Source organism: Canis lupus, chromosome X, assembly GCF_003254725.2.
Source record: "Canis lupus dingo isolate Sandy chromosome X, ASM325472v2, whole genome shotgun sequence".
NCBI lineage: Eukaryota > Metazoa > Chordata > Mammalia > Carnivora > Canidae > Canis > Canis lupus.
In genome coordinates this window covers 61,784,257-61,928,435 of record NC_064281.1, presented here as the reverse complement: position 1 = coordinate 61,928,435, position 144,179 = coordinate 61,784,257, and the positions used below count along the sequence as shown (strand labels likewise).

The 144,179-nt window shown below is 36.6% G+C and overlaps 1 protein-coding gene across 6 annotated transcripts; it reads right to left on the bottom strand.

Moving 5' to 3' along the window:
• Positions 1-44,783: 44,783 nt before the first annotated feature.
• TENT5D (terminal nucleotidyltransferase 5D) lies at positions 44,784-136,212 on the bottom strand. Of its 6 annotated transcripts, none has more exons than XM_049107387.1 (3): positions 135,939-136,082; positions 130,157-130,235; positions 44,784-46,033 (listed from the first exon to the last, which is right to left on the bottom strand). In XM_049107387.1, the coding sequence occupies exon 3, from the start codon at positions 46,012-46,014 to the stop codon at positions 44,842-44,844; it is 1,173 nt and encodes a 390-aa protein (XP_048963344.1). In that variant the 5' UTR covers positions 46,015-46,033; positions 130,157-130,235; positions 135,939-136,082; the 3' UTR covers positions 44,784-44,841. The 6 variants fall into 6 exon arrangements, 5 of the variants coding, with proteins under 5 accessions (XP_048963344.1, XP_025322048.1, XP_025322047.1 ...); XM_025466263.3 differs by lacking the exons at positions 130,157-130,235; positions 135,939-136,082 and adding exons at positions 50,501-50,622; positions 66,059-66,168; XR_003143937.3 differs by lacking the exon at positions 44,784-46,033 and adding an exon at positions 127,265-127,478 and having other exon boundaries at positions 135,939-136,212.
• Between the last annotated feature and the right edge of the window lie 7,967 nt (positions 136,213-144,179).

The window sequence follows — 144,179 nt, the reverse complement described above, 5'->3', positions numbered from 1 at the left end:
GGATGCAGAGAAAAGAGAATCTTCTTACACTGTTTGTGAGAATGCAAAGTGGTGCAGCCACTCTGGAGAACAGTTTGGTGGGTCCTCAAAAAGTTAAAAATAGAGCTACCCTATGATCCAGTAATTGCAATATTAGGTATTTACACAAAGGATAATACAGATTCCAGGTGGTACATGCACCCTGATGTTTATAGCAGCATTATCAATGATGATCAAACTATGGAGAGAGCTCAATAGTATATGGACTGATGAATCAAAAAGGAAGATGTTTCATATATATACATATATATGTTTAATATATATACATATATATATTCTCAGACATCAAAAAACGAAATATTGTAATCTGCAACAACATGTATGGATCTAGATTGTATCATGCAAAGTTAAATAAGTCAGTCAGAGAAAGACAAATACCATATGATCTCACTTATATGTAGAATTTAACAATGAAAATAGATGAGCATATATGAAGAAGGAAAATAAATAAAAAGGAGAGAGGGAAACAAACCATAAGATTCTTAGGGATACAGAACAAAACGAGGGTTGATGGAGGTAAGTGGGTGGGGGATGGGATCGATAGGTAATGGGTATTTTTTTTTCTTTTTTTTTTTTTTTTTTTTGGTAATGGGTATTAAGGAGGCACCTGTTATCATTAGGCCTGGGTGTGATATGTAAGTGATGAATCAATGAATTATCCGAATTGTACTGTATGTTAATTAACCAGAATTTATGGGCAGCCCAGGTGGCTCAGCAGTATAGCGCCGCCTTCAGTCCAGGGCGTGATCCTGGAGACCCAGGATCGAGTCCCACATCAGGCTCCCTGAATGGAGCCTGCTTCTCCCTCTGCATGTGTCTCTGCCTCTCTCTCTCTCTCTCTCTCTCTCTCTCTGTCTCTCTGTCTCTCATGAATAAATAAATAAAATATTTCAAAAAATTTAAGGTAAAAATAAAAAATAAAATCTTTAAAAAATAAAAGTAAAAATTTAAAAAGTCCATCTGGTCCTGTGTGTCAATCAAAGCCATTGCTTCCTTGTTTGTTTTCTGCTTAGATGATCTATCCATGTAAGTGGGGTGTTAATATTCCCTAACTGTTATTTTATCATTATCAATTAGTGCCTTTATGTTTTTTGTTAATTGTTAATATTTGGGTGCTCTCATATTGAGAGGGCATATAAATTAACCAGTGTTATATATTTTTGTTGAATAATATGCTTTATTATGTTATAGTGCCCTATTCATACTGTCTTTTGTTTAAAATATATTTTATCTGATATAACCATTGGAACTCTGGCCTTCTTTTGATATCTATTTTGATGATAAATGTTTCTCCATCCCCTCACTTTCAATCTACAGGTGTCCTTAGGTCTAAAATGAGTCTATTATAGGTAGTATATACATAGGTCCTGTCTTTTTATCCATTCTGACATCCTATATCTTTTGAACTATCCATTCTGACATCCTATATCTTTTGAACATTTATTACTTTTATATTCAGAGTAATTATTGACTTATATGTTTTTAGTGTCATTTTATTACTTGTTTGTTACTTGTTTTTGAATATCTTCTCTGTTCCTTTCTAGGCTTTGGCCATGACCTTAAGTTACTTTTTAATTTGTAATGAATTCATCCACATTGGCCTTTTGTCTAAATCTCTGTCTTCTTGTATTAGAAAAGCCTGTTATGATTCCTGCTTCTGAGAGAAATGACTTTATGAGGAAGAGGTCATGCAGTGTTCAGGCCTGGCAACTCAGCAAGTGTCTCCTGTGTGTGCTGTGTGTGCTTTGTTGCTGTGCTATCCTTCAGGCCAGTTGTCTCCAGAGGCTGTTCTTGTCTGCAGTGGGCAGTATTTGGACCTTGGCTAGAGTGTGGCAAATTTTAACTAGATGTGCTCCAGTCTGCTTGTTAAATGAGACCTGATACTACTTCCACTAGAACTGGAATAGTGTAGAACTCTCTCAGTGGGAGATAGGACATGTGCAGAGTTTCTGCCGGTCTTCTAGGGAATGGGCCCATAGTATTGAGACTGAGGCACACTTGCCTGTGAAGGGCTATACCATCAGAACACAAAGGGACAGAACTTGGTGTAAGGAGATTAGGTATCAATTGTCAGAGCTGTGCTATTTACTGAAGGAGGTTTCTGATGAGGGGCCTGGAAGGGAAAAGGTGCCAGCCAACTCTTACGTTCCTTGAGAGGGGCCTACATACTTGCTGCTCTCAGGGAAGCACTCTTTTAAAAAAAAAATTTATTCATTCATGAGAAACACACAGAGTGAGAGGCAGAGGCATAGATGGAGGAAGAAGCAGGCTCCACAGAGGGTGCCTGATGTGGGACTCGATCCTGGAACTCCAGGATCATGACCTGAGCTGAGCACAAATGCTTAACTGCTAAGCCACCCAGGTGTTTCATCAGGGAAGCACTCTTAGAAAAGGAAATAATCTCCCCCCATCAACTCTGAGCATCTCATGCATTTTTCAGATTGCCATTTTCATGATGTCTGTCTCCAGTTTGCTTGCCAACCAGGAGTAGAACAGTTCACTTTGAGTTCTATCCCAGCCAAGCCTGTTGAATTTTATTTTATTTTTTATTTTTTTTAAGATTTTATTTTATTTATTTATTCATAAGATACACACAGAAAGAGGCAGAGACACAGGCATAGGGAGAAGCAGGCTCCATGCAGGGAGCCCAATGTAGGACTCGATACTGGTATCAGGATCACACTCTGAGCTGAAGGCAGATGCTCAATTGCTGAGCTACCCAGGCATCCCAATCCTGTTGGCTTTTAAAACTCCAAAAGTAATGGATCTGCTGTGGTGGGGGGCCCCTACTGGACTTCTGGGGGAGGGTCTTGCCATGGTGAGAGTGATGCAGGTTTAATCCAGAAGGGCAGTCTCATACCAGAGTGCAAGGTCCTAGGACCTGGAGTAAGCAGGTTATGCAGCCACTCTGGGGGCAAGTAGCCCTCAGCAGGTGGTTCCTAGTCTCTGCGAAGGAGCAGGGGAGTAAAATGTTATCTTTCAGCTCTTTTTTCTGAGGAGAGGCATCTCTGCCAATGCCGTCTCTCACAGATACACTTCAACAAGTGGTAACAACATCTCCTATGAGCTTTAGGCATTCCTGAGATTGCACCATCTGCTCCTGAATTGCTTGCCTGCATTCTCTCCAGGAGCAGGGCAGTGCCCTCAGGGCTCTATCATAGTCAAGTCTGCTAAACTTTAAATCTCCAGTCTTTAAACCCCATTCACTGCAAAAACTCATGAAAATCAGCCCCTTCCAGTTTCCCAGCCAATGGCTTTGTGGAAGTGATTTTCCTGCATGAGCCCCTATGTACTCCTCTCTCTCTCTGGGGTTTCTGTGAGACCAGGCCTCACTCCAATCTGAAGCACCTAAAATCTATTTCTCTTTTATTTTTTTATTATGCACTTTTTTACATTGTTTTTAATTTGAATTCAATTTGCCAAAATAGTGTATAACACCCAGTGCTCATCCCATCAAGTGTCCTCCTCAGTACCAATCACCCAGTTACCTCAACCAGCTGCCCACCTCCCATTCCACAACCCTCTGTTTCCCAGAGTTAAGAGTCTCTTGGTTTGTCTCCCTTTCTAATTTTTCCCATTCAGGTCCCCTCCTTTCCCTTATATTCCCTTTCACTATTTCTTATAATCCCAGTGTGAGTGAAGCCATATGATGATTGTCCCTTAATTGATTTATTTCACTCAGCATAATACCCTCCAGTTCCATTGATGTCAAAGCTAAGATGGGTATTCATCTCTTCTGATGGCTGAGTAATATTCCAATCTGTACATATACCACAACTTCTTTATCCATTCACTGTCAAAGGACATCGTGGCACTTTCCACAGTTTGGCTATTTTGGACATTGCTGCTATGAAAATTGGGGTGCAGGTGTCCGGGGGTTCCACTACAACTGTAGCTTTGGGGTAAATACTCAGTAGTGCAATTGCTGGGTAGTAGAGTAGCTCTATTTTTAAATTCTAGAGGAACCTCCATACTGTTTTCAGAGTAGCTGTACCAGTCTGCATTCCCACCAACAGTGCAAGAGGATTCCCCTTTCTCCACAGCCTCTATGACATTTGCTCTTTCCTGTCTTGTTAATTTTTACCAATCTCACTGGTATGAGGTGGTATATCATTGTGGTTTGGATTTGTAATTCCCTTATGGCAAATGATGTGGAGCATTTTCTCCTGTGCTTGTTGGTCATGTATATGTCTTCTTTGGGGAAATATCTATTCATGTCTTCTTTCCATTTCATGACTGGATTTATTGTTTCATGGATGTTGAATGTAATAAGTATTTTATAGATCTTGGATACTAGCTCTTTATTTTATATGTCATTTGCAAATATCTTCTCCCATTCAGTAGGTTGTCTTTTACTTTTGTTGACTGTTTTTTGTTTTGTTTTGTTTGTTTGTTTTGCTGTGCAGAAGTTTTTCACCCTGCTTAATTCCCAATAGTTCATTTTTGCTTTTGTTTCCTTTGACTTAATAGACATATCTTGCAAGAAGTTGCTGCTGTAGCCAAATTCAAAAAGGTTGCTGCATGTGTTCTCCTCCAGAATTTTGATGGATTCTTGTTTCATATTTAGATCTTTGAGCCATTTTGAGTTTATTTTTGTGTATGGTAAAAGAGAGTGGTATAGTTTCATTCTTCTACACGTTGATGGCCAATTTTCCCAAGAACATTTATTGAATAGACTGTGCTTTATCCAGTTGATATTCTTTCCTGCTTTGTTGAATATTAGTTGACCATAGAGTTGAGTGCCGATTTGTAGGTTCTCAATTCTGATCCATTGTTCTATGTGTCTGTTTTTGTGTCAATACCATACTGTCTTGATGATCTGGCATTGTGGTATCACCAGCATTGTCCCACCCCCCAATATTCCCCTGGATATTCACAGTCTTTTCTGATTTCATACAAATCTTAAGATTATTTTTCCAACTCTGTGAATAAAGTCCATGGTATTTTGATAGGGATTGCATTGAACCTGTAAATTGCCCTGGGTAGCCTAGAGGCTTTCACAATATTTATTCTTCCATTCCATGAGCAAGGAACGTTTTTCCATCTCATTGTGTCTTTCTCAATTTCTTTCAGAAGTGTTCTATAGTTTTAGGGTATAGATCCTCTACCTCTTTGGTCAGGTTTATTCCTAGGTATCTTATGCTGTTGGGTGCAATTGGAAATGGGATTGATTCCTTAATTTCTCTTTCTTCAGTTTCATTGTTAGTGTATAGAAATGCCACTGATTTCTGGGCATAGATTTTGTATCATGCCATGTTGCTGAACTGCTGTATGAGTTCTAGCAATCTTGGGGTGGAGTCCTTTGGGTTTTCTATGTAGACGATCATGTCATCTGCAAAGAGGGAGAGTTTGACTTCTTCTTTGCCCATTTGAATGCCTTTTATTTCTTTTTGTTCTCTGATTGCTGAAGCTAGGACTTCCAGTACTATGTTGAATAGCAGTGGTGAGAGTGGACATCCTTGTCATGTTCCTGATCTAGGGGAAAGGCTCCCAGTGTTTCCCCAATGAGAATGATATTTGCTGTGGGCCTTTCGTAGATGGCTTTGAAGATGCTGACAAATGTTCCCTCTATCCCTATACTCTGAAGAATTTTGATCAGGAATGGATACCATATTTTGTCAAATGCTTTCACTGTATCTATTGAGAGGATCATATGGTTCTTGTTTTTTCTTTTGCTGATATGATCAATCACATTGATTGCTTTACAAGTGTTGAGCCAGCCTTGCATCCCGGGGATAAATCCCACATGGTCATAGTGAATAATCTTCTTAATGTACTATTAGATCCTATTGGCTAGTACCTTGTTGAGAATTTTTCCATCCATGTTCGTCAGGGATATTGGTCTATAATTCTCCTTTTTGGTGGGGTCCTTCATGTGCTTTTGGATTTAAGGTGAGGCTGTACTCATAAAACGAGTTTTGAAGTAATCCATCCTTTGTATCCTTCAATACAGCTAGTATACTGGGTGTTAATTTTTCTTTAAACGTTTGATAGAATTCCCCTGGGAAGCCATCTGTCCCTGGACTTTTGTGTCTTGGGAGGTTTTTGATGCCAACTTCAATTTCCTCGCTGGTTATAGGCCTTTGCAGGTATTCTATTCTGTTCCAGTTTTGGTAATTTTTGGTTTTCCAGAAATGCATCCATTTCTCCTAGAGGCCCAATATCTTGGCGTATAGCTGTTCATAATAGATTTTTAAAATCTTTTGTATTTCCTTCATATTGGTTGTGATCTCTCCCTTTCATTTGTGATTTTATTAAGGCTGACTAGAGGAGAGGCAAGATGGTGGAAGAGTAGGGTCCCCAAATCACCTGTCCCCACCAAATTGCCTAGATAACCTTCAAATCATCCTGAAAATCTACGAATTCGGCCTGAGACTTAAAGAGAGAACAGCTGGAATGCTACAGTGAGAAGAGTTCGGGCTTCCATCAAGGTAGGAAGACGGGGGAGGGGGAAAGAAATAAAGAAAAGGCATCCAAGGGGGAGGGGCCTCTCGAGGAGCCGGGCTAAGGCCGGGGCGAGTGCCCCCAGGATAGGAGAGCTCCGTCCTGGAGAAGCAGGAGCTTCACCAATCTTCCCGGGCAGAAAGGCAGCCCGCAGGGAGTTAGAGCAGGACCCTAGGAGGGCGGGGATGCCCTCAGGCTCCCTGGGACACTAACAGACACCTGCTCGCCCAGGAGAGTGCGCTGAGCTCCCTAAAGGGCTACAGCGTGCACACTCATTGACCCGGGAGCAGCTCGGAGGGGCTTGGGGGGCGGCTCTGCACGGAGGGGGCTGCCCGGCCCCGGGAGGAGCTCGTGGAGCTCGGGCAGCGGCTCCGCAGAGGAGGCTGCGCAGCCGGGAGCACGAATCCAACAACACAGTCCCAGGAGCACAGGGCGTCAGGACACAGCCCAGGATCCGACCTCCCACCGGGACAGGCAGAGGCTGGGAGGGTACAGGACAGCAAGGGCACTCCTGCCCCGAGCTGAGCAGATCAGCGGCCCCACACCGGAGCATCCAGGCCCTGTGGATGGAGAGCTCCATAGTTTTTTTTTTTTTATGATAGTCACACACACACAGAGAGAGAGAGGCAGAGACACAGGCAGAGGGAGAAGCAGGCTCCAAACACCGGGAGCCCGACGTGGGATTCGATCCCGGATCCCCAGGATCGCGCCCTGGGCCAAAGGCAGGCGCAAAACCGCTGCGCCACCCAGGGATCCCCGAAAGCTCCGTAGTTACTGCGGGGGCTGAAGCCAGGGCTCCAGAGCTGGCCTCGCCACTGTGGTTTTTCCTCCTGGGGCCTCACGGGGTAAACAACCCCCAGTGAGCCCACACCAGGCAGGGGGCAGAGCAGCTACCCCAAGTGCTAACACCTGAAAATCAGCACAACAGGCCCCTCCCCCCGAAGACCAACTAGACGGACTAGATCCAGGGAATCAAGGAACTTAAAGTATACAGAATCAGAAGATACTCCCCCGGGTTTTTTTTTTTTTTTTTTTTGGTTCTTTTTTCTTTGTTTTTTCTTTTTGATTTTTCTTTGCTTCCCCACCCTTTTTTTCCTTTCTTTTTCTGCTTTCTCTTTTTCGCCTCTTTTTTCTTTTTTTCTTCCTTTTTTCTTTTTTCTTTTTCTCTTTTCTTTCCTTCTTTTTCTCCTCTCTTTTTCTCCTTTTCCCAATACAACTTGATTTTGACCACTCTGCACTGAGCAAAATGACCAGAAGGAAAACCTCACCTAAAAAGAAAGAATCAGAAAGAGTCCTCTCTCCCACAGAGTTAAAAAATCTGGATTACCATTTACGATTCAAATGGTCCTCAAAAGAAAGCAGGGGTAGCCATCCTTATATCAGATAAACTAAAATTTACCCCGATGACTGCAGTGAGAGATGAAGAGGGACACTATCTCATACTTAAAGGATCTATCCAACAAGAGGACTTAACAATCCTCAATATATATGTCCCGAATGTGGGAGCTCCCAAATATATCAATCAATTAATAACCAAAGTGAATAAATACTTAGATAATAATACACTTATACTTGGTGACTTCAATCTAGCTCTTTCTATACTCGATAGGTCTTCTAAGCACAACATCTCCAAAGAAACGAGAGCTTTAAATGATACACAGGACCAGACGGATTTCACAGATATCTACAGAACTTTACATCCAAACTCAACTGAATACACATTCTTCTCAAGTGCACAAGGAACTTTCTCCAGAATAGACCACATACTGGGTCACAAATCGGGTCTGAACGAATAACAAAAGATTGGGATTGTCCCCTGCATATTCTCAGACCATAATGCCTTGAAATTAGAAATAAATCACAACAAGAAGATTGGAAGGACCTCAAACACGTGGAGGTTAAGGACCATCCTGCTAAAAGATGAAAGGGTCAACCAGGAAATTAAGGAATAATTAAAAAGATTCATGGAAACTAATGAGAATGAAGATACAACCGTTCAAAATCTTTGGGATGCAGCAAAAGCAGTCCTAAGGGGGAAATACATCACAATACAAGCCTCCATTCAAAAACTGAAAAGAACTCAAATAAAAAAGTTAACCTTACACATAAAGGAGCTAGAGAAAAAAACAGCAGATGGACCCCATGCCCAACAGAAGAATAGAGTTAATTAAAATTCGAGCAAAACTCAATAAAATCGAGACCAGAAGAACTGTGGAACAGATCAACAGAACCAGGATTGGTTCTTTGAAAGAATTAATAAGATAGATAAACCATTAGCCAACCTTATTAAAAAGAAGACAGAGACAACTCAAATTAATAAAATCATGAATGAGAAAGGAGAGATCATTACCAACACCAAGGAAACACAAATGATTTTAAAGACATATTATGAACAGCTATACGACAGTAAATTAGGCAATCTAGAAGAAATGGACGCATTCCTGGAAAGCCACAAACTACCAAAACTGGAACAGGAAGAAATAGAAAACCTGAACAGGCCAATAACCAGGGAGGAAATTGAAGCAGTCATCAAAAACCTCCCAAGACACAAGAGTCCAGGGCCAGATGGCTTCCCAGGGGAATTCTATCAAACGTTTTAAGAAGAAACAATACCTATTCTACTAAAGCTGTTTGGAAAGATAGAAAGAGATGGAGTACTTCCAAATTCGTTCTATGAGGCCAGCATCACCTTAATTCCAAAACCAGACAAAGACCCCACCAAAAAGGGGAATTATAGAGCAATATCCCTGATGAACATGAATGCAAAAATTCTCCACAAGATATTAGCTAATCGGATCCAAGAGTACATTAAGAAGAGTATTCACCATGACCGAGTAGGATTTATTCCCGGGACACAAGGCAGGTTCAACACTCGTAAAACAATCAATGTGATTCATCATATCAGCAAGAGAAAAACCAAGAACCATATGATCCTCTCATTAGATGCAGAGAAAGCATTTGACAAAATACAGCATCCATTCCTGATCAAAACTCTTCAGAGTGTAGGGATAGAGGGAACATTCCTCAACATCTTAAAGGCCATCTACGAAAAACCCGCAGCAAATATAATTCTCAATGGGAAGCACTGGGAGCCATTCCCCTACGATCAGGAACAAGACAGGGACGGCCACTCTCACCACTGCTATTCAACATAGTACTGAAAGTCCTAGCCTCAACAATCAGACAACAAAAAGACATTAAAGACATTCAAATTGGCAAAGAAGAAGTCAAACTCTCCCTCTTCGCTGATGACATGATACTCTACATAGAAACCCCAAAAGCCTCCACCCCAAGATTGCTAAAACTGATACAGCAATTTGGCAGTGGCAGGATACAAAATTAAAGCCCAGAAGTCAGTGGCATTTCTATACACTAACAATGAGACTGAAGAAAGAGAAATTAAGGAGTCCATCCCATTTCCAATTGCACCCAAAAGCAGAAGATATCTAGGAATAAACCTAACCAAAGAGGTAAAGAATCTATACCCGAAAAACTATAAAACACTTCTGAAAGAAATTTAGGAAGACACAAAGAGATGGAAAAATATTCCATGCTCATGGATTGGCAGAATTAATATTGTGAAAATATCAACGTTACCAAGGGAAATTTACACATTTAATGCAATCCCTATCAAAATACCATGGACTTTCTTCAGAGAGTTAGAACAAATTATTTTAAGATTTGTGTGGAATCAGAAAAGACCCCGAATAGCCAGGGGAATTTTAAAAAAGAAAACCTTAGCTGGGGGCATCACAATGCCAGATTTCAGGTTGCACTACAAAGCTGTGGTCATCAAGACAGTGTGGTACTGGCACAAAAGCAGACACATAGATCAATGGAACAGAATAGAGAATCCAGAAGTGGACCCTGAACTTTATGGTCAACTAATATTCGATAAAGGAGGAAAGACTATCCACTGGAACAGAGATAGTCTCTTCAATAAATGGTGCTAGGAAAATTGGACATCCATATGCATAAGAATGAAACTAGACCACTCTCTTGCACCATACACAAAGACAAAATGGATGAAAGATCTAAATGTGAGACAAGACTCCATCAAAATCCTAGAGGAGAACACAGGCAACACCCTTTTTGAACTTGGCCATAGTAACTTCTTGCAAGATACATCTGCCAATTTTTAAATTGGATTATTTCCTTTTTGGGTGTTCAGTTTTATAATTTCTTTATATATTTTGGATACTAGCCCTTTATCAGATATGTAATTTGCAGATATCTTCTCTCATTCCATAGGTTGCCTTTTAGTTTTGTTTATTATTTCTTTTGCTGTGCAGAAGCTTATTTTTGTATAGTTCCAATAGTTTATTTTATCTTTTGTTTCCCTTTCCTCAGGAAACATATTTAGAAAGAAGTTTCTATGGGTAATGTGAAGGAAGTTACTGCTTGTGTTCTCTTCCAGAATTTTTATGGTTTCAGGTTTCACAGTTAAATCTTTTTGAATTTATTTTTGTGTAAGATGTAAGAAAGTTTTCCAGTTTCATTCTTATGCATGTAGGTGTCCAGTTTTCCCAATACCTTTTGTTGAAGAGACTTTTTCCATTGGATATTTTTTCCTACTTCGTCAAAGTTAAATTGACCATATAATTATGTGTTTATATCTTGAATTTCAATTCTGTTCCTTTGATTTATATGTCTATTTTTCTCCCAATTCAACAGTGTTTTTTATAACTATACCTTTGTAATAGAACCTGAAGGAATGGTGATGCCTCCATTTTTGCTTTTCTTATTCAAAGTTGCTTTGGACATTCAGGGACTTTTGTGATTCTACACACATAGAAGGATTCTTTTCTCTAGTTTTGTGAAAATGCTGCTGGTATTTTGATAGGTATGACATTAAATGGGTAGATTGCTTTAGGTAGTATAGATATTTGAACAGTATTTGTTCTTCCAAACCAGTAGCATGGGATATCTTTCCATTTCATTGTGTCATCTTCAGTTTTGTCTACCAGTGTTTCATAGTTTTCAGAGTGAAGATATTTCACCTCTTTAGTTAGGTCTATTCCTAGGCATCTTATGATTTTGGATGTAATTTTACATAGGATTGTCTTCTTAATTTCTACTTCTGCTGCTTCAGTAAAAATCAATAGATTTCTGTACATTGATTATATACCCTGTGACTTTACTAGATTTTTTAACAGTTTTTTGGGGGGGTCCTTTGGATTTTCTATATATAGTATCATGTCATCTGAAAATAGTGGAAGTTTTACTTCTGTCTTACTGATTTGTATTCCTTTTATTTATTTTTGTTGTCTGATTGCTGTGGCTAGGACTTCCAGTACTATGTTGAATAAAAGTGCTAGGAGTGCACATCCTTGTCTTGTTCTGCTATTAGGGGAAAAGCTCTCAATTTTTCCCCATTGAAGATGCTGTTTGCTGTGGGTTTTTCAAAGGTTGCCTTTATTATGTTGGGGCATGTTCCCTCTAAATGCACTTTGTTGAGAGCGTTCATCATGACCATCCTTGCAACTCAGGAATAAATCCCACTTGATTGTGGTGAATGTTTTTTTTTTTTTTCAATGTACTATTGGATTTAATTTGCTGGTATTTTATTGAGATCTTTTGCATCTATGTTCATCAAGGATATTGCAGTTCCTGCAGTTCTCTTTTTTAGTAGTGTCTTTATCTGGTTTTAGTATCGGTGTGATGCTGGCCTCATGGAATGAATTTGGATGTCTTCCTTCCTTTTTATTTTTTGTAATAATTTGGGAAGTATAGGCATTAACTCTTCTTTAAATGTTTGGTAAAATTTGCCTTTGGGGACATTTGTTCCTGGAATTTTGTTTGTTGGGTGTGTGTGTGTGTGTGTGTGTGTGTGTGCGTGTTTAATTACAGATTCAATTTTATTGCTGGTTATCAATATGTTCAAATTATCTATTTCTCCTCATTTCATTTTTGGTAGTTTTTATATTTCAAGGAATTTATCTATTTCTTCTAAGGTTTTTCGTTTGTTGGCATATAATTTTTCATTATACTCTCTTATGATTGTTTGTATGTCTGCAGTGTTAGTTTTTATTTCTTCTCTCTCATTCATTAATTTATTTATTTGAATCCTTTTTCTTTTTTTCCTGATAAACCTGGCTAGAGGTTGATCAGTTTTATTGATTTTTTCCCTAAGAATCAGTTCCTGGTTTCATTGATTTGTTCTATTGCTTTTTAAATTTCTATAACATTTATTTCTGCTCTAATATTTGTTATTTTCTTCCTTCAGCCAATTATAGGTTTTGACTGTTGTCCTTTTCTAGCTCTTTTAGATGTAAGGTTAGGGTATTTATTGAGATTTGTCTTGGTTCCTGAGGTAGGCCTATAATGCTATAAACTTCAATCTTATAACCTTTGCTGCATCCCCAAGGTTTTTGACCAATGTATTTCAGTTTCATTTTCATTTTTTCTTTTATTTTCCAATTGACCCATCCATTGTTTCATAGCAATTTATTTTATTTATTTATTTATTTTAATTTTTTTAATTTTTATTTATTTATGATATTCACACACAGAGAGAGAGAGGCAGAGACACAGGCAGAGAGAAGCAGGCTCCATGCACCGGGAGCCCGACATGGGATTCGATCCCAGATCTCCAGGATCGCTCCCTGGGCCAAAGGCAGGTGCCAAACTGCTGCGCCACCCAGAGATCCCTATAGCAATTTATTTAATCTCCATGTTATGTGTGGTCTTTCCAGATTTTTTCTTGTGGTTGACTTCTAGTTTCATACCATTGTGATCAGAAAACATGCATGGTATTATTTCAATCTTCTTAAATTTGTTGACATTTGTTTTGTGAGCTAATATGTGATCTTATTCTGGGGAATGTTCCACGTGCACTTGAAAAGAATGTGTATTCTTCTGTTTTAGGTTGGAATGTTCTGAATATATCTGGTAAATCCATCTGTTTCAATGTGTCATTCAAAAATATTGTTGCCTTGTTGATATTTGTTTAGATTATACATTGATGTAAATGGGATGGTAAAATCCCCTCCTATTACTGTATTATCAATTAGTTCTTTTATGTTTCCGAATAACTGTGTTATGTATTTGGTGCTTCTATGCTGGGTGCATAAATATTTACAATTGTTACATTTCATGTTTTATTGTCCACTTTATTATTAAATAGCATCCTTCTTTGTATACTATTACTGTCTTTATTTTATTTTATTTTTTTATTTTTTTTTAATTTATTTTTTATTGGTGTTCAATTTACTAACATACAGAATAACACCCAGTGCCCGTCACCCATTCACTCCCACCCCCCGCCCTCCCCCCCTTCCACCACCCCTAGTTCGTTTCCCAGAGTTAGCAGTCTTTACGTTCTGTCTCCCTTTCTGACACTTCCCACATATTTCTTCTCCCTTCCCTTATATTCCCTTTCACTATTATTTATATTCCCCAAATGAATGAGAACATATAATGTTTGTCCTTCTCCGACTGACTTACTTAGATAGAGGGAACATTCCTCAACATCTTAAAGGCCATCTACGAAAAACCCGCAGCAAATATAATTCTCAATGGGAAGCACTGGGAGCCTTTCCCCTAAGATCAGGAACAAGACAGGGATGGCCACCGTCACCACTGCTATTCAACATAGTACTGGAAGTCCTAGCCTCAACAATCAGACAACAAAAAGACATTAAAGACATTCAAATTGGCAAAGAAGAAGTCAAACTCTCCCTCTTCACCGATGACATGATACTCTGCATAGAAACCCCAAAAGCCTCCACCCCAAGATTGCTAAAACTGATACAGCAATTTGGCAGTGGCAGGATACAAAATTAAAGCCCAGAAGTCAGTGGCATTTCTATACACTAACAATGAGACTGAAGACGCAGATCCATGAAGGCAAAAGAAACAAAAGCAAAAATGAACTATTGGGAGTTCATCAAGATAAGAAGCTTTTGCACAGCAAAGGATAGTCAACAGAACTAAAAGACAACCTACAGAATGGGAGAAGATATTTGCAACGACGTATCAGATAAAGGGCTAGTTTCCAAGGTCTATAAAGAACTTATTAAATTCAACACCAAAGAAACAAACAAACGAATCATGAAATGGGCAAAAGACATGAAGAGAAATCTCACAGAGGAAGACATAGACCTGGCCAACACGTACATGAGAAAAAGCTCTGCATCACTTGCCATCAGGAAAATACAAATCAAAACCAAAATGAGGTACCACCTCACTCCAGTGAGAATGGGGAAAATTAACAAGGCAGGAAACCACAAATGTTGGAGAGGATGTGGAGAAAAGGGAACTCTCTTACACTGTTGGTGGGAATGTGAACTGGTGCAGCCACTCTGGAAAACTGTGTGGAGGCTCCTCAAAGAGTTAAAAATTGATCTGCCCTACGTCACAGCAATTGCACTGTTGGGGATTTACCCCAAAGATAGCGATGCAATGAAACGCCTGGACAGCTGCACCCCGATGTTTATAGCAGCAATGTCCACAATAGCCAAACTGTGGCAGGAGCCTCGGTGTCCATTGAAAGCTGAATGGATAAAGAAGATGTGGTTTATATATATGATGGAATATTACTCAGCCATTAGAAATGACAAATACCCACCATTTGCTTCAATGTGGATGGAACTGGAGGGTATTATCCTGAGTGAAATGAGTCAATTGGAGAAGGACAAACATTATATGTTCTCATTCATTTGGGGAATATAAATAATAGTGAAAGGGAATAGAAGGGAAGGTTGAAGAAATGGGTAGGAAATATCAGAAAGGGAGACAGAACATAAAGACTCCTAACTCTGGGAAACAAACTAGTGGTGGTGGAAGGGGAGGAGGGCGGGGTTGGGGGTGAATGGGTGACGGGCACTGAGTGGGGCACTTGATGGGATGAGCACTGGGTGTTATTCTGTATGTTGGCAAATTGAACACCAATAAAAAATAAATTTATTATTTAAAAAAATTAAAAATAAAATTATATTTTATCGTTAACTTTTTATATTTTAGTTATAATGTGTCTTGTTGTGGCTCTTTTGGCTCATATCATTTAGCACCAAGTTTCATGTTTATTGGAAATCGGATCTTTTGGTGCCAGCTTTTAAAGTATGCAAATATGTACAGTCTTTCGGAGCCACAATAGAAACTCCTTTTGACCTCTGGACCAAGAGAACTGGAGTTTTTTCCTGGGTGAAATTGTAAAAACCAGGACTCTAGAGCAATGTATAAGTTTATTTCCAGTAATTCTTATAGTAAGAATTCTTATAGTAAGGCCACTAGTGGTGTAAGGATGATGTCTGCAACCATCTGTGCTTTCCAGTCTAAGCAAGTGCTGTTACTGCTACCCCTGCCGTCCTCGCAATGCAGTGAAGAATGCTATATCTGTGCCATTTGAATGTGGTAGCAGGCAATGTGGAAGTGCAACAATGACATCTGGCACAATCCCTATTTCCTGGGAGCATGTCAACTGTCCCCTACCTCTCCAGCCAATGCTTCCAGATAAGAAAGTGAATCTCCCTCACATATAATCTGGGTGCTTTTTGAACTGATGCTTTTTTGCTGGGATGTCAAGGGGAGCAAGATCACATGTGAGTCCTTCAAAAGGGTAATGTCAATTTCCTATGGGACCCCCAGACATAAGACCTCTTGTTCTCCCAAACTTGACATTCTGGAGGCTCATATTTACATTGAAGGTTCCAGGAGTTGGGATGGCAATGTGGGGCACAAACCACTTGCTTCTCCAAGAGAAGCATCTGTCTGGTGAGATTTCTCCTTATTGTGTCTTTGTCACACTGGGCCTGGGGGTATTTGTGAAACGTCTCTGCTTCTCCTACTTGTCTTGACGTAGTCTTTTTATTTTTTGTTGCAGAGAGAAGTTCATATCATTTCTCTGATATTTTCTTTCCAGAAAGAAATGTTCCATATATACCTGTAGATTTGGTGTGTCCATGGAAAGAGAAGAATTCAGGATCTTCCTACAGTACCATCTTAAACGGGATTTTTTTAAAAATTGGGATGAAATTTGAGTCAGCCAAGGAGACTTTTTTTTAAATATTTTATTTATTTATTCATCAAGACACAGAGAGAGACAGACAGAGAGAGAGGCAGGCTCCATGCAGGGAGCCCGATGTGGGACTCGATCCCAGGTCTCCAGGATCATGCCTCAGACTGTAAGCGGCGCTAAACCGCTGCGTCACTGGGGCTGCCCCAGTTAAGGAGACTTAACACAAGAAATCGCAGGCATACAGCTAGAGAGATTCCCATTAAGAAGTCCATTTGCCAAATTGGAATACGAAAAAGAGATGTTTGTGGAGACTATCATGTCTCTGAATTAAATTCGCTACCTAGGATCTACCAGGGACAATAAAGTTATTTTGTTTATTTCTTTTGTTTTGTTTGCTTTTTGTATATTTTTATTGGAGTTCAATTTGCCAAGATTTAGCATAACTCTCAGTGGTCATCCTGTCAAGTGCCCCCTCAGTGTCCATCATACAGTCACCCCATCACCTGGCCCAACTCCCGTTCCACTACCCCTTGTTCGTTTCCCAGAGTTAGGAGTCACTCAGGTTCTGTCATCCTCTCTGATTTTTCCCACTCATTTTCTCTCTTTTTCCATTTATTCCCTTCCACTATTTTTTTATATTCCCAAAAGAATGAGACCATATAATGATTGTCATTCTCCGATTGACTTACTTCACTCAGCATAATACCCTCCAGTTCTATCCAGGTTGAAGCAAAGGTGGGTATTCATCATTTCTAGTGGCTGAGTGATAGTACATTGTATACATAGCCCACATCTTCTTTATCCACTCATCTTTTGATGGACACTGAGGCTTCTTCTACAGATTGGCTATTGTGGACATTGCTGCTATCAACATTGGGGTGCAGGTGTCCCACCGTTTCACTGCATCTGTATCATCAGGGTAAATCCCCAGCAGTGCAATTGCTGGGGTGTAGGATAGTTCTATTTTTAACTCTTTGAGTAACCTCCAAACAGTTTTCCAGAGTGGCTGTACCAGTTCCCATTCCCACAAACAGTGTAAGAGGGTTCCCCTTTCTCCACATCCTCTCCAACATTTGTGGTTTCCTGCCTTGTTAATTTTCCCCATTCTCACAGGTGTGAGGTGGTATCTCATTGTGGTTTTGATTTGTATTTCCCTGGTGGCAAGTGATGCAGAGCATTTTCTCATGTGCATGTTGGCCATGTCAATGTCTTTCTCTGTGAGATTTCTGTTCATGTCTTTTTCCCATTTCATGATTCAATTGTTTATTTCTTTGATGTTGAGTTTAATAAGTTCTTTATAGATCTTGGAAACTAGCCATTTATCTGATACGTCATTTGCAAATATCTTCTCCCATTCTGCAGCTTGTCTTTTAGTTTTGTGGACTGTTTCTTTTGCTGTGCAAAAGTTTCTTATCTTGATGAAATCCCAATAGTTCATTTTTGCTTTTGTTTCTCTTGCCTTCATGAATGTATCTTGCAAGAAGTTGCTGTGGCCAAGTTCAAAAAGGGTGTTGCCTCTGTCTCCTGTAGGATTTTGATGGAATCTTGTCTGACATTAAGATCTTTCATCCATTTTGAGTTTATATTTGTGTATGGTGTAAGAGAACGGTCTGGTTTCATTCTTCTGCATGTGGATGCAGCATCCATTCCTGATCAAAACTCTTCAGAGTGGAGGGATAGAGGGAACATTCCTCAACATCTTAAAAGCTGTCTACGAAAAGTCCACAGCAAATATCATTCTCAATGGAGAAAAACTGGGAGCCTTTCCCCTAAGATCAGGAACAAGACAGGGATGTCCACTCTCACCACTGCTATTCAACATAGTACTAGATGTCCTAGCTTCAGTAATCAGTCAACAAAAAGAAATAAAAGGCATTCAAATTGGCAAAGAAGAAGTCAAACTCTCCCTCTTCGCCGATGACATGATAGTTTACATAGAAAACCCAAAAGACTCCAACCCAAGATTGCTAGAACTCATACAGCAATTTGGAAGTGTGACAGGATACAAAATCAATGCCCAGAAGTCAGTGGCATTTCTATACACTAACAATGAGACTGAAGAAAGAGAAATTAAGGAGTTAATCCCATTTCCAATTTCACCCAAAAGCATAAGGTACCTAGGAATTAACCTAACCAAGGAGGTAAAGGATCTATACCCTAAAAACTACAGAACACTTCTGAAAGAAATTGAGGAAGACGCAAAAGAGATGGAAAGTTATTCCATGCTCATGAAGTGGAAGAATTAATTATTGTGAAAATGTCAATGCTACCCAGGGCAATTTACACATTTAATGCAATCCCTATCAAAATACCATGGACTTTCTTCAGAGAGTTGGAACAAATCATCTTCAGATTTATGTGGAATCAGAAAAGTCCCCGAATAGCCAGGGGAATATTAAAAACGAAAACCATAGGTGGAGGCATCACAATGCCTGATTTCAGGTTGTACTACAAAGCTGTGGTCATCAAGACAGTGTCGTACTGGCACAAATACAGACACATAGATCAATGGAACAGAATAGAGAATCCAGAAGTGTACCCTCAATTTTATGGTCAACTAATATTCGACAAAGGAGGAAAGACTATCCCACTGGAAAAAGGACAGTCTTTTCAATAAATGGTGCTGGGAAAATTGGACATCCATATACAGAAGAATGAAAGTAATTATTTTTAAAGCAAAATTGTTGTGAAAGAGAAATTATACTGTTTTTCAAAGACATACAAAATTGCATTTCAGATATTTCTCTTGTGGTGTGTTAATTTATAAATTAATGCAATTAAGTTTTTCAAATCTCTAGTTGTAATAGAGGATGTTGCTTTAGAAAAATAAATAGAAAGAAATGATAATACTTGATTCTAATTCGTGTGTGTGTGTGTGTGTGTGTGTGTGTGTGTGTGTGTTACCTGTCTACAATTCCTGTCTGGTATAAAAATTTCTGAAGGATTCATAGACCTAAGATAATGTGTGTATGTGAGTGTTTGAACAGGTATGGGGCAACAGATTTTTTATCTCGACATAAATGAGGGTATTGTATTCAAAGATAATCATATTCTGAAGTCAGATGTATATATGCACTTCAGAATTGATAGAGGTGACTGCATTTTATGGCTTCATTAAAAGAAAACAGTCCTTATTATACCTACCCAAAGGCCTACCAATAGGAACTGCATCTAATCTTTAAAGATTTATTTATTTACTTTTAGAAAGAAAAAGAGATAGAGGAAAGGGAAAGGGAGAAGGAAAAGGGAGATATTCTTGAGCAGGCTATCCACATGGGAAGCCTGTGGCGGGGCTCAATGTCATGACTCTGAGATCATGACCTGAGCCAAAACCAAGAGTCAGACACTTAACTGACTGAACCACCCAGGGAATTGCACCCAAGTTTTTAAAAGTCTATTTATTAAATGTCATAATCCAGATTGGTCAAATTTGGACATAAGGTTTTTCAGTATAATCACTAAGCGATTTCTTTCACTAATTTGAGCAGCTAATTGATGGTGACATCTTAATTCTTAAGATATATAATATGGATGTGCAGAAGGACCATAAAAAGGCAAGAGGAGAATGAAAAGGAGAAAAATATAAAGTAAGTTTAATAATTTGAGGAATGAGTGTCTATTAAAATCAAAGGAACTAGTTTACAACTACAGGTCTTGCCTTATATGTATCAGCTATATTTAATGTGGGTATGTTACTGTTTTTTTTCTAATTATATATGATCATTACAAGTGTATTTTCATTATTAAAAATTGAAGATTTCTTCACCATTATCCAGTTCCCCATTTCACTTCCTACATAGAGGCTACCCTCTTATTTTTGGAAAATATGTTTCCATATTCTGGACTATGCATTTCCATATATAAAACATGTTCTATTGTTTTATAAAGATTTTTCATAAATGGTATACAGTACATATTGTCCTACAATTATATTTTTATATTTTTATATTTTTAATAATAAATTTATTTTTTATTGGTGTTCAATTTGCCAACATAGAGAATAACATCCAGTCTCACGTCGGGCTCCCTGCAAGGAGCCCGCTTCTCCCTCTGCCTGTGTCTCTGCCTCTCTCTCTCTCTCTGTGTCACTCATTAATAAATTAATAAAAGACTAAGCAGAAATTTGTCTCCATAATTTGGTATGTTTAGGTATCAACTTGGAGAAATCTCTAGATTTTTTATGGAGACAAAGGTCTGCTTAGTCTTTTTTAAAGAGATTTTATTAATTTATTCATGAGTGACACAGAGAGAGAGAGAGAGGTAGAGACACAGGCAGAGGGAGAAGCGGGCTCCTTGCAGGGAGCCTGACATGGGACTCGATTCCAAATCCCGGGATCATGCCCTGAGCCAAAGGCAGATGCTCAACTGCTGAGCCACCCAAGGGTCCCTTAGTATTTTATTTTATAAATATATTACAGTTTCATAAGTCATTTTCCTTCTGAATGATATGTAGTTTTTGTATTTTTCATTACAACGATGCTGATAAAAACATGCCATTTTGCATGTTTCTTTCATATTTTCAAGCAAAAATACTGAGAAGTAGAATTACTGTAACATAGAAAACACACATAATTAAAAATTTTAATACATGCTGGTAAAATAAACAATTGAGCTTCCCATTGACTTTAATACCTGCCCCTGATTCCAGTCCCCTCACGTCCTTCCAATATGTAACCATTGTTATTGGTTAGCTTTATATACTTTCCTGTTTTTGTTTATATATTCATATATACATTATACATTTACAAATATATTAGGATTTTTTTGTTAAAAGAAAAGAGAAAGGAAACAAATAAATAAAATCATGGATGAAAGAAGAGAGATCACCACACCAACACCACATAAATAGAAACAATTATAAGAGAATATTATGAAAATTATATGGTAAAAATTGGGCAATCTGGAAGAAATAAATTCCTAGAAACATACAAAATGCCAAAATTGAAAGAAATAGAAAATTTAAAGAAACCCATAACCAGCAAAGAAATTGCATCAGTAATCAAAAATGTCCCAACAAACAAAAGACCAGGGCCAGATGGCTTCCCAGAAGAATTCTACCAAACATTTATTTTTTCAAGATTTTATTTATTTATGAGAGAGAGAGAGAGAGGCAGAGACACAGGCAGAGGGAGAAGCAGGCTCCATGCAAGGAGTCTGACATGGGATTCAATCCCGGGACTCCAGGATCACACCCTGGGCTGAGGACAGGCACTAAACCACTGAACCACTTGGGCTGCCCATTACCAAACATTTATAGAAAAGTTAAAACGTATTCTCAAAGTGTTCCAAATAAACAGAAATGGAAGAAAACTCCCAAACTCCTTCTATGAGGCTATCATTATTTTGATTCTAAAACCAAAGACTCCACTAATAAGGAGAATTATAGGTCAATAACCCATATGAATACAGGTGTAAAATTTTCAACTTGACACCAGCAACTACAATCCAACAGTACATTAAAGAATTATTCAACAAAATCAAGTGTGAATTATTCCTGGGCTGTAAGGGTGGTTAACAAATCAATCAGGATAACACACCACACTAATAAAAGAAAGGATGAGAACCATATTATCCTCTCAATAGATGCAGAAAAAGCATGTGACAAAGTACAACATCCATTCCTCAACAAAGTATGAATAGAAGGAACATATCTCAACATAATAAAGGCTATTTATGAAAAACCAACAGCTAATATTATCCTGAATAAGGAAATACTGAGAACTTTCCCTCTATGGTCAGGAACAAGGCAGAGATGCCCAGTTTCACCACTGTTACTTAACATAGTCCTGTAAGTACTAGCTTCAGCAATCAGACAACAAAAATTATCCAAATCAGCAAGAAAGAAGTCAAACTTTCACTATTTGCAGATGACATGATACTCTATGTAGAAAACCTGAAAAACTTACCCCAAAATTGCTAGAACTGAAACATGAATTTAGTGAAGTTGTAGGATACAAAATCAATGCATGGAAATCTTTTGTATTTCTTTCTATACACCAATAATGAAACTATAAAAAGAGAAACAAAGAAAGCAATCCCATTTACAATTGTACAAAAATTGTAAGATACCTAGTAATAAACCTAACCTAAAAGCTAAAAGATCCTTAGTCTGAAAAGTATAAAACACTGATCAAAGAAATTGAGACACAAAAAGATGGAAAAACATTCCATGCTCATGGATTGGAAGAACAATTATTGTTAAAAATGTATATACTAACTAAATCACAACAAGAAGTTTGGAAGGACCTCAAACACGTGGAGGTTAAGGACCATCCTGCTAAAAGATGACAGGGTAAACCAGGAAATTAAGGAAGAATTAAAAAGATTCATGGAAACTAATGAGAATGAAGATACAACCGTTGAAAATCTTTGGGATACAGCAAAAGCAGTCTTGATGGGGAAATACATCGCAATACAAGCATCTATTCAAAAACTGGAAAGAACTCAAATACAAAAGCTAACCTTACACATAAAGTAGCTAGGGAAAAAACAGCAAATAAATCCTACACCTGGCAGAAGAAGAAAGTTAATAAAGATTTGAGCAGAACTCAACGAAATCGAGACCAGAAGAACTGTGGAACAGATCAACAAAACCAGGAGTTGGTTCTTTGAACGAATTAATAAGATAGATAAACCATTAGCCAGCCTTATTAAAAAGAAGAGAGAGAAGACTCAAATTAATAAAATCATGAATGAGAAAGGAGAGATCACTACCAACACCAAGGAAATACAAACGATTTTAAAAACATATTATGAACAGCTATACACCAATAAATTAGGCAATCTAGAAGAAATGGACGCATTCCTGGAAAGCCACAAACTACCAAAACTGGAACAGGAAGAAATAGAAAACCTGAACAGGCCAATAACCAGGGAGGAAATTGAAGCAGTCATCAAAAACCTCCCAAGACACAAGAGTCCAGGGCCAGATGGCTTCCCAGGGGAATTTTATCAAACGTTTAAAGAAGAAACCATACCTATTCTCCTAAAGCTGTTTGGAAAGATAGAAAGAGATGGAGTACTTCCAAATTCGTTCTATGAGGCCAGCATCACCTTAATTCCAAAACCAGACAAAGACCCCACCAAAAAGGAGAATTACAGACCAATATCCATGATGAACATGGATGCAAAAATTCTCAACAAGATACTGGCCAATAGGATCCAACAGTATATTAAAAAAATTATTCACCACGACCAAGTAGGATTTATCCCTGGGACACAAGACTGGTTCAATACTCGTAAAACAATCAACGTGATTCATCATACCAGCAAGAGAAAAACCAAGAACCATATGATCCTCTCATTGGATGCAGAGAAAGCATTTGAAAATATACAGCATCCATTCCTGATCAAAACTCTTCAGAGTGTTGGGATAGAGGGAACATTCCTCGACATCTTAAAAGCCATCTAGGAGAAGCCCACAGGAAATATCATTCTGTTTTTTTTTTCGTTTGTTTGTTTTGTTTTTTGTTTTTTGTTTTTGTTTTTTGTTTTTTGTTTTTTTTTTTTTTTTTTTGCAAATATCATTCTCAATGGGGAAGCACTGGGAGCCTTTCCCCTAAGATCAGGAACAAGACAGGGATGTCCACTCTCACCACTGCTGTTCAACATAGTACTGGAAGTCCTAGCCTCAGCAATCAGACAACAAAAAGACATTAAAGGCATTCAAACTGGCAAAGAAGAAGTCAAACTCTCCCTCTTCGCCGATGACATGATACTCTACGTAGAAAACCCAAAAGCCTCCACCCCAAGATTGTTAGAACTCATACAGCAATTTGGTAGCTTGGCAGGATATAAATCAATGCCCAGAAATCAGTGGCATTTCTATACACTAACAATGAGACTGAAGAAAGAGAAATGAAGGAGTCAATCCCATTTACAATTGCACCCAAAAGCAAAAGATACCTAGGAATAAACCTAACCAAAGATGTAAAGGATCTATGCCCTAAAAAGTATAGAGCACTCCTGAAAGAATTTGAGGAAGACACAAAGAGATGGAAAAATATTCCATGCTCATGGATTGGCAGAATTAATATTGTGAAAATGTCAATGTTACCCAGGGCAATATACACGTTTAATGCAATCCCTATCAAAATACCATGGACTTTCTTCAGAGAGTTAGAACAAATTATTTTAAGATTTGTGTGGAATCAGAAAAGAATCCCGAATAGCCAGGGGAATTTTAAAAAAGAAAACCATATCTGGGGGCATCACAATGCCAGATTTCAGGTTGTACTACAAAGCTGTGGTCATCAAGACAGTGTGGTACTGGCACAAAAACAGACACATAGATCAGTGGAACAGAATAGAGAATCCAGAAGTGGACCCTGAACTTTATGGGCAACTAATATTCGATAAAGGAGGAAAGACTATCCATTGGAAGAAAGACAGTCTTTTCAATAAATGGTGCTGGGAAAATTGGACATCCACATGCAGAAGAATGAAACTAGACCACTTTCTTTCACCATACGCAAAGATAAACTCAAAATGGATGAAAGATCTAAATGTGAGACAAGATTCCATCAAAATCCTAGAGAAGAACACAGGCAACACCCTTTTTGACCTCGGCCATAGTAACTTCTTGCAAGATACATCCACGAAGGCAAAAGAAACAAAAGCAAAAATGAACTATTGGGACTTCATCAAGATAAGAAGCTTTTGCACAGCAAAGGATACAGTCAACAAAACTAAAAGACAACCTACAGAATGGGAGAAGATATTTGCAAATGACATATCAGATAAAGGGCTAGTTTCCAAGATCTATAAAGAACTTATCAAACTCAACACCAAAGAAACAAACAATCCAATCATGAAATGGGCAAAAGACATGAACAGAAATCTCACAGAGGAAGACATAGACATGGCCAACATGCACATGAGAAAATGCTCTGCATCACTTGCCATCAGGGAAATACAAATCAAAACCACAATGAGATACCACCTCACACCAGTGAGAATGGGGAAAATGAACAAGGCAGGAAACAACAAATGTTGGAGAGGATGCGGAGAAAAGGGAACCCTCATACACTGTTGGTGGGAATGTGAACTGGTGCAGCCACTCTGGAAAACTGTGTGGAGGTTCCTCAAACAGTTAAAAATAGACCTGCCCTACGACCCAGCAATTGCACTGTTGGGGATTTACCCCAAAGATACAAATGCAATGAAACGCCGGGACACCTGCACCCCAATGTTTATAGCAGCAATGGCCATGATAGCCAAACTGTGGAAGGAGCCTCGGTGTCCAACGAAAGATGAATGGATAAAGAAGATGTGGTTTATGTATACAATGGAATATTACTCAGCTATTAGAAATGACAAATACCCACCATTTGCTTCAACGTGGATGGAACTGGAGGGTATCATGCTGAGTGAAGTAAGCCAGTCGGAGAAGGACAAACATTATATGTTCTCATTCATTTGGGGAATATAAATAATAGTGAAAGGAAATATAAGGGAAGGGGGAAGAAATGTGTGAGAAATATCAGAAAGGGAGACAGAACGTAAAGACTGCTAACTCTGGGAAACGAAGTAGGGGTGGTGGAAGGGGAGGAGGGCGGGGGGTGGGAGTGAATGGGTGACGGGCACTGGGGGTTATTCTGTATGTTAGTAAATTGAACACCAATAAAAAATAAATTTAAAAAAATGTATATACTTCAGGCCCCCTTGTGGCTCAGTCTGTTAAGTGTCTGCCTTTGGCTGAGGTCATGATCCCAGGGTCTTAGATTCGAGCCCTGCATTGGGCTCCCAGCTCAGTGGGGAACCTGTTTCTCCCTCTCCCTCTGCCTTCTGCTCCCTCTGCTTGTACTCTCTCTCCCTCTCTCAAATAAATAAATAAAATACTTTTTTAAATAAAGAGAGGGGAATCCTCTACACAAAAAATAAGAAGAGTATACTACCCAAAGCAATCTACAAATTTAATTCAATCCCTATCAAAATACCAGCAACATTTTTCACATAGCTGGAACAAACTATCCGAAAATTTGTATGGAATTGAAAAAGACCCTAAAATGCCAATGCAATCCTGACAGAGAAAAGCAAAACTGGAAACATCAAATTTCTGGTCTTTAAGTTATATTACAAAGCTATAGTGACTAAAATAGTATGCTACTGGCAAGAAAACAGACACATCGATCAATGGAACAGAATAGGAAACCCAGAAATGAACCCAGAATTATATGGTTAACTACTCTTTCACAAAGAGTAGAATATCCAACAGGAAAGAATATCCAACAAGAAAAAGTCTCTTAAATAAATGGTTTGGGATAACTGCACAGCAATATGCAAAATAAAGTAACTGGACCACTTTCTTACACTTACATCATACACAAAAATAAATTCAAAAAGGATTAAAGGCCTAAATACGGGACCTGAATCTATCAATCCTAAAGGAGAACAAAGGCAGTAACCTCTTTAACATCAGCCATAGCAACTTCTTACTACATACGTCTCCTTAGGCAAGGGAATCAAAAGCAAAAATAAACCATTGGGACTTCATCCAAATAAAAATGTTCTGCACAGTGAAGGAAATAATCAACAAAACCAAAAGGCAACCTACAGAATGGGGGAAGATATTTGCAAAGGACATATCTGATGTAAAATTAGTATTCAAAATATATAAAGAACTTATAAAACTCAAAAAAAACTAATAATGGTATAAAACTCAAAAAAACTAATAATGGTATAAAACTATGATCTTAGAAGACATGACTAGATATTATTCCATATAAGACATCCAGATAGCCAACAGACAAATGAAAAGATAGTCAACATCACAGGTCATCATGAAAAATACAAATCAAAACTACAAAGAGGGCAGCCCAGGTAGCTCAGCGGTTTAGCGCTGCCTTCAGCCCAGGGCGTGATCCTGGAGACCCAGGATCAAGTCCCACATCTGGCTCCCTGCATGGAGCCTGCTTCTCCCTCTGCCTGTGTCTGTGCCTCTCTCTCTCTCTCTATCTCTCATGAATAAATAAATAAAATATTTTTAAAAACTACAAAGAGATATAACCTCACACCTGTTAAGAATGGCTAAAATCAACAACACAAGAAACAACAGGTGTTGGTGAGGATGCGGAGAACTGGGAAAACTCTTACACTGTTCATGGGAAAGCAAATTGGTGCACCCACTCTAGAAAACCTTATGGAGGTTCCTCATAGTTACAAATAGAAGTACTCTGTGATCCAGCAATTACAATACGAGGTATCTACCCAAAGAATACTAAAATACCAATTCAAGGGACACATGTATCCTGATGTTTATAGCACCTTTATCTACAAAAACCAAATTATGGAAACAGCCCAAATGTTCATCAACTGATGAATTAAAAAAGAAGATGTGGGGATCCCTGGGTGGCGCAGCGGTTTGGCGCCTGCCTTTGGCCCAGGGCGCGATCCTGGAGACCCGGGGTCGAGTCCCACGTCGGGCTCCTGGTGCATGGAGCCTGCTTCTCCCTCTGCCTGTGTCTCTGCCTCTCTCTCTCTCTCTCTCTCTCTGTGTGACTATCATAAATAAATAAATAAAAAATTTAAAAAAAAAAAAGAAGATGTGGTATATGTACACAATGGAATATTACTCAGTTATAAAAATGAATGAAATCTTGCCATTTGCAATGATGTGGGTGGAGCTAGAGCGTATTATATTAAGTGAAATACACCAAGTACCATATGACTTTACTCATTTGTGTAATTTAAAAAATGAAACAAATGAAGAAAGGGGAAAAAAGAGTGAGGCAAACCAAGAAACAGACTCTTAACTATAGAAAAGAAACCAATTTACCAGAGGAGAGTTGTGTGGGGGATGGGATAAACAGGTGACACGAATTAATAGTGCACCTATTGTCACACTTGGGTGGTTCAGTGGTTGAGCATCTACCTTTGGCTCAGGTCATGATCTTGGGGTCCTGAGATCGAATCCTACATCAGGCTCCCTATAGGGTTCTCCCTCTTCTTATGTCTCTGCCTCTGTGTCTCTCATGAATAAATAAATAAAATTAAAAAAAATAATAGTGCACCTATTGAGATGAGCACGAGGTGATATATGGAAGTGTTGAATCACTAAATTGTACACCCAAAACTAATACACTCTATGTTAACTAAGTGGAATTTAAATTAAAACAAACAAACAAACAAAGGATCACACAGCATGATCAGTGGCCATCAATCCTGGGATGCAATGATGGTTCAACATATTCAAATAAAAAAAATGTTATATAATGTTATATACCACTTTAACAGAGTAAAAAATAAAAATCATACAATTATTTCAATTGATTTAGAAAAAGAGTTTGACAAAATTCAGCATCCTTTAGTGACAAAACTCAAAATTTAGATATAGAAGAAATGTACCTCAACATATGACAATTTTACAGTTAATGTCATTCTCAATAGTGAGAAGTTAAATGCTTTCCCTCTAAGGTCAGGAATAATACAAGGATGCCCCTTTTTACCATTTTTATGGAACATAGAACTAGATATCTTAGCTAGAGTAATTAGGGCAGAAATAAAAAGCATCCAAATTGAAAAGGAAGTAGTAAAATAATCATTTGTAGATAACATGATCTACATGTAGAAAATCCAAGACTCACAAAAAAGCTTTAGAACTAATACATATTCAGTAATGTGACAGAAGACAGGGCAGCCTGGGTGGCTTAGTGGTTTAGTGCCACCTTTAGGGCACGATCCTGGGGACCCGGGATGGAGTCCCACGTCAGGCTCCCTGCATGGAGCCTGCTTCTCCCTCTACCTGTGTCTCTGCCTGTCTCTCTCTCTCTGTGTCTCTCATGAATAAATAAATAAAATCTTTAAAAAAAGAAGACAAAATTAACATGCATAAATTAATTTTGTTTATATACATTCACAAAAAATTATTTATAAAGAAATTAAGAATATAATCCCATTTACAAGAGCCAAAGGTAGAACATATATAGAAATTGAATAAACCAAGGTTGTGAAAGATTTATGGTTATAATTATAAAACATCAATGAAAGAAATTAAAGCAGATTTCAAGACAAATTAGAAAGCTACAGTAATCAAAATAGTATGGTACTACAATAAAGAAATGGGTAGGAAATATCAGAAAGGGAGACAGAACATAAAGACTCCTAACTCTGGGAAACAAACTAGGGGTGGTGGAAGGGGAGGAGGGTGGGGGTGTGGGGGTGAATGGGTGATGGGTACTGAGGGGGGCACTTGACGGGATGAGCACTGGGTGTTATTCTGTATGTTGGCAAATTGAACACCAATAAAAAATAAGCTTATCATTAAAAAAAACATATAGACCAATGGAACTGAACAGAGAACTCAAAAATAAATCCAGACGTTTATGATCGACTGATCTTCAACATGGGTGCCAAGACCACAAAATAGAGAAAGCGTGGTCTCCTTAATAAATGCTATGGGGAAAACTGGATATACATATGCAAAAGAATGAAATTGAACCTTTATCTAACACTATGAAAATCAACTCAAAATGGAAAACCTAAATGTAAAGACTTGAAACATTAAAATTCCTAGAAGAAAACCTAGGGAAAAAATGTTCTTGACATTGGCTTTTGCTATGATGTCTTGGATATGACCCCAAAAGCACAAACAATAACACACACAAAAAAATAGAAAAAATGGAATTACATCAAATTTGAAAATTTCTGTCAGCAAAGGAAACAATCAACTTATGAAAACGTACTCTATGAAATGGGAGAAAATATTTTAAACCAAATATCTGATAAAATTTAACACCTAAACTATAAAAGGAACACTGATAACTCAATAATAAACACAATCTGATTTAAAGATGGGGGAGATAATTTATATAGACATTTCTCCAAGGAAGACATAAAAATTACCAACAGATGTATGAAAAAAAATGCTTAATATTACAAATCATTAAGGAAATGAAGATAAAACCACTGTGAGATATCATACCTGTTAGGATGGCTATTATATATATATTATATACATATAATTTATAATCTATTTCTACATAGTTTTATAATATATATAACTAGTGTATATTTTATATATTATATATAATATATATTTTATAATATAAACTAGTATATATTATATGTGTAGTATATATATGTAGTATAAACTATATTTAATAATATTTATATAAGGGATCCCTGGGTGGCGCAGCGGTTTGGCGCCTGCCTTTGGCCCAGGGCGCGATCCTGGAGACCCGGGATCGAATCCCACGTCGGGCTCCTGGTGCATGGAGCCTGCTTCTCCCTCTGCCTATGTCTCTGCCTCTCTCTCTCTCTCTGTGTGACTATCATAAATAAATAAAAATAAAAAAAATATTTATATAATAATATACATTTTATAATATATATAGCTACTAAACATTTATATATATTTTATATATATAACTGGTATATACATTTCATATTTTATACATATAAGTAGTGTTGGTGAGGGTGTAGGGAAATCCCTATACACTCTTAGTGGAAATGTAATTTGGTGAGGTGCTATTGAAAAAAGCAGGGATGCCTGGGTGGCTCAGTGGTTGTCTGCCTTTGGCTCAGGGTGTGATCCCGGGTCTGGGATCGAGTCCCACATCAGGCTCCCTGCGAGGAGCCTGCTTCTCCTTCTGTGTCTCTGCCTCTCTCTCTATGTCTCTCATGAATAAATAAATAAAATCACAAAAAAGAGAAAAAAGCATAGCCATTAACAAAAAAAGAATAAAATAAAAAGAGAACTACCTTATGATCCAGGAATCTTAGATCTTATACATATATGATCTAATTACAAAGGCATAAAATGCACAATATATAAAATAAATAGTTGAAAAGCTGGATTTTATTAAAATTGTTAATTTAAAGTTAGCTCTTTTTATATAAGTGGATAGTATCTATGCTTTCTGGTCAATTGGAAGTACCACACAAAGCACAACTTATCCTTGCATAGGAAAAGATTAAGATAAACCATTTTGCAGCGATGCCTGTGTGGCTCAGTTAGTTGAGTATCCAACTCTTGATTTCAGCTCAGGTCATGATCTCAGGGTCATGAGATTGAACCCAGTATCTGTCTCAATGCTGGGTGTGGAGCCTGCTCAAGATTCTCTCTCCCTCTCCCTCTTCCCCTCTCCCTTCTCCCTCTCAAGAAAAACAATAAAACTGTTTTGTGTCAGTGGGTCATTTTTTTTTATTCATCAATTTTGCTTTTAGATTTAGTAATCTGATAATTTATAATATGTAGAGGAAATATGCCATCTTTAGCATAACTGTATTTACTGATATATTGCTCTATATTTCATGTAAAATAAGTTTCCAGTGTAGAGTTGCTAGGCTATTGTTAAAACTGTAGAAACCTCAAGCAAACAATATCAAATGGTGTTTTATCTCTCCAGTCCCTTTTATTATAGTTCTTAATTCTTCCAATTAACACTGTACCCTAATCTATTTTCCACTCTATAGGGTGATAACTTAAAGCCATTGCTTGAATGTGTGGTCAGAATACCTTAGTAGATACACTATCTAGCTTTGCTAAATGTATGGTGCTGGGGTGTGTGTGTGTGTGTGGGTGCACATGTGCATGTTGGGAGGGATTCAATATAATGTCATATCATTTTGATTTATTTCCTAAATGAAACTGCCACTTTATTTATTTCACCACCAATTACGTTCTTATCCAATGTATAATAGGTACTGCTTATTTGAGAGGGAGGAAAATATAAGTAAATTTTACTAGTAAAAAATCAAATGAAGTTTGGGAAATTACTGAATGTTATCTTTTGGTTAATATAAACAGCAAAAGTCAATTATATAGAGCCAGAGTATAGTGTAGATCAGTACCTTCTCATTATTGGGATTGGGATTCTGTACAAATTTCAGGGTAAACTCCCTTTATAAGTGATTAAACAAACACTGCCAACAATTTGGTAGTATTTGAACTAGGCACTTACCATTTTCCAGTTGGGACATCACTACACATTTCACAATGAATTTATTTCAAAAACTCAATTACTCTAATAAAATAATCTCTATGGTGCTCTTTCCACAGACTGTACAAAAGCATGAGACAAAGTAAATGAAACAGGTATGAGAGCTATTAGATAAATGACAAAACTACACTTATTATGGCATAATCTATTTTAAAAATAGTTTCCCAGAAAAAAAACCTTCACTGTTCATGTAAAATTTTTTTTAACAGTAAAATACATTTTCCAACATAGTACATACATGTCTCAGACTATATGAGAAATAACATGGTAAAAAATAATACAATTTAACATACAGTCAACATTAAAGCAAAGACATGTGTTTCACTCAACTCTGGACATTTCATTCATCTCTTTTTTTCATTCATCTGTTAAATACTCCATTAATACTCGAAATTTTCATTTACAGAGACACAGTGTATCTTGTAGTAATAGATCACAATTGGTTATATGAACTATAAGGCTAAAAAGTGACCTAAAAACATTTTAAAAGCTATATTTATATTCAGTGCTTTCCTGAAATGAATTGTTTAATGATAAAATGTAGGTCTGTCTTGAAGTAGTGTAGGAAATTATACTAGCAATTTTATTGGGTGTTGGACAACTATGTTTAGATGTTTCAATTTCATTTCCCACTCAGTAACTATAATTCCTTTTACTAGTATTTGCATTAATACCAAAGAATTGGATTGAAATTAACTGAAATTCGAAACATATATTTGAGATAATTTCTTAAGCATTCCATTTGTTCTCTAAGCTCTGAAGTTAGACCTTTTTTTAACTTTAAATTTACTATTTATTGGCTGAATCGTTTTACATCTAGTGCAATGGCATTGTAAGGGTCTTCTCATACCAATTAATAATTTTTGGTCTGGTGTATACTGATAAATGCAGTTATGCAATGATTTGGACTGTAAATAATTTAAAAACACTTTTACTTATTCATTGCTTAATGAAATGTTTCTAGCCTGAAATATCTGGATAATTGCTTTGTTTTACAAGTTGAAACATTCAACATTCAGAAATTTAAGAAAAGAAATTTCTATTTGCTCATGCTTTTCAAACTAGAGAAAAGTTACACTGATTTCATTCTAAACAAAGACTATGTGAGATAAAACAACTACAATCTGTCAAATAAAACTTTACTTTTCAATTAAATTTAGTAGAAGTATATGGATATAACGTGGATATATTTTTAAGAGATATATAAAATTTGTTTTAAAATGGCAGAATAGGGACGCCTGGGTGGCTCAGCGGTTGAGCGTCTGCCTTCTGCTCAGGGCGTGATCCCATAGTCTCTGGATCGAGTCCCACATCGGGCTCCCTGCATGGAGCCTGCTTCTCCATCTGCCTATGTCTCTGTCCGCCTGTCTCTCATGAAAAAATAAATAAAATCTTAAAAATAAAATAAAATTGCAGAATATTTTTATTTAAAGAGCAAGATAGTTTGCTATTTAGCCTTCATTTTAACATTAGTCACTTATAAATTGAAAACTTTGAGAACATAAAGACAAATTTGAAAAGACAATAAGACAATATCATCCAATATAATGGATTGAGATCTGGAAAATACAGATAATTCGGATAATCCAATATGTTTCCAATATTTATTGGAAAACACTTAAGCTTTTTGAGTCAGAAATAGCTATTAAAATTTCTCAATAATATAATACAGGATTATAATTAATGAAAGTGAATAATCTAGTAATAGTGTTATATATTAATATAACAAATTCCATAGAAATGTAAAAATTTTGTAAGTTTGTATATTCTGACATATAATTTTATGTATTAAATCTAAGTTAATGAGAGGCATTTGTCTTTTTAAAATAAAGTTTGGGGCACCTGGGTGACTCAGTGGTTGAGCGTCTGCCATTGGCTCAGGTCTTGATCCTGGGGTCATGTGATTGAGTCCGGCATCAGGCTACCTATAGGGAGTCTACTTCTCTCTCTGCCTGTGTCTCTGCCTCTCTCTCGGTGTCTCTTATGAATAAATAAAATATTTAAAAAGAAAATAAAATTCAATTGTTTTGGCTTACAATATCCATATATACTAATTGACATTTAAATTCAACTTCTTTGAGGAACCTCCACACAGTTTTCCAGAGTGGCTGCACCAGTTCACATTCCCACCAACAGTGTAAGAGGTTTCCCTTTTCTCCGCATCCTCTCCAACATTTGTGGTTTCCTGCCTTGTTAATTTTCCCCATTCTCACTGGTGTGAGGTGGTATCTCATTGTGGTTTTGATTTGTATTTCCCTGATGGCAAGTGATGCAGAGCATTTTCTCGTGTGCGTGTTGGTCATGTCTATGTCTTCCTCTGTGAGATTTCTGTTCATGTCTTTTGCCCATTTCATGATTGGATTGTTTGTTTCTTTGGTGTTGAGTTTAATAAGTTCTTTATAGATCTTGGAAACTAGCCCTTTATCTGACACGTCATTTGCAAATATCTTCTCCCATTCTGTAGGTTGTCTTTTAGTTTTGTTGACTGTATCCTTTGCTGTGCAAAAGCTTCTTATCTTGATGAAGTCCCAATAGTTCATTTTTGCTTCTGTGTGGAGGTTCCTCAAAGAGTTAAAAATAGACCTGCCCTACGACCCAGCAATTGCACTGTTGGGGATTTGCCCCAAAGATACAGATGCAATGAAATGCGGGGGCACCTGCACACCGATGTTTATAGGAGCAATGTCCACAATAGCCAAACTGTGGAAGGAGCCTCGGTGTCCATCGAAAGATGAATGGATAAAGAAGATGTGGTTTATGTATACAATGGAATATTATTCAGCCATTAGAAATGACAAATACCCACCATTTGCTTCAACGTCGATGGAACTGGAGGGTATTATGCTGAATGAAATGAGTCAATCAGAGAAGGACAAACATTATATGTTCTCATTCATTTGGGGAATACAAATAATAGTGAAAGGGAATATAAGGTAAAGGAGAAGAAATGTGTGGGAAATATCAGAAAGGGAGACAGAACATAAAGACTCCTAACTCTGGGAAACGAACTAGGGGTGGTGGAAGGGGAGGAGGGCGGGGGGTGGGGGTGAATGGGTGACTTGCACTGAGGGGGGCACTTGATAGGATGAGCACTGGGTGTTATTCTGTATGTTGGCAAATTGAACACCAATAAAAATAAATTTATTATTTAAAAAAGACAACAACAAAAAAAAGAAATTCAACTTCTTACTTAACTTATAGAAAGTTCCAAGAATTATACAAGAGCACATACTTAAAATGCTTAAAATGGTTTTCAACATTTCTTACTAAGAAAAAAATAGTTTAAAATTTACACCAGTCTGATACAGTACTGAATTCTGATACAGTAAATCATGGAAGTGATTTCTTCACATTTAGTTGCCTAGAATTCTCAAGAAATTGAAAAATGAACATCTAATAATCTCTTATTACAGTCTTTGGTATAAAATCTAATTCATCTGATATGAGGATTGCTACCCTCACTTTCTTTTGAGGACCATTTGAATGGTAAATGGGTCTCCACCCCCTCATTTTCAGTCTGGAGATGTCCTTAGGTCTAAAGTGAGTCTCTTGTAGACAGCATATAGATGGGTCTTGCTTTTTATCCAGCCCAATACCCTAAATATTTTGATGGGATCATTTAGCCCTTTCATGTTCAGAGAAACTATTGAAATAAATGAATTTAGTGTCATAGTATTACCTATACATTCTGTTTCTGTGATTCTTTCTTTGGGCTCCCTCCTTCTCTTCAGGGTCTCCTTTAATATTTGTTGCAGAGCAGGTTTGGTAGTCACATATTCTTTCAGTTTCTGTGTGTCCTGGAAGCTATCTCCTTCTATTCTGATTGACAGCCTTGCTGGATAACATATTCTTGGCTGCATGTTTTTCTCGTTTAGTACCCTGAATATACCATGCCAGCATTTCCTGGTCTGCCAGGTCTCCGTGGATAGGTCTTCTGTTAATCTGATATTTCTCCCCATATAAATTAAGAATCTCTTGTCTCGAGCTGCTTTTAGAATTTTCTCTTTATCTTTGAAATTTGCAAGCTTTTCTGTTATATGTTGGGGTGTTGATTGGTTTTTGATTTGTGGGGGGGGGTCCCCTCTACCTCATGGATATGAAAGCCTGTTTCTTTCCCCAGATTAGGGAAGTTCTCAGCTATGATTTTTTCAAACATACTTTGTGGTTCTCTCTCTATATATATCTTATGGAATCCCAATAAGATGAATATTATTCCTTCTCAGGCTATCATTTATTTCCCAAAGCCTCTACTCATAGGTTCTTGTTTTTTTTTTCCCTCAGCTTCCTTCCTTTCCATCAACTTGTCTTCTATGTCACTTACTCTCTTCTACCTCATTAACCATAGCAGTTAGAACATTCCCACTTAGACTGCATTTCAGTTACAGTATTTGTAATTTGGGCCTGATTGGATCTCAATTCTGCAATAAGAGAATCTCTAGAGTCCTTTAAGATTTTTTCCAGAGTCACCAGTAATTTTATATTGTACTTCTGAATTGTATTTCTGACATGGTATTTAAATCAATATCTGGGGGTGCCTGGGTGGCTCAGATGGTTGAGTGTCTGTCTTTCACTCAGTGATCTTGGGGTCCTTGGATAGAGTCCCATGTTGAGCTCTCAGCTCAGTGGGGAGTCTGCTTCTTCTTCTCCGTCTCCCAATGCTTGTGCTCTCTCTCAAATGAATAAGGAAATCTTAAAAATATCTATCAGTATGTTAAGAAAATTAAATAAGAAAATAAATCCACATGTAGCAGATCTGTGGCAGAGAATATTACTTCCAGTTCTTTTGTGTGTGTGTGTGTGTGTGTGGTGAATTCTTTCCTCTAGTCATTTTGTCCAGAAAGCTGTATGAGCAAGCAGAGTCAAAAATATCAATCATGACCAAAGTTAAATAAATCCTAGACAATTCTGAAGATGGCAGAGACCAGAAAATAAAAGGAAAAAAAGAACAAAACAAAACAAAATACAATGGAATATTACTCAGCCATTAGAAATGACAAATACCCACCATTTGCTTCAACGTGGATGGAACTGGAGGGTATTATGCTGAGTGAAGTAAGTCAATCGGAGAAGGACAAACATTATATGTTCTCATTCATTTGGGGAATACAGATAATAGTGAAAGGGAATAGAAGGGAAGGGAGAAGAAGTGTGTGGGAAATATCAGAAAGGGAGACAGAACATAAAGACTCCTAACTCTGGGAAACGAACTAGGGGTGGTGGAAGGGGAGGAGGGCGAGGGGTGGGGGTGAATGGGTGATGGGCACTGAGGAGGGCACTTGACGGGATGAGCACTGGGTGTTATTCTGTATGTTGGCAAATTGAACACCAATAAAAAATAAATTTATTATAAAAAAAACAAAAAAAACCCCAAAACGCATGAAAGTGAAAAACAAATTTAAAAAATAGTAAAATTTTTAAAAAGGGAGAGTGGGGAGGATGAGCTAGTGGAGAGAGAATGGACCCAGAAGGTGATCCTCTTTGCTCTGAGTGCATTTTGTTCTTTGTTAGAAGGTGATTAATTCCAAATTTATATAAACCAGCAAAACCTAACAGAGGCCCAACATTGACCACAAAAACAGAAATAAGATACAAGAGAGGGGCAGAATGGGAAGAAAGAGAATATAATCTTACAGAATGGACCAAAACTGTGCCCCACTTCATTCTGGGTGTATTTTGGCCCATATGTTAGAAAGTACTAACTTCCACAATCATAAAACAAAACAGGACAACCCCCCCCCAAAAAACCCATAACATAGATCTACCAAAATTAAATTGAATATGTTGAAAGGAATCCAAAACTGAAGATTATATCTAAGACATGTAATTGTAGAAATATGAAACAGTTAAAAACTTAAAAATGCAGAGTTGGTAAAATATTGTAGTGAGGCTGGAAGAGAAAATATATAGGAAATTTTTAACCTGAAAGGTAAACAAATCATAAGGAAAAAGCTTCTAGTTCTGTATACTATTTTCTCTCAGGCCTGGGGCTTTCCAGTGCTGCTTGGTCAGTAAACTTGCTCTTCTGTTCTTCCAGAAGTTCTGGAGGAGGGGCCTGCTGTGCTGATTCTAAGGTGTCTGGGTAGAGATGCCTGTCCTTTGGCAGGTGTCCCAGCTCAGTGTGAAGCTGTTTGTCCTGTCAGGTCTTTGTTCTTTTGAGGCCTTGCCTCTCCCAGATGAAAGGCAAAACAACCAACTGGCAACAGCCAGATATGCAGCCCCAGAACCAAGATCTCCCTGCCTATACTGAGCCACAGTCTGTCATTGCACACCACTGGCTCAGATCCTCCTGGGAGCAAGCACAGCAGCAGAGATCTGTACAAATTGCAGGGAGCCTAGTGGCAGGAGAGCTTTTGCTGTCTTGAGTCCTCCCTGGTTATCAGGGAAAGGAGGATAGCCGGCTTTGTCCACAGTGGCTCCCTGGGACCAAGAGTCCTGCACTGCTGGACTTGCGCTTCCAGGGTCCACGTCTCCTGGAGGGAACAGATAACCTGCCTTGGTCTGTTTCCCAGCTCTGCAGTAAAGAGAGCTCTGGTGCTGGCCTGCAGACCCAGTGCACCTCTTCCAGATGCCCAGGAGGGTTGCAGCATTCTAGCCTTTTACCATGATCCAACCAAAGTTTGTGGTAAGCTTTCCTCCAAGGTGCTCCTATTCTTACTCTGTCTCGGGGGGGAATATTGGGACTTCACAGCCCCTCCTGCAATTCTGCCCTATTTCCCCACTGAGCATTATTCAGTCAGGGAAGACTTTCAGGCACGGATTTCTAAAGTTCCCAGTTTTTTTTTTAATTTATTTTTTATTGGTGTTCAATTTACTAACATACAGAATAACCCCCAGTGCCCGTCACCCATTCACTCCCACCCCCCGCCCTCCTCCCCTTCCACCACCCTTAGTTCGTTTCCCAGAGTTAGCAGTCTTTACGTTCTGTCTCCCTTTCTGATATTTCCCACACATTTCTTCCCCCTTCCAAGTTTTGCGCTGAGATGCTTTCCTACAGCTACCTTCCTGCAGTGGCTTTCCACCTCTCCCCCAGTATATCCACCCCATTCGTCTTCTCCACCCTCCTATCTTGTCAGAAGTAATCACTTTTCCCTCTTTAGTGTTCCAGCTATTCTCTCTGTATATCTTAGATTGATTTCATAGGTGTTTAGGATGTTTTAAGTTATCTACCTAAGTTTGGGGGAACCAGATGTATTGAGGACCCCTACTCTTGTGCCACCTTGCCTCCCTTTCCTGCTTTTTGAAGGCATTTAATCCTAAGTGTTCCAAAGCTATCCTACAAAAGTCCCCAAAACCATAAAGAAAATAATTTATGTAGAAATCCTTTTGTTCAATGAGGCCACATGTTGGCTTAAAGAAAATTTTTTCCAATCCTGTTTATTCAAATATCCAATAATATATGTTTGGGTTGAATAATTTTATTGGGGGGAAATGAACATTTGTAAAAACTTTTCAAACAGACATTTTAAATGTAAATGAATAACAAATACCAGTTTTTATGTAAAATAACATTTTATAAGTGCCTACCAAAAATATACTGGAATTCCTTTCTTAACTGATTTTACAAGTTAAAGGTATTACAATATTTTTATTATTTTTCCATTTGAGGTTGAAGCCATATTATATATAGAAAAGTTTTTCTTTTGTCTTTCTATAATAAAAATGAAGTTTCTGAATATGTTCAAACTTGTATCACTCTCTGCTATCATTTTCATGGAGACCAATCTCCAATACTCATTATCTCCAGGGGTGTACCGATGCTAAAAGAAGAATTCAATCTTTGGATTCTGGGTTCTCTAGTTGAGCTAATGGACCATGTGTGACTTGGTCACACTTTATTATAATGTAGACTACTCACTAGAATTTTGGAGAACAGTTCAAATTCTACCAGCAGTCTAGGATGAGTAACAAGTACATTTTCATAAATCATCACAAAACCACTTGAATTAGATTTAACAGGGTTATTCAATTTACCACTTTTAATTTGGAAACATAAAAGAAAACTTTGAAAAGAAGATACTCTCATGGCACTTCTGTTTTATGACACTTATGCATTTATAGGAGTTAATTTCTTGGCCCAGAAGCACTGAAAGATATATCTATATGGTGCTCTTTTTCTAGGATAGGGAGTTTGTTTTCCTGAGGGATCATAAAAAACACATATACAAAAAAATTTCAATAAATTATTTGTTGCTCTTTCAAAGGCTATATCTAAACAAAAAGGGGTTTCTGATGTTTGATACACTAATGCAATTCATGTAACACTACCTTTGACACAACAATTTTATAAGAAATAACTTCACATTTTGCCATATTAAAGAAAAACAAAACAAAAAGTATAATGTGTTGAGCTTAAAGATAATCTGTTACAAGTTTTTTTTTTTTTTTACAAACACCACAATTGGTTTTCACTCAAAACGACAAAATTCAAGGAAAACTGTTTCCTTAAGGAGGCACCTAAGAGCAATACATTGACATCTCAACAAATTAGTTCCTTCCAATTATACATGCTGAAAAGTGTTCAGAAAAGGGAACATTGGATCAACAATACAATTTCCAATACTTATTACATAAGTTTTAACATTGTAACATATAGAATATGACCACAAAAATAAGTGAAAACAAAGCATCATTAAATGTATTTTCTTTTACAATGGTAAAGCAAATGAATCCTAAAGCACTTTGAAATATTGGGTTTTAGGCCTTTCCAAGATGGTCTTCATAAGACTGCTTATCAAACTTCAAACTGTAGTCCCACAAATTTCCCAATCTTGTTTTAAAGTTAATTTTACAGGCCAATACTTTTCTTTAAAATCTTCTATAAATGGAAATGCCATATTCATAGATCAATATAATTTTGATAATCATTACAGACTTTAAAACTTTAAACGTTTTCTCAATTATAAATTTTAACTCCCTATATTTTCAAAGTTGGATGAATATTTCCAGATAATAGATCTGCTGAATAAAAAGAGTTATAATCATATCTTGGGCATTTTGCATATTGCAGCTGTATAAATGTCTAAAAATAAAATATGGCTAAAGACAAATTTTAAAAACTTCTAATTTGCATACATTTTAATAGAACGCTTCTAAAATGATATTGAAAAATGGAATTTGGGACTAGGTGTTTTCCCAATATTTTTGAGAAGTGCACAACTGTTCTAGCTCTGATATTTTGTCTTTAATAATTCCACTAGCTTTTTGGAGTTAGGGGCACGTGGGTGGCTCAGTTGGTTAAGTGTCTGCCTTCAGCTCAGGTCATGGTCGCAGGGACCTGGGATAAAGCCCCTTGTGGGGCTCCTGCTCAGCAATGAGTCAGCTTCTCCCTCTCCCTCTCTGCTCCTGCCCCAGTTATTGCACATACTCTCTCTCATACTCATTCACTCTCTCTCAAATAAATAAAATCTTTTTTAAAAAATAAATAACTAGTTAAACTTTGTCTTCAATTTTCTTTGACAAACTGGACCTCAGTCACTATGAGAAGAATACCTCTAAATTTAAAAGTTACAAATAGTCTAGAACTTTGATAATAATGTGAAGACATCTGTGAAATGCAGTAATATTTTGGTTTGAAAATATGTAGCTATAACTTACACCAACTGTGTCCCCATGATATGAATGCTAGTACTCTATAAAATGGTTTTCTTTTTCAGTTTTGGTTAGGTTTCTGAGAAGAAAATAAAATAATTCCCAAACTAAGACCCAGTCTTGAACTTGTATAAAATAAAAGAGGAAAAGACAACATAATTTCTCTCTTGCAATGAGATGACATATGCTCTAGAGTCAAATTTAACTAACCTCTATTAACACTTTTCGGCCAAGAAGCTAGCACATTTTTCATAGGAAAACTCTTCCATTTATTATCTCTAATGAACAGAATGAGATAATACTGTCTTTAAGACAACTACCCTAATCCTGGGGAGATACTCATATGCAAAGGATAAATATTTTTGTTTGAAAAATTGATAAATATTTTTGTTTGAAAAAGCAAAATTTTGGGATCCCTGGGTGGCGCAGTGGTTTGACGCCTGCCTTTGGCCCAGGGCGCGATCCTGGAGACCCGGGATCGAATCCCATGTCGGGCTCCCGGTGCATGGAGCCTGCTTCTCTCTGCCTGTGTCTCTGCCTCTCTTTCTCTCTCTGTGACTATCATAAATAAATAAAAATTAAAAAAAATATATTTAAAAAAAAGAAAAAGAAAAAGAAAAATTTTGCTTCTGTTGGAAGCAAAGGACAGCCTCACTTGGTGATGGTATCTATAGAAAGAAAACCATGAAAGATAAACCTATAGCCTTCTCTTAGTGATGGCATTTCCATTCAACAGGTTTGGATTATCTCCCTTGAAAAAACTATATGACAATTCTGAGCTTTTCTACTATAGTGAAAACACATATTTGAAATGTCAGGAGGAAGCTGGTAGCTTTCAGGCTACCAGTGGGACTTAAAGCTTTATGAGAACACCATAGACAATTTGCTTTTTAGGGGAAAAGGTGTTCCAATTCTCAACTGGACCAAAGGAAGCTAAGGGAGCACATGGGGGAGGTTTCCAAGCAGCTTCAGAATTCTGATATTCAGCATAAAATACTATGGAAATACTGAATCTTTACCTATTATTACTATAGTTCTTTTATTCCTAAATACTTCTCCTATATCTCTTTGGAATTGTTTTTTGGTACTGTTAATATGCATGTACTCCTTCAGTTTCATGTGTAAGCACTTATACTAACTTAAAACTAAAGATTGTACTTTACTGCAGAAAGATAAATAATTTTTTAGCCAATACATTCATTGTGTTAATATATTACTGAATTTTCTCCTTAATATATTATTTATAAATCCTTTATTTGTCCCAAGCAAGGAGGTGAATCCACATAATGTTTAAAAGCTTCAGAGTTGTATGCTTGATAAATATGTGCATGTATATATACGCATAAATTTATTTTAAATATAATTCTTTAAAAATATACTGATGGCTAGTGGTGTGGTGGTATAAAATATCTTGGAAATATTGGTTATTTGAAAATACTATATTTTATGTACTTTCTTTGTCCAGTATTGTAATGCAGAGAATAAAGATTAAGCACAGTTTATAAGTGACAAATTCTCAGAATATGCCTCTTGGATCATACGGTGATGAAAAAGTTCTGATTGTCAATGAAAACTGAGATGGTAATAAAAAATCAGAAGCAAGTTAAAATTATGATATTTTCTGATGGTCTTCTATATCCATTCAGAACAGTTCCCCTTCTATCATCTCAGTTAATATTGGTCATGAAATATTTTCTTCCCATAATGAAGAAAATATTTTAATTTCACTGGTAGATTTGCTAGCAGCATATTTGATGTAGTGAGTAAATATTCAGATAACTAATGAACATATGCAATTGCTGGATGAATTATATTATTATGCAAAAACTCATATAAGGAGGCATTTGAGTGGTAAGTTAGAAACTGATGTTCAGTAAGAGCAAAATGAAAAAAAAGTTTCATCTCGCAATAATGAAAATATTTTCACTTACTAACAATGAATGTCTCCAGATATATTTTAAGATTTTAGACAATAGGTCATAAAAATGGTAAATACAACGTATGGCTAAAAGAAACACTACCTATTTTTTGCTATTTGCCATTTAGATAGGAAATATTCACATTCCATTCAGAGTTGGTCATTTTCATTCTTTTCAACTTATTCAGGGGGAAAAATGAAGAAAACTATAAAACTGATGACAGTGTTGGTTTTAGAGCTGGATGCTATTATTCTTCAGATCAACAAATTAATTTATTTGATAGCTGACAAATAGCTAATGTGCAGTGTTTTCCAGAATCAGTTTTTTCAGTGTTCCTTCAAACCATTCTAGGATTTTGTGTCTAACCCAATTTAATTTGAAAACAATAAGTGCTTGTAAAGTCCAGAGTTTTAATCTCTTCTGAATCGTTGTCTTTGAAATTAGGCATTTTTGTTAAGTATTGAAAATTCATTGATGGTGATATTCACTACAAAAAAATGAAGTGAATGAAACAAAGGAGTTGGTTTAATAAAAAAATGTGGCACTTTACCTTTGGATTTTAATACATGAATCTGTTCTTTTATATTTTAATCAAAGATGTAGGCATCTGCAATGTATTTGTCAGAGTAAATATGAAAGTCTTACTTAAGATTGAGTGAGGTTTGAAAATCATTTTAAGTGATCCACAATATTTGAAAATTATTAGAGCTAATAAATAACACTTGAAAATCATATAAAGTAGCCAGTTCATGGATGATATTGTATTTACTATAATGGTGTAAGCTATAATTGATGGAAAATAGTTGGTAACTGCACAAAAATAAAAATAGATCTTATATTTTATGGATTTTGGAAACTTGCTTTATGAGGTGTTTAATTAAAGCAAAGTTTCTGGTGTGTGTGTGTGTGTGTGTGTGTGTGTGTGTTTGTGTGTGTGTGTGTGTGTGTGTGTTTAAACCATACCATTTGGCACATGAAAGTGCAGTGGGTGGTATGGCTGAAAGAAAATAGGTGGTGGTCCAGATGTCACATAATAAGTAGGGTGCCCTCCCTCAGCAGCAAAGTATGGAGCAGGCTGATAAAAGCAAGTTACATTATCTGTATTGGGTAGGATATTCTGTTCTCCAAGTACTTTTAAAGCCATAAGGGTGATCATATTGAGCGTCTGCCTTCTTTCATGTCCCATGAGACAAACAGTGCTTTCATTCACAACTCCACGCAAGGTCATAAGGTAGTCATACTTGCTCTTTTCTTCACCTATGAAATGGTTACGAAGGTATGATTCAATCTTCATTTGCTGTTCTGCTACATCAGGAAAATCAATAAAGAACCTAGAACACATATAACGTTCCAGTGTCTTGATTTCTGCTTCACAAGCTGGCTTAAAGTCACGAACCAGCAAGTTGCTGTACTTCAGAAGGCCACCACCTCTAATCTCTTCAGGTTTTCTAGTAGATATAAGCTTGAATTGCAAATGTGTCATTGCTTCCCGGAAGTCTCCATACATGCTTTCAGCTACCACAACAGGATAGGATTCTTTGGTTAGTTTAGCATTTTTGTCACTGTAGAATTCTAACATGGGATCCAAAACAATTTGAAAGGAATCAACGCTAAATTCAAATTGTCGTCTGAGTGAATTCACAAATTTTAGCTCTACATTCTTTCCAGTGTTGTTTGAAAGAGAAATGAGACTCCAACGATCGTGCTTATTGCAAACTTTGACCATCTTTTGCACATAAGCCTCTCTCATGGTTTTCAGGGTGATCTTTTCCTTTTTCACACCTTTTGGTAAAAAGTCAAGTAGACAACCAAGAACTGCATCCTTAACAACTTGAAATTCCTGATCACTTGGTAGTTCAACACCAAAAATAACATCTAGATCCTTATAGCTGATTCCATTGTGACTTGCAAGTATATAACTTGCTGTGGAACCATTCAATCGGGTATCTTTAACAATAATTCCTTGCTCTATTAATTGCTCTTTCACAACTTGAATGATATCTTTTGGTTTTACCTCCAATGTGGGGAAATTCCCCCTTCCATGAATTGGAATTACTTCATCTAATACTTGATCCAGTGTTATAAGTTGATCCCAAATGAGATTGCTAAATCTGATTTCAGACATTGTAAAGTCAGTAGAACAACTAAAAAGCAAGCAAAACATTAAAATCAGTGTTAAACCTAAAGCATGTAAAAAGTTAACAGACTTCTCTCAACATAAAGCTAATGTTAGAAAGTTAATTATCACTGTACCTAATTGTGTTTAAATATATTTTTTAGTTTTTATTTAAATTCCAGTTAGCATACAGTGTAATATTAGTTTCAGGTGTACAATATAGTGTACACTTTAATAGTGTACACTTTAATACAACAGCCAGTGTTCATCACAGCAAGTGCACTCCTTAATCCCCATCACCAATTTTATACATCTCCCTACCCACCTCCCCCCCTGGTAACCATCAGTTTGTTGTCTATAGTTAAGCAAGTGAAATAAAACCCATTATGATTCTGTCAGAATTTTTAGATCCATTGGTATATGCAAACAAACATTCTTAGGGAATTCTTATAGTTGCAATTACTTTTTATATAAAATGGTGGTCTTCTCAATCCCCTCCATGTAAATACTATAATGATTATATTTGGTACACATTTTTTCATGAAATTACCATAGCATATCATTGATATTATTTGTCATGAATTTAAAGCGAGGTCAAAGAGCATGTCTATGTGTGTTAGATCCAGCTGACTGAAGGTATAATGTTTAGAAGTATATAGCATCTTTAATACAAAAACTTTAGGGCAATAACCGCTGAGCCACTCAGGTGTCCCAGACTTAACTCATTTTGAATTGACTTTGACAGTCCATACCATATATATATATATATATATATATATATATATATAGTATGGTTTCATATATATTATTGCTCAAATTTTAAAGACTATTCATTAGGCTATGAATTCCCTGAATTTGAGGATAAGGATGGCACCTAATTTATGACCTCTTCTACTATGTGCCCATAACCTTATAAAAAATGTTGAAGGAAATAATATGTAGTCACTTTAAAATGAAAACTAAATGAGGCAACTCCATGTGTCTCCAAAATGAGAGTAAGAATATATAAAACCATAAGATTCCTGAGCTCTAAACACATTTTCTGCAGATGTACAATATGACATGCTCAGAAAATTTTACAGTTTGGAGGTGTTAAGAAATTAAAGTTATAAATACTATGAATTCAATTGTTAAATATATTATTAGGTACAATTACAGTTACTACATGGATCTTCAAATACTCTATTAAGCTGTCTAAGCAAATAAATCTAGGAAAACAAAGTGTTAGTTATGGATGTAGCTTTGGGTTTAGGCTTCCTATCTTGAATTCCAGAAATAAAAAATACCTGAAATTTAAGGCAGATTTGCATAGAGTATTCATATTTTGCCTATATAAGGAGTTATTGGAAAAAATCTCAATATTTAGAATTTTGTGTTATAGAAATAGAGCAAATATCATTATATTTGACATATATAGAATCAACTTTTTTTCTTTTCTTGATTTACTTATTTGCTTGTTTGTTTATTTAATTCCAGTATAACTAGGGGGTACCGGGTGGCTCAGTGGTTGAGCATCTGCCTTTGGCTCAGGTAGTGATCCTAAGGTCCTGGGATCAAGTCCTGCATTGGGCTCCCTGTGGGAAGCCTGCTTATCCCTTTGCCTATGTCTCTGCCTTTCTCTCTGTGTCTCTCATGAATAAATAAATAAAATCTAAAAAAAAATAATTCCAGTATAACTAACATACAGTGTTAGTTTCAGGCACACAATATAGTGATTCAACTATTCTATACATTACTCAGCATCATAAGTGTACTCTTAATCCCCTTAGCTATTTCACCCATCCCTCTCATCCACTTCCCCTCAGGTAACCATCAGTTTGTTCTCTGTATTTTAGAGTGTGTATTTTTTCTTTTTTTCTTTGTTCATTTGTTTCTTATATTCCACTCGTATCTTGGACCTACTTGTTTTTTTTATTCATTCTTATTTTTTAAGACTTTATTTATTTACTCATGAGAGACACGGAGTGAGAGAGGCAGAGACATAGGCAGAGGGAGAGGCAGGCTCCATGCAGGGAGCCTGATGTGGGACTTGATTCCAGGACCCCAGTATCATGCCCTGAGCCAAAGGCAGACACTCAACCGCTGAGCCAGCCACCCAGGCATCCCAGACTTACTCATTTTGAATTGACTTCGACAGTCCAAGCATTTTTGCAAAAGGCCAATTAAGCAATGGCAAATCTATGTCAGTGGAATGATAACACTAAACCTATTCTGTTTCTGCATATGAAATCTCCATATATGTGAATTAAAGAAAACTTATTTTTATTAATTATGGGATAATCTGTCTCACATAAGGTATTCTTTGTTTCATTTTAAACCACTTTAATTACTAATGTTCAGAAAGTTTTATTGGCCGTGTCAATATCCACATCAATTACTTAAAAATGATTAAGTTGAATTGACTATACACCAGGCTGCTGGATTTTAGTTATTCACATATCAAGTGAAATGGTCTGTATATTGACATTAAGATATTGGAAAAAATAAAATGTTACACAAAGAATATAATATATAGCAAGAACTGGCATGCCAATTTCCTAATTTCTCTTCCTGGAATTATCACTGAATTGTTTTAAGCTAACAAACTTTGTTTTTCTCAAATTCTCAATCTAGAACATAACATTGGCTGGTTTCATGTAAAGGCCTAAACAAGATTAATAATTTGCTATTATTTTAGAAATATCACATGTAAACTATACAACTTTGATTGATATAGAAAAAGTTCCCAGGGATGCCTGGATGGCTCAGTGGTTGAGCATCTGCCTTTGGCTCAGGACATGATCCCAGGTCTGGGGATTGAGTCTCACATCGGGCTCCCTGCAGGGAGCCTGCTTCTCCCTCTGTCTATGTCTCTACCTCTCCCTCTGTGTCTGTCATGAACAAATAAAATCTTTAAAAAATAAAGTTCCCACATTTCTTTTTAATATGTAAAATTTTTTTTGCCAGCAGAAGTTTTTCCTTTCCTTATGGCAGATTTCCTTTTTCAATATTAGTTAAAAGTTTAAAATTCACTGGTCAAACACCAGGCCTACAATCCCCCTGTAAAGCTATACCTTTAATCACCAATGATCTGATAATAAAGATAATTTACATTGGTATACTGACATTATTAAAATTACCACATTCTTTCTCATACAAAAGTTTCCAGGATATTTATGTGCAAATAAAACCTCAAAGACATAACTTATCTAATTGTCAATATGTAGGAGTCCTTGATCAAAATGGTGTCCTTTAAATCAAGATATAGGAGGTTTTACTTTATATCTTAAATCTACTCATAGATATAAAAGGAGGAAGGGAAGGGTCAGAATTTTATTTCTCAGACAGAATCATACTGTGATCTTGCAAAGACAAGAAAAGGTCGTCCAAATTTTAACTTCACTATACACTAGAGAAGTGGTGTAGGAAAACTGATCATCATTAAGTAACTATTTAGCTGCTGCTTGATCACCTATGTTAATGATACCCAAACTTCTGTTTTTCAGAATTATCTAGAGAACTTAAAAGATACACATATTGAATATCCATCAATGCTCACCTCTATTAACATGGATAATTAAGATCTGAGAGCAATATTATACTTCTTTGGAAAGTCTACTATTTTCACATAATGCACAATATCAATATAATGTTGTAACTATAGGTTTCATATATGACATTAAAATGATAAGACTTATCTTCATGTGTGGGTTATTGCTCAGCAGTTAACAGTCATACTTCATATAGAAGAGTCAAATACTTATATATCAATAACAAAAACATTAAAAAACTTGGAAATTTTAATTTGAAAGAGCACAGCGAAATATAAACTTTGGATGACTACCATATAAACGATGGGAAAACACCAACAAAATCATTCACATTGCTTACGTTTGTCTTGGCACAATACAGTTCTTAGTTACTGAAAGTGAGTTTATTGAACATGAAATATAAAGCTATATTTTTCACGGACTAAAAGCTCAAATTCAAGGCAGAAATCTTTCACTATTGTGTAACATAAACCCAGACAGAAGTACAAAATCTGAAATTCCTAATTATTTTTCTCAAAGTATGGAAATCAACAGTAGGTCACTATTTTGCAGAGCATATAAATCTTATTCTGACTCTCTGATTTCTCCCAAAATAGTCATCTTTAAAGCTATCACTTTTTCTTTTTTTTATTTTTTATTTTATTTTATTTTGCTATCACTTTTTCTATCTAGCTTAACCAATATTAGTATGCCCATATTGTACCCAACTGTAGTAAACACAGAAAGTAGTTTCCATTATTCAACTGGTTATATTCACTGGAATTCAAGGCAAGATGAATGAGTTGGCAAGACTTCACAAAGAACTGAAAATAGACACCTGCATAATAAAGTATAAGAGTTCTCCCTATCACCATTCTATGGTCCTTCTGACTATAGGAAGAAAAGGAAAGCTTAGCCACTATTTTCATATTTATATTAATACTAGAATAATATTTTCAAAGAATTATAAAAGGCTTAAGACTTACATTGGAAGGATTACTTCAAGAATGCAACACAGTTGAATTAATATGATGATTTAGTGGATCCTTTAATAAGGATAGTAATTTTCATTTTATCACTGAATAAAATAATGAAACTTCCAGGAAAACTACAGGAAGAAAAAAATGCAACAATAGAGTTCTTCGATAAATGTTATATGCAAGCAATCCGGTGATCCCTTTTCAGTAGTCCTACAAGTTACATACACAGAGACACAGATACACAGAGAGATAAAGAGACAGAAAGTCTGACAGAAGAAATTATTTTAGCATACATAAGAATTACATTGACGGCCTGTAAACACACATATTCCTGAGTCATGCCTTCAGAGTTTCTTATCCAGATCAGAGGTAAGGCCTAAATATTTGCATTTTTACTAACTTCCCAGGTGATGTTGATGCTGCTCATCAGGAAACCACACTTTAAGAATCACTAATTTATAGAAAACTGAGAAAGAAGAGTAATCCCAATAGCAGTACATAGTCTCTCATAATTTGGCTAGTTCTATTTAATTTCAAGCATTACTTTGAATAATCTAGCTAATTCTAATAAAAGTAAATGTTCTTTTAGAATATAGGCTTTTTAAAATTTTAACAGTTACATATTATTTTCTCAACTAAATATTTAATAGAAAGTGTTTACAAACTTTGTATCAGGATTCTAAAATACAGGGACAGCTGGATGGCTCAGCGGTTGAGCTTCTGCCTTTGGCTCAGGGTGTGATCCTGGAGTCCCAGGATCGAGTCCCACATCAAGCTTTCAGCATGGAGCCTGCTTCTCCCTCTGCCTATGTCTCTGCCTCTCTCTCTGTGTGTGTGTCTCTCATGAAAAATAAATAAAATATTGTAAAAAAGGATTCTAAAATACAAGTCTAATAGTACCACTATCATAAATGATTGCATACAGAATTGGATTTCTCTGCTTTAGACACTGTCACTACATATATACATATATACCTACATATAGATAAACAGATTTTTTTTTCAAAACTTCAACATTAAATCAGGCCCTGGGCTGAAGGCAGTGCTAAACTGCTGAGCCAGCCGGACTGCCCAAACAGATTTTGATTATAATGTATTTTACTAGTTAAACGAACTGTTATATATTATTTCTCTATTGGAAAGAAGTATTGGATATTTTATCTGGTATACTGCTTTTGTTTCTAAGAGGAAATACTACCATCTGTGAGAAATGGTAAGAAGTGACAATCCAGTAATTTATTAAGCTATATTTTATTCACAACCAACCGTTATCTTTTAAAAAAATACAGATACCCATTTCAGAAAAAAATAGTATTTTGGTATATCAAGAAGAAAATATTATGGTTGCCAATTAATATTACTTTGATGTTTCCATGCTATATTCGGCAACACAGTGGAATACCTTGGATGACATTAATAGTATAATGCACTAAATAGAAAATAAAAAGAAAACAGTATCTATGAACAAAAAGTGTTAGTCATCTCTTAGAAAATTCTTGCACAGTTTTCACCCTGCTAAAAATAAAGAATGAAATATTACATTATCCTAAGAGAAAACTCCTACTGATATTTGAAATCACTTAAATCTGAAAGAATAGTTAATAATATATTGATTGGGACGCCTATGTACCCATAGTCAGGCCAGGATTGGGAAAAAAAAACCCTCACCCCATCATGGTCACTGCTTTGTGTCTGGTTCAGGGATGAAAAATGTAAAACATCTACTGTTTTGTGATTTTGCATTTCAATATTAAAGTTGTAATGTCAATCAAATAGTTGGTTAATCAAACTACACTTTATTTATTTTTTAAATATTTTATTTACTTATTCATGAGACACAGAGAGACAGAGAGAAAGAGAGAGAGGCAGGCGGAGACACAGGCAGAGAGAGAAGCAGGCTCCATGCAGGGAGTGTGACGTAGGACTCAATCCCGGGTCTCCAGGATCACACCCTGGGCTGAAGGCGACGCTAAACCACTGAGCCACCTGAGCTGCCCTCAAACTATAATTTAAAATTTACTGGGGGGAGGAGGGGCAAGATGGCAGAAGAGTAGGGACCCCCAATCACCTGTCCCCACCAAATTACCTAGATAACCATCAAATCATCCTGAAAATCTACGAATTCGGCCTGAGATTTAAAGAGACAACAGCTGGAATGCTACAATGAGAAGAGTTCGCACTTCTATCAAGGTAGGAAGACAGGGGAAAAAAGAATTAAAGAAACAAAAGGCATCCAAGGGGGAGGCGCCCCATGAGGAGCTGGGCTAAGGCCAGGGCGCGTGCCCCCAGGACAGGAGAGCTCTGTCCCAGAGAAGCAGGAGCATCACCAATCTTCCGGGGCAGAAAGGCACTCGCAGGGAGTTAGAGCAGGACCCCAGGAAGGACAGGGATGCCCTCAGGCTCCCTGGGACACTAACAGACACCTGCGCCCCAGGGAGAGTGTGCCAAACTTCCTAAAGGGCTGCAGCCCGCGCTCGCATTAACCTGAGAGCAGCACTGAAGGGCTCCGGTGGCGGGTCTGCGTGGAGGCGGAGGGGGCTGTGCGCCCCGGGAGCAGCTCGGAGGGGCTCCAGCGGCGGCTCCTCAGAGAGGGGGCTGCGCGGCCGGGAGCGCGAATCCAACAGCACAGGCCCGGGAGCACAGTGCAGGGACACAGCCCAGGATCCGGCCTCACCCCAGGACAGGCAGAGGCCAGGAGGGCCCAGGAGAGCAAGGACGCTCCTGCCCGGATCTGGGCAGATCAAGGGCCCCGCCCTCAGAGCATCCAGGCCCTTGCAGACCAAGAGCTCCTTAGTTACTGCAGGAGCTGAATCCAGGGCTCCAAAGCTGGCCGCCACCACTGTGATTGTTTCTCCTGGGGCCTCATGGGGTAAAAATCCCCCACTGAGCCCTGAACCAGGTAGGGGGAAGAGCAGCTCCCCCAAGTGCTACCACCTGAAAATCAGCACAACAAGCCCCTTCCCCAGAAGACCAACTAGACGGACAAGTTTCAGGGGAAGTCAAGGGACTTAAAGTAGACAGAATCAGAAGATACTCCCCCGTGTTTTTTCTTTTTCTTTCTTTCTTTCTTTCTTTCTTTCTTTCTTTCTTTCTTTCTTTCTTTCTTTCTTTCTTTCTTTCTTTCTTTCTTTCTTTTTCTTTCTTTCTTTCTTCTTTCTTTCTTTCTTTCTTTCTTTCTTTCTTTCTTTCTTTCTTTCTTTTTTTTTTACTTTTTGACTTCTGTTTGCTTCCCCCACCCTTTTTTCCTTTCTTTTTCTTTCTCTTTTTTCTTTTTTTATTCCTTTTTCCTTTTTTTCTCTTTTCTTTCCTTCTTTCTCTCCTCTCTTTTTCACCTTTTCCCAGTACAACTTATTTTTATCCACTCTGCACTGAGCAAAATGAAACGAAGGAAAAATTCACCTCAAAAGAAAGAATCAGAAACAGTCCTCTCTCCCACAGTTACAAAATCTGGATTACGGGATCCCTGGGTGGCGCAGCGGTTTGGCGCCTGCCTTTGGCCCAGGGCGCGATCCTGGAGACCCAGGATCGAGTCCCACATCAGGCTCCCGGTGCATGGAGCCTGCTTCTCCCTCTGCCTATGTCTCTGCCTCTCTCTCTCTCTCTGTGACTATCATAAATAAATAAAAATTAAAAAAAAAAAAAAAAAAACCAAAATCTGGATTACAATTCAATGTCAGAAAGCCAATTCAGAAGCACTATTATACAGCTACTGGTGGCTCTAGAAAAATCATAAAGGACTCAAGAGACTTCATGACTGCAGAATTTAGATCTAATCAGACAGAAATTAAAAATCAATTGAATGAGATGCAATCCAAACTAGAAGTCCTAACGACAAGGGTTAACGAGGTGGAAGAACGATTGAGTGACATAGAAGACAAATTGATGGCAAAGAGGGAAACTGAGGAAAAAAGAGACAAACAATTAAAAGACCATGAAGATAGATTAAGGGAAATAAACGACAGCCTGAGGAAGAAAAACTTACGTTTAATTGGTGTTCCCGAGGGCGCCGAAAGGGCCAGAGGGCCAGAATATGTATTTGAACAAATTCTAGCTGAAAACGTTCCTAATCTGGGAAGGGAAACAGGCATTCAGATCCAGGAAATAGAGAGATACCCCCCTAAAATCAATAAAACTGTTCAACACCTCGACATTTAATAGTGAAGCTTGCAAATTCCAAAGATAAAGAGAAGATCCTTAAAGCAGCAAGAGACAAGAAATCCCTGACTTTTATGGGGAGGAGTATTAGGGAAACAGCAGACCTCTCCACAGAGACCTAGCAGGCCAGAAAGGGCTAGCAGGATATATTCAGGGTCCTAAATGAGAAAAACATGCAACCAAGAATACTTTATCCAGCAAGGTTCTCATTCAAAATGGAAGGAGAGATAAACAGCTTTCAAGACAGGCAGGAACTGAAAGAATATGTGACCTCCAAACAAACTCTGCAAGAAATTTTAAGGGGGACTCTTAAAATTCCCCTTTAAGAAGAAGTTCAGTGGAACAATCCACAAAAACAAGGACTGAATAGATATCATGATGACACTAAACTCATATCTTTCAACAGTAACACTGAACGTGAATGGGCTTAATGACCCCATCAAAAGGTGCAGGGTTTCAGACTAGATAAAAAAGCGGGACCCATCTATTTGCTGTCTACAAGAGAATCATTTTAGACTGAAGGACACCTACAGCCTGAAAATAAAAGGTTGGAGAACCATTTACCATTCAAATGGTCCTCAAAAGAAAGCAGGGGTAGCCATCCTTATATCAGATAAACTAAAATTTACCCCGAAGACTGTAGTGAGAGAAGAAGAGGGACACAATATCATACTTAAATGATCTATCCAACAAGAGGACTTAACAATCCTCAATATATATGTCCCGAATGTGGGAGTTGCCAAATATATCAATCAATTAATAACCAAAGTGAAGAAATACTTAGATAATAATACACTTATACTTGGTGACTTCAATCTAGTGCTTTCTATACTCGATAGGATTTCTTTTTTTTTTTTTAATTTATGATAGTCACACAGAGAGAGAGAGAGAGACGCAGACACATAGGCAGAAGGAGAAGCAAGCTCCATGCACAGGGAGCCCGACGTGGGATTCGATCCCGAGTCTCCAGGATCGCGCCCTGGGCCAAAGGCAGGCACTAAACCGCTGCGCCACCCAGGGATCCCTCGATAGGTCTTCTAAACACAACATCTCCAAAGAAACGAGAGCTTTAAATGATACACTGGACCAGATGGATTTCACAGATATCCACAGAACTTTACATCCAAACGCAACTGAATACACATTCTTCTCAAGTGCACATGGAACTTTCTCCAGGATAGACCACATACTGGGTCACAAATCGGGTCTGAACCGATACCAAAAGATTGGGATCCTCCCCTGCATATTCTCAGACCATAATGAAATTAGAACTAAATCACAAGAAGTTTGGAAGGACCTCAAACACGTGGAGGTTGAGGACGATCCTGCTAAAAGATGGAAGGGTCAACCAGGATATTAAAGAAGAATTAAAAAGATTCATGGAAACTAATGAGAATGAAGATACAACCACTCAAATCTTTGAGAAGCAGCAAAAGCAGTCCTGAGGGGGAAATACATGGCAATACAAGGATACATTCAAAAACTGGAAAGAACTCAAATACAAAAGCTAACCTTACACGTAAAGGAGCTAGAGAAAAAACATCAAATAGATCCTACACCCAGCAGAAGAAGAGAGTTAATAAAGATTTGAGCAGATCTCAACGAAATCGAGACCAGAAGAACTGTGGAACAGATCAACAAAACCAGGAGTTGGTTCTTTGAACTAATTAATATGATAGATAAACCATTAGCCAGCCTTATTAAAAAGAAGAGAGAGAAGACTCAAATTAATAAAATCATGAATGAAAAAGATCACTACCAACACCAAGGAAATACAAATGATATTAAAAGCATATTATGAACAGCTCTACACCAATAAATTAGGCAATCTAGAAGAAATGGACGCATTCCTGGAAAGCCACAAACTCCCAATACTGAAACAGGAAGAAATAGAAAACCTGAACAGGCCAATAACCAGGGAGGAAATTGAAGCAGTCATCAAAAACCTCCCAAGACACTAAAGTCCAGGGCCAGATGGCTTCCCAGGGGAATTCTATCAAACGTTTAAAGAAGAAACAATACCTACTCCACTAAAGCTGTTTGGAAAGATAGAAAGAGATGGAGTACGTCCAAATTCATTGTATGAGGCCAGCATCACCTTAATTGCAAAACCAGACAAAGACCCCACCAAAAAGGAGAATTACAGACAAGTATCACTGATGAACATGCATGCAAAAATTCTCAACAAGATACTACGCAATAGGATCCAACTGTACATTAAGAAAATTATTCAACATGACCAAGTAGGATTTATCCCCGAGACACAAGGCTGGTTCAACACTCATAAAACAATCAATGTGATTCATCATATCAGCAAGAGACAATCCAACAATCACATGATCCTCTCATTAGATGCAGAGAAAGCATTTGACAAAATACAGCATCCATCTTTGATCAAAACTCTTCAGAGTGTAGGGATAGAGGGAACATTCCTCAACATCTTAAAAGCCATCTACGAAAAGCCCACAGCAAATATCATTCTCAATGGGGAAGCACTAGGATCATTTCCCCTAAGATCAGGAACAAGACAGGGATGTCCACTCTCACTACTGCTATTCAACATAGTACTGGAAGTCCTAGCCTCACCAATCAGACAACTAAAAGACATTAATGCATTCAAATTGGCAAAGAAGAAGGCAAACTCTCCCTCTTCGCCGATGACATGATACTCTACATAGAAAACTCAAAAGCCTCCACCCCAGGATTGCTAGAACTCATACAGCAATTTGGCAGCGTGGCAGGATACAAAATCAATGTGCAGAAGTCAGTGGCATTTCTATACACTAACAATGAGACTGAAGAAAGAGAAATTAAGGAGTCAATCCCATTTCCAATTTCACCCAAAAGCATAAGATACCTAGGAATAAACCTAACCAAGGAGGTAAAGGATCTATACCCTAAAAACTATAGAACACTTCTGAAAGAAATTGAGGAAGACACAAAGAGATGGAAAAATATTCCATGCTCATGGATTGGCAGAATTAATATTGTGAAAATGTCAATGTTACCCAGGGCAATTCACACTTTTAATGCAATCCCTATCCAAATACCATGGACTTTCTTCAGAGAGTTAGAACAAATTATTTTAAGATTTGTGTGGAATCAGAAAAGACCCCAAATAGCCAGGGGAATTTTAAAAAAGAAAACCATAGCTGGGGGCATCACAATGCCAGATTTCAGGTTGTACTACAAAGCTGTGGTCATCAAGATAGTGTGGTCCTGGACAAAACAGACACATAGATCAATGGAACAGAATAGAGAACCCAGAATTTGACCCTGAACTTTATGGTAAACTAATATTCGATAAAGGAGGAAAGACTGACTATCCATTGGAAGAAAGACAGTCTCTTCAATAAGTGGTGCTGGCAAAATTGGACATCCACATGCAGAAGAATGAAACTAGACCACTCCCTTGCACCATAAACAATGATAAACTCAAAATGAATTAAAGATCTAAATGTGAGACAAGATTCCATCAAAATCCTAGAGAAGAACACAGGCAACACCCTTTTTGAACTCAGCCACAGTAACTTCTTTCAAGATACATCCACGAAGGCAAAAGAAAGAAAAGCAAAAATGAACTATTGGGACTTCATCAAGATAAGAAGCTTTTGCACAGCAAAGGATACAGTCAACAAAACTAAAAGACAACCTACAGAACGGGAGAAGATATTTGCAAATGACGTATCAGATAAAGGGCTAGTTTCCAAGATCTATAAAGAACTTATTAAACTCAACACCAAAGAAACAAACAAACGAATCATGAAATGGGCAAAAGACATGAACAGAAATCTCACAGAGGAAGACATAGACGTGGACAACGTGCACATGAGAAAATGCTCTGCATCACTTGCCGTCAGGGAAATACAAATCAAACCCACAATGAGATACCACCTCACACCAGTGAGAATGGGGAAAATTAACAAGTCAGGAAACCACAAATTTTGGAGGGGATGGGGAGAAAAGGGAACCCTCTTACACTGTTGGTGGGAATGTGAGATTTGCAGCCACTCTGGAAAACTGTGTGGAGGTTCCTCAAAGAGTTAAAAATCGACCTGCCCTACGACCCAGCAATCGCACTGTTGGGGATTTACCCCAAAGATACAGATTCAATGAAATGCGGGGACACCTGCACCCCAATGTTTCTAGCAGCAATATCCACAATAGCCAAACTGTGGAAGGAGCCTTGGTGTCCATCCAAAGATGAATGGATAAAGAAGATGTGGTTTATGTGTACAATGGAATATTACTCAGCCATTAGAAATGACAAATACCCAGCATTTGATTCAACGTGGATGGAACTGGAGGGTATTATGCTGATTGAAGTAAGTCAATCGTAGAAGGAGAAATGTATGTTCTCATTCATTTGGGGAATATAAATAATCGTGAAAGGGAAAAGAAGGGAAGGGAGAAGAAGTGTGTGGGAAATATCAGAAAGGGAGTCAGAACATAAAGACTCCTAACTCTGGGAAATGAACTAGGGGTGGTGGAAGGGGAGGAGGGCGGGGGGTGGTGGTGAATGGGTGACGGGCATGGGGGGGGCACTTGACGGGATGAGCACTGGGTGTTATTCTGTATGTTGGCAAATTGAACACCAATAAAAAATACATTTATTCTGAAAAAAATAAAATAAAACTTATTGGTTGCTGGGGAGTAGAAGGGTACCTGTAAAAGGAATAAAAGTATTGCAGTAGCTACGTAGTGATAAATAAAATAAACCTTTTAACAAAATTATCTTAAGAGGTTTATTTTTTCCTTTATTCTCAATAACGCAGAAAACTTTTTTCTTGCTTCTTTATTGTGCTATCCCAAAGCACAGAGATACCATCAGAGATGACAAAGCAGTGAAAGGCAAAGTAAGTGAGCTTCTGTAAATGGGATAAAAATCACCTCTGTATCAATAGAGAGTTTGGTGCCTTAGTTTCCTGATTATAGAGAATGCAAATTAGAAGAGGAAGTATCTTTCTAGTAGTCATTGTATTGATAAGAACGAGATTAAAAATTAATGCACTTAAAAAAAAGAAAATTAATGCACTTATAACCTACTTTGCATTATAATCCTAAAGTAATGCTTAAAATGGCCACCAAATCAGAATATATATCCCTTCAAAAAGACAGAGATGACTCCAAAGAATAGTTCAGATTATATACAGTTGAAACTAATAGCTAGATGTAATAAAATATAAGTACATGTACTTAAAGTTGACTGCATGTAGTCTGGTCTATTTTTAAATTAAGATTCTTAGTTATACCTTGAAGCAGACTCCTCCTCTATGGCTGTCATACTAATTTATGCTGATGACAGCTGAGGTTTTTTTTTTTAATTTCAGTATAATTGACACACAATGTTACATTAGTTTTATGTGTACAATAGTTATTCAACATTAGTATTAGGTGTACAAATAGTGATTCAACTTCTCTGTATCTTATGCTATGCTCACCACAAATTTGATGGCTGTAGTTTTTAAAATGGGATAGATGAAATTTTAAATATATATATATGGATTTTGTCTTGTTTTGTTATATCCAAACTGAAACTGTATGTCTTTAGATTGGAGTATTTACTCCATTTACATTTAAAGTAATTATATATATAATTATATTATTATAAATTTTAATATTATAATCATATAAAAATGCATATATATATATATATATATATATATATATATATATATACACAATATATATATCGGACAATGGAAGTTAAAAAAACTCTAAAGAACTAGTTTTTCTTTTCAATTGAATTAATTCCTTGTTCCACTAAAATCAGAATGGGCCTTACCTAAAAGGAAACATAAAAGTAAGTCTGTGTTTAGAATCCAATTGTAGATGCAAAATATTTTAAGGTAAAATTTTTTTTATTTATTTTTATTTTAATTCCAGTATAATTAACATAAAGTGTTATATTAGTTTCAGGTATAACATATAGTGATTCAATAATTCCATACATCACCCAGTGTTTATCTTAACAAGTGCACTCAAACCCCAGCAGCTATTTCACCCAACCCCCTACCCACCTCCCCTCTGGTAACCATCAGTTCTCAATAGTTTAGATTCTATTTCTTGGCTTTTTTCTATTTTTACCCTTTGTTAATTTGTTTTGTTTCATACATTCTAAACATAAGTGAAATCATATGGTATTTATCTTTCTATGACTGACCCATTTCACTTAGCATTATACTCTCTAGCTCCATCTATGTCATTGCAAATAGCAAGATTTCATTCTTTTATATGGCTGAATGATATTCCATTGTACTCTTAATAACTAGTACTAACATTAAGTTTTGTGGAAAATCCTGAAAATTCTTTTTATAAACACCATAATCACAATACATTCATCAATCTAAATAGGTGGCTATTTTATAATCTGTTAAAAATAAACATTCTGACTAAAAGTCAGTTCACCCTTGTGGATTATTCTATTAATCCACATATGGAATTTAAGAAACAAAACAGATGAACATAGGTAAAGGGGGGAAAAAGAGAGGCAAGTAAACCATAAGAGATTCAACTGTAAAGGACAAACTGAACGTTGATGGAGGGGGGGTGAACCGGGGATGGGCTAAGTGGGTGATGAGTATGAAGGAGGGCACTTGTGTTAAGCACTGAATCACTAAATTCAAATCCTGAAACCAATATTACACTATATGTTAACTAACTAGAATTTTATGAAAATTTGAAAAAAAAAGATTTTGATGGGATGAGCACTGGGTACTATACTATATGTTAGCAAATCAAACTTCAATTAAAAATGGATAGGAAATATCAGAAAGGTAGACAGAACATGGAAGACTCCTAACTCTGGGAAACGAACTAGGGGTTGTGGAAGGGGAGGAGGGCAGGGGGTGGGGGTGACTGGTTGGCGGGCAATGAGGGGGGCACCTGACAGGATGAGCACTGGGTGTTATTCTGTATGTTGGCAAATTGAACACCAATAAAAAATAAATTTATTATTAAAAAATTTTAAAAAGCATAAAGAATAAAAAAGAGAAAAAATGATTTAATTTAATTACAAAGAGATCTTAAAACATATTTCAGTTTAAAATCTGGCAAAGGGTGAAATGTTTTAAAAGAAAAAGTGTAAACATTTAAAAAGAAAGTTGCACACTTCCAACATGTTTAATATAGATAAATAGAATGGTCAAACTGTGGAAGGAGCCTTGGTGTCCATTGAAAGATGAATGGATAAAGAAGATGTGGTCTATGTTTACAATGGAATATTACTCAGCCATTAGAAATGACAAATACCCGCTATTTGCTTCGATGTGGAGGGACCTGGAGGGTATTGTGCTGAGTTAAATAAGTCAATCGGAAAAGGACAAACATTATATGGTCTCATTCATTTGGGGAATATAAAAATTAGTGAAAGGGAATAAAGGGAAAGGAGAAAAAAATGAGTGAAAATATCAGTGAGTGTGACAAAACATGACAGATTCCTAACTCTGGGAAATGAACAAGGGGTAGTGGAAAGGGAAGTGAGTGGAGGGTTGGGGTGACTGGGTGATGGGCATTGAGAAGGGCACTTGGCGGGATGAGCACTGGGTGTTATGCTATATGTTGGCAAATTGAACTCCAATAAAAAATAAAAAAATAAAAAAGATAAATAGAATGGAATGTTACCATAATATTTGTTTATAATTTAATTTAAAATGCTTATATGAAGTTTCTGTTATTGTGTGTATGCAATTTTTATATGATTGACCACTGTGCTTAAGTCCTAGAACAATACTTACATCACAAACACTGTATTAATTATCCACAATGCCCTACAGCAAGTTTATAGCATTTAAAGTTTTGAGAGGGACTTCTCAATACCAGTTCACTTTAGCATTAATCATTTTCAAATTTGGTGCTGAAGAATAAATCTCATCATACTGATGTTAAAACAGTTCCTATTTAGATTAATTTATAAATTATTTCATCTGTGATTTTACTAATGAAATAAATGGGTTCATATTCCAAATTTATAGTCTCTTACCAATGAACCTCAGATAATTATGAAATGAGAAAAAAGTATTTATTTTTAAATTTTCTTAATTTTAATGTTTTTAGTTATGTTAAAAACGTGATAATTTCATTTTTAACTACTAGTAGTGGCAAAGTGCTCTCAGAGATGTTATTGTGCTTATTATAATTAGGCTTGGCCCATGGAGGAAGGGGTAAAGAAACATGAATTTCTCCTGTACCAAAAGATGGCAGCAGAAATGTTCATTATTTCTAGTTTCTATTCATATCCACAAAAAGGCAGGCAGATAGATTCTACTTTAGTGTTACTCATATCCTGATCTGCCATTCTCTTTACTTTACGACCATCTCTTTTCGAACACTATGATTAGCTCCAATTTTTGTTCTAACAGTGTTATTACTAAGAATTAACATGAATTCCTGGTTTCCTGCCATTGATGAATAGGGAAATAACTTGTGCTTGAAATTCTTATATATGGATGGACCCATGCAAAAAGAGGGGTTTTCTATGGAAATCATCTCCCAAGTCCTTCCAGGTTTAGTGTCAATCCCTTATAGTGGGAAGTGTGAGAGAGCTCAGTAGCACAACTTTTTTTCTTTCCCACTGCTCCTTACAATGGCTGGTAGAGGCTGATAGCAATGCAAATTCGACAGTCAGATTTATTTTGCTTTAAGATACCTGATGCTTGGGGATCCCTGGGTGGCTCAGCGGTTTGGCGCCTGCCTTCGGCCCAGGGCCTGATCCTGGAGACCCAGGATTGAGTCCCATATCGGGCTCCCTGTATGGAGCCTGCTTCTCCCTCTGCCTCTCTCTCTCTGTCTCTCATGAATAAATAATTAAAATCTTTTTAAAAAATAAGATACCTGATGCCAAGAGTTGCTGCCTCTTCAAACTGCCATTAACCTCAAGGAGGGGATCTGGACAGAGAGAACTCTAGTTCCCTTTGGAGGGAATGACAGGGTAGGGAAATCACTAAGACTGAAGTACAATAGGCTCATAGGCAAGTTGTGAGCTAAAGATACCTACTGAGATCAAAGCTCCACCCCCTCTGCACTAGACTGTTCAGCTCACTATGACTCTCACAATATACTCAGTAACCAGGTAATCATTCTTCAAGTCATTCCAGATCTGTTACCTCTTTGTGGATAACCCTATCAACACACATGGATCAAGGATTCTCTGGAGGCTGAATGGGATTCCAGAATGATAGCCAACAATATATGTACCATCCATATGACTCAGGAACACTACCTGAAGAGGCAGTAAAGTAGGAACCTATCAGAATGCTCCAGGAAAAAGCCTTAGCATTAAAAAAATCTATTAGCTTATTTCCCCTTCTCCCTTCACAGCACCTTCTGGACCATAATAACTCAGTTCACCAACTGTTGCTCTCTTCAAGTCCATTCAGACAACTGCAGTGGGGCAGGGATATGGTGCTAGAATGAGGCTCTGGAGGGGGGCCTGCTGTTAAGCACAGAGGAGAAGGGGAAGGGTGGCCAAAGAAAAAACAAAGAGAAATGCAAAAAAAAAATAAATAAATAAAAGAAGGAATAAAGGCAGAAGGAAGGAAAGAAAGAAATTAAGGAAGGAGGGATGCCTAGGTGGCTCAGCAGTTGAGCATCTGCCTTTGGCTCAGAGCATGATCCCAGGGTTCTCTGCGAGGGGCCTGCTTCTCCCTCTGCCTATGTCTCTGTCTCTCTGTCTCTCTCTCTCTCTCATGAATGAAGAAATAAAATCTTTAAAAAAAGAAATTAAGGAAGTAGGAAAGAAAGCACAGACAGCAAGCACTTGTAACAGCTGCCAGGGCCCTTAAGCCACTGCTGTCCAAGGACAAGTGGGTACTGGCAGTACTTCCCCCAACAGACTCCTCCAGTCCCACTCACCCAGGCTCATGTCCCTTGTAGGGTAAAGCTATTTCCATGGTGACCTATGGGCACACAAATTAAGGTGGTCCATAATAGGAGTCATAGGAGTTCCACATACTCCAGGCCAGTGACCTCTCCATTAATTTCCTTTCTCCCTTAGTGTTGGACTTTGTCCAGTAGAATAATACTACCTTTTCTCTCTCCCCACACAGAAAAACAATCTCCTCTCCTTTCCCAAAATGCTCTGACAAATGTCTTTCCCCAACATACACTCTCCTCCTGCCTATACCTCTTCAATCATTGCCAGCATAAACACTAACTTAAATTCATGCTCAGAGGGCAGTTTTTCTGAAACAGGGGGCTTTTGGTCACTGGTGTCTTTTTTCCCCTTAACAATTTGTGTCATGAGGACTTCCCTCTCTTACTTAATACCTTCTGCTCTTCATTTGGGCTAGAAATATTTAGGTCCTTATGTTTCCTTCCATATGTATAGCCACTTCTAACAAAAGAAAACAGCTGGATGGTATTTTAAAAAGAAAGTTTCAAAATGCCGCCTTTAATAGCTTAAAGTAGAACTGCCTTAATGAAATCCACTAAGTTTATAATTAATAATATTAAATGTATTAATTGGGTTGTTTTTAAACTTTACTTCCATTAAAATTTTCTAACTAGCATAAAGTTCATTTTTAAGGTACCTAAAGACTATCCGAGAGATAACTAATGAGCGCTTTATAGAAGGAAAAATAAATCTTGAAAGGAAGTTTAGGATTACAGAAAAAATATATATGTAAATATTCCTGGTTAGATGGCTATAACATTCTTTCACTGATACATAGGAAACACACTTGATATCTAAAAAAAGTGAGGTACAGACTTTAATACTTCAATTTAGAAATGTGTGAGTTTAAGGTTTTCAAAATCATTCACTATCTGGCTATTTATTTAATTTAGGTGTTTTTATTTTATTTATTTATTTTTTTAAATAATAGATTTATTTTTTATTGGTGTTCAATTAGCCAACATACAGAATAACACCCAGTGCTCATCCAGTCAAGTGCCCCCCTCAGTGCCCGTCACCCATTCACCCCCACCCCCGCCTTCCTCCCCTTCCACCACCCCTAGTTCGTTTCCCAGAGTTAGGAGTCTTTATGTTCTGTCTCCCTTTCTGATATTTCCTACCCATTTATCTGGCTATTTATTGACATGTAAACGTGTTAGTCAATTAATCTGGAGGAGTTATAATTCCCTTACCCTAGAGCCATGAATTAACATAATTCTTGATACCACATCAACGTATCAGTTATATTTTGTTTCTCATGTATAACTGTTGACTTAAGCACAGAAAGTAAAATACAAAAAAATTACTAATGCCTTTTTCATCACACTGAGTTCAATTTTAGTCTTAATTATAGATACAATTATTAACAAAAGAGCTAATTTTCTACGAAATTCAGTGTATATTTTAGTTAAATAAGTTTTTGAAGGAAATTTAATTCTAATGTCAATTTCAATGTCTACTCATAGTTGAAACTAAAAGGAAAAGTAATGAAACTCCCTTTCTATGAGATTTCTCACCGTGTCTTTGGTTGCACACTTTTTTGAATTTAACACTACTATTTGGAAGATTAATTTTCTTCTCCAGAGTTCCCCATCAACTGATCTCCCCACATTCTCTGTACCTCACCTGCCACAACACCATGGATTCTGTTGCCAGGAGACAAAGAATATTACTGTTGCATCATTAATGCTCTTACAGTTAAAAAATATTTTCAAATGAGAAATTTGTATAAGGCAATTCTAAGTATGAAATCTCAAAAAAATCCAGTGCTACACAGGATATATTAAAGATTAAGAATGTATTCATTATGTTACTTTGAATTTAATAAAAAATAGTAACAATAAATAGATACCCATACAAAAGGAGAGAAAATGAGGGGGAAAAATCAGAGAGGGTGACAGAACATGAGAGACTCCTAACTCTGGGAAATGAACAAGGGGTAGTGGAAGGGGAGGTGGGTGGGGGTATGGGGTGACTGGGTGACAGACACTGAGGAGGCACTGGATGGGATGAGCACTGGGTGTTATACTATATGTTGGCAAATCGAACTCCAATAAAAACATATACAAGAAACCTCCCAAAAAGCCAAAACCAAAAACAAACAAACAAACAAACAAAAAAACAAAACAAAAAACAAAAAGCCAACAGGAAATAACAAGTGTTGGTGAGGATGTGAAGAAATCAGAACCCTCCCCAGGGCGTGATCCTGGAGACCCAGGATAGAGTCCTATGTCAGGCTCCCTGCATGGAGCCTGCTTCTCACTCTGCCTGTCTCTCTCTCTCTCTCTCTCTCTCTCTCTCCCCCTCTCTCTCTGTCTCTCATTAATAAATAAATAAAATCTTTAAAAAATTGGAACCCTTGTACACTGTTGGTGGGAATGTAAACTTGGGTAATTATTATGGCAAATATGATGGCAGTTCCTCAAACATATAATTCCCATATGATCCAGCTACTCCACATCCGAATATATACTCAAAAAATTGAAAGCAAGGTCCTCGAAAGAGAATTGTACACCTGTGTTCATAATAGCATTCTTCACAATAGCCAAGAGGTGGAGGCAACCCGGGATCTATCAGTGGATGAACGGATAAACAAAATATAGCAGATGCATACAATGAAAGATTATTCAGTTATTAAAAAGAAATGAAGTTCTGACACATGGATGAACCTTGAGGACATTATGCTAAGTGAAATAGCGAGTGACAAAAAGACAAATACGGTGTGATTCCCACTTATATGAAATATCTAGAGTGGTCCATTTATAGAGACAGAAAGGGGAATTATGGTTGCCAGGGACTGGGGAGAGGAGGAAATGATATTTTGTTGCTTAATGAGAATAGGGTCTCAGTTTTACAAGATGCAAAGGATCTGGAGATTGATTGCACAACAAATACACTTAACATTACTGAACTGTACACCTACAAATAATTAAGATGGTAAGTATTATATAATGTGTACTTTTCTAGAAATTTTTAAAAGCCTATCAAAAAATACTTAACTATGTTTCCAGAAATGTGAGGTGGTGAGATATTACATCATTTATCATATTTGAGACAATTTTTCTCTGTGAACCTTGACTTCTGTACTTCAACCTCTAACTATGTCTACCTGGTTACCACAAAAATTAACCTGACAGCTATCAAATAAAAAAATGTACACACAGAACCAAATATTATTTTGTAATCGTCTATATGCAAAATCAAAATTAAGTTGTAGTTTTCTGGAATGCAAACTTTGAGGACATACTATTTAATTTTCATCACCCAAATGAACATTGTTTTGAAAATCCTTGAACAGTTACAAAGTATTGTAGTTGTTTAGCATTTGATATTTGTTCTGAATGCCAAAAATTAATATAAAACCATTTTAAGAGAGAGTTCTTTCCAACATAAAGTCATGTTATAGTATGACCAGTTAATAGAAATCATCACATAATTGTTTTTAATAAAAATATCAAAATTGAGAAAATAGGCAAGCAAATAGATTATAGGCAGGAAATTATTTTTCAAAGCCAATGATCCAAAGGACATGTTTTGGATAACCAATGTAGTCATTTTGCTGTGAAATGTAAAAGGTAATTAGTATACACTTTGGAAGGGCCAAAGATGAAATAAGATAGTTTCTCAATTTTCTCTTGGCACTACAACATATATCAAAGGAAGAAGAAAAAATTAACACCATCTAAGAGTATAAATCATGTATATGAAGAGATAATGTTAATCAGAACTTAATTTGAATAGGAAAATATCTCTGTAAAATTTCTAAAGGAAAACATAGAAATTATATGTTCCTGATATATAATAATGATACAGATCTTAAAATTTTACTTTTTGAGTACAGAATTTTTAAACATGTAATTAAACGGTAAAAATTACAAAAATTATACAATGCTCATAATATGTCAGGTACTAAGTGCTTTAATTAACTCACTTAATTCTCACTGAGAAAAATTATAATCAGAAGGCTCGGGATTCATGTAAAAGAAACAGAACGAGTCTTACAAATAATTTAATGAATAGAATAATAGATAAAATAGCCCAGGATTAACTAAGAGACCAATAGGCACAAGTTGGGGGAGGGATTTTAAGTAGAATTAAAAAGTTAAAACAATGTAGTAATAAAAGAAGACAATACATGTAAGAGTGAATAAGATGAAAAGAGTCTTAGGAAAATAAAAATACAAAAGAGAAGTCAAAAGACAACTATCACTAGGTAGCTGTTTAGTGATCCAAATGTCTGATTTAAGTCCCATTGGTTCCAAGCTTAAAATTCCCAATTCAACTAATTGTGCCATATCTCCTTATTAAAAATTTTTATTGGAGTTTAATTTGCCAACATATAGCATAACACCCAGTGCTCATCCAGCCAAGTGCCCCCCTCAGTGCCCATCACTCAGTCACCCCAACACCCTGCCCACCTCCCCTTCCACTACCCCTTGTTCATTTCCCAGAGTTAGGTGTCTCTCATGTTTTGTCACCCTCACTGATATTTTCACTCATTTTCTCTCCTTTCCCTTTATTCCCTTTCACTAATTTTTATATTCCCCAAGCCATATCTCTTTTGACTCAGTTCGATACATTAAAAAATCATTAAAGATCCTTTTCTCAAACAGAAGAGATTTTAAAACTTATTGAGTGAATTGTCACATTTTCGGGCAATTCAATTCCTTCCCTGAGCTCCTAAGAAAAGTGATAGAGGAATCATGCTCTGGAGAGCCAGAAAGGTAGATATCAAGATAATGGACATTGGATGTGGTAGAGAAAGGGAAAAAGCATTCTTATATGGGTTTTGGAAAATGAGCTGCTAGGGAACAAAAAACCCCTCAATATCTGAAGTACATCTTTGACCAGTTATATCTATCCTGAATGAAAACTATCTATTGTCAGCTAAGAGCTAGTTGAATAAAAAGCAGTAACATTTCCCTGGCGGGCATATCAGGATGAACAGTTTGCTTAATATTTTTCATTTCACCTTCTTTTACCAGTAAAATGTTGCTATATTTTGTTTTTTAAAAGCTTTATAATAGGGACACCGGGGTAGCTCAGTGCTTGAGCATCTGTCTTTGGCTCAGGGCATGATCCCAGGGCTCCGGGATTGAGTCCTGCATCCAGCTCCCTGTGAGAAGCCTGCATCTCCCTCTGCATATGTCTGTGTCTCAAAAATAAATAAATAAACAAACAAATATATAAAAAATAAAATCTTTTAAAAAAGCTCTACTATGTTTTAGAGTGGAGAGTTCAGCGTGATTTTAATATTTATTTTTGCCTTTTTGTTTCACACAGATTGACTGGCCTTTTAAAAATATTTTTATTGGAGTTCAATTTGACAACATATAGCATAACACCGAATGCTCATCCTGCCAAATCCCCCCTCAGTGCCCATCAGCCAGTCACCCCAAAACCCCACCCACCTCATCTTCCACTACCCCTTGTTCATTTCCCAGAGTTGGGTGTCTGTCACATTTTGTCACCCTCATTTATATTTCATTCATTTTCTCTCCTTTCCCTTTATACCTTTTTACTAATTTTTATATTCCCTAAATGAATGAGACCATATAATGTTTGTCCTCTCTGATTGACTTACTTCACTCAGCATAATACTCTCCAGTTCTATGCACATTGAAGCAAATGGTGGGTATTTGTCTTTTCTAATGGATGGGTCATATTCCATTGTACACATATACCACATCTTCTTTATCCATTCATCTTTCGATGGACACCGAGGCTCCTTCCACGGTTTGGCGATTTTGGACATTGCTGCTGTAAACATTGGGGTGCAGGTGTCCTGCCGTTTCACTGCATCTGTATCGTTGGGGTAAATCCTCAGCAGTGCAATTGCTGGGTTGTAGGGCAGATCTATTTTTGACTCTTGGAAGGAACTGCACACAGTTTTCCAGAGCGGCTGTACCAGTTCACAATTCCGCCAACAGTGCAAGAGAGTTCCCCTTTCTCCACATCCTCTCCAACATTTGTTGTTTCCTGTCTTGTTAATTTTTCCCATTCTCACTGGTGTGAGGTGGTATCTCATTGTGGTTTTGATTTGTATTTCCCTGATGGTCAGTGATGCAGAGTATTTTCTCATGTGCTTGTTGGCGATGTCTATGTGTTCCACTGTGAAATTTCTGTTCATGTCTTTTGCCCTTTTCAGATTGGATTGTTTGCTTCTTTGCTGTTGAGTTTCATAAGATCTATATAGATCTTGGATACTAGCCCCATATCTGATATGTCATTTACAATATCTTCTCCCATTAGGTAGGTTGTCTTTGAGTTTTGTTGACTGTTTCTTTGCTGTGCAGCTTTTTATCTTCATGAAGTCCCAATAATTAATTTTTGCTTTTATTTCCCATGCCATCAGGATGTAGCTTGCAAGAAGTTGCTGTGGCCGAGATAAAAAACGGTGTTGCCAGGAAGCCTGGGTGCCTCAGCGGTTTAGTGCTGCCTTCAGCCCAGGGCGTGATCATGGAGACCCAGATCGAGCCCCACGTTGGTCTCTCTGCATGGAACCTGCTTCTCCCTCTGCCTGTGTCTCTGTTTCTCTCTCTCTCTCTCTCCGTCTGTCATGAATAATTTTTTAAAAGGAAAAAAATGGTGTTGCTTGTGTTCTCCTCTAGGATTTTGATGGATTCTGTCTCACATTAAGATCGTTCATCCATTTTAATTTTATCTTTGTGTATGGTGGAAGAGAATGGTCTAGTTTCCTTCTACTGCACGTGGCTGTCCAATTTTCCCAGCACCGTTTATTGAAGAAACTGTCCTTTATCTATGGGATAGTCTTTCCTGCTTTGTCGAATATTAGTTGACCATAGAGTTGAGGAGCCATTTCTGGATTCTCTATTCTGTTCCATTGATGTATGTGTCTATTTTGGTGCCAGTACCACACTGTCTTCATGATCACAGTTTTGTAGTACCACTTGAAATGTGACATTGTGATGTCCTCGGCTCTGGTTCTCTTTTTCAATATTCCCCTGGCTATTAGGGGTCTTTTCTGATTCCACACAAATCTTAAGATGACTTGTTCCAACTCTCTGAAGAAAGTCCATGCTATTTTGATAGTGATTGCATTAAATGTGTAAATTGCTGGATAACATTGGCATTTTCACAACATTAATTGTTCCAATCTATGCGCATGGAATATTTTTCCAACTCTTTGTGTCTTCCTCAATTTGTTTCATAAGTGTTTTGTAGTTTTTAGGGTATTGATCCTTTCCCTCTTTGGTTAGGTTTATTCCTATGTATCTTACGCTGTTCGTGCAATTGTAAATGGGATTGACTCCTTAATTTCTCTTTCTTCAGTCTTATTGTTAGTGTATAAAAATGCCACTGATTTCTGGGCATTGATTTTGTATACTGCCATACGGCCAAATTGCTATAGGAGTTTCTAACAATCTTGGAGTCGAGACTTTTGGGTTTTTGTATGGACAGTATCATGTCATCTGCGAAGAGGGAGATTGTGACTTCTACTTGTCCAATTTGAATGTCTTTTATTTCTTTTTATTGCCTGATTGCTGAGGCAAAGATTCTAGTACTATGGTTAATGGCAGTGGTGAGAGTGAACATCCCTGTCATGTTCCTGATCTTAGGGGAAAGGCTCCCAGTGCTTCCCCGTTGAGAATGATATTTGCTGTGGGCTTTTCGTAGATGACTTTTAAGATGCTGAGGAATGTTCCCTCTATCTCTACACTCTGAAGAGTTTTGATCAGGAATGGATGCAGTATTTTGTCAAATGTTTCCTTTGCATCTATTGAGAGGATCTTGTGGTTCTTGTTTTTTCTCTTGTTGATATGATCTATCACATTGATTGCTTTATGAGTGTTGAACCAGCCTTGCATCCCGGGGATAAATCCTTATTGGTCATGGTGAATAATTTTCTTAATGTATTGTTGGATCCTATTGGCTAGTATGTTGTTGAGAATTTTTGCATCTGTGTTCATCAGGGATATTGGTCTGTAATTCTCCTTTTTGGTGGGGTCTTTGGTTTTGCAATTAAGGTGATGCTGGCCTCATAGAACGAGTTTGGAAGAATTCCATTCCTTTCTATCTTTTTGAACTGCTTTAGTAGAATAGGTATTGATTCTTCTTTAAACGTTTGATAGAATTTCCCTGAGAATCCATCTGGCCTTGTACTTTTGTGTCTTGGGATGTTTTTTTTATGACTGCTTTAATTTCTTCCATGGTTAGTGGCGTGTTTAGGTTTCCTTTTCTTCTGATTCCAGTATTGGCACTTTGTGGTTTTCCAGAAATGCATCCATTTCTTTTAGATTGCCTATTTTATTGGCATATACCTGCTCAGAATACCTGTTTAAAATCGTTTTATTTGCTTGGAATTGTTTGTGATCTATCCTTTTCCTTTTTTTAATTTTTATTTTATTTATTTTTTTATCTCTCCTTTTCCATTCGTGATTATATTAATTAGAGTCTTTTCTCTTTTCCTTTTAATAAGGTTGGCTAATGGTTTATATATCTTATTAATTTTTTAAAGAACCAAGTCCTGGTTTTGGTGATCTGTTCCACAGTTCTTCTGGTCTCTATTTCATTGAGTTCTGCTTGAATCTTTCTCTCTCTTCTGCTTGGCGTTGGTTTTATTTGCTGTTTTTTCTTCAGTTTTTTTAGGTGCGAGGTTAGCTTGTGTATTTGAGTTTTTTTCCAATTGTTTGAGGGATGCTTGTATTGCGATGTATTTCTCTCTCAGGCCTGCTTTTGCTGTATCCAAATATTTTGATCAGTTGTATCTTCATCCTTATTAGTTTCCATAAAACTTTTAATTCTTCTCTAATTTCCTGGTTAACCCTTTCATCTTTTAGCAGGATGCTATTTAACCTACACGTGTTTGTGTTTCTTCCTAATTTCTTCTTGTGATTGAGTTCAAGTTTCTTTTTTTTTTTATTTTTTTTTTATTTTTTTTTAATTTTTATTTATTTATGATAGTCACAGAGAGACAGAGAGAGAGGCAGAGACACAGGCAGAGGGAGAAGCAGGCTCCATGCACCGGGAACCCGATGTGGGATTCGATCCCGGGTCTCCGGGATCGCGCCCTGGGCCAAAGGCAGGCGCCAAACCGCTGCGCCACCCAGGGATCCCTGAGTTCAAGTTTCAAAGCATTATGGCCTGAAAATATGCAGGGGACAATCCTAATCTTTTGGCATCGGTTGAGACCTGATTTGTGACCCAATATGTGGTCTATTCTGAAAAAAGTTCCGTGCACTTGAAAAGAATGTGTATTCAGTTGTGTTTGGATGTAAAGTTCTGTAAATATCTGTGAAATCCATCTGGTCCAATGTATCCTTTAAAGCCCTTGTTTCCTTGGCGATGTCGTGCTTAAAATATCTGTGATTTGCAGAAAGTGCCGTGTTGAAGCCTCCCAGTATTAGTGTATTATTATCTAAGTATGTCCTTACTTTGGTTATTAATTGAATGATATTCATGGCAGCTCCCACATTCAGGGCATCAATATTCATGATTGTTAGATCCTCTTGTTGGATAGATCCTTTAATTATGATATATTTCCCTCTTGATGTCTTACTACAGTCTTTCGGATAAACTTTAATCAATCTGATATGAGGATGGCTACCCCTGCTTTCTTTTGAGGATCATTTGAATGGTACATGGTTCTCCAACCTTTCGTTTTCAGGGTGTAGTTGTCCTTAGGTCTAAAATGTGTCTCTTGTAGACAGCAAAGAGAAGGGTCTTGCTTTTTTTTCCAGTCTGAAACCCTGCATCTTTTGATGGGATCATTAAGCCCATTCGTGTTCAGAGATACTTTGGAAAGATGTGTATCATAATACCTATTCAGTCCCTGTTTTTCTGGAGTATTTCTTTGGGCATCATCTTTCTTTTACAGAGTTCCCCTTAGTATTTATGGCAGAGCTAGTTTGATGTTCACATATTCTTTTAGTTTCTGCCTATCTTGGAAGCTCTTTATCTCTCCTTCTATTCTGAATGAGAGCCTTGCTGGATAAAGTATTCTTGGCTACATGTTCTTCTCATTTAGGACCCTGAATATATCCTGCCAGCCCTTTCTGGCCTGCCAGGTCTCTGTGAAGACATCTTCTGTTATTCTAATATTTCTCCCCATATAATTTAGGGATCTCTTTTTTCTTGCTGCTTTAAGGATTTTCTGTTTACCTTTGGAATTTGCAAGTTTTACTATGAAATGTCGAGGTGTTGAATGGTTTTTCTTGGTTTTACAGGGGGATCTATCTCCTTATTCTGATTGCCTGTTTCCCTCCCAACGTTAGGGAAGTTCTCAGCTATGATTTGTTCAAATATGCTTTCTAGTCCTCTGTCCCTTTTGGCACCCCCTGGAACTCCAATTAAACGTAGATTTTTCCTTCTGAGGCTGTCATTTATTTCCTTTAACCTTTCCTCATGATCTTTTAATTGTTTTTCTCTTTTGTCTTCAGCTTCCTTCCTTGCCATCAACTTGTCTTCCTTCTCACTCTCTTTCTTCTACCTCATTAATCCTCATCGTTTGGACCTTCAGTTTGGATTGTTTCTCATTTAATTGATTTTTAATTTTGGCTTAATTAGATCTAAATTCTGCAGTCGTGAAGTCTCTTGAATCCATTATGCTTTTTTCCAGAGCCACCTGTAGCTTTATAATTTTGCCTCTGAATTGGGTTTCTGACACCAACTTGTAATCCAAATTCTGTAACTCTGTGGCAGAGAATAATGTTTCTGATTCTTTCTTTTGTGGTGAACTCTTCTTTCTAGTCATTTTGCTCAGTGCAGAGTGGGTAAAAATGAGTTGTACTGGAAAAAGGAAGGGAAAAAAAGGAGGGGGATCCTCTTGTTCTTTATAGTGTAAATCGGTGTTTTCCAGTGCTGCTTCGTGAGGAACTTACTCTTCTCCTCTCCTTCCAGCTGTATTCTGGGGGAGGGACCTGCTTTGCTGATTCTCAGGTGTGTGTACATGGGGGAACTGCCCGCCCCCATCTCCCCCCCCCCCCGCCAGTTGCACAGCTCAGTGGGAACTCTTTATCCTGTGTGGTCCCTATTTCCTGGTGGCCCAGCTCTGTCCCAGGCACAGGGTGACACCAAGAGGAACAACCACACTGGTGGTGGCCAGCTCTCCAGCCCTGGAATCAGCTCCAGCAGTAACTACTGCAACCTCCCAGTCTGCACTGGCCTAGATGCTCCAGGGGCGGGGGATGCTGATCTGCACAGCTTGAGGGGGCCCAGTTGCAGTAGAGACCTTGCTGTTCTGTGCCCTCCCCACCTCTGCCAGTCCCGTGGGGAGTGCTGGATAGTGGGTTGTTTCCCCCGGTGCCCTAGGATCTGGGACCTGTGCTGCTGGAATCGCACTGCCAGGCCATGGCTCCTGAAAGGAGCAGGGCACAGCCCCCTCTGCCAAGACCCGCCTCCTGATCTCCTGTGGCCCCACGGCAGGCTCGCCCTAGCCCTTTACTGAGCAGGGCTGCGGTGTCTGGCGCTCTCCCCTTGGGTGCACTTCCTCTGTTAGTGACTCTGGGAGACTGGGGGCTCCACTGCCCCTCCTGCAGTTCTTCCTGAGTTCACTGCTAAGTGCCATTCCGTCCGGGATTAATCCAGTGTGGATTTTTAAAGTTCCTGCTTCTCTGGGACTAGACTTTCCTGTCCTGGAGGCTTTTGCCGCCTGGTCCTAGGGTGGCTCCTCGCGGGGCCCCCCCACTTGATTCTTTATTTTTTTCCACCTTTCTACCTTGTTAGAAGCACAAACTCTCTCTCTGTAGTGTTCCAGCTGTTATCTCTTTAAATCTCATGTCAAATTAATAGGTTTTCAGGATGATTTGAAAGTTATCTAGGTAAGTTAGTGAGGATAGCTGACTTGGGGACCCTACTTCTTCACCATCTTGCCCAGCCCCTGATTGACTGGTCCTTAAAAGCAGACACTCCCTGGAGTAAACTCAAAGATCTGAGTTCACACTTGGTCAACAACTTTAATATACAAAATCAGATGCCAATATCCATCTAATATCATTTGGGCAAGGGAAATGAGTAAGAGCAAACTGAAGGTATCAAAATATCTTGGATAAGAAATTAGAACATTTTAAACAACAGGAAGTTATTGTGACGCAGTATAAGGCTCTGCTTTTAGCCTCTAATTTATCTTTGTATACCAACTACTCTCTACTGATTTTTAAAACAACTAGATAGGCACTGGGAGTGAAGATAAAGATGGAACTATATAAATGCTACTATAACCCCTTCTCTGAATCGGTTTGGTGTTGGCAGGGCATCTTTTAAATATCAAAAGTTTTCAGATATTAGAAAGGCAATATGGGAGTACATAGCATATATTATATAACATCTCCACTGGGATCTGGAGTAGCACCTACTAATAAATACTTTTAATATTTTAATGGGAAACATGACTATTCACACCAAAGGGACTAAATAAATATAATAATTAGCATCTCATATTTCTAGGCTTTGCTATCAAACCAGTTCATGCTAAGTCAGACGTTGCCACCAAAATTTTAGATTTTCCAAAATTTAAAAAAAAATTCTCAATTGTGGATAAGGGACTATGGATCCATATATAAAGTCTGATTTTAATTAGGATAGTAGTCTATAGTTGAGAAAAACAGTTAAGAATCCCAATAATTCCAATTCTTATTTATACATCTATTATCCAAAGCCAGAGTTTTGTTTATAATATTTATGATAAATATTTTTTGAATTTTTATAATTACACTCGAATTTCACTGATGGAACCCATATACATAGTCAATACTTTTAAACTGAAATTTTACCTGACTACAATCAGTCATTAATTCATCTTAATCATATTTCCTCATATTTCAACAACTATCCAGTGTTTACAAATTATGTTTACATATATCATAAGCCTGAAAAGTAGGTGGGACTGCTACTATAATGTCATTTCATGGATGGTGGAAATATATTCATAGTTTCAGTGCTAAACACATTGTATAGAAAAACAAAACATTGTGGATAGGTCCAAGAGTTAGAAATCTGTGGAGGAATGGCTAAGGAATGTTTATTCATGTGCTCAGTGCCTTAATGCCCAATGCAAGACCTCTCAGAGTGCCCTCTTCTACTTAAAGATACAGCTTTTCACCTGGCTTTGAGACATAATTCATTACCCTCACAGCAGAAAAAAGATGTAACCAGAACCCTGATTCATTACTTTATTAATTAGTATTTCCAGCATAGACATATACAAGCAATACTATTTGGTACAATTACTTCTCATTATTAAAGAATACAATGCTCTTCATCATGCTTTACTTTTGCACAAGTAATGTCTCATAGCTGACTTTCATCCCATAAAAGAAATTACATTCAGAAATAAAAAGGAAAGATCATTTATAATAAGATCTAAGAGTTGTAAAAGACCTAAAATCCATCTAGTCCAATCATCCAACCAATTATTGAATTCTCCATGCAACAGGCCTGCCTAACATGCATACAAATCCAACTCTAAATATCCCCCAATGACAAGTAATAAACTCTAAAGCAACCCATTACAGCTTTGGATAGCTCTTTCAGAAAGTTCTTATACCTAACTGAAATCTGTCATTCTGTTACTTTTACCCAGTAGTTCTAGTTTTACTGCTTAGGTGGGTAGATGAAAAGTTATTTTTCATTACCACGAACACTCTTCAAATATTTGAAGACTGTATTTTCAGGTCTCCCATGAGGTATCTTTCCATTAAGCAATAAATAACCTAATTTCTCCAACAATGCTTTATATTGCATGGTTTTGAATCTCTTTAACATACTGATCACAATATTCTGAACATGCTCCAGTTCTCCTGCTTTTCTGTTTATGTATTCAATAGATTTTACTAAGTAACATTCACATGTCTATAGACCCCTTAAAAGTACAGCATACATTACAGAGATTCCTATATTAAGTTATGTATTTTACTATACATTATGACTGTTGGTAACCACTGTATTCTATTTTTAAGAGAAGAAGTGCTTAATTAGTAAAAATGTATTCAAGAAAAAGCTGCTGGTAGAAAATGTAAATAAATAAAATGATGCATTTTAGGTATAATTTGTAAGGTAAAACAAGTTACCTATTTGGGTGTTGAGCCTTAATTCAATTTTATAACTTAAAACTCCTGATTGTCAAAAAGTTTAACTATGTAACAGTTTATGAGAGATCTAGATAATGTGATTCATTGTCATAGATATTAAAACTATATCATCATTATAATTATTATTATTATTATTATTATTATTATTATTATTTCCTTGTGTGTTCCCATGTGTGCTCCACTCTTTCTCTCACCTCTCCCTGGGACCAGGGTTCCCTCCCTTCCATAGCACCAGTTACCCCTAGTAAGCAGAAGTGTGAAAGAAATTTAAGTGTTTATGTTGCAAAGGAGAAAAGAAAATATCAAGCTGTCATTGACATCAGAGGTATATTTTAAGAGAGAGAAAAACACAGAAAGAAAATAAACTAAGACCTATAAGTCAGCAAAAATCCAGCTAAGCTGGCTGAGATGTATATAATGACTAGTTTAGGATTAATATCAGAGAAAGAAGGTAGGTAGAACATAAATACAAACAATTATGAAAAAATTGATTTATTCTTAACAAGGTAGTCTATGAAGTAGTGAATATAGTAGACCACCAATACTCAAACATTTTGGCCTCAGGACATCGTTACACTCTTAAGAACTGAGGAACCCAAGAGCTTTTGCTTACGTGGATTATATTTATACATATTTACCCATCAGAAATGAAAATAGAGAAATTAATTTTAAAAACCCAAAATTCCAATTTGCACTTGCAAGCTTACATTTCTTCCTTTGGCAATGAATACTGTCAGTTGCCTTGCTTGAAGTGAGAGAGACACCATTCACTTTTGAAAATATGTCTGCCAAAAGTACAAGTCAGAATAACCAAAGTTTGTTGGTAGTTCTTTCAAATAAAAATGATATTCCATGAAAAAAAAGTGACTAGGAAAGTCCCATGGTTCAAACGATCTTATAAGTGCTTTTTCTTATGAAATAAGAAATTAATAATAATAATAATGATAATAATAATAATAATAAGGCTGCTTATATGCTATGACAACCATCATACTTGGTAACTTGGTATGAGGAAGTGCTTTCTGCTCGTTTTCTACTCTGCTGTATAGATTATTAAATAGATGTATACTCAAAGGTCTAATCTAATAAAATTAATAATTTTAGTGCTTCCTCAGGGACATTAAATGAAAATGGCTTCCCCCCAAGTGCATTGTGGTAAAGAATACAAATGGTGGCTCTCTAGTATAGTACCAGTGCTTTGATTCATGCTAAGGCAGTAGTACTTTCCCTCATCATTGCTTTTGCACCACTGTGCAAATGTCAACATAGTGTATAGTGAAAATAATGTTTTAGCACTATGAAAACAGTTTTGATCTCATGGACTCATACAAGTGTCTCAGGGATTCCTTGGATCCTTGGACTACAATTTGAGAATCACTACAAAGGACTATACTTAAAAGCATGAGTTTCTCATTCATTTTTATTTGAACCCAAAACTCATTTTAGGTTACCATATGTATTCTTAATGAAATTGTAAATACTTTTATTTAATTAAAAGCTTTTTGTGGTTGATCTTATGAGAAAAGGGGGAACTACAATCCAGTAGGTATTTTCAATTCCAAAACTTATCTACACTTGAGAACCATAAAATTCTCTACTGCCACTTGGATATAGCAAACCCACATTACAAGGCAGGACAAAGATGAATGGAAAATATATAGTAAATACAAAATACTATTTCACTGGGTATGGTGGTAATTTAAAATGAAACAAACAATTAGAAAGAAAAATCTATAAAACTCAAAAAGAATAATTTTAAATAAGTTTTGATTTTATAAGATTAAAAAAGCAGCAAAGGAGCTAAGATGGCAGAGTAAGAGGAGGACTCCAGACTTGCTTAGTTCCTTGGAACACAGCTAGGTAAATATCAAATCATTCTGAATACCCATGAAATCAATCTGAGGACTGATGGACCAAACTGCACAACTAGAGGGAGAGCAGAGGCCACATTGTGGAAGATAGGAGATACAGAGATGTGGTTTGGGGGGGGTAGGGATGGCTGGTCTATAGAGGGGAGGGAGCCCTGGTCTCAGAGAGAGGTGAGAGAAAGAGAGGAGAGCACAGGGGAACGCAGAAGGAAAACACTTCCCCAAAGCCATTGACTGGAAAAACAAGAGTGGTTGACTTTCATGAGTATTGGAACCAGTGGTGCTCAAAACCTAGAGTTTATTTTTTATTTTTTTAAAGATTTTATTTATTTATTCATGAGAGGCACACAGAGAGAGAGAGAGAGAGAGAGAGAGAGAGAGAGGCAGAGACACAGGCAGAGGGAGAAGCAGGCTCCATGCAGGGAGCCTGATGTGGGACTCGATCCCGGGTCTCCAGGATCACGCCCTGGGTTGAAGGCGGCGCTAAACCACTGGACCACCAGGTCTGCCCAAAACCTAGAGTCTAGAGGTCTGTTCCATGGCTGGTATAAAGCCCTAAGGCACTACAGTGCTCCCATAGAGAAACCAAGAAGGTAACTGGGGGCAGAGGACATGATCTGTGGATCACCTGAGACATATCAGTAGACATGTTTCCCCTTCTTGGAATGCATCTGAGAGAGGCGGCATTGCAACTCCAGGGACAAAGGAGCCAGTAGGTGCTATTTCCAGTCCACCCTCAGCATAGGTGCAGAGACACCTGCTGAAGGTGGCTAACCCGGAGACTGGTTCTTTAGTGTACTTTGCTCCAAGCCCCACACTCCTGCACTCTGGTGTGAATGCCCTTCTGAATTAAACCTACATCAATCCCAGTGCAGCAAGACACATCCCCAGAAGACCAGTTGAGGTCCTCACCACACCACATCAAACTAAAGATTGCAGTTTTAAACTCAGCCAGTCTGTCTGGGATAGAGTTCAAAGTGCACTATGCGGGTTCAGGCAGGCAAGCAACCTGGACACAGACACATGAAAAAAAGTGATCAGTAAACACATATGATGAATGAAGGGAAATTATTTGCTGTTCTGGGAGGGCTTCTCTGACAGCAGAGAGAACGAACTCCCCTATCCAGGGACAAAGGAGCTGGTTAGTGCATTCCCCTCCTCCTTTCAGCATAAAATAACTTCAATAAACAGTGTAGTGCCAACACTGGCTGCTTCAGTTGTTCACAACAAATCCCAATGCCCTGTGCTCTGCTGGTATTGTTCTTCCCAAGAAAGTGGGCCTTAGAATCAGTGCAGGAGGTCTCATCCTCTGAAGACCAGCACAAACCCTTGGACACATCACATCTGTCTATTGACCATAGAGTTCTGCAAAGCTTCAGCTCTAGAGATAATAGTTTCAGGTCTCTTTTAATAAGAAGATCAGAGCATACGTAGTTAAAACTCACCACACTCTGGCCAAGGTCCGAACACTCCCCACTACAGGAAAGGAGAAACCCTGCAGAGGACTGACTTGAGGGATAACATAACACAGCCACAGAGTGCATGCAGCATACACCAGAAACAGCAAGAGGCCTTGGAAATATAATTCATATTCCTTCTTCTTCATAAAGCCATTACTCTCAGGAGCAGGAAACATAGCAGGCTTTCCTGACACAGAGAAGTGTCCTACACAAAATGAAAAGACAGAAGAATTCATTGTAAAAGAAAGAACAAGGAAAGCTCATGGTCAGGAATTGAATCAAAACACATATAAGTAATATGCCTGATCCAGAATTTAAAGCAAGAATCAAAAGAGTACTAGTTGGTTGTGAGAAAAGTATAGAAGACAACAAGGAGTCCATTACCACAGAGATAAAAAGAATTTAAAACTAATTAGGCTGAAATGAAAAAATGCAATAACTGAGATTTAAAAAAGACTGGATGGAAGAACAAAAGAATGGAAGAAGTAGAAGAATGAATAAATGATATAGAAGATAGAATTACGGAAAATAATGAAGCTAATAAAAAGAAAGAAAAATATTATATCATGAAAGAGACATAGGGAACTGAGTGCTTTCGTGAAACAATAACATTAATATCATAGGAGTCCCAAGAAAAGAAGAGAAAAGAGAGGGCATAAGGGTTATTTGAGGAAATTATAGATGAAGATTTCCCACTCTGGGGAAGTTCTGTGGTTCTTTGAAAACTCAACAAATCTGATAAGGATTCGAAATCCAGGAAGCACAGAGAACTCCTATCAAAATCAACAAAAGGAGGCCAATGCCAAGACATATTGTAGTTAAATTTGCAAAATATAGAGATAAAGAAAAAAATCCTATAAAGAAGCAAGACAAAAGAAGTCCCCAACTTACCAGGGAGGACAAATAAGGTAAGCAGCAGATATTTCCAAAGAAACCTGGCAGGTCAAAGAGAGTAAGGGACATGATATATTCTGTGTGTGGAATGGAAATATCTACAGCTAAGAATACTCTATACAGCAAACCTATCATACAGACTAGAATAGGTAAAGAATTTTCAAGACAAACAAAAACTAAAGGTATTCATGACCACTAAAGTAGACCTGCAAAAAATATTAAAAGGGACTCTTTGGGGACAAAAGCTAGAAAGGAACAGAGAAAATCTCTAGAAACAACAATAAAACAAGCAATAAAATTACAATATATTCATATATATCAATAATTACTGGGTGGGGCAAGATGAGGAAAAGTAGGGTCCCCAAGTCACCTGTCCCCACCAACTTACCTGGATAACTTTCAAATAATCATGAAAACCTACGAATTCAGTCTGAGATTTAAAGAGAGAATAGCTGGAATGCTACAGTGAGAAGACTTTGCGCATTTATCAAGTACAACTTGTTTTTGGCCACTCTGAACTGAGCAAAATGACTAGAAGGAAAAACTCAGCACAAAAGAAACAGTACTCTCTCCCACAGAGTTACAAAATTTGGATTACAATTCAATGTCATAAAGCTAAATCAGAAGCACAATTATAAAGCTACTGGTGATTCTGGAAAAAAGCATAAAGGATTCAAGAGACTTCATGACTGCAGAATTTAGATTTAATCAGGCTGAAATTAAAAATCAATTAAATAAGATGCAAAAAAACTGGAGGTCCTAACAATGAGGGTTAACGAGGTAGAAGAACGAGTGAGTGACATAGAAGACAAGTTGATGGCAAGGAAGGAAACTGAGGAAAAAAGAAAAACAAAAGATCATGAGGATAGGTTAAGGGAAACAAATGACAGCCTTAGAACGAAAAATCTACGTTTAATTGGAGTTCCAGAGAGCACCAAGAGGGTTCCAGATGTCCAGAAAGTGTATTTGAACAAATAATAGCTGAGAATTTCCCTAACTTGGGAAGGGAAACAGGCATTCAGATTAAGGAGATAGAGAGAACACCTGCCTAAAATCAATAAAAAATGCTCAACACCTCGACATTTAATAGGGAAACTTGCAAATTCCAAAGATAAAGAGAAGATCCTTAAAGCAGCAAGAGACAAGAAACCCCTAAACTTTATGGGGAGAAGTATTGGGATAACAGCAGACCTCTCCAAAGAAACCTGGAAGGCCAGAAAGGGATGGCAAGATATATTCAGGGTCCTAAATGAGAAGAATATGCAGCCAAGAATACTCTATCCAGCAAGGTTCTCATTCAGAATAGAAGGAGAGAAAAGAGCTTCCAAGATAGGCAGGAACTGAAAGAATATGTGACCACCAAACAAGCTCTGCACGAAATATTAAGGGGGACTCTGTAAAAGAAAGAGGAATTCCAAGGAAACAATCCACAAAAACAGGGACTGAATAGGTATTATGATGACACTAAATTCATATCTTTAACATAACTCTGAACATGAATTGGCTTTGTGACCCCCATCAAAAGGCGCAGGGTTCCAGACTGGATAAAAAAACAAGAGCCATCTATTTGCTGTCTACAAGAGACTCATTGTGGACATAAGGACACCTACAGCCTGAATCTTACCATTCAAATGGTCCTAAAAAGAAAGCATGGGTAGCCATCCTTATATGAGATAAATTAAAGTTTATCCCAAAGACTGCCGTAAGAGATGAAGAGGGACACTATACCATACTTAAAGGATCTATCCAACAAGAGAACCTAACAATCATGAATATTTATACCCCGAATCTGGAAACTGCCAAGTATATCAATCAATAAATAACCACAGTTAAGACATACTTAGATAATAATACACTTATACTTGGTGACTTGAAGATAGTGCTTTCTACAATTGACAGGTCTTCTGAGCACAACACCCCCAAAGAAACAAGAGTTTTAAAGGATACACTGGATCGGATGGATTTCACAGGTATTTACAGAACTTTACCTCCAAACACAACTGAATACACATTCTTCTCAAGTGCACCTGGAACTTTCTCCAGAATTGACCACATACTGGGTCACAAATCAGGTCTTAACTGATACCAAAAGATTGGGATAATCCCCTGCATATTTTCAGACCATAATGCTTTGAAACTAGAACGAAATCACAAGAAGACGTTTTGAAGGATTTCAAACACAGGGAGGTTAAAGACCATCCTGCTCAAAGATGAAAGGGTCAACCAGGAAATTAAGGAAGAATTAAAAAGATTGATGGAAACTAATGAGAATGAAGATACAATTGTTCAAAATCTTTGGGATACAGCAAAAGCAGTCCTCAGAGGAAACACATCGCAATTCAAGCATCCATCCAAAAACTGGAAAGAACTCAAATACAAAAGCTAACCTTGCACCTAAAGGAGCTGGAGAAAAAACAGCAAATAGATCCTACACCCATCAGAAGAAGAGAGTTAATAAAGATTCGAGCAGAACTCAATGAAATAAAGACCAGAAGAACTGTGGAACAGGGGGAACTTGGTGGGATGAGCACTGGGTGTTATGCTATATGTTGGCAAAGTAAACTCCAATAAAAAAATTAAAAAATAATTTATCTGAAAGTAAACGGACTAAATGCTCCTATTGGAATAAAAAAACCAAGACCCATCTATAAGCTGCCTCGAAGAGACTCATTTTAGACCTATAGACATCTGCAGTTTGAACATGAGGGGATGGAGAAATATTTATGAGGCAAATGGGCATCAAAAGAAAGCTGGAATAGCAATACTTACATTAGATAAACCAGATATTAAACCAAAGACTCTAAGAAGAGATGAAGAAGGGCATTATATCATAATAAAGGAGTCTCTCCAGAAGAAGAACTAACAATTGTAAATATGCCTCGAACGTGGGAGAATTCAAATCTATAAAACAATCAATAACGAACATAAAGCAACACATCAATAATTATACAATAATAGTAGGCGACTTTAACACCCCATTTACATCAATGGACAGATAATCTATGCAGAGAATCCACAAGGAAACAATGGGTTTGAATGACACCCTGGACTAGCTGGACTTAACAAATATATTCAGAACATTTCATCCTAGAGCAGCAGAATGCCCATCATTTTCAAGTGCACATTGGAGATTCTCCAGAATAAATCAAATATTAGGTCACATATCCAGCCTTAACAGGTACAAAAAGATTGAATGGGTCATTAAGGAAATTTTAAAAAGTAGTTAAAATATAATAGAACAAATGAAAAAAATGAAATCATTACAGTCCAAACCCTTTGGGATGCAGGAAAATTGGTCATAAGAGAGAAGTATATAGCAATACAGGCCTACATCAAGAAGCAAGAGAAATCTCAAATATACAACCTAACCTTGCAGCTAAAGGAGCTACAAAAAGACCAACAATGAAGCCTAAAGCCATCAGAAGAAAGTAAAAAAAAAGATTATAGGAGAAATAAATGATACAGAAACAAACAAACAAAGACTAAGTAGAACATATCAATGAAAGCAGGACCTGGTTGTTTGAAAAATCAACAAATCTGATAAGCCCCTAGCCATACGTACAAAAAATAAAAGGGAAAGGACCCCAAAAAATATAAGCACACATGACAGAGGAGAAATTATAACCAACACCACAGAAATACAAATAACTATAAGAGAGGATTATGAAAAAAAATTGGGTAATCTGGAAGAAATAGATAAATTCCTAGAAAGATTTAACTGCCAAAATTCAAACAGGAAGAAATAAAAACAACTTGAATATAATGATAACCAGCAAAGAAACTAAATCAGTCATCAAAAATATCCCAACAAAGAAACTTCCAGGGTCAGATGGCTTCCCAGCGAAATTCTACAAAACAGTAAAAGTTAATACCTATTTTCTCGAACTGTTCCAAAAAATAGAAATGGAAGAAAAACTTCCAAACTCATTCTAGGAGGCCAGCACTACCTTGATTCTAAAACTAGACAAAGACCTACTAAAAAGAACTACAGGCCAATATCCCAGATGAACATGGATACAAAAATTCTCAACAATGGGGTGACTGGGTGATGGGCACTGAGGACGGTACTTGATGGGATGAGCATTGAGTGTTATACTGTATGTTGGCAAATCGAGCTTCAAGTATATATATATATATGTGTGTGTGTGTGTGTGTGTACTTCTCAACAAAATACTAGCAAATTGAACCCAACAGTACATTAAAAGAATCCTTCACCTTGTTCAAGTGGTATTTATGCCTGGGCCACAGGGCTGTCTCAATATTTGCAAATCAATCATTAGGATAACACCACATTAATAAAAGAAAAGATAACAACCATATGATCCTCTCAATGTGTGCAGAAGAGGTATTTGACAAAGTACAACACCCATTCATGATAAAAACCCTCAAAAAAGTACAGATAGAGGGAACATACCTAAACATCATAAAGACCATATGCAAAAGATCTTGAGCTAATATCATCCACAATAGGGATAAACAGAGCTTTTCCTCTATGGTCAGGAAAGAGATAAGGATGTCCACTCTCATCACATTATTTAACATAGTACTGGAAGTCCTAGCCACAGCAGTCAAACAACAAAAAGAAATAAAAGGCATCCAAATCAGTAAGGAAGAAGTCAACTTTTTATTATTTGCAGATGACATGATAATCTATGTAGAAGACATGAAATATTTCACAAAAAAATTGTTAGAACTATTACACAAATTCAGCAAAGTTGCAGGATACAAATTCAATGTACAGAAATCTGTTGCATTTCTGTACACCAATAATGAAGCAACAGAAAGAGAAATCAAGGAACTGATTCCATTTACAATCACACCAGAAACTATAAGATACCTATTAATAAACCAAAGATGTTGAAGATCTTAAAAGTATAAAATATTGATAAAAGAAACTGAAAAGACACAGAGAAATTGAAAAATATTCCATGCTCATGGATTGGAAGAACAGATATTGTTAATGTCTATAACTACCCAAAACAATCTACACATTTCATTGAATCCCTATTGGAATCCCTATAAAAATAACAAATAGAAATGACAAATACCCACCATTTGCTTCAACGTGGATGGTACTTATTTGTCATTTCTTCTCTAGCTGAGTAATATTCCATTGTATGCATAAACCACATCTTCTTTATCTACTCATCTTTCGATGGACACCGAGGCTCCTTCCACAGTTTGGCTATTGTGGCCATTGCTGCTATAAACATTGGGGTGCAGGTGTCCCGGCGTTTCATTGCATCTGAATCTTTGGGGTAAATCCCCAACAGTGCAATTGCTGGAGGGTATTATACTGAGTGAAGTAAGTCAGTCGGAGAAGGACAAACATTATATGTTCTCATTCATTTGGGGAATATAAATAATAGTGAAAGGGAATATAAGGGAAGGGAGAAGAAATGTGTGGGAAATATCAGAAAGGGAGACAGAACATAAAGACTCCTGACTCTGGGAAACGAACTAGGGGTGGTAGAAGGGGAGGAGGGCGGGGGGTGGGAGTGAATGGGTGACGGGCACTGGGGGTTATTCTGTATGTTGGTAAATTGAACACCAATAAAAAATAAATTAAAAAAATAACAAAAGTATTTTTCACAGACCTAGAACACACAATCCTAAAATTTGTATGGAACCACAAAAGACCCCATATAGCCAAAGCAGTCTTGAAAAAGAAAAGCAAAGCTGGAGGCCTCACAATTCTGGAATTTAAGTTATATTACAAAGCTATCATCAAGACAGTATGGTAGTAGCACAAAAACAAACAGACACATAAATCAATGAAATACAACAGAAAACCCAGAAATGGGCCCACAACTGTATGGTCAACTAAGCTTCAACAAAGCAGGAAATAATATCCAGTGGAAAAAAGACAGTCTCTTCATAAAATGGTGTTTGGAAACCTGCACAGCAACATGCAGAAGAATGAATCTAGACCATTTTGGTACATCATACACAAAAATAAATTCAAAATTGATGAAAGTCCTAAATGTGAGATGGGAAACCATCAAAATCTTAGAGAAGAACACAGGCAGTAATCTCTAACATCAGCCATAGCAATTTCTTACTAGACACGTTTCCTGATACAAGGAAAACAAAAGAAAAAAAGAAATATTAGGACTACTTCAAGACAAAAAGCTTCTGAACAGTGAAGTAAGTAATCAAGAAAACTAAAAGGCAATCTTTGGAATGTGAGAAGATATTTACAAATGGTATATGTGAGAAAGGGTTACTAACTATAATCCATAGAGAATTTATCAAACTCAACTCAAAAAAGAGAAATAATCCAATCATAAAATGGGCAGAAGACACGAATAGACTTTTTTTTAAAGATTTTTAAAAATTTATTTATTCATGAGAGACACACAGAGAGAGGCAGAGACACAGAAAGAAGGAGAAGCAGGCTCCATGCAGGGAGCCCAATGTGGGACTCGATCCTGGTACCCCAGGATCACGCCCTAGGCCAAAGGCAGGCCCTAAACCACTGAGCCATCCAGACATCCCACATAGACATTTTTCTAAAAAAGACATCCAGATGGCTAATGGATACATGAAAAGATCTTCAACATCACTAATCATTAGGGCAATACAAATCAACACTATGATGAGATATCACTTCCCATCTGTCAGAATAGTTAAAATAAACACAGAAAATGAGACATACTGGGGAAGATGTGGAGAAAGGAGAACTAACCCTTTCATGCTGTTGGTGGGAATACCAACAGATGCAGCCACTTTTGAAAACAGTATGGAGTTTCCACTAAATGTTAAATATAGAACTACCCTATGATTCGGCTATTGCACTACTAGGTATTTATCCAAAGATACAAAAATACTGATTTGAAGGGATACTTCCTGATATTTATAGCAGCATTGTCAACAGTAGCCAAATTACAGAAAGAACCCCAATGATGAGTGGATAAATAAGGGGTGAAATATATATATAAATAATGGAATATTAACTATAAAAAAGAATGAAATATTGCCATTTTCAGTGATGTGGATGGAGTTAGAAGGAATTATGCTAAATGAAATAAGTCAGAGAAAGACAATAAAGGGGAAAGGAGAAAAAATGAGTGGGAAATATCAGAAAGGGAGACGGAACATGAGAGACTCCTAACTCTGGGAAACGAACTGGGGGTGGGGGAACGGGAGGTGGGTGGGAGGTGGGAGAAGGGGAGGTGCCTGGGGGGTGGGGGTGACTAGGTGACGGGCACTGAGGGGGGCACTTGATGGAATGAGCACTGGGTGTTATTCTATATGTTGGCAAATTGAATACCAATAAAAAATAAATTTATAAAAAAAGGAAAAAAGAAAGACAAACACCCTATGATTTTACTCATATGTGGAATTTAGGGAAAAAAACAGATGAACATAGTGGGGAAAAAAGAAAGAGGCAAACCATAAAACATACTCTTAACTATGGAGAACAAACTGAGAGATGCTGGAGGGGATGTAGGCAGCAGGCTGAGTTGAAAGGAATGATGGGTATTAAGGAAGGCGCTTGTAATGAGTACTGGATTTTATATGTAAGTTGATGAATCATTACATCCTATTCCTTAAACTAATATTATGCTGTATGTTAACTTGAATTTGCATAAAAATTGAAACTAAAAAAATATGCAGGGATCCCTGGGTGGCGCAGCGGTTTGGCGCCTGCCTTTGGCCCAGGGCGCGATCCTGGAGACCCGGGATCGAATCCCACGTCGGGCTCCCGGTGCATGGAGCCTGCTTCTCCCTCTGCCTATGTCTCTGCCTCTCTCTCTCTCTCTCTCTGTGACTATCATAAATAAATAAACATTTAAAAAAAAAAAAAAATAAATAAAAAAAAAAAAATAAAAAAATAAAAAAATATGCAGATAATAGATATTTAATAGAAAAAGACTGCCACAAAGAGTCTCTTTGCTTTAATATAATTTCCCAAATATTTACTATACTCAAAATTTCTCACAAATTTACACAGATCCTTTACATAGAACATCATGGTCTCTTTGATGCCAAGGATGTTGTAGTCTGGCAGAAATAAAAAATATAACACAATTTTAATTAAGCAATTTCTAAAGTGTTTTATATTATCAACAGTTTGATATTTCCAGAACATACTTTAGGCTTTTCTGACTCCCAACAATTTGTTCTTCACTCCTCAATACTTCCCTAAAACTATGCCTATAAAAACCCTTTCATACCTTCTGCTCTCCCCAATCTGCCTGACAGCCATCCTTCTGGCCCATTTAATTGTTTGAAAAGATTTTATTGATTCATGAGAGACAGAGACGGGGTGGGGGGTAGAGACAGACACAGGCAGAAGGAGAAGCAGGCTCCACGCAGGGAGCCCGATGTGGGACTCGATCCCGGGACTCCAGGATCACACCCTGGGCCGAAGGCAGGTGCTAAACTGCTGAGCCACCCAGGGATCGCCATTCAGGCCCATTTCAAAAGCCATTTCATCCTTGAATCCTTTCCTATCTCTCTTACATTTGGCATTTTCTGTACCTTTTTAAAATGGCTTTTGGCATATTCCCCCTATTAATGATTTTATATATTTATTTTAGCTCTGTTACTTATGTTTCTTGAAGGAGCAGACTATTCTTTCCCATAATTGTATATTCTTCAAGACCTAGCACAATGCTTTTCTCAAGAAAAATAGGTTGAAGAGAATCTATAAACATTTACTGAACTCATATAATGTGTGAAGTATAAGCTACACAATATATATATGAACTATAAGATCATTCTCAACTTATGAGTTCTTATAATCTATTGGAAGAAAACAAAGGATGAAAATAGCATGATATAATGGTAAACAAAAAGTATATTGATTCAGATGATAATGTCAGAGGAAGATTTTGAGCAAGAATTTATTGAAGTTTTCTCTTAGTTATAGCTGATGATAGGGTCATATAAGAATGAACAGTTCCTCCAAAGTTCTGTTACAGTGGTCCTGAACTAGGAGTAATTTTGCCCTTTAGTGGATATCTAGCAATGTCTCAAGATACATTTGTTTGTTACAGCTTATAGGAGCCATAGGGAGATTGGTATTGGCATCTAGTGGTTAGAGGTTAGGGATATCCTCAACATCTTACAAAGCACAGGAAAACTTTTCACAAGAATTACCCAACCTAAGTGTCTATAGTAGCAAGACTGATAAACCCTGTATTATTAGAAAGTACACAGATATTTACTTATATTCAATAAGAAGTATTTCTATTAAAGGATACTAAGGTCTTTAAAATTGCAAGGTTCCAGGCAGCCTGGATGGTTCAGCGGTTTAGCACTGCTTTCAGCCCTGGGCATGATCCTGGAGACCTGGGATCGAGTCCCACGTCAGGCTCTCTGCATGGAGCCTGCTTCTCCCTCTGCCTCTCTCTCTCTCTCTCTCTCTCTCTCTCTCTCTCTCTCCTTTCTGTGTCTCTCATGAATAAATAAATAAAATCTTTCAAAAAATTGCAAGGTTCCATTTTATAAAGCTATCAAAAACTCCTGTTTTTTAAGAAGGGAGAATGATAGTCATGATATGAGGTAATTAACAGTATATTAAAAGTATTTCACATTTTCATCTTGCTGATTTTTATGGCAGATTCAATTTTTTAAACTTTAGAAAGCAATCAGATTACGTTTAATTTTCACTTAAAATGCATTTAAATGATATTTTTAACCCTGTGACTTTATTTTAGAGAAATGATACATGTTCACTTAAAACTATTTAAGAACAGGGGCACCTGGGTGGCTCATTGGTTAAGTGCCTGACTTATTTTCTGCTCAGGTTATGATCTCAGTGTTGTGAGACAGAGCCCCATGTCAGGTTCCATGCCCAGTGTGGAGTCTGCTTGAGATCCTCTCCCTCTGCCCCTACCCCCACTCTCTCTCCCTCTCTCTGCCAAATAAGTAAGTAAATAAGAAATTAAAAAAAAATAAAATCAAACTGTTAAAAAAAAGTATAAATAGGATAGAAACAATTTACCTGGAATCTTACCAGGGCCTACATTTGAGGACACACACTCCATAACACTTTGTTCTTTCTGTGCGTATGGAAGGTTAGAAGTAAATAATTTTACACAAAAGGATCATATGATATTATTTTAAATGTTAAATGTAATTTATTTTATTTTTTTAATTTAAAAAAGATATTTATTCATGAAAGAGAGAGGGAGGGAGAGAGAGAGAGAGACAGAGAGAGAGAGAGAGAGAGAGAGAGAGATTGAGAGGCAGAGACACAGGCAGAGGGAGAAGCAGGCTCCATGCAGGGAGCCTGATCTGGGACTTTATCCCGGGACTCCAGGATCACACCCTGGGCTGAAGGCAGGTGCTAAACTGCTGAGCCACCCAGGGATCCTCTAAATGTAATTTTAGTTAACTTTTTAGGCAAGGAAATTGAAATTAAACAGAAGAAATTGCTTAATATAAGACAGATACTCCACAGCAAGATAGATTCATTTTTTCAATATTCCTCTAAAGTTAATATACTTTTGAATTTTTAACTACCTATTTTAACTTTGTCAGAATTTATTGATAATGAAATTAATATAATGACATTTCATCTCTTTCATGATTATTAGCTATGTAATCATTTTCACATCATGGAAGTTCAAAGCATTTACACTTTATAAACCAAAATTTTCTTAATTTCTCTATTTCCTTTCCCTTTTAATTTCCTAATACAGTATGTATCCAAATGTTCTCTGTCTGCTATAGTATGTTTACTCTATTTCCTATGATTCTTACGGTCTGTCCACACATTTTAGATCTTACTAGATCCTATTATACTAAGAAAAAACATTGTAGACGTTGTCATCGCTTCCATCTATGTATAAAGAATGGTGTAGAGTATCATTCCCACCCTAACAACAAGAAAAACTGGATAATACACAAAATCATAAATTTTCACGAACCTATCAAAAAGGCAAGGTCACGGAGCAATAATCTGGCCTGAAACATAAGGAAAGACAGGTGCTTCCAAGAAGAGATGAGACATGAGCACTGGCTAACTTGGGGAATAACATGGAAGGATAACAGGCAGCCATACAGGCAAGAACATGTTTAGATGAATTTTTAAATAAATTGCTGCAGACAGTGTGAGCTATCATGAAAGTACAGAACCACTGAGACCTGTAGATTGTGGAAAGCTCAAACCCACTTGCAAGTTCTTCTCCACAAACTTCTTTGGCTGCTCTATCACCACCAACCTTCCCCCACCCCCAAGAAAAAAAGATTAAAGGAAGATCACAAGACCAGAGAAGGCCTACTTCGTGGTATAGGCCTAGGGAAAGGGAGTGGTTACTGATATGGGAAAAACATGAATTTCTGACCAGATCACTTTCCCCTATAGAACAAATGCCTAAGATGCAGCAAACTTTGCCATTTCCATGGCACATTTGAAGACCCACTGTGGCTAAAGAAAAGCTATAGAAAATAACAACAACAACAACAAAACTCTACCACTAGGTGAAGGGCAGGATCACTGAGGAAGTCTTCTTCAGGAGAACCAGGAGCACATGGTTGGTGGAAGACAGAAGCTAAAGCAAAGACAATAGAGAACATTTTCCCCTTCCTCCTACCAACATCATGTTTCAAGTAAAAATGAGAAGAGACACCTTTCTAAGGTACAGGATCACAGGAAAGACTAAAACTGAGGGTGTAAAAAAAACACTGAAAAAACCCTCCAGGAATGTAGCATTCGCCTAAGTACAAGGTAACCAGTGGGAATTGAAGCTGGTAGTATACTGAGAATAATCACACCTAGAACAAAACCTACACCTGAGTACAATTCCTGATTACATTATCTCAATTTTAATTTCTAAATTATAATAATGTGATACCTCAATTACAATATCTCAACCCACACACTAAAACCCTGACAGAACATACACGCCCCTTTCCAGGCATAAATATTATTCACCCCATCTGTTCTGTTGTATGCATATTATTCAATTATAAAGCAAAAATTGAGTCACAGAAAAGGCAAGAAAAAATACAACAGAAGGAGATTCAAATATAAGTGCTATAAATGGTGAAACTATCAGAGAATTTAAAATAACTTCAGTTAAGTGTCACCTGGGTGGTTCAGTTGGTTAAGCGTCTGACTCTTGATTCCAGCTCAGCTTGTGATCTTGGAGTTGTGGGATTGAGCTCCTCATTGGGCTCTGTGCTCAGTGTTTAGTCTGTCTAAAATAAATAAATAAATAAATCTTGAGATGCCTGGGTGGCTCAGCGGTTGAGTGTCTGCCTTTGGCCCGGGGCATGATCCTGGGATCCGGAATCAAGTCCTGCATTGGGCTTCCTGTGGGGAACCTGCTTCTCTATCTGCCTCTCTCTCTCTCTCTCTCTCTCTCTCTATGTCTCTCATAAATAAATAAATAAATCTTTAAAAAATGAATAAATCTTTAAAAAAAGAACTATGGTTAAATATTCCAGTGAAAATGTGGACAATAGCCTTGGTGTCCATTTAAAGATGAATGGATAAAGAAGATGTGGTATATGTATACAATGGAATATTACTCAGCCATCAGAAAAGACAAATACCCACCATTTGCTTCGACGTGGATGGACCTTGAGGGTATTATGCTGAGTGAAATAAGTCAATCAGAGAAGGACAAACATTATATGGTCTCATTCATTTGGGGAATATAAAAAAATAGTGAAAGGGAATAAAGGGGAAAGGAGAAAAAATGAGTGGGAAATATCAGAGAGGGAGACAGAACACGAGAGACTCCTAACTCTGGGAAACGAACAAGGGGTGGTGGAAAGGGAGGTGGGTGGGGGGGTGGGGGTGACTGGGTGACGGGCACTGAGGGGGGCACTTGATGGGATGAGCACTGGGTGTTATGCTATATGTTGGCAAATTGAACTGCAATACAAAAAAGAAAAAAGAAAATGTGGACAATATTCATAACAGATGGGTGATCTCAGCCAACAGATAGAAACTATAGGCACACCTCATTTCATTGCTTTTTACTGCACTTTGTAGATATTGTCATTTTTATAAACTGAAGGTTTGTGGTAACTGTCAGTCTATTGGCACCATTTTGCTGACAGCATTTATTTACATCATGCATCTCTGTGTCATAGTCTGGTAATTCCAGCAATATTTCAAACTTCTTTATCATTATATTTGTTATGGTAACCTGATCAGTGATTATGACTAACTGAGATCTCATATGATGGTTAGGATTTTTTAGCAATTAAGTATTTTTTAATGAAAGTATGCATATTTTTAGACATAATGCTATTACACAATTAGTAGACTATGGAATAGTGTAAACATAACTTTTATATGCACTAGGAAACCAAAACATTCATTTGACTTGCTTTATTGCAGTATTTGCCTTATTGCAGTGGTCTGGAACTAAACCCACAATATCTCCAAGTATCTGTGTGAGAAAAAATTAAAGTTAAGCTATTAGAAATAAAATCAAGATAATTGGGGTAAAAATGTCTTCAGCAGGATAATCATTAGACTTAATACAATTGAAAAAATATAAGTGAACGTGAAGATAGACCAATAGAAACTATCCAAATTAAACAATTTGGGAGAAGGGATAAGAGGAAGAAAGGGAGGAGGATGGGGAGAGGGAGAGAGAATATGATAGAGAATGGCACATCCAACAGTTGTAGGGCAATATCAAATAATTGAATATACATATAATTTTAACTCCAAAAGAAGATTATAGGGGAGGGAGAAATATTTGAAGAGATAATAGCTGAGAATTTTCCAAAAGTAGGAAAATACAATAAATCACAACTTTAGAAAACTCAAAGAACACAGAGTAAACACACACACACATACACCCATCTAGAAACATTATTTTCAACCAACTAGTTGATTGGTAAACGATTCAGAAAGAACCAAAAATATTTCTCCATATAACATATGCCTCTTGCACCACTGCTCAGTTTTATACATACATAGTTGTAGCCTCTTGAATAGAGTTTATGAAATCTTCCAAAAACGTGCATACTACTGTATGAAATATAGCGTAAATTAGGTTTGGGGAAGTGTAAAGTGAATGAAGATAAGAGTTTTTATCATGTAAATGATAGGCATCATTAAACTTTTAATCACATTGTAAGAGAAAAAATAGCTTAGAATAGACACAGTTTTAGGAATAAAATTAGGATAAAGCATTTAAAAATTCTAAACCACTAAAGACCTTAGGCATTGGCCCATTGATAATGGCCATTAAAAGTATCCCAGGGATCCCTGGGTGGCACAGCAGTTTGGCGCCTGCCTTTGGCCCGGGGCGTGATCCTGGAGACCCGGGATCAAGTCCCACGTCGGGCTCCCTGCATGGAGCCTGCTTCTCCCTCTGCCTGTGTCTCTGCCTCTCTGTCTCTCTCTGTGTGACTATCATGAATAAATAAATAAAATCTTTAAAAAAAATAAATAAAAATAAAAGTATCCTAAATTGATTTATAGAAAAGTATGTTGTTAATTTTAAAGTATTAATTTTAAGCTCCCAAAGATTTATAGATTTTTATGATATTATAAATTAACTAAGTGACCTAGATCTTTCTTAATTTACTACACAGAGTCAAAGAGAAAAGTGAAGTGCATTAACATTTGTCAAGCTCCTATTAAATTACAGTATTAGACCATTTATATTTTTATATCATATAATTCTCATAATCATTTGAGGTGGATAGTCATATTTGAAAGATAAGAAACTTGAGGCTTAAATATATTAATTCATTCCAGGTGACACTGATTTTAAGTGGTAGAAGTGGGATAATATCATAGGCATATTTGGCTACAAATACCACACACTTTCTATGAAAACAACCTGTCTTTCAAGAGATTGCTATAATATTGTATATTTGGAGTACACAAGATTAAGGTTGCTTTATGAGTGAACATGTCTAGTGCCTAGTGATACTTCAATTAAACTTTTCCATATGGGTCTTGGGATATCTCATACATAATAAATACTACTCTATGCCAAACAGCATCATAATTTCTTATTTTATTTCAGCTTACATTTTCTCTTATGATAACACTTTTTTCTTTACCATTACATCTCTTTTAGATTTCAAGGGATGATCAGTACAAAATTCCAGTATTTCATAAACAATGTGTGTATACCTTTTCTATACACTCAGGGTTCCTTTCTTCAGACATAATATATTCTGTACTACCAATATAGACATGAGGTCAATATCATTTATAAATAAGACTGAGGTAGATATCCCAGTAGGATTTTAACAGCAAGATGGCCAGGTTGTGGGGAACTTAAATTGCTGAAATTGTGATCAATTTAGAAAACGTATATTCAAAAATAAGTATGCATAGTAATTTAGAAAGAAGTTTTTATTTAGAGCTGGAATAACAAGCTTTATGTTATTCCATGATTTATAGTGATTAAAATATAGAGAAAAGCCCCAAAATATTATTTAGTTTGAGGTATATGTTTAATTCCTATTTATTTGCTTTTATCTTTTAATAGATATTGATGAAAATAGCATATTCATCTAAATCTTAGACAACCTATAGCTATACATAAACCAAGTTGCTTTAAACACCACAAGCTTATAATTTATATAATAAAAATACTGCCTGACTTGCAATATAAACTTATAAGGTAAGCTACCACAAATGGAGTTCATTATACAGAGATTTGGCTTTTGGGTAATTCTGTAATTAATAAGGGTATTATTTATAGCAAAGAAATAATACTGAAGGCTACTGAAGAGCACCAAAAGGAAATGACATTATTACTTTAACATAGGTTCCATGGAAACTATGTGGATATTTTAACAAGATGTAGAATAAAAAAGTTATTCTATTCTCTATGTAGTTATATACATATGCTCTCAGAGTTTCAAGAATAACACTCAAATAGCTCTTCAAAATTACTTCTATAAGTTGAATATAAGCTAAGGTATCCATTTTTCTTTGACTTATCTAGTCTTAGATACCCCAGAGCTCCAAACGATATAAAATCCTACTCTATTTCAAGGAGGAACCCCCTCACACCTATTTTCAAGCAATCTTTTCCTTCATACAATGACATTCTTGTCAGCAGCTTAATCTTCTAAATTTAATAAGAATAATGCCACCATGGCTCTAGATAGATCCTGACACTTCACATTCTGGGTTAGCTACTAATAATTTAAATATGTTCTTTTGTTTAGTTTATCTCCCAAGTTAGTATGTATATACTGCAGCTATGTACTACTTAAAGCAGGAACTTTGATCATGTCAGTTCTTAACAATGTACTTCTGCTCTCTTATGGTAATTTCTGGATTACTTTATGCTGACAGACTAAAAGCCCTATGTAAATGGAGACCTTGCATGTTTTCTCACTATTATATTCCTATAAAAGTTAACAAATGCCCAGTAAATAGTAGGTGCTCAAAGTTTTTGATTAGTAAATAAATGAATGAATTTTAGGAAATTGAGAGGGTTGGAAGATGATGGTGGAATAGGAGGACCCTAGATTCACCTTCTTCCATAATTACAACTAGATAGCTATCAAATCATCCTAAATACTCCAGAAATTGACCTAAAGACTGTCAGAACAAACTCCACAACAAAAGGTAGAGGAGAGGTACATTGAAAAAAAAGGTGGTAACTATGGAGATGCAGTATGGAAGCAAAAGGTATCCTGGCCACTATGTTGGGGAGGAAGATGCAGTCATGGAGAAGGGCAAGAGAGACCAACACACAGAGGAACACAGGGAAAAAGAATCCTTATAGCAACTTCCCTGAAAGCAAGAGGGGCCAAATTTCATGACTTCTGACTACCAGTGGGGCTTAAACCCTAGAGATTTAAAGGTCAGGAGGTGGGGCACCTGGGTGGCTCAGTGGTTGAGTATCTACCTTCTGCTCAGGTCTTGATTCCAGGGTCCTGGGATCGAGTTCTGAATCAGGCTTTCAGTGGGGAACCTGCTTCTCCCTCTGCCTATGTCTCTGCCTCTCTCTTTCTCTCTCTGTGTCTCTCATGAATAAATAAATAAAATCTTTTAAAAAGGTCAGGAGGCTTAGCTGGTATAGCGCTCTGAGAGCATTGTACCATTCTTGGAAAGAAGGCAGGCAAACAACCTGTGGACATACAGCATGGAAACAGCCATTAGAAGAGCATCTGGGGTACATAGTGGGGAGGTAATTTGCTCATTTCAGAGCATGTTCCAGAGAGGCGGCATTCATAGAGAATCCACTGCTGACAGAAAGGAACTGGCAGGCATCACTTCTCTCCTCTGTTCCTCAGTATAAGCACAGGGCCTCCTATGGGAACCAGTGCAGCTCTGACACTTGCTACCTAATTGCTTACACCAAACTCCACCCCTCTACACTCAATGGAACCACCCTTCCCAGTCTTACTTGCCTCAGTCCCAAGGCAGGAGGCCCCCCTACTCCAGAAGACTGGCCCAAATCCATACTCACACTATGTCTCCCAACTTGAGAGACTTAAAACATGCCACATTCAGGCCAGGGAGGAAAATCTGCCCACAACAGGAAAAGAAAGCCACTGCAGATAACTATCCTGAAGGATAAAGCAGCCAGGACAAAAAGAGCAGAGTACACCCACCACACATTAGAGACACTCCCAGAAGCTCTAGGACCTGGAGAATAGAGAACACTACATGGCAGACCACTACATGACCTCTTCATCTTAAGGACATTCCCCTCAAAAATAGGAGACATAGCTGACTTTCCTAATGGAGAAACAGGCACAGAAACTTAGATAAAATTAGAAGACAGAGAAATTTATCCCAAATGAAAGAATAAGACAAGACCATGGCCAGAGATATAAGCAAAACAGATATAGTAACATGCCTGACAGTATTTAAAGCAATAATCTTAAGGATACTCACTGGACTTGACAAAAGGGTATAATATATGAGTGAGACCCTTAACACTGAGAAAAGGAATAACATAGAAATAAAAGGCCAAAAAGTGAAATGAGAAACACCTTGATAGAATAAATAATAGGTTGGAAGAAGCAAAGGAATGTATTAATGACCTAGAAGACAGACAACTGGAAATTAATCAAGCTGAACAAAAGAGAAAAAAATAATTATGCAAAACAAGAAGAGACTTATGGGACTCAGTGATTCCATCAAATGTAATATTCATTTTAAAGGAGTCTCAGAAGAAGAGAGAAAAGGGAGCAAAACATTTATTTGAAAAAAAAAATAGCTGAAAACTTCCCTGATCAGAGGAAGGAAAGGGATGTTAGCTCCAGAGAACCCCTAACAAAATTTTAAAAGAGCATCTCGACACCAAGAAATATTGTAATTAATTTTGAAAAATACAGTGATAAAGAAAAAATATTTAAAGTAGCAAGACAAAAGAAGAGAATTACATACAAGGGAAATAACATAAGGCAAGTATAGGATTTTCCAGCAGAAACTTCACTAGTCATGAAGAAGTGGCATGATATATTCAAAGTGTTGAATGGAAAAATCTGCAGCCAAGAATACTCTATCCATCAAGGCTATCATTCAGAATAGCAGGAGAGATAAAGAATTCTATATGTTGGCAAATTGAACACCAATAAAAAATAAATTTATATAAAAAAAATTTCCCTGATAAACAAAAGCTAAAGGAATTGGTGGCCACTAAACTAGCTCTGCAAGAAATATTAAAGGTGGCTCTTTCAGTGGAAAGGAGAGACCAAAAGTGATATTATAAAGGTAGGAAACATAAAAGCAATAAAAATGAATATTTCTATAAAAAATCACTTAACTCACAAAATTAAAGGATGTAAAATACAACATATATATAAAATGGGAGGAGAGAATAATGAGTTCAAACTTAAGCAACCATTAACTTAATGTTGACTGCTCTATGCAGAAGAGGTTATATATAAACCTAATGGTATATATATATAAAACATTAATAAATATGCAAAGTATAAAGAAAAAGTAATCTGAATATATCACAAAGAAAATCAGTAAACCATGAAAGAGAAAAATTAAAAAGGATCAGACAATATTTTCAGAAACTGCAAAACAAGTAGTATAATGACAATAAAAACATATCCATCAAAAAATTATTTGAATGTTAATGGACTAAATGCCCCAATCAAAAGACAAAAGGTGACAGAATGGATAAAAATAACACCTATATATATTCTGCCTACAAGAAACTGTTTAGATCAAAATACAGCAGCAGATTGAATATGAAGGGATGGAGAAACATCTATCATACAAATGGACGTCAGAAGAAAGCCAGAATAGCAATACTTGACTGTATCCTTTGCTGTGCAAAAGCTTCTTATCTTGATGAAGTCCCAATAGTTCATTTTTGCTTTTGTTTCTTTTGCCTTCGTGGATGTATCTTGCAAGAAGTTACTATGGCCGAGTTCAAAAAGGGTGTTGCCTGTGTTCTTCTCTAGGATTTTGATGGAATCTTGTCTCACATTTAGATCTTTCATCCATTTTGAGTTTATCTTTGTGTATGGTGAAAGAGAGTGGTCTAGTTTCATTCTTCTGCATGTGGATGTCCAATTTTCCCAGACCCATTGATTGAAGAGACTGTCTTTCTTCCAATGGATAGTCTTTCCTCCTTTATCGAATATTAGTTGCCCATAAAGTTCAGGGTCCACTTCTGGATTCTCTATTCTGTTCCATTGATCTATGTGTCTGTTTTTGTGCCAGTACCACACTGTCTTGATGACCACAGCTTTGTAGTACAACCTGAAATCTGGCATTGTGATGCCCCCAGATATGGTTTTCTTTTTTAAAATTCCCCTGGCTATTCGGGGTCTTTTCTGATTCCACACAAATCTTAAAATAATTTGTTCTAACTCTCTGAAGAAAGTCCATGGTATTTTGATAGGGATTGCATTAAACGTGTATATTGCCCTGGGTAACATTGACATTTTCACAATATTAATTCTGCCAATCCATGAGCATGGAATATTTTTCCATCTCTTTGTGTCTTCCTCAATTTCTTTCAGAAGTGTTCTATAGTTTTGAGGGTATAGATCCTTTACATCTTTGGTTAGGTTTATTCCTAGGTATCTTATGCTTTTGGGTGCAATTGTCAATGGGATTGACTCCTTAATTTCTCTTTCTTCAGTCTCATTGTTAGTGTATAGAAATGCCACCGACTTCTGGGCATTGATTTTGTATTCTGCCACGCTACCAAATTGCTGTATGAGTTCTAGCAATCTTGGGGTGGAGACTTTTGGGTTTTCTATGTAGAGTATCATGTCATCGGCGAAGAGGGAGAGTTTGACTTCTTCTTTGCCAATTTGAATGCCTTTAATGTCTTTTTGTTGTCTGATTGCTGAGGCTAGGACTTCCAGTACTATGTTGAACAGCGGTGGTGAGAGTGGACATCCCTGTCTTGTTCCTGATTTTAGGGGAAAGGCTCCCAGTGCTTCCCCATTGAGAATGATATTTGCTGTGAGCTTTTCATAGATGGCTTTTAAGATGTCGAGGAATGTTCCCTCTATCCCTACACTCTGAAGAGTTTTGATCAGGAATGGATGCTGTATTTTGTCAAATGCTTTCTCTGCATCCAATGAGAGGATCATATGGTTCCAGAATAGCAATACTTATATTTGATAAGATAGACTTTAAAATAAAAACTATAACAAGAGATAAGGAAGGACACTATAATAATAATAAAGGGGACAATCCAACAAGAAGACATAACAACTGTAAACGTATATGCAGCCAACATAGGAGCAACCAAATACATAAAATTGTTAATAGCAAACACAAAGGAACTAATTCACAGCAATACAATAATAGTAGAGGACTTTACACTCAACTTATATTAATGGACAGATCATCAAGACAGAATATCAACAAGAAAATAATAACTTTGACTGACACACTGGAACAGATAGATTTAACAGATATATGCAGAACATTTCATTCTAAAACAGCAGAATACATATGTTTTAAGTGCACATGGAACATTTCCCAGAAAAGATTACATATTAGGCCACAAACCAAGCCTCAATAAATTAGAAAAGATCACAGTCTTCTAAATACTACTCTATGAAATTACAAGTTAACTAGAAGAAAAAAAAAACCTGGAAAGACCACAAATACATGGGGTTAAATGATGCTGCTACCAAACAATGAAAGTATGAATAGGAAATTAAAAAAAGAATAAAAAAGTACATGGAAAAAACAAAAATGAAAACACAATGGTAAAAAAATGTCTGGGATGCAGAAGTGTTTCAAAGAGGGAAGTTTATAGGAATACAGGACTACCTCAAGAATCAAGAAAAATCTCATATAGACAACCTAATCTTACACCTAAATGAACTTGGTGAAGAACAACAAACAAAACCTCAAAACAACAGAAGGAATTAATAAAGATTGGAGCAGAAGTAAATGATACAGAACTAAGAAAACAATATAACAGGTCAATGAAAGCAGGAGCTGGTTTTGACAAAATAAATACAACGTATAAACCTGGGGCTTCTGGGTAGCTCAGTTGTTAAGTGTATGCCTTGGACATAGGTCATGATCCCAGGACCCTGGGATCTAGCCTTGTATCCAGCTCCCTGCTCCATGAGGAGCCTGCTTCTCCCTCTCCTCTGCCCCTACTTGTGCTTTCTCTCTCTCTCAAATAAATAAATAAATAAAATCTTTAAAAAATTAATAAACCTGTAGCCAGACTTATGAAGAAAAAAAGAGAAAACACTAAAAAAAAATCACAACTGGGAGAGGAGCAATAACAAACCATAACACATAAATAATAACAATTATGGGAAAATTATGAAAAAATTATATGCCAACATTGGACAACCTGGAGGAAATGTATAGATTCCTAGAAACATAAATTACTAAAACTGAAGCAAAGAAATATAAAATTGGAACAGACCCATAACCAGCAAGAAATAGAATCAGCAATAACAAAACTCTCAACAAAAAAAAAGTCCAAGACCAGTTGGCCTCACAGGTGAATTCTGCCAAACATTTAAAAAAAGAGTCAATACCTATTCTTCTGAAACTACTACAAAAAAAAAAATAAAAAAGGAGCAAAACTTCCAAATTCATTATATGAAGCAAGCATTACCTAACACCAAAATCAGGTAAATACATCACTAAATAAGAGAACTACCAACCAGTATCCCTTATGAACACGGATGCAAAATCCTCAACAAAATTCTAGCAAAAAGAATCCAACAAATTCATTCACCATGATCAAGTGGGATTTGTTCTTGGATTGCAAAGGTGGTTCAATATTCACAAATAAATCAAGAAGGCACATCACATCAATAAGAAAGGATAAGAACCATATCATCATTTTAATAAATGCAGAAAAAGCAACAAAATATTATATCCATTTATGATGAAATCCCTCAAAAAAGTATGTTTTGAAGGAACATACCTCAATAAAATAAAGGCCATATATGTAAAACCCACAGCTAACACCATCCTTAATGGAAAAAAAAAAGACAGCTTATCCCCTAAGATCAGGAATAAGACAAGTGTATCCACACTTACCACTTTTATTCAACGTAGTACTGTAATTGCTAGCCACAGCAATCAGAAAACAAAAAGAAATAAAAGGAATTCAAAATAGTAAGGAAGAAGTATAACTTTCGCTTTTGGCAGATGATATGATATTATACGTAGAAAACCGATAATACTCCACCAAAAAACTGCTGGAAGTGATAAATGTATTCAGCAAAGTTGCCAGATACAAAATCGATTTCTAGAAATCTGTTGCATTTCCATACATTAATGGTGAAGAAGCAGATGGAGTAATTAAGAAAACAATCCCATTTATAATGGCACCATTTAGGGATGCCTGGGTGGCTCAGCAGTTGAGCATCTGCCTTCTGCCCAGGGCGTGATCCTGAGGTCCTGGAATAGAGTTCCACATCAGGTTCCCTGCATGGAACCCGCTTCTCTCTCTGCCTGTGTCTCTGCCTCTCTCTCTGTGTGTCTCTCATGAATAAATAAATAAAATCTTTAAAATGGCACCATTAATAATAAGACACCTGGGAATAAACCTAACCAAAGAGGTGAAAGGCCCATACTACGGAAACTATAAAACACTGATGTAAGAAACTGAAGAGGACACAAAGAATGGAAAGACATTCCAGGTTCATGGATTAGAAAAAAAATGTTGTTAAAATGTCTATACTACCCAAAGCAATTTACACATTTATTACAATTCCTATCAAAGTTCCAATAGCCTTTTTAATTGAGCTAGAACGAACAATTCTAAATTTTGTGTGGAACCACAAAAGACTCTGAAGAACCAGAACCACGTTGACAGAAATGAAGACAGAGGCATTACAATTCTGGACTTCAAGTTATATTACAAAGCTGCAGTGATCTAAAGAGTATGGTGCTGGCACAAAAATATACACATAGATCAATGGAACAGAGTAAACAACTCAGAAATGAACCCACAACTATATGGTCAATTAATTTGTAATAAAGCAGGAACAAATATCCAATGGGATAAAGAGTGTCTCTTCAACAAATGTTGGGAAAACTGGACAGCAACATGCAACAGAATGAAACTAGGTCACTTTTTCTTTCGCCATACACAGATATAAATTCAAAATGGATTAAAGTCTTAAATGTGAGGCCTGAAACCATAAAAATCCTAGAGAAGAATACAGGTAGTAACTTCTTTTACATGGGCCATAGCAACCTCTTTCTAGATATGTATCCAGGGGCAAGGGAAACAAAAGCAAAAATAAACTATTAGGACTTCATCAAAATAAAATCTGTACAACTAAGGAAACAATCAACAAAACTAAATGGCAACCTATGGAATGGGAGAAAACATTTGCAATGACATATATGATAAAGGGTTAGAATCTAAAATATATAAAGAACTTATAAAACTCAAGACCCTAAAAAATAATAATAGTATAAAAAATGGGCAGGAGAAATAAATAGATATTTTTCCAAATAAGACATCAAGATGGCCAACAGACACATGAAAAAAATGCTCAACATCACTCCCCATCAAGGACATACAAACTGAAACTACAATGAGATATGACCTTACAACTGTCAGAATGGCTACAATCAACATTACAAGAAGCAACAGGTGTTGGGGAGGATATGAAGAAAGGGGGACCCTCTTAACACTGTTGGTGGGAATGCAAACTGGAGCAGCCACTGTGGACAACAGTATGGAGTTTCCTCAAAAAGTTAAAAATAGACATGCCTTATGATTCAGCAATGATATTACTATTTACCCCCCAAATACAAAAACCATAAATCAAAGGGATATATTCACCCTATGTTTATAACATCATTATTTACAATAGATAAAATATGAAAGCAGCCCAAGTGTCCATAAATTGATGAATGGATAAAAAAGCTGTGATATAGATGGATGGATGGATAGATAGATAGATAGAGTGTACCTTTTGTGATGAGTACTGGGTGATGTATAAAACTGTTTAATCATTATATTGTACACATGAAGCTAATATAACACTATGTTGTTCACTTGGAATTAAAAAACAAACTTTAAAAAAATAAATCAACTAAAAATATACAAAGTGAATTTTAAGAAGGTAAAACTGAGAAAGGCTATTAGGGGGCAAGATGGCAGAAGAGTAGGGTCCCCAAGTCACCTGTCCCCACCAAATTACCTAGATAACCTTCAAATCATCCTGAAAATCTACGAATTCGGCCTGAGATTTAAAGAGAGAACAGCTGGAATGCTACAGTGAGAAGAGTTAGGTTTCTATCAAGGTAGGAAGATGAGGGGGAAGAAATAAAGAAACAAAAGACATCCAAGGGGGAGGGGCCCCACGAGGAGCCAGGCTAAGGCCAGGGCGAGTGTCCCCAGGACAGGAAAGCCCCGCCTGGAGAAGCAGGAGTTTCACCAATCTTCCCCGGAAAGGCGCTCACAGGGAGTTAGAGCAGGATCCCAGGAGGGCGGGGATTCCCTCAGGCTCCCTGGGACACTAACAGAGCACCTGTGCCCTGGGGAGAGCGGGCGCCACACCCCGCGGCCAAGCTCCCTAAAGGGCTGGAAGGCGCACAGCTGGAACCGGGAGCAGCTAGAAGGTGGCTCAGGCGGAGGCTCCGTGGAGGGAGCTGCGCGGCCCTGGGAGCAGCTCGGAGAGCTCGGGCAGAGGAAGAGGCTCCGCGTGGAAGGGGCTTCGGGGCCAAGAGCGTGAATCCAACAGCGCAGGCCCAGGAGCACAGGGCGCCGGAGACACAGCCCAAGACCCGGCGCTCCCCCCAGGACAAGGAGAAGCCAGGAGGGCACAGGACAGCAAGGAACTCCTGCGCCAAGCTGAGCAGATCAGCGGCCCGTCCCCGCCCCCCCAGCATCCAGGCCCCTGCAGACTGAGAGCTCCGTAGTTATTGCGGGAGCTGAATCCGGAGCTCTAGAGCCGGCGGCCACCATTGTTGTTATTCCTCCTAGGGCCTCACAGGGTAAACAACCCCCCCTCACAGTGACCTCACCGGATAAACAGCTTAAACATCTTTCACTGAGCCCTGCACCAGGCAGGGGACTGACCAGCTCCCCCAAGTGTTAACACCTGAAAATCAGCACAGCAGGCCCCTCCCACAGAAGACCAGCTAGACTGACAGGGGAAAAACAAATTAATGACCAAGCAGCACTGGAAAGTTCCAGGGGAAGTCGAGAGATTTACAGTACACAGAATCAGAGGATACTCCCCCTTGTTTTTTTTTTTTTTTTTGATTACTGTTTGCTTCCCCCCATTCTTTTTTTTCTTTTCTTATTTTTTTCTTTTCTTTCTTCCTTTTTTCTTTTTTCCTTTTTCTTTCCTTCCTTCTCTTCTCTATTTTTCCCCTTTTCCCAATACAACTAGTTTTTGCCACTTTGCACTGAGCAAAAAGACTGGAAGGAAAACCTCACCTCAAAAGAAAGAATCAGAAACAGTCCTCTCTCCCACAGAGTTACAAAATCTGGATTACAATTCAATGTCAGAAAGCCAATTCAGAAGCACTATTATAAAGCTACTGGTGGCTCTAGAAAAAAGCATAAAGGACTCAAGAGACTTCATGACTGAAAAATTCAGATCTAATCAGGAAGAAATTAAAAATCAATTGAATGAGATGCAAGCCAAACTAGAGGTCCTAACGACGAGGGTTAATGAGGTGGAAGAATGAGTGAGTGACACAGAAGACAAGTTGATGGCAAAAAGGGAAACTGAGCAATAAAGAGACAAATAATTAAAAGATCATGAGGATAGATTAAGGGAAATAAGTGACAGCCTGAGGAAGAAAAATCTATGTTTAATTGGGGTTCCCGAGGGAGCCGAAAGGGACAGAGGTCCAGAATATGTATTTGAACAAACCATGGCTGAAAACTTTCCTAATCTGGGAAGAGAAACAGGCATTCAGATCCAGGAAATAGAGAGATCCACCCTAAAATTAATAAAAACTGTTCAACAACTTGACATTTAATAATTAAGCTTGCAAATTCCAAAGATAAAGAGAAGATCCTTAAAGCAGCAAGAGACAAGATATCCCTAATTTGTATGGGAAGAAATATCAGATTAACAGGAGACCTTGCCACAGAGACCTGGCAGGCCAGAAAGGGCTGGCAGGATATATTCAGGGTCCTAAATGAGAAAAACATGCAGTTAAGAATACTTTATCCAGCAAGGCTCTCATTCAGAATAGAAGGAGAGATAAAGAGCTTCCAAGACAGGCAGGAACTGAAAGAATATGTGACCTTCAAACCAGCTCTGCAAGAAATTTTAAGGGGGACTCTTAAAATTCCCCTTTAAGAAGACCACCAGTGGAACAATCCACAAAAACAGGGACGGAATAGATATCATGATGACACTAAACTTATATCTTTCAATAGTAACTCTGAATACGAACGGGCTTAATGACCCCATCAAAAGGGGCAGGGTGTCAGACTGGATAGAAAAGCAGGACCCATCTATTTGCTGTCTACAAAAGCCTCATTTTAGACAGAAGGACACCTACAGCCTGGAAATAAAAGGTTGGAGAACCATTTACCATTCAAATGGTCCTCAAAAGAAAGCAGGGGTAGCCATCCTTATATCAGATAAACTAAAATTTACCCCGAAGACTGTGAGAGAGATGAAGAGGGACACTATATCATACTTAAATGATCTATCCAACAAGAGGACTTAACAATCCTCAATATATATGCCCTGAATGTGGGAGCTGCCAAATATATCAATCAATTAATAACCAAAGTTAAGACATACTTAGATAATAATACACTTATACTTCGTGACTTCAATCTAGCGCTTTCTACACTCGATAGGTCTTCTAAGCACAACATCTCCAAAGAAACGAGAGCTTTAAATGATACACTGGACCAGATGGATTTCACAGATATCTACAGAGCTTTACATCCAAACGCAACTGAATACACATTCTTCTCAAGTGCACATGGAACTTTCTCCAGAATAGACTACATACTGGGTCACAAATCAGGTATCAACCAATACCAAAAGATTGGGATTGTCCCCTGCGTATTCTCAGACCATAATGCCTTGAAATTAGAACTAAATCACAACAAGAAGTTTGGAAGGACCTCAAACACGTGGAGGTTAAGGACCATCCTGCTAAAAGATGAAAGGATCAAGCAGGAAATTAAGGAAGAATTAAGAAGATTAATGGAAACTAATGAGAATGAAGATACAACCGTTCAAAATCTTTGGGATGCAGCAAAAGCAGTCCTGAGGGGAAAATACATCGCAATACAAGCATCCATTCAAAAACTGGAAAGAACTCAAATACAAAAGCTAACCTTACACATAAAGGAGCTAGAGACAAAACAGCAGATAGACCCCACACCCAGCAGAAGAGGAGAGTTAATAAAGATTCGAGCTGAACTCAATGAAATCGAGACCAGAAGAACTGTGGAACAGATCAACAAAACCAGGAGTCGGTTCTTTGAAAGAATTAATAAGATAGATAAACTATTAGCCAGATTTATTGAAAAGAAGAGAGAGAAGACTGAAATTAATGAAATCATGAATGAGAAAGGAGAGATCACTACCAACACCAAGGAAATACAAACAATTTTAAAAAACATATTATGAACAGCTATACGCCAACAAATTAGGCAATCTAGAAGAAATGGATGCATTTATGGAAAACCACAAACTACCAAAACTGAAACTGGAAAAAATAGAAAATCTGAACAGGCCAATAACCAGGGAGGAAATTGAAGCAGTCATCAAAAACCTCCCAAGACACAAAAGTACAGGGCCAGATGGCTTCCCAGGGGAATTCTATCAAACGTTTTTAAGAAGAAACAATACCTATTCTACTAAAGCTGACTTAATCAAGATAAAAAGCTTTTGCACAGCAAAGGATATAGTCAACAAAACTAAAAGACAACCTACAGAATGGGAGAAGATTTTGCAAATGACGTATCAGATAAAGGGCTAGTTTCCAAGATCTATAAAGAACTTATTAAACTCAACACCAAAGAAACAAACAATCCAATCATGAAATGAGCAAAAGACATGAACAGAAATCTCACAGAGGAAGACATAGACATGGCCAACACGCACATGAGAAAATGCTGCACATCACTGGCCATCTGGGAAATACAAATCAAAACCACAATGAGATACCACCTCACACCAGTGAGAATGGGGAAAATTAACAAGGCAGGAAACCACAAATGTTGGAAAGGATGCAGAGAAAAGGGAACACTCTTGCAAAGGATGCAGAGAAAAGGGAACACTCTTGCACTGTTAGTGGGAATGTGAAATGGTGCAGCCTCTCTGGAAATCTGTGTGGAGGTTCCTCAAAGAGTTAAAAATAGATCTGCCCTATGACCCAGCAATTGCAGTGCTGGGGATTTACCCCAAAGATACAGATTCAATGAAACGCTGGGACAGCTGCACCCTGATGTTTCTAGCAGCAATGTCCACAATAGCCAAACTGTGGAAGGAGCCTCAGTGCCCATCGAAAGATGAATGGATAAAGAAGATGTGGTATATGTATACAATGGAATATTACTCAGCCATTAGAAATGACAAATACCTACCATTTGCTTCGACATGGATGGAACTGGAGGGTATTATGATGAGTGAAATAAGTCAATCGGAGAAGGACAAACATTATATGGTCTCATTCATTTGGGCAATATAAATAATATTGAAAGAGAATAAAGGGGAAAGGAGGAAAAATAAGTGCAAATATCAGAAAGGGAGATAGAACATGGAAGACTCCTAACTCTGGGAAACGAACTAGGGGTGGTGGAAGGGGAAATGGGCGGGGGGTGGGCGTGACTGGGTGGTGGGCACTGAGGTGGGCACTTGATGGGATGAGCACTGGGTGTTATTCTGTATGTTTGCAAGTTGAACACCAATAAAAAAATAAATTTATTATTAAAAAATAAAAAATTAAAAAATTAAAAAAAGAGAAAGGCTATTAATTTTTCCAAGATTTAGGGCTTCACAGAAAATGACAGAGCCAAGCTAGAATCAATGTTTCTGTCTCAAATCTGCTCTTTTTCTCTGATATAAGAAATAGCAAAAAGGATTATAAGGGGACAGAGTGGAATTCAGTGGGAAAAATTAGAAAGGGAGACAAACTATGAGAGACTCCTAACTCTGGCAAACAAAGAAAAGGTTGTGGAAGGGGAGGTGAGCGAGTGGATGGGGTAACTGGGTATGGGCACTGAGGAGGGCAGGCCAATAAATTAGAAAATAATCAGTTATGCAGTGTCTACATAGGCTATATATTGCTTTACTCTAAGCAATATCTTTCACATAAACTAGGATGCGAATGTGGGAACTCTAAGCATAAGCCCTGAATGTGCGATCTCTATCTTACATTCTTCTACCTTAAATCAAGATTAGGTTGGCTTCCTTAAGACAGGCTGAGCAGATCTTTTTTCTTTTCCTTTCTATTCCCCCTATACTAAATCAGTTTTGTTAAAATAGGACATTCTATTATCTATTACATTTTTCTCATTTTTGCTTCTGCCCACGCCTATCCATGGGGTACTGGTCTAAATTATTCTATTTTGAGGGTAAAGAAGAGCCATCATCTCCCACTGCCCTAAAATCATAATGCTAAACTACATTCTATAGCATAGAATGCAGCATAGCCTTACATTCAGGTATCAGACTCTAGGCCAGCTAATAATGAAGTGAAACTTCGATTCCCATTCTGTTTTGTTGGTTGGTTGCAGAGAAACCCTGCAGAGAGAAGGGGCGATTAGCAAAGTAGGGTATAGGATTATCTGGGTTCCTATCTATTACACCACACAACATAAATGTAAAAATTTAGCAGAAACTATCATTTAGTTTCTCTACAAGGATTCAGGATTAATCATTTCTTTAAAAAATAAACTGGTATTTTTGCATTGTTGCTGTGCAGGATTTAAGTTAAAAAATAAATGATTTTCCTTATAGTTTTCATTAAAGCACACAACACTCTCCTTGAAGGAATAAGGATAATGACTGCCACTTGAATCCTTCCTCATGCCTATCTTTGTACTTAATGAGCACTGTTAATATCTGACTATGTCTCATCATCCAAAAATTTCATTTTTTAAGAGTGATCCAAAATAGAAATAAAGAAGATGGTAATTTAGAGAATAAAATAAGAAAAAAAAATCCCAGAAAGGGTAATAGAAGTAAAATAAGATGAATAGTAGAACATATTTAGGAAGGAAAAAGACAATAAATTCTATGTAGCCCTGTTCAGTGAGAATATTTAAAAACAAAATTATGTTTTGTACATTCTTTTTCACAGAAAGCTAATGAAAGAAAGAGAATTTGATATGAGGGACTTATTTAGAAAAGTAACCATCAGTCACAGGGTTAGTATAGCTTCATCTAAATATTGTATACCTTTCTATACCTTATACATTCAAAGCATCATATACAGTGATTAACATTTTTAATGATGATCCTGAGATTCTACGAAATCTTCAGATGTCTTCTAAATTATACAAGATTAAGTTTAAAACAGTTATGGTGCTAAATATATTTTATTATAACTGATTTCTCTGAGAAATGATAACCCATAAATGGTACCTGTAGCAATTTTAAGTTAATCACAATATTTCATCAAACAAAATATCTCACTGCCCAATATTATAACTATATTGGATTTACTGCATACAAATTAAATATAGATAGCCAGTCTTCAGGTCTCAAATTTCAACTTAAAATACATTTGGTCATTACCAAAATATGAATTCTCCTCACTCACTTATATGATCTGTGGCCACTGTCATGTCATTATCAGAAGGAAAGGAAGCCAGAATTCAGACACATTTGTTAGAAGATATCCCCACTGAATAGAAAATTTGGAGTTCTAGCTGATTTTATTGGAGAACAGAGATCAAAATATCTTACTGGTGTGTCACTGTGTTACTTATTCTGATTTTGTAGCTCACATACTGGTTCTTACTCAAAAACAGCTTGTGAGTCACTGTAAATACCACTCTAATGAACAGAATAAGTACAGGATAGTTAACAAGCCTGAAGGTTCTCTTCAAACAGCCTAGTTTTTAGAAAATAAATGTTTGCAGTTATCTCAATATCTCTGGGGAAAAATAAGTTGTCAAAAACAATTACTTTGTGTAGATTTTTCCAGGATTTTTGTTTGTTTTGCAGTGTTCTGTAGATTCCATAGCCTAAAATGAAGGCACTGACATAATAAGATATAGCCACACAAAATACTAAAAGCATAAACATAAAGACCTAATTTTATAAAATAAAGAATTGACTAGGATTTGATAAAATATTTTCTATTTTTTAAAACAGCAAAAAATATAGCCTATATGTAAAAGATTATATATTGGGAAATATTTAAAATAAAGTCTTTTATCCACCAAATAGTTCCAATATGGTAATTCAATGATAACCAGCAAGGTCTGATTGAACCATGACTAAGGGGGAATCCTGTCTTTAGATTATTCCCAGTTTATATTTTGTACAGTCAAAATGATGATATTGATGGCAGAATTTTGACATCACCAACTTCATTTTTAACATGAAATAAATATGTATGTATTAAGAGGAATTTATTATTGAGTAACTATTATTCACAGGCACCATTCCAAGCGTTTTACACATATAATTTATCTCATGGAAACCCTATGAGATACATATTACTACAACCACTTTACAATGAAAAAACTAAGACTAAAAAATTCTAAGGGCTCCCAGTGATTCTAAGGTGCCAAATCAAGAATGTGAACAACTGTTCTATGTGCTTACTGTATTTTCTAGATCTAGTATTTTATGAGAAAAAAAGGCCATTTCTTTCACTCAAAAAAGATATGATACAATAAATCCAACTACAAGCACAAACTACGTTATGGAAAAATATCCATAGATTAAAGCCAAATACTGTTTACATATCTGCACAAAATATGGTACAAATGAATATATAGTTTGGCTTCTTTTTAAGCAAAAAAATACTTACAAAACAGATGAAATGCTGGTTGATTTTATTAGAAAATGTTCCCCCACTGTGTTTCTTTGGGAGTTCCACTATGAACATAAGTCATGATTTACTCAAATGTTTTTTTCACATTTCTGAAAGCAAGGTACATGAATTGCAAAAAGTCCCCCCCCCCAAAACAAAACAAAACAAAACAAAACACCTGGCAATGATGTAAATTCTATTTATAAGCAATCAAAAATGAGTTAAGAAATAAAGTACTAAGGATGCCTGGGTAGCTCAGTGTTTGGGCGCATCTGCCTTCAGCTCAGGGTGTGATCCTGGAGTACCAGAATTGAGTCCTGCATCAGGTTCTCTGCATGGAGCCTGCTTCTACCTCTGCTTATATCTCTGCCTCTCTCTTTCTGTGTCTCTTATGAATAAATAAATAAAATCTTAAAAAAATAAGGTACTAAAACAGTATACAAATACTTTAAAAAGCAGTATTTAGAATAAGATGATATTTAACAGGGATTACTCCCTAGAATATGGGATTTTTGAATTCGTTTTGTATAGAGTGTGAAACTCAAAACAAAGGAGAGCAGGATGGTCCTTAACCTCCACGTGTTTGAGGTCCTTCCAAACTTCTTGTTGTGATTTAGTTCTAATTTCAAGGCATTATGGTCCGAGAATATGCAGGGGACAATCCCAATCTTTTGGTATCGGTTCAGACCCGATTTGTGACCCAATATGTGGTCTATTCTGGAGAAAGTTCCATGTGCGCTTGAGAAGAATGTGTATTCAGTTGAGTTTGGATGTAAAGTTCTGTAGATATCTGTGAAATCCATCTGGTCCAGTGTATCATTTAAAGCTCTCGTTTCTTTGGAGATGTTGTGCTTAGAAGACCTATCGAGTATAGAAAGAGCTAGATTGAAGTCACCAAGTATAAGTGTATTATTATCTAAGTATTTCTTCACTTTGGTTAATAATTGATTTATATATTTGGCAGCTCCCACATTCGGGGCATATATATTGAGGATTGTTAAGTCATCTTGTTGAATAGATCCTTTAAGTATGATATAGTGTCCCTCTTCATCTCTCACTACAGTCTTTGGAGTAAATTTTAGTTTATCTGATATAAGGATGGCTACCCCTGCTTTCTTTTGAGGACCATTCGAATGGTAAATGGTTCTCCAACCTTTTATTTTCAGGCTGTAGGTGTCCTTCTTTCTAAAATGAGTCTCTTGTAGACAGCAAATAGATGGGTCCTGCTTTTTTATCCAGTCTGAAACCCTGCGCCTTTTGATGGGGTCATTAAGCCCGTTCACATTCAGAGTTACTATTGAGAGATATGAGTTTAGTGTCATCATGATATCTATTCAGTCCTTGTTTTTGTGGAATGTTCCACTGAACTTCTTCTTAAAGGGGAATTTTAAGAGTCCCCCTTAAAATTTCTTGCAGAGCTGGTTTGGAGGTCACATATTCTTTTAGTTGCTGCCTGTCTTGGAAGCTGTTTATCTCTCCTTCCATTTTGAATGAGAGCCTTGCTGGATAAAGTATTCTTGGTTGCATGTTCTTCTCATTTAGGACCCTGAATATATCCTGCCAGCCCTTTCTGGCCTGCCAGGTCTCTGTGGAGAGGTCTGCTGTTACCCTAATACTCCTCCCCATATAAGTCAGGGATTTCTTGTCTCTTGCTGCTTTAAGGATCTTCTCCTTATCTTTGGAATTTGCAAGCTTCACTATTAAATGTCGAGGTGTTGAACGGTTTTTATTGATTTTAGGGGGGGATCTCTCTATTTCCTGGATCTGAATGCCTGTTTCCCTTCCCAGATTAGGAAAGTTTTCAGCTAGAATTTGTTCAAATACATATTCTGGCCCTCTGTCCCTTTTGGCACCCTCGGGAACACCAATTAAATGTAGGTTTTTCTTCCTCAGGCTGTCGTTTATTTCCCTTAATCTATCTTCATGGTCTCCCTCAAGAATTTAAATGTAGAATTACCTTTGATCCACCAATCACACTAATGGGTATTTATCCAGAGAATACAAATACATTAATTCAGAAGGATACACACACCCCTATGTTTATAATAGCATTATTTACAATAATAGTCAATATGTGGAAGAAGCCCAAGTGTCCATCAATTGATGAATGGATAAAGAAGGGTGGCATATATAATGGAATATTATTCAGTCCTGAAAAAAATCTTATCATTTTCAATGACACAGATGGAGCTAAAATATATAATGCTAAGTGAAATAAGTCAGAGAAACACAAACACCATATGATTTCACTCATATGTGCAATTTAAGAAACAAAACAAGTGAGTAAAGGGAAAACAGGAGAGAGACAAATCAAGAAACATACTCTTAATTATACAGAACAAACTGATGGTTACCAGAGGGGGGCATGGGGATATGGGTTTAATAGGTGATGAGGATTAAGGAGTACATTTATCCTGTTGAGCATCAGGTGATGTACAGAATTACTGAATCACAATATTGTACACCAGAAACTAACAAAGCACTGTATTTAAAAAAAAAGAAAATGATGCTGTATTGCACAAAACAAAAGAACTATTTGGCTTCCAAGAATATGTTTATATAGAAAATAATCAATATGTAAAAATCCTGATCACAGCTGTATTTTGTCATAGATTACTGATTACATTATACAAGAGATGATTCCTGAATTAACTAGAAAATGGGCTAAATTAGAGTACCTTTAGGATGCCTTCAAGTCTGGGGACCTTGAGTCTTCTTGTTCCTATTTAAACTGTATGCCATGTATTATCATAATGTGTAACTTGAAATGGTGCCTGTTCAACTAAATAAATTAGGTTCCCACAGAAGCTACAAAGATGAATTGTTTCCTATAAAAATTCCTTTCCAAAGATGTATCAGAGTATACTAAGAGCTAGAAAATAAACAGATTTATTGATATGGCTCATTTCAGTTTTTAGTTTTATATGACATCTCTAAAATTCTGTATCTAATTTCTCTGATTATGAGATGAACTAAACTACATAGTTACTATTACTATGCCTATATTTATGAGCTCTGACCTCAAGATCAAGTTCTTTCATTTTTTATTGACCAATTAACTAGTTGAAATAATTAACCAATAAGTCATTTCACATTTTGTAACTATTTTCTTGTCTCCTCACCTTGGAAATGTGCTTTTCTGGGCCTATCTAGAAAACCAAATCATTCATTTATATTGCATATTATATGCATTTATAATGCATATTATATGCATCTATATCCCTAAAACTTTCAGACTTTTTCACTAAGAACCCTAGATTTTCCACTATCCTTTCTAAATTTAAGACTTTTCATATTTACAATATTATTTGTTTTTTTAGCATGGGTTTTTCCACTTCAATATGTATCTTGTTCCTCATGGGTATAAAGCTCTTCGATACTTCTGAATACTTCTGTTTTCCTGTTAATACATCTTGCTGTTGCTGTTATTCTAATAAATGGATTCTTTGATTTCAATTTGAAATTTTTAAATCCTCGGATTCTCTAGACACTGTCCAATTAATTCTTATTCTTCACTACTCTGAGAATAGTTAAGTACCTGACTTGCCACAAATATGAGTAAAATTCACCTCTCATTACTCTTCTTTATTTTTTTCCTTAAGGGCAATCTTATTTTAGCAATTGTATCCTTCAAATCCTTGCTATCCTCAACCTTTTACTGTCACTCTCTAAAAGCAATCTATTGTAAAGGATAATTATAGCCAACAAAAATACTGTTATAGAAGATTACATTTAGTATAGGAATCCCTTTTGAGCTGCTATTATTGGCTATTATACTTATGTTCATAATTGAGTATTACATTATCTTAGAAATTATCTTAGAAGATACAGGATCTAGGAAATTAGTTTATACCTTAATGACCACCTAACTGAGCAATTTATTATACCTCAAAATTAAATTACTAGGTGGGGAAATGTCAGTGAAATGCAACAACAGCACGTATATTATAAAGTCAGGAAACATGACAGACTAAATATGTATTAGCACACTAGATGTATTTTAGCATTTAAATTAAATTTTAATTAAATGCTAATTGATCTGAAATTCCTTTTGACTTTTTAAAGTTTCAGTAACCTTAAAAAGCATGTTAAAAGAGATTATACTTTTCTTAGATGTTCTTCTAGCCTTTTTTTAAAAAAAATATTTATTCATGAGAGAGAGTCAGAGACATAGGCAGAGAGAGAAGCAGGCTCCTTGCAGAGAGCCCAATTTGGGACTCAATCCCAGCACCCTGGGATCACACCCTGAGACAAACGTAGATGCTCAACTGCTGAGCCACCCATGCATCCCTCTTTTAGCCTTTTTTTATTACATGTCTTTGAAGGATAAAAGATATTAGAAATTCTCTCTTGCACTTTTTTGTAGTTTTATGTTGGATTTACTTAATAGGTATTTCATCATTTGTATACAATGAAGTTTAGACTACTATGCATAACACATTTAGCAACATTGGAAAACACGTGAAAAAATCAAATATTTGGAAATCAAAAGAATTTCTCAGAATATTTTAGAATCCTTCTGGAACCAGCTTTCTTGAGGTATTATTAAGCTCTGTAGTATGTCAAAATGAACTAAGAAATATAAAATCAAAATCAAACTGTTAATATGAGACATATTTAAAAATTCACAAAGTGATCAGCTTACATTATGATTAGCATCAAATAAATAATTATTGTATTTTGGTCATTTTACATTAGCTATCTGGGTGCAAAAGTGTCAAAGGTTTTAGTTTTCGGAATTATTAGACTGAAAGAGATTCAAATTCCAGTTCTGCCACTTAATAACTAAGGAGTCACGGGTAAATTACTTAAGTTTATAAAGTCTCTCTCTCATTTATAAAATTAAAGTCTCATTTTCATTTATAAAATGTATCTAAATTTCTGTATACATGAATGCTATGAAAATTAAAATGAGAGAATGTATTATGTAAAGTGCTCATCACAGTACCCTAAACATTGCAGAGTCCTTAACAAAACACCACTAATTATATATTAAAAAAACAAACAAAAAAAGTACTTTGAGAACCTGGATATATAATTCCTGGTAATCCTTTCCTGATCCTACAAAATTTTTAAGTTATAAAATATATGGTACAATGTCTTGGTAAGAACCAAATTTGAGTCCCAGTATCTAAGTTCCCTTCCCATAAAAATAGCCAAAGGAATATGTAGAAAGGAAAAAAAAACCCGTGTCATCAACTAGAAACTGTGGAGTGATATGTACCTAACAGAGAGAAATTTTGAGTGATTTCTGTTCAGTATAGAGTAAGTGAAGGCAGGCTGACAGAAGGAACCAAAGACTTACTGATAAAGAAAAGTGGTATCAAAAAGTGAGGACCTGGCTCCTGGGTGGCATAGCTGGTGAAGTATCTGCCTTTGGCTCAGGTCATGATCCTAGGATCCCGGATAGAGCCTTGCATCAGGATCCATGCTCAGCGGGGAGTCTGTATCTTCCTCTGCTCTTCCCTCTGCCCCACACTCTGCTGAGGCAGGCATAGGCGCTCTCTCTCTCTCTCTCTCTCTCTCTCTCAAATAGTAAAAAAAGAAGTGAGGATCTTGCCATGGACTTCACACACAGTTTTTAATCATGGGGACAAAAAGAAACCACTCTTAGAGATAAAACATAACTGTATATTTATATTTGCAAACATTCTCTGAAATGATATTTAAAAATAACAAAAGAAATAGGTTGCCTATTTGTGGATTAAGAAACAGAGAAGTTCAGGCAGTAAGGAACAGGGATGAGAGGAAAACCTCAGTGTTTTAGATAGATAAACAGATATATGGTATGTGTGTTTAGACTTTGAGCCTATCTATTCAAACTAAACAAAACAAAGATAAATATACAAAAGCCTTTCTGTATCTAAGCTTGTTGTCTATAATATATTGTTCTCTTTAGGGTATATTATAACAAGATTACATAGGAATCACTAATGAGGAATTTATGGTATAGGAGAGGATGATGATAAGATTTATCAGGGTTAGTATCTTTTTTAACAACACTGTTCAAATCATACCTTGTCTCATATAGGCAATATGTTATAATAAAAACAAAAATACTGGATTTGCAAAAGAGGATATCTGGATTTTAATATTGACTCTAATACTGTGTATAGAACTTGGCAAGTCACCTCATCACTTTGAACTCCAGTCTCCTCTGTGAAATAAAAGGATTGGACTAGGTTATTAAGAAACTTAGCATAGCATCTCTAATTTTATATGATTCTATTCTAAACAGTCGGAATGTCAGCTATTTTAAGGACATTGCACAAAACTACCTTTTTGATTTGGAACCGTTTTTATTATATTTTTAATGTATATTAATTTAATATATATTTATAATTTTTTTGAAGTTTTAGCCTTAGATTTCAAATGATACCATGGGAATTACGGGGTAACAGCTTTGGGGTTTTTATTTTCTTTTCACATTTTAACAATGCGGTTTTTTTTTAAATAATAAATTTATTTTTTAATGGTGTTCAATTTGCCAACATACAGAATAACACCCAGTGCTCATCCCGTCAAGTGCCCCCTCAGTGCCCGTCACCCATTCACCCCCAACCCCTGCCCTCCTCCACTTCCACCACCCCTAGTTCATTTCCCAGAGTTAGGAGTCTTTATGTTCTGTCTCCCTTTCTGATATTTCCTACCCATTTCTTCTCCCTTCCCTTCTATTCCCTTTCACTATTATTTATATTCCCCAAATGAATGAGAACATATAATGTTTGTCCTTCTCCAATTGACTTATTTCACTCAGCATAATACCCTCCAGTTCCATCTATGTTGAAGCAAATGGTGGGTATTTGTAATTTCTAATGGCTGAGTAATATTCCATTGTATACATAAACCACATCTTCTTTATCCATTCATCTTTCGATGGACACCGAGGCCGGGACACCTGCACACCGATGTTTATATATTTATAATTTTGTTCAATATATAGAGTTATTACTGAAGAGTTCCCTTGGTTCTTCTAATATACATGCTTTTATTACAAATATCCAAAGAAGCTGAACTATTGCTCTGTAACCTCCCTGAACACAAACTATCAAATATCAGACACCATTTCTTCTATATCATGTGTAAACAACAATCTGAATTCTTCCTAGTAACTTCCACAGACTAAGAACTTGAACTTTATTTCATACTTTAAGAAAAAGAGTAATATTTGCAAATGACGTATCAGATAAAGGGTTAGTTTCCAAGATCTATAAAGAATTTATTAAACTCAACAGCAAAGAAACAAACAATCCAATTATGAAATGGGCAAAAGACATGAACAGAATTTTCACAGAGGAAGACATAGACATGGCCAACACGCACATGAGAAAATGCTCCACATCACTGGCCACCAGGGAAATACAAATCAAAACCACAATGAGATACCACCTCACACTCGTGAGAATGGTGAAAATTAACAAGACAGGAAACAACAAATGTTGGAGAGGATGTGGAGAAAGGGGAACCCTCTTGCCCTGTTGGTGGGAATGTGAACTGGCGCAGCCACTCTGGAAAACTGTGTGGAGGTTCCGCAAAGAGTTAAAAATAGATCTGCCCAGCAATTGCACTGCTGGGGATTTACCCCAAAGATTCAGATGCAATGAAACGCCCGGGCACCTGTACTCCGATGTTTATAGCAGTAATGTCCACAATAGACAAACTGTGGAAGGAGCCTCGGTGTCCATCAAAAGATGAATGGATAAAGAAGATGTGGTTTATGTATACAATGGAATATTACTCAGCCATTAGAAACGACAAATACCCACTATTTGCTTCGACATGGAGGGACCTGGAGGGTATTATGCTGAGTGAAATAAGTCAATCGGAAAAGGACAAACATTATATGGTCTCATTCATTTGGGGAATATAAAAATTAGTGAAAGGGAATAAAGGGAAAGAGAAAAAATGAGTGAAAATATCAGTGAGGGTGACAAAACATGAGAGACACCTAACTATGGGAAATGAACAAGAGGTAGTGCAAGGGGAAGTGGGCAGGGGGTTGGGGTGACTGGGTGATGGGCAATGAGGGGGGCACTTGGCAGGATGAGCACTGGGTGTTATGGTATATGTTGGCAAATTGAACTCCAATAAAAAAATTAAAACATATATCTCGTAAAAAAAGAAGAGCAATAATTTAATGAAACATATTTTATAGTTAATTTATACCAAATTCAAAATCCATTTTGTTTATACAAAAATTTATCTTTAAATCACATGCAGTTAACCAGTCTGAACAGGAACCAACACTATCAATTTCTAAAATTAATGATTCAAACTATCAAAATATTGTCCAAATCCACTTGAGTCAAAATAGCATTTCTTTTGGTTCAAATGCCTAAATTGGGTTCTTTTTCACTTTTCTATTAGAATTGTATGATATTTGATCTCCCATCCAATAAGATATAAGTTTAAAACTTATTCAAAGGGCCAAATATAAAAGAACACATCTTTCCATACTATAAACCTTAATTTTATTCACAACTTATAAATTGTCACATTATTAATCGCTCATTGAGTTATTTAGCAATAATAAGGCCTTATTGTAGCATCATTGCTATTGTGTAATGTTAAGTGCAATGTAAAAAATAAATAGTCTCACTATATAGGCAGTACAGTAAAAGCTGTACTTTTGTGTTTGTTAATGTGTAAGATAGTGTAATGATGCCATAAACATCAACCAGTAAACAAGGGATAACTGATTTCTCAGTCTCACTCATCTGGTTCTGGAACTTGTAAAACTATTTTAGTATCACACAGCTCTAAACTACCTTTTAAAGAGTAACTCTTTAACTCTACTACTTTGGATAAAGTTAACTAGGAAAATGTTACTAAGATATTATCATTGATATGCTCTTTTGATTGTTAGCACTTCCAGTTAGTGAATATATGCCATGGAATAAACAAGAAATACATTACTTAACTTTATAAACACTAGAGTTTCATAGTCTCCCAATTAGGATTTAAAGTGGGGTTACTGCCTATATCAACACAGGCATAGTCCTGTAATGTAAATATGTATTAATCTTTATTCCATCTCTTTGATCATGTCATACTACCTATCTGGAATTGCTCTCCTTTTGCCTGTGATCTATCCTAAGCTTTTAAGTCTGATGTCTTTCCTGAAACCTTGAGCATTCTAGTCAACACTGGTATTTTCTATGTCAAGCCAGTGATGCAAAGTTAACACTTACTGTTTTCTAATTGCTTAATATATGATGGTTTGATTTCTATAACGGAGTTATAACTTCCTCGAGGACACATTCATGTCTTACATTACTTTTTCACCCACAGTTGTGGGAAAATAGAAGGTATCTAAAAATGTTCATTCATTAATTAGATTCAACAAAAATATCCCCTGTCATGACATTAGCACAAAGACATTAGGATAACCCTCCTGTAATAACAAAATTCCAAGGGTAAGTGAAATCACAAGTCTGCTTCATGAAGAAAAGGAAGCTATTGGTTTCATAAAATCTGTGTCTCCTCTGTGAAGTTTGTGATCTCAACTTGTCCTATGATTACATGCTTAAAGATACTCCTTTGACTATTCCATTTTAGAGAAGGCCAATATTTAAAAGTTCTTACTAAATCTCTATCACTAAAATGCTTCATATACAGTTAAAAAATAATAAACCAGAACTTGCTCCCTGTAACACCTAACTACATGGTATTTTGGCATGGTCTTCATTTTTAGCCATTCACAATGAAAATCATCTTTTATTGTGGGGGTAGATATCTTTTATCTTGAAAGGTATTCTAAGGATATTCCCATATATGTTATTTCATAACTTTAAAATTATAGGACCATCATTCAACTAACTTATACCATTAGATCTTATACCATTTATAAAGATATCAGAGTTATAAAATCAGGAACAACTCTGCTAGCACCAAAATTAGTTAATTTTTATCATTATCAGACCAAAAACACCTGAGGTTCATAAGAGAGTATTTTCCATTGCTGATTCTGTTGGAAGCTAATTCATGCTCAGTTACTGACTGGAATTAAAATAATCTAATATGTTTAAATATAAATAATCTACTAATTGTATTGAACAGTCAGTTCTCAACTTCAGATGTATTCATTTAGAGAGAAATTAACAGGCATTCCTGCCTACTGAAAATAAACTAAGAGTCTCTTTTTCTTCTCTTTTCAGCTAATTAATCTGTTCCAAATCTCTTACTCCTCAAGTATTTGCATATACCTCCCAATCATGAAAATGTAACTAGATATAAAAACAAGAAGCTCTATGAATACAAGAAATTGCTCTAATTTAAAAAGTAATAATAAAACTTCATCAACAATAAAGATGTACTAAGTTTCAATTATATGCAAGGAAATTAGTTGGTTCCAGGGGTCAGAAGTCATATAAGGAATAAGATGACCTGGTCCTAAAAATGCTTCCAAGCTAATTGCAGAGATAAGGCATATAAATAAAAAGATAATAACAATTTATATAGTAACCAAAGTTGTTTACCACAGTGATTACTATAGTGGTTGTACCACTTGAATTATTTGACACCAAATTTCTAAATGGCACCTTTTTAGAGGTTGATAGGCTCCTAGCAAATATTAAGAAACATGAGGTATTAGAACATTTATACACTCATGCACCTGGCATGGCCCCTCTTTGCATAATATGGCATTTTTATTTTATTTTAATTTTTTAAAGATTTTATTTATTTATTCACAAGAAGCAAAGAGAGAGAGGGGACACAGGCAGAGGGAGAAGCAGGCTTCCCGAGGGAAGCCAGATGGGGAACTCTATCCCAGGATCCCAGGATCACAACCTGAGTGGAAGGCAGATGCTCAACTGCTGAGCCTCTCAGGCATCCCAACATGACACTTTGAATTAAAGCTTTACCTTAACTGAACTGTATCCTATCCTAGTAACCTTTCTGAAAATACACATAGAAATCTAGGTTGAGCTTGAGATTCCTTGGTTAAGCATGACTTTAAAAGTATCCAAAAGTATTGGTACCAAGGATGAATATGAAAATTAGTAAGAAAAAAATTAGGGAAAGGCTAATAAGAAAGGAGAAAGGAACACTAACAAAGAACCACTACTAGTGTAAATAAAAAGAATATAAAAGAATAATATAATAGAAAATATATTTATCAAATATATGTAAATAATCTTTCTTTCCCTCCCTCTATCCAAAGTTGAATAACTGCTTAAAACCGTATTTTATTAAAACTATACTTTATTAATGTAATTGACAAAGGGAATTTTCAAGATGAGCCTTTCTACCCTGTTCATAAATATATCTTTAAATGATGAGTTATCTGTAGGGTGAAATAAAAAATGAAAGGCTTAATTCACACTCACTTGATGTATGGTCTTTAGCAAGTTCCAATACCTGTCTTTTTTTCTTCCAATTCATATATTTGTGCCTTTCTAAACTTTGTATCTTACCTCCAGTTAGGGAAACTTCACTTAGATAGACATGGAATGTTGGATGATTTCTTTTTACAAAGAATTAAATCTTAAAAAAAATAGAAATAATCATTAAATTTTATGTAGTCTGGATCACTGCGTAGGTTTCATTAAGCTTCAGTTAGGACCTGACTTAGAAAGAGGTCAACTGAATTTAGTTACCATATAAATTCACTGTTTTGATTTCAGAAAACTGAGTTACATATGGTCTGGAATAATTTGTGAAATGAGATGTTAAGCCTTTTTTTGGCCGAATATGGAATTTGAGACTTGTTGTGGTGAAAGTGATAATCTCAATGAAAAGTTCTATGAAAAATCTAATAAATACCATTTGAATTAGCTCCTCTCAAGAATTTCCATAGGACTAACTTCTCATTGTTCTACATTTTTTTCATTAAATCTTATTTTTTTACATTCTTATCAGAATTTGCCTTTTAATTGACTGTCTCTTTTATTCTAGTTTTATGATAGATCAAGTGATTATATATATCTCCCCTCTATATCTTCACATGCTTTACTCAATACGCATTTTAGGAAAGCATAATATATATGGATACGTTAACTTTAAGTATACCTCAGCAACAACTGATCGACAATGGCCTTTAAAATTGTGAGGTTCAGAGAAGAGGAAAGCATATGACAAACCTTCTAGACCAGGGTTATGCAAATCAAACAGGCAATGAACCTGATATACTCACACTTGGTATACTTTTGTCTGGTACATTGATCTTGTCCTGTAGATAGTCTTTCCTTTTGACTGAATTAAGAGCATAATGAAAGCTATTCTGGATTCATCCATCCAGCTCAGTATCCTGTTTCTGATGATATCACTTGTGCAGTTCTGAGCATACAGTAGGCAATCAATATTTCATTGAACTTTTCTTGAAATAAGTAGGCATATCTGACTTCTAAACTATCCTAAATAAAAGCCATAAATTCCTCCATTAAATGCATATAAATTTAACTCCTTTTTGAATCTTCATTTTCAGTATACAAAACCTTTTTAACATATAAAATGGTACTTTTTCATTTATCTTAATATCTTAATATAGCTATTTCTACCCTATGTCCCAGTAATTCTACTTCCAGCATATACCTTAGAGAACTCTTGCAAATGTGTAGAGTGTTATACATTTAGTACTGCAGCATTTCTTTAATTGGAAAAGAAAATAAAAGCCACCTATAAACGGCCATGAAGAGGGGATGGATAAATGAGCCATATTTATATGATAAATTATTATATATACAAATGTAGAAACAACATGGGTAGATCTCAAAAGTAATACTGAGTAAAAGCTATGGAACCTAGATATATATTAAGTGTAATAATGATATAAATTTAAAAACATGTATAAAATATTGTATATTTTCCATGAATGCATATTTCTTCATGGAAAAGGATACACATAATACTAAGTAGCTGTTTCCAGAAGGGAGAATAGAATAAGACTAGTGAGTGTAGTCAAAGGAGACTTCAACTTCACTATATTGTTTTATTTATTTTATTTTAAAAAGAACTGGAAACAGGTGTGACACAATGTTGACTGTTGTCCTGTTGTCGGGGTACCAGGGTGGTGTAATCTATTAAGTATTCAACTCTTGGTTTTGGCTCAGGTCCTGATCTCAGGGTCCTAAGATCTGTTAGGCTCCATGCTCAGTGAGGAGTCTGTCTTCCTCCCTTTGCTCCTCCTCCCCGTCTCTCAAAAATAAATAAATCCTTAAAAAAATTTCACTGCTGTCAATTCTTGGAGGTAGAAACATGGATGTTTAATATATTATTTTTATATCTTCTATATTTTAAAGTTTCTCATAAAAATAAATTTTCTTAGAAAGCTACAAAGTGACTCATTTAATATTGAGAGCATATACTACAAGCTTATTAAAAACAAGCAAACAAAAGAATACTTCCCTCTATCATTGAGTAGGCTGAGTTGTGGGAAGGTTACCTTCTCTTAGTTGCTCAAGACCTCAGGAACAGGGGTGCCTGGGTGGCTGAGCCAGTTAAGCATCTGCCTTTGGCTTGGGTCATGATCTCAGAGTTCTGGGATCGAGCCCTACATCGGGCTCCCTGCTCATTGTGGAACCTGCCCTTTCCTCTCCCTCTGCTGCTCCCCCTGCTTGTGTGCTCTCTCTCTCTTTCTCTCTCTCTCTCTCTGCCAAATAAATAAACAAAATCTTTTAAAAAATCCTAGGAACAAAATCATATTTACTCTACCTATACACTCCACGATTTTATGCAGATTCAATCAAGCCATTCTTTCTATACAGAAGAATATTAAATATTCTAATAGTATTAAATAGTCTAGTCTGCTCAAAGCCCTTCTGGCACTTTTTGAAACTTCTTCTCTGGCCCCTGTCTTGACATTAATTATTTCTCAAGAAGTGGTGAGCAGAAATGCCACAATTTTTCAAGCACCAAGGTACCATGGTTTTATATCAATATGATTTTCTCTTTTGTTTCAAATACCTTTCTTGATGTTTACATATTTGTTAAGGGTTTTTTGGCTGTAGAATACATTACTAAGCTATCATTTCTGAGAGGCTCTAAGTATTCTAACATTCAAGATAATCTCATTTAATCCTTATCATAAACCTAAGAAATAGATATTATTACCCCTGTTTTTGTGAGTGAGGAAATTGAAATACAAAGAGATTACATAACTTGCCCTTGATAATCACATATTAAATATAGGAACCAGAAATTCAAACCTAGCTCTGTATGACGCTAAATGTCTTGTTCTTTCCAATGGCCTGAAGCAAAAAAATTTATAATGACTTCAAGATACCTTTCCTGGATTCAATTTTACCAATTTCAGTATACCAGTTGAAAACCTAGACATGCTATCATTGCACTGCATTTGCTATGGCTATTCCTAAAAAAGAATAAGCTGAAAGATATTTTGTTGTACATCTGTCAATTTAATATAAAGGCAACACTAGATGATTCTAGACATAGAGTAGTGGTTCGTAAATGGAAGTGATTTTATCTTTCAGAGAATATTTGACAATCTCCGGAGATATTTTTGGTTGTTAAAACTTTGGAAGTGGTAGAAAGCTACTGTATATATAGAGGTGTATATAGAGGGCAGGGATACTGCTAAATGTCCTACAATGTACAGGACAATCCTCCAAAACAAATAAATGATCAGCTCAAAATGTCTACAGTATTAGTTGAAAAATCCTGACACAGAGGGAATAATTGTGGACCACATTATAGCTAATTTTAGGGAAAAATAATATTTGAAAATAACAAAATATATGTTAATTGTACTGGAATTAAAATAAGAGCCTTAATAGAATGTGTGTACTAAAATATAGAGAATTCAAAAAAAATAAAAAAAATAAAATATAGAGAATTCAAATATTTAAAAAGCTTGCTAACTCTGTTCGAACCAGTTACCAGATAAATTTCTAAAATCATGAAAATGACTTTGACAGAATTTTGACTTGAGATTCCACAGTCTATGATGAGAAAGTAATAGTAAATAAAAGCAGTATTTAGAACTAAGTGTGTAGGTGCTGTAGCCATGAAAATGGGATACAGGAGTACAGAGTAGTACACTTTTAAAAGAGCAAGTGTTTTGTTTGTTTTTTACCTTGTCTTCACCTGTCCTTCTGATAAAAGTCTCTTATCTTTGTTCTTTCTTCTCTTAAAGACTTTTCTTCAAATAGCTCCTAGACGGTAAAATAATAGATATAAGGAAACGTTTTATTAAAAATGAGTTTCTATATGAGCACCTACACCTATATTAAAGAAATTCTGAATCATACAACTCTCAAAACTAATTTGGAATCATCCCAAAGTGGGAAAGTATCTCTAATAATAGCAAATGCTTTATTCTTTCTCACCATCTCACCTTCTAAGAATCAATCAACTCATTTAATAACAAGATATAGTTGCATTGATTATTCAAGTTTTACAAAGGTTTTCTGGCAAAGGCAAATTTTAAAGCCTTGAGTGCTCTGTTAAAAATCAACGTAGTCTAGAGAAATTCTCTTTCTGATAATTATGTATTACAATCACTAAATATCACCATTTATTATTAAAATAACAATGAAATCCTAAAAATGGTCACTTATAAAAATGATAAATATGCAGATGTATTTTTCCTAAGACTTTTTTCTATTCAGTTGAATCTTATATTCAACTTATCTTGTCTCCTTGTGCTCCTCCCCCACTTGCTAATTATAAACTGGATATTTTTCATATCATCTACTGCAGCCACTCAAACCCATTCTTCTTGTCTTTAAACTTCTATTCCTGCTTCATCTTCTATTTGCCTTAGCTAATAGAGTTTTACCTCTTTTATTTTTATTTTTTTTTAAACTTTTATTTATTTATGATAGGCACACAGTGAGAGAGAGAGAGAGGCAGAGACACAGGCAGAGGGAGAAGCAGGCTCCATGCACCGGGAGCCCGACGTGGGATTTGATCCCGGGTCTCCAGGACCGCGCCCTGGGCCAAAGGCAGGCGCCAAACCGCTGCGCCACCCAGGGATCCCGTTTTACCTCTTTTATAGCTCTCATCTTTGTCCTGTCACTTGAACAGTTCTAGGCTAGGAAATTCTGCAAATTAAAACCACAGAAAAATGAAACCAGCTAGGTGTTTGTTGCCTGCTAGGGAAAAACTTTTCCCATTATGAGCAAGAAAGACCCTACAAAGAAACAAAACAGAGGATCATAGGGAAAGGAATGGAAAAATAAAATAAGATGAAATCAGAGAGGAAGACAAATACTAAGAGACTCTTAACTGTAGGAAACAGAGTGAAGGTTGCTGGAGGGGAAGTGGAGGGGGGATGGTGTAACTGGATGATGGGCATTAAGGAGACTAAGTGATGTAATGAGCACTGGGTCTTATATGCAATGGATGAATAACTGAAATCTACATTTGAAATTAATGACTATGGTAAATAATTTAATTATATAAGTTTAAAAAAGATCCTATGATATGGATGGAGCTAGAGAGTATTACGATAAGCAAACTAAGTCAATCAATCAGAGAAAGACAAATAACATATGATTTCACTCATAGGTAGAATTTAAAAAACAAAACAAATGATCATGGGATGAAAAAAGAGAAAGGCAAACCAAGAAATAGGCCCTTAATATAGAGAAAAAAACTGATGGTTACCAGAGGCTACCAGAGGCTACCTGATGGCTACCTCAGATTAGAAGCATTTTGTAAACTGTGAAGGGTGTGTGGGGAGATGGGTTAAATAAGTGATGGGGATTAGAGAGTGCACTTGTGATGAGCACCAGGTGTTGTATGTTAAGTGTTGAACCACTAAATTGTCCACTCAAAACTGATATTACACTGTATGTTAACTGGAATTTAAATAAAAACTTAAAAAGTAAGAAAGACCCTTAGTTTCTACCTCTCTAGGGATTCTAGAAAACTGAATCTTCTGGAATCCCTGGGTGGTGCAGCGGTTTGGCGCCTGCCTTTGGCCCAGGGTGCGATCCTGGAGACCCAGGATCGAATCCCACGTCGGGCTCCCGGTGCATGGAGCCTGCTTCTCCCTCTGCCTGTGTCTCTGCCTCTCTCTCTCTCTCTCTCTCTCTCTGTGACTATCATAAATAAATAAAAATTAAAAAAAAGAAAACTGAATCTTCTTAAACTATAGAAAGAAGGAAGCAGAAGTAGTCTAATGAGTCCTCCTTGTCAATCTGCTATAAGCATTCAAAAGTATTGGATTACAAGTCAATGAGTCCTGAATTGAATACTGACTCCATTTACTCAAACTTCGCTTGGGCAGGGACACATGGCTGGCTCAATTAGTTCAGCATTTGACTTTTAATCTTGGGGCTGTGAGTTCAACCCCCATTTGGGTATAGAGCTTACTTAAAACTTGCTTGGGCAAATTATATGATCTCTCTGAGTCTTTTTTTTAATTAGTAAAAAGAGGATGATAATGCCTTTTCAGGTTGCCTCAGATTAGAAGCATTTTGTAAAGTATGAAGTTCCATCCAAATTGAGCTACTAGACAATATAGTATATTAACCTATATTAAGTTATTCATTTCAATTACACAAACAGAGACAAAATATAGACTTCTGGGACCAATTCCAAGTTTATTCTATCAGAATCTATAGAGGGGAGTCCCAATCATCTGTATTTTTAACAAGAACACCAAAGTTTGATTAAGACTACACACACTATGCCATTCTAATTTCTGGTGTCCTTTCTCTTACTTCAATGAAAGTTTAATTATATGTACCATTTAATTTTCTGATCATCTTGAAATCATTTGGTAAAATGTAAGAAAAATGCCATGTTGTCAAAAAACAACTGAAATCAAATCTTAAAAATTATATAATTTAGACTTTAACAGATATTTTTAAATAAATATTTTAAAATGTAAAAAGCAAAGCTTGTTTTTTATAACACAGTAGATTGTAAAATATTTACAGAACTAAGAATGATTAAACATGAAAATAATTCAATTTACTGAAGGAATTATTATGATTTCCCACATTAGCTTTATTTGAATAATGTCAAATTTTAATACATTCAATAATGCTGAGTTAACTTAAGATACTGTATTGGTTCTTCAAATCTACATTATCTTAGTGAAAATTCTCAGATATTTTAAAACACATCTTTCTAAGTATCTATAATTGAAATTTTCCACATCTGGGTTTATCAACTGATAAACTGATGCTACTTCTGTTAAATCTTCATACTTAGAGTTAACTAAGTTCCAAAAGAACAATTTGGGAGGTCCTATACATGTTATTTTTATCATTAAAATAACAATTTGGGAGGTCCAAATTAAAATAACAATCATTAAAATAACAAGTGGGAGGTCCTATACATGTTATTTTTATAATTAGCCCTTTTCAAAGGCTGAAAGGAGCAAAAGGTAGCTGCCTATTTAGGTGAGACAGGGTTAGAGGTATTACTAAATCTGGAAGAGTGGAAGAAACAAAGCCATGATCTAAGATAACCCAAAACAATAAGAAATATAAATACAATAAACAATAAATGAATAATAGTTCCTTGGGGGAGAGAGTAAAATGATATTGGTAAAGAATAAATCTAACTTTAAGGGATCCCTGGGTGGAGCAGCGGTTTAGCGCCTGCCTTTGGCCCAGGGCGCGATCCTGGAGACCCAGGATCAAATCCCGCGTGGGGCTCCTGGTGCATGGAGCCTGCTTCTCCCTCTGCCTGTGTCTCTGCCTCTCTCTCTGTGTGTGTGTGTGTGTGTGTGTGTGTGTGAGACTATCATAAATTTAAAAAAATAATAAAATAAATAAATCTAGCTTTAAAATGCTTAACATTAACTATAACTATAATAGAATAAACATTTCCAGAATTCATCATAATGTTTAAGAGACTTAAGTTATTGATTTTAATTAACTGTTTAGAATATGTGTTAATATAACACTGGTATATTCTTACAGGCTATATTAACCTGGAAACAACACAAATATTAATCATTAGGACAATGAATGAAAATTAACAAAATGTTCATACAGTGGAATACAACAGTGAAAAAGAATGAACTACAGTTATAAGCAATAATGCAGGCAGACAAGGAACATTATGAGTTACAAAAGCATGTCAAAGAAGAAAAAACACTGATTTATGCAGAGTTTAGAAATATACAACAGTAAATAATACTGTTTAGGAATTCAAATACTATGATAAAACTGTAAATTAAATCAGGGAAATTATATATAAATTTGAGACAGCAGTTGCCTCTAAGGAGGGAAGGAAAGAAATGTGATTAGGGAAAGGGTACACAAGGGAATTTAAAAGGAATGGTACTTTTCTTAAATTAGGTCATATGGATTTCCTGTATTGCTTTTTATTCTGTACTCCTGTTTTACAAATATTTTATAGGTATTCAATTATTAATAAAAACAATTAAAAGTTGATGACTTTCCTTTGAGTACTTTTTTATAATAAAAGCAGCTTATGATTTTAATATCTTTTAATTCCTTGTTTCAACAGCAGCAATAATATACATATACTTCAAATATTTCTATTACTGTGCCTAAGATTAAAAAATAAATTCTAAATCTAACTTTAAAAGATAAGATGCCCAAGATAAAAACATGAGGGCAATTTTTGGAGTCAATATTAGTTCACAACTCATATAAATAACAATTTCTGAATCTTCTAAGTAGTTTGTCAATCAAAGATATAGGTTATGCATTTTATTTCCTAGCATGGACAATAACAAACTTCCTAACTGAACAAATATTTTTAGATCTTAATTCTACTAAAAACCCTGTTCTATCCTAAAGATCCCTATCTTAAGAAGTTCAACAATATGCAAAACAATTTAAAAAACAGTTCAAAAAAGGCTTAATTTATAGGTTACCGATATATAACTAGAAATAACATAAGACATGGAAATTCTTAAGTTTTAGCGGATTGTTCTAGTCTATATGTGGATTTATTGAAGGCACTTTGTTAATACATATTAAGCATCTAAGGAAGAACTTCTAAAAATATTTTTCACTTTCACACCAAAAAAAAATTCTCAGTGAAATACAATTATCTATTGTGGAAAGTGATGAAACAATCATTACATGTGCCAAGTTTTTTCTGTCTCTATAAAGGTAAATCTTGCATCTGAAACATATATAGCAAGATTAAAAAAATAAATATAATCTTTATACAGTTCCGTTTATGTAAAGTCTTTTCTATCGTACTCTCCCTGAGCTTTTAGGGGAAAAATAAAAGGTTTTCCAGGATCAAGGGCTCATAATTAGTTAACAGCCTGAAGCCTACCAAACGTCATTAACACAAAAGTCTAAAACAGTACCTTTTTTTTAGAACCATTTTGGTGCAACAGGAAACAATCCTGAAGATAAAAAGGCCATTATATATTCATTATTTCCCCCACATATTGAAACTTTAAAGATGAGAAAAAACTTAAAGCCAAATATAAAATTCCTCAGCAAGAGCATAATTACTCTATTTTTTTTCCAAAGCATTTCTTGGAATTTCCAAGTGTTGAATTAAATGCAGTGATTTCATCAAAGATCCCCCTTCTTTCCACAAATCTAGAGATGGTGTCTAATAAATTTCCTTGGATATCTTGGTGTTACATAAAAGGCACCAAGTGTTTCAATAAACCCTCCCGTCAATTATAATTTGGAGCGATTTTATGGTAATTTTCGTATTTTACCCATCCACTCCAAAAAATAATAATTTATTACAACTTCGTATTTCACAACAACTTCGCCTCTTAAACCTGGGCTTACTCTTTTGTCTTCCCCTTCTAACTTAAAACTTTAAAGATCATGACCTTTTTAAAAACTTAAACTGAACCTCGCAACTGAAAATTCCCACCCCCGCTAACCCTGAAGGTTCTCATTTCATAGGGTTATATATATGTTTAAAGTACTGTAGAAACCCTATACCTTTTCCTTCATCCGTAAGACAAACTCTGAGAACAGAAGGAGAGGCCAAGGATAGTGTGAAATCTGAGGAAAGAGTTTGGGGCGGAAGTTTAAGAAGAGCTCAGAGTACGACAAAAGAACTAGGCGGTTAGCAGAGTGACGAAAACCGTTAGGCGCTGGCTTAAAGACACTAGGGGGAGGGGCATAACCCCTAGAGCCCGCCAACGCCCCCAGGCGACTACTGCCCACCCTAACAGCTACTCCGAGCAGCAGCCATTTTGGCGTTACACCAGCCCCGCCCCTCGGTCGTAGGCGGCTCCACCCCCGGCCAACTGTGAGCGGAAACAGGAAGTGGGATTGTAAACCTATAGGAGCGAGGCAGGCAGCTAGTCAGAAATAGGGCGGTACTCTGAGTACCCTATCAAGTTCGTGCTATTGCTCTGGGCTGTCGCCTCACCAAAAAAGTTGTGGGACCACGTTGAATATGGAGAGTATCCTTTCCCGTCTGAAAAGCTGCTGCTGGAGTTTAGGAAAGGGGAGAAGGGCAAAGGCTGGGGCCCTGTGAGGCGCATGTAGGTGACCTTTTAGGTCTAATTATGGGAAGATGAGGGCACTGATGCTGATTGGTAGGTGTCTGTAACTCTGTTGTGGTTTCCTGGTAGCCGCCGCTGCCTGGGAAGTGGGACTGCTTTGGCGAGTGTGGGAGGAGTTGGGGGACTGAGATGATTTTTGAGTGTGAACCCTTGTTCAGGGCTCCTGTCACGTGTCCTTTCAGTTATTTTATCCACTTCTTAGAAATTGAGGGGGGGGGGTTGTATGGTTAAAAGCAGCGGGAGTTTGCCAGAGGTTTTTGGAGCAGAGGTATAGGTTTTGAATACAGAACGAGGCCAGATGGCTTGTTTGTTTGTTTTTGTTTTTCCAGATGGTTTTTGTGGAACTTCATTTTTCTGGATGTAGGTGACTGATAATGAGGTGAAGTCCTTAATACCACACTGGCAAACTAAATTGAGAGCTTGCTTGATAATCTGATTTAGCATATAAGGAAACTCATGGTTTCCTAAAGCTGTAAAAATCCATCAGTTGCACCTGTTTTTCTACTTGAGCACTAAGGTCAAGGTTAGGAAACAAGCTGTGTGATTCCCTGAATTGGGGGATGAAATAATTTTTTCACTACTGAAATACCTTTACAAAATTTCCATTTCTTTGTAATTCGTCTTTCTTACAGGAGTTGGCATTATAGAAAATAGAGTAGCTTGGTATTTTGCTACTGAATAAAATTTGGCAAAATACCAATATGAGGATAACAGTTATTGTTTGATAGTTCATTTTATAGCTGTTTTGTCTTCATTAGTTTGTAAATCTGAAAAATAGGATTTCTGGTGGGAGGATAAGATTATATAAGCCATACTGAGAATATTGATCCTGAATCATTTCCTATCCTGTGCTGAACTGACCAAGATAAACCAAGAATAAAATGAACCTTTGAAGAGGCATGAAATATGTCATTTCATGAACAGAGTAGATGACTAAAAAGTCCAATTATTGCAGCAGTTTAAAGGATATAATTTACGGAAATGTAGTTGTGTTAGATGATTTTTAAAAAGCAATTAGACTATGAATCAGATGATTCTAATCCCAGTTCTGCCTCTTAAGAAATGAGTTAGGGAAAGTCATAAAGTCTCTGTCAGGCAACTTTTATTCATTTGTAAACATACTAACTGACCTGCCAACCTTATACAGCTTTTGATAAAGATAAAATAAAATGGAAGAGCTTACTAAATTATAAAGTTTTGAACATATTGTTAAGTATTACCAAATAGAGTACAAATTGCTATCTCTTTCCCAAGAACTTTTGGAAGGATTTGAGGTAACAGCTCTAAAATTGCTTTTGTTTCCTACTCTAATCAAGTTATTTTTGCTATACCTAAGCATACCATTTGTGATTTACAATAACATGATAGTTACTAATTTTATTTACTGAAAAGCATGTATGCCTAATTATAATTAAAATTAATAATACTGTTATCAATAGTTTCATACTTAAAATGAAGTATTACCCTTCATTCTATCAAAAGAAGTGTAAAATCCAGATTTTTTCCTTGGAATATAGAGGAAGAAAATGACATGGACTCAGACCTGTCTTCCATAAATAAATAACATCATTTGAAACTTGAGTAACACTTATTTGTCGCCTATATAAAATGCAAAAAAAAAAAATAGGCATGCCTGGGTGGCTCAGTGGTTGAGCATCTGCCTTTGGCTCATGGCGTGATCCTGGGATTCTGGGATCGAGTCCTGCATTGGGTTCCCCACAGGGAGCCTGCTTCTCCCTCTGCCTATGTCTCTCCCTCTTTCTCTGTGTCTCTCATAAATAAATAAATAAAATCTTTTTTTAAATGCAAAAAAATATCATTGTTACAGTATGTAAGACCTAAGTGTGCTAATAGTTAGAATTGTAATTGTGACTTCTGTCTTCTATTAAACATAATCAATTTATCGTGGTGGATTAGGATAAATTTCACTTTATTTTTTTAAGATTTTATTTATTTATTCATAAGAGATACACAAAAAATTGAGAGGCAGAGGGAGAAACAGGCTCCATGCAGGGAGCCTGGTACAGGACTCGATCCCAGGACTCCAGGATCACACCCTGGGCCCAAGGCAGGTGCTTAACCGCTGAGCCACCCAGGGATACCTAAATTTCACTTTCAAGAGCTTGATTGGATGGCCAACTTTATTTGTTGTAGTGTGTTTTACAAGTGCAGAACTAAGAGCAATATGTGTGCAATATTAATACAGTGTATTTCAGTAATGTTTGATTTACTTGCAGGAATGAAACAATAGAAGAGGTATTATTAAGAGATACTTCACTACTCCACAGGTCTTTTTCTTTGTCCTTCATTTTCCATGTTTCTACTCCTCTTCTGGTATTTTGTTGTTTTTGTTGGACTTGGCTCAAGCATGCTTCATATCCAGGAAGCTTTGCATGTCATTTTAATCTCCTAATCCACCATCTCCAACAAACCTAGAAATCTGAGAGCTCCAGCTCCTACTCTGTGCTTATTTCCCCACCTGTTTTCCCCTCCAGTTTAGACTTTTTTCCTAATACTGTAATTATATGTTTACTTGTCTCCCTCTTACATTAGGTTGTGAGTTCCTTGAGGATCATATCCTTATCTTTCACCTTTAATCTTCATTTCCTTGCACAGCATTTGCCCCATAATAGATGCAAAATGGGTAAATGACCTTCTGTTAAAAATTATTAACATATATTGAGTCTCTACTGTGCGCTGAGGAATGCACTCAAGCTTTTGATACAGAGGGTTATAAGACCTATTCTGAACCTTGAACACCTTTTGATCTGAGTCAGGACACATATAGTTGGGGATAAATATCAATACTAGGTAACACATACTAACTGAGGTGAATGCTTGAACACATTCTTGATTACATGTGTGGATTTACTAAACTTAAAATTGCATGTAAAATTTTTATGTTAGAATGTGCCTTTACCTGGGGTAAAACATATGTAGCTGACATGTTTTTCCAAAGGATTCTAACATGAAAAAAGCTGATAAATAATGAAGTAGATAATAGGTACTATAGATATTCTGAGAGTAGAGAAAAGGATGTCATAAACTGGACTGGTGTCATTGTATTCTTTTGTAGATGCCCAGACAGATGAGACTGTTACAGGCGATGATTGCCACCTACCTTAGAAATGGCTGTATGCCATTATGAATGACTTTATATCCTAAGCAGAACTAATTACATATCAGAGTCTCTGAGGTTTTTATATTATTGACAAATATACTGTGATATTTTTGGACCAAATATTAATGATATCTTAAATGTGCTTTTTAAATATTGTTACCTGTCATGTGTCTTATAAGTTATGGCCTGGCCTGGCTAGCTAGTAGAATGCTGGGTCTTATAAGAAGTATTGCATGTGTAAGGATTACTTCTGGTTCATAATTTAAGGCCAATTAAGGACCAATTCTGAGCAATTCACTCTGAAAGCTAAAATGCAAAGAGGAAAATATGAGATGTGCTGGATTTGAATTTCTTCTTTTTTTATGTAGCAATTACTGCTCAATTATCTCTCTCTAGGCTTCAGTCTTCACATCTATAAAATGAGTGAAGTTGACAAGTAATTTCTAGGGTTCCTTTCAATTCTAATGATCCCAAACTCTACCTACCAGAAATACACAAGAGATGATCAAGAGCATAGGAGATGAAAAAGAGTTGATTCATAATGTCACTTCTTCTCATCAAATGTATGAATAAAAAATCTATGATATTGGTATTATTGCTTTATTCTGGGACAGGCAATTGCTAGTGGAAAATTTTTATTTCCTTCCTCTTACCTCCATTTTTTTCCCATCCTCTACTTCTGTGTGCCCAAAGGACTGCATAATCCTTTAGCACTTGGAATCGAATAGCTTTCTGCTCTACTGTATTTGGAAAATACATTAGCACTTGGAATCAAATAGCTTTCTGCTCTACTGTATTTGGAAAACTTTCACTTGGTGTTACTCCACCACTTCACATAGGCAGACAGGACATGAGATTTCTACTATGAAATTCTTCTAGTAAACTGAGTATAACAATTTTTCTTGAGGTAGCAGACTGAAATCTTAAAGCAAGACTTCATTATGCATGCATAATATGTTGAACCCTAATGACTTGCTTAAATTTATTGAAATTTTAAAGCAATAATATATTAGCGCATAGCTGATTTTCATCCCTTGCCTGTGTAATTGCAAAAAGTTAATTCAAATAAAATATTTTAAAGAGGCAATGGTGCTTTTTATTCCCTGGTGAACTATATTGTCCAATTAAGATATGTGGCTTAGTGAGTCATGAGGTGGTAATTAAAATTTATAGAATATCTATATGTGCTAAACTTTCTGCTAGGTATTTTGTATATATTATCACAGACTCTCAAAACAACTGGGAAGACAGGTGATAGTATCATTTTTTTGTGATAGTATCATTTTATAGAAGAGGAAACTAAAGCTAAGAAAGCCACATTGCTTATAAGCACAGAGTAAAGGATCTAGGCTGGGCTCCAGTATCTGTTGTATTCACCTTAACATAGTACCTTCACATACAGCATAATTCATTTGTGTTTGATGGAATCCTAGGGTTACACAGAGATACTTCTTCTATATATTAATATTCAACTTGGGATTTTGCTTTAAAAAGGTTTGAGAAACCATGAATCTACACAATCACTTTAGGGAGCCTAGCCTATGTTCTCTTGAAGACATTTCCTTGTAAAAGGTACACCTTAGATGAGGTATTTTATAGAATTGGAAAGGTGGGAGTTACTACTTTCTGAAAATATGAAATAATTGAAATGTTGAGATTAAATTCATTTATCTTATTTATTGTTTGTTTCCTTATTTATCAATCCCAAGGGCCAAGTGAGGTTTTTTTTTTGCTTTTTGTTTGTTTGTTTGTTTTGTTTTTTGTTTTTTGCTTTTACATGGATTTGGGTAGGAGGAGGGTCAGCTATCGCCATTAATGGAGCTCTTTGAGAACAGTTTCTCAGAGTCAGTGTTATTGTTTATGTTAGCCGAAAAGCAAGCATGATGGTGTATCCTAAACCTCACAGGAGTTAAGATGAAGGTGGTAGAAATGGGAGAAAGAAGGGCAAACTAGGTAAAGGAATTGTATGTAAAGGCATAGAGGAGAGGCCAGAATCTTGAAGTACAAGGTGTTGGAGGCTGGGATTACCCAAAACCTTTTAAGGGCCTTCTGCATCATTCTATACATGTTAATAGACATTGCTGTTCAGTTGTTTTAAACTTTAAGTCCATTAAAAATAGAGTATTTCAGCCATTGTCTTTCCAGTGGGCAAAGAAATACAAATTCTGTCTTAATAGCAACCACTTTGCCAAATTGAATTTATGATTAGCCAGTGAAGGAGATTATTCTGCCAATGTTATTTCTCCAAATAGAAAAATACTCCAGGGATTTATCATCAACTAAAATATCACAGAAGGTCAACTCTGGTTCATAGCTCAATTTAGTAGTTGAATTGATACCATTACTTTCCATTCCCCAACTTCAATATAGAGGATAGTCACTTATTGTAGTATACACAGAGGGTGACTATTTGAGTAACAGATACTTGAATTTAAGGATCTCATACCCTGGTTATAGAAATTACCCAAGAGTTAGAGGTAAGGGATGATACGGGGATGTTTTGATTTCTGGTATTGGGAAAAAGATTCATCATCAGGAAAACACTGGTATTACTAGTTGCCTGGGCTAAGTAGACATATACAAATATATTTAATAGTGATTGTAGTTTAAGATATATAGCCCTTCCCTGTGGATTCATGGCTTATGCTTATGTATATTAAACTGTACTACAACTGTTGGTAATCTTGTCTGTCATATTCTAGTGTAAGGTTGAAGTTAGAGAATTCATCTCCTTATTCATTTCTGAACATACAGAATTATTTGGAATAGGAACTGGTAAAACTTTACATGCCCTTAATGTACATCTAGCCTCATGGTAGTTAATTATTTTTTAACTTAAAAAGAACTTGACAAAAAGAAAATAACTTGACTGTAGAAGGTGTGTGTGTGTGTGATGAGTGTGTGTGTATATACACACATATACTTTGTGCTTTTATGGGACAGAATTGTTATTCTGAATTTATTAAAATAAGTAATAAAATAATAAGTGATAGTAATTATTTATGTAATAGTCTTATGCTTTCTTTCACTGGTCATTGTTGATTTGTATGAAGTACTTTTCATAGTTAAAATATACCTCCTGGCAGGGATCCCTGGGTGGCGCAGCGGTTTGGCGCCTGCCTTTGGCCCAGGGCGTGATCCTGGAGATCTGGGATCAAATCCCACGTCGGGCTCCCGGTGCATGGAGCCTGCTTCTCCCTCTGCCTATGTCTCTGCCTCTCTCTCTCTCTCTGTGTGACTATCATAAATAAATAAAAATTAAAAAATATACCTCCTGGCAAATAAAATTACTTTTTAAATTATTTGAGTGACTTTAAAACTTAATTTATAACTACTCAAGTTACAGATGTTTTACTAAGCCCCATATTCTTTTCCAAAGAAAATATTCCTGATAAAATTTAAAAATAATTCGATTATGCAGGAAAGTAGTATCTTCATGGCTTAAGGGAGCACCTCCTAATCATGTACACTAATATTTCTACACTGAAATATATGAACCTTAAATGGGATAAGTCAAAGACTATACATAACCTGCTTTTTTAAAGATTTTATTCATTTATTCATGAGAGACACAGAGAAAGAGAGAGACAGAGACACAGGCAGAGGGAGAAGCAGGCTCCATGCAGGGAGCCCAACGTGGAACTTGATCCCAGGTCTCCAGGATCACGCCCTGGGCTGAAGGCAGTGCTAAACCGCTGAGCCACCCAGGCTGCCATATACATAACCTGTTAGTTGAGATCAGACTTCGTCATCAAATTTGTTTTGGTCAGGATGCTTTTTTGTTTGTTTGTTTAACTTGAGTGTAGTTGCCATACAATGTTACTTAGTTTCAAGTGTATAACATAGTGATTGGACAAGTTTATACATTATGCAATGTGCACACAAGTGTGGTTACCACCTGTTTCCATCACTTTTACATCACTGTTACATTATAATTGATTATATTTTTATGCCATGCCTTTTATTCCCAGGACTTATTCATTCTGTAACTGGAAGCCTGTATCTCTTAGTCCACTTTACAATTTTACCCCCCCCCACTTCCCTCTGGCAGCTATCAGTTTGTTCTCTGTATTTATAGGTCGGATTTTTTTCCGATATATCGAAATGCTTTTTTCCCAATATATCATGTGCCACTGTAAGATGCTTCTGTACTATACATTTATATAAAATGCTTTGAGTATTTCCGTTAAGCACTACACTAGGCTGATAATAAAAGGATAATTAAGACTCATCCTTATTCACAAGGTGTCCATAGTCTAGTTGAAGAATCAGACATATAAACAAGCAATTATTGAGAGCTACAGAAAAATACATACCCAGATATATAAAGGAACATGGGAATATAGAGTAAGTAGCTACTGACACTGTAAACTTCAAATCAGTATTTCTTTAGGGTATACTTAAAGTTTAGAAACAGATTGTGTGAAAAGAGTCACAGAAGCTATTTTATACTGAATTTATATGAAGCACAAAAAAGGTTTAGCTTTCTGAGTTACAATATTACTACACTTTCATATGTGTTGTCCATATACCTGTATTGTTTAATAC